The 143,472-nt window shown below is 40.4% G+C and overlaps 10 protein-coding genes across 16 annotated transcripts in view; 5 read left to right on the top strand and 5 right to left on the bottom strand.

The window, feature by feature from the left end:
• Positions 1-7,010, bottom strand: part of stat4 (signal transducer and activator of transcription 4) — a 22,100-nt gene extending 15,090 nt beyond the window's left edge. For all 3 annotated transcript variants that reach the window (XM_029459665.1, XM_029459668.1, XM_029459667.1), the window contains exons 1-4: positions 6,945-7,010; positions 6,678-6,806; positions 5,420-5,555; positions 270-368 (exon numbers count right to left, since the gene is read on the bottom strand). In XM_029459665.1, the coding sequence (XP_029315525.1) occupies positions 270-368; positions 5,420-5,555; positions 6,678-6,805 (363 nt within the window). In that variant the 5' untranslated portion in view covers position 6,806; positions 6,945-7,010. The remainder of the gene's footprint in view (positions 1-269; positions 369-5,419; positions 5,556-6,677; positions 6,807-6,944) is intronic.
• A 1,541-nt stretch (positions 7,011-8,551) lies between these two features.
• wdr75 (WD repeat domain 75) lies at positions 8,552-21,216 on the top strand. Its single transcript, XM_029459802.1, has 21 exons — positions 8,552-8,712; positions 9,005-9,134; positions 9,352-9,417; positions 10,392-10,491; positions 11,651-11,775; positions 12,158-12,228; positions 12,508-12,624; positions 12,932-13,020; positions 13,356-13,514; positions 13,678-13,737; positions 13,861-13,976; positions 14,263-14,438; positions 14,639-14,796; positions 15,919-16,099; positions 17,987-18,081; positions 18,188-18,283; positions 18,738-18,907; positions 19,214-19,273; positions 19,737-19,877; positions 19,992-20,083; positions 20,353-21,216. The coding sequence occupies exons 1-21, from the start codon at positions 8,627-8,629 to the stop codon at positions 20,558-20,560; spliced, it is 2,496 nt and encodes an 831-aa protein (XP_029315662.1). The 5' UTR covers positions 8,552-8,626; the 3' UTR covers positions 20,561-21,216.
• A 2,503-nt stretch (positions 21,217-23,719) lies between these two features.
• slc40a1 (solute carrier family 40 member 1) lies at positions 23,720-32,389 on the bottom strand. The gene is made up of 8 exons (XM_029459751.1): positions 32,040-32,389; positions 31,857-31,924; positions 31,298-31,457; positions 30,846-30,961; positions 28,982-29,108; positions 28,396-28,641; positions 27,295-27,933; positions 23,720-26,875 (listed from the first exon to the last, which is right to left on the bottom strand). Exons 1-8 carry the CDS (start codon positions 32,071-32,073, stop codon positions 26,562-26,564), a joined length of 1,704 nt encoding a protein of 567 aa, XP_029315611.1. The 5' UTR covers positions 32,074-32,389; the 3' UTR covers positions 23,720-26,561.
• A 4,952-nt stretch (positions 32,390-37,341) lies between these two features.
• Positions 37,342-38,319, top strand: asdurf (ASNSD1 upstream open reading frame). Its single transcript, XM_029459529.1, has 4 exons — positions 37,342-37,517; positions 37,715-37,768; positions 37,969-38,044; positions 38,178-38,319. Exons 1-4 carry the CDS (start codon positions 37,449-37,451, stop codon positions 38,216-38,218), a joined length of 240 nt encoding a protein of 79 aa, XP_029315389.1. The 5' UTR covers positions 37,342-37,448; the 3' UTR covers positions 38,219-38,319.
• asnsd1 (asparagine synthetase domain containing 1) lies at positions 38,239-41,085 on the top strand. Its single transcript, XM_029459527.1, has 3 exons — positions 38,239-39,654; positions 39,884-40,065; positions 40,646-41,085. The coding sequence occupies exons 1-3, from the start codon at positions 38,239-38,241 to the stop codon at positions 40,890-40,892; spliced, it is 1,845 nt and encodes a 614-aa protein (XP_029315387.1). The 3' UTR covers positions 40,893-41,085.
• On the bottom strand, positions 40,481-44,811 carry LOC115026648 (uncharacterized). The gene is made up of 9 exons (XM_029459528.1): positions 44,791-44,811; positions 44,392-44,628; positions 42,742-42,831; positions 42,575-42,654; positions 42,345-42,460; positions 42,144-42,241; positions 41,521-41,589; positions 41,371-41,429; positions 40,481-41,216 (listed from the first exon to the last, which is right to left on the bottom strand). Exons 2-9 carry the CDS (start codon positions 44,581-44,583, stop codon positions 41,096-41,098), a joined length of 825 nt encoding a protein of 274 aa, XP_029315388.1. The 5' UTR covers positions 44,584-44,628; positions 44,791-44,811; the 3' UTR covers positions 40,481-41,095.
• A 3,807-nt stretch (positions 44,812-48,618) lies between these two features.
• On the bottom strand, positions 48,619-62,540 carry sympk (symplekin). 2 transcript variants are annotated; one of them, XM_029459651.1, is made up of 27 exons: positions 62,373-62,540; positions 61,887-62,039; positions 60,961-61,026; positions 60,604-60,657; positions 60,366-60,439; positions 60,158-60,284; positions 59,728-59,977; positions 59,132-59,302; positions 58,770-59,009; positions 57,235-57,383; positions 56,991-57,141; positions 56,188-56,404; positions 55,954-56,104; positions 55,435-55,670; positions 55,157-55,238; positions 54,962-55,075; positions 54,709-54,856; positions 53,659-53,819; positions 53,055-53,163; positions 52,804-52,904; positions 52,571-52,661; positions 51,403-51,504; positions 50,902-51,089; positions 50,479-50,655; positions 50,281-50,376; positions 49,879-50,064; positions 48,619-48,984 (listed from the first exon to the last, which is right to left on the bottom strand). In XM_029459651.1, the coding sequence occupies exons 2-27, from the start codon at positions 61,971-61,973 to the stop codon at positions 48,805-48,807; spliced, it is 3,708 nt and encodes a 1,235-aa protein (XP_029315511.1). In that variant the 5' UTR covers positions 61,974-62,039; positions 62,373-62,540; the 3' UTR covers positions 48,619-48,804. The 2 variants fall into 2 exon arrangements, with proteins under 2 accessions (XP_029315511.1, XP_029315510.1); XM_029459650.1 differs by having other exon boundaries at positions 62,377-62,540.
• Positions 62,541-64,027: 1,487 nt separating this feature from the next.
• On the top strand, positions 64,028-79,478 carry LOC115026687 (solute carrier family 35 member F5-like). Of its 4 annotated transcripts, none has more exons than XM_029459599.1 (16): positions 64,028-64,185; positions 64,843-64,895; positions 65,688-65,829; positions 66,247-66,396; positions 66,823-66,885; positions 67,040-67,121; positions 67,706-67,896; positions 69,048-69,129; positions 69,369-69,456; positions 70,712-70,776; positions 70,920-71,024; positions 71,135-71,294; positions 72,851-72,941; positions 73,197-73,351; positions 75,530-75,630; positions 76,950-79,478. In XM_029459599.1, exons 3-15 carry the CDS (start codon positions 65,695-65,697, stop codon positions 75,609-75,611), a joined length of 1,449 nt encoding a protein of 482 aa, XP_029315459.1. In that variant the 5' UTR covers positions 64,028-64,185; positions 64,843-64,895; positions 65,688-65,694; the 3' UTR covers positions 75,612-75,630; positions 76,950-79,478. The 4 variants fall into 4 exon arrangements, with proteins under 4 accessions (XP_029315459.1, XP_029315458.1, XP_029315456.1 ...); XM_029459598.1 differs by having other exon boundaries at positions 64,843-64,910; XM_029459596.1 differs by having other exon boundaries at positions 64,843-64,935.
• A 4,205-nt stretch (positions 79,479-83,683) lies between these two features.
• Positions 83,684-122,817, top strand: gpr39 (G protein-coupled receptor 39). The gene is given in 4 exon segments (XM_029459735.1): positions 83,684-83,710; positions 83,839-84,834; positions 121,872-122,098; positions 122,100-122,817. Coding segments are annotated over 3 exon segments (1,287 nt in total). The 5' UTR covers positions 83,684-83,710; positions 83,839-84,050; the 3' UTR covers positions 122,376-122,817.
• Positions 122,810-138,291, bottom strand: LOC115026776 (ly6/PLAUR domain-containing protein 1-like). Its single transcript, XM_029459736.1, has 3 exons — positions 138,129-138,291; positions 136,144-136,275; positions 122,810-125,800 (listed from the first exon to the last, which is right to left on the bottom strand). The coding sequence occupies exons 1-3, from the start codon at positions 138,175-138,177 to the stop codon at positions 125,559-125,561; spliced, it is 423 nt and encodes a 140-aa protein (XP_029315596.1). The 5' UTR covers positions 138,178-138,291; the 3' UTR covers positions 122,810-125,558.
• Between the last annotated feature and the right edge of the window lie 5,181 nt (positions 138,292-143,472).

The raw sequence follows: 143,472 nt of genomic DNA, 5'->3' as shown, positions 1-143,472 counted from the left end.
AAAAGTTTAAGCTAAAAATGATTAATTCTCAGAAATAGTTCATTGTGTGCTACAGGATCCTTGCAGCAGCCTCCCTGGAATAGTAAAATGTTTTGCACCTACAATTACTTAAGCAATAGAAATATTTTGTCACACTACATTGTTTTCTTGGGAAGAAGGTGTTGGGAATATGGGGGTGTTTATTATGCAGTACTATTTTCCTGGTAGCAGCTCTTATTAAGAAACCAGAGGGACTTTCCCTCTCAGTGACACGACACGACACGACAAACCTGTTCCTGCATGCAGGCGCTGGAGAGGATCCGGAGCTCCTCCCTGAGACAGGTGGAGATAACCCTGGCCATGACAGCAGGGTTTGTTGTGTATTTCACCTGGGGACACATACACATGCACATATAGAATATTACACCTACACATAATTAGGTTTACATTTTTGGTTTAGTTTTCACAGTGTCTGTTTATCTTGCCAACCAGAAAAACCAAGCCCTTAGGAGGAAAAAATACTTTAGCGTATAATCAGAACAGGAATGAGGTTCAGCTCGACACTGGCAAGCGATAAAAGGACCATACTTCAGTCATAAGGAAAATGTCGTTGAAAGGCATGAAGCCAAAGGTGTGCTCACATACTCTGAGTAGAACCAGTTTTCTTAACGCCATTATATAACCAGTAACTGTAATCTTCATCGTAATATTGAAGAACATTCAAAGGTGTAATCTTTATAGTGGAAACAAAAAGCATAAAACAAAATAATGATAAGGTACTTTGCAGCTTCTTGAATTTTAGGAAGATTGCTTTTAAAAGTAATAGAGCTCATTCCTGGAATGAATTATAATATATTTTTGGGCTTTTGAGCATTTAACACATAGGAGAATAACTTTGGTTTTATTCATATGGAGTTTGATATTTTGTTGTATATATATATATATATATATATATATATATATATATATATATATATATATATATATATATATATATATATATACACATATATACATATATATGTATGTATATATGTATATGTGTATATGTGTATATATATATGTGTATGTGTATATATGTATGTGTATATATATATATATATATATATATATATATATATATATATATATATATGTATGTGTATATATATACATGTATATGTATATATATACATACATATATACATATATATATATATATATATATATACATATACATATACATATACTTAATTTATATATATATATACACATATACACATATACATACATGCATATATATACTTAATTTATATATATATACATACATACATACATACATACATACATACATACATACATACATACATACATACATACATACATACACTTAATTTATATATATATATATATATATATATATATATATATATATACACACATATACATATACATACATACATACATACACTTAATTTATATATATATATATATATATATATATATATATATATATATACACACATATACATATACATACATACATACATACATACATACATACATATACATATACTTAATTTATATATATTATTTTATCGAAAAATCTATATAAATCTTTTTCTTTTTTTAAAGGTCAGTCAAATTCATCTTCAACATTGTTCATTTTGTGTTTTGTCTAAACAAGTAAAGTAAGTAAATTACCCTCATTTGTGTGTTGGGCGTAAGGGAAAAGAGAGAAAGACAAACAGAAATCATTTAAGAGGCGCTGGATTATTTACATGAGTCAGTCTAATTTCCCAAAAACTTTGAAGGACAAAATTCTTATATATATTAATCAGTGCTTAAGGTTCATTGTGTGAAAAATATCCAGATTTTTTAATGGAGTACATTGTTTTAAAGGGATACACCAGTCATTTTTTAATGTACTTCTATAAAGTTGTGGGATTAACGTGATACAGATTAAACAAAGAATGGTCAAAATTCAAACAAAAAAACTGTATTTTCTGCCATTTTTACGTAATAAATTACTTTGACGATTATTCAATCATCAAAATAGTTAGCCATTATTTTTCTGTCTATTGACTAATCAATTACTCAACTAATCTTTGCGGCTTTACTTAGAATATTCTCACAGTACAAGATGTTTTTTTCGCAATAAAAACTAAGATAGCAATGTCTTATGTTCCGTACATCTAAAATATGGAGCAGACACAAACTTTCCCTCAGCCTCATTCTTCTACATCACCGCATGACTGCATTGTTTTGAATGTCAAAAGCCCACTTAGAAAAGTTTGAAAAATTCTGCTGTGGGAAGAAGAAAGTTTCTCTCGCCTCCAGGTGTGAGTAAGTTTTCATGCATCAGCATCATTGCCAGAATGATGACTGAGGATGCATCAACACATACCCACACACTAACTTTCATTACAGTAACACCGATGCCATTTAGCATTTAGCAGCAGATTAGTTTGGTTTAGGATTTCTAGCATCTGGAAGCTCCTATTTTTTTTACTTTTGATCTGCATTATTTAGCAAACATGTATTCCGGAAACATCTCAGAGTGTGCTGACATTGTATTATATTTCTGATGAACATAAGTGATAAAGTAAGCAAGTGTAAGTAAGGTAAGTGTTAAAATGTGTGTGGACCAGATGGGTTTTCCTGAGTAAGACTGCTTGAATGTGTGCGATAGGACAATCAATGAGAGAGAGACTCAAACACGACTACAGTTTAAAAAGGTCATAAAAACTTCACTCACACATCACAACAGCAACAACCCTCAAGTATCCTTGACTACCGCACACAAGTAACTGCTTCCTCTGAGAAGTGTTGACTTCAACACATTGAGACACACAGGAAACAGCGGTATCAGCCTCATGGGTTTGTTCTGCAAAGGTATATTTATTTTCTAGAATAAAATGTGAGCTGAGGCTCGTGACATTGGTGAGCTCTGACCACAACATCCTGTAAAACTCTGAGCTCACCAAGAGATTACCTGCAGAACATGATAACATGAAAGAAAGTGACAAGGCTGGACTTTTCTTTCCTTAACACACCAGTATAGAACTTAGTACAAGTATTTTAGCAAGCTGTAAATGTATAATTTGTGAAAGACTTGACTGTCTTTCATTTTGTGTTAAACACCAACAATTCATGTCAGTACTTGCATGGCCTTTTCTCTCTTCATGTGACATTTGAGTCAGTGAACACTGATCACTGAACAGTAACAACTGATCTCAGGTTATGCAGTAAAACAACACAAACATAGAAACCAGTAACACATTCAAAGTGACTTTTTATTTGACTTCCCTTTCACCTCCAGCAAACATACAAAGAAATCCACTTCTCCTTATTACATGCGAGTTAAATTCAACTACTGCTAACGATGAGTATTGTCAGTCTGCGGAGGAATCTTAATTCCACCATGAAGTATGCAACTTTTATTTTTACTGCGAGTGATCGCATTCATGACACATTTAAATGTGGGTGCAAAGCAAGTGTAGGGATTTATGATGTACTTGATGTCAGTATACTTCTGTAGACATACAGAACAGACAGAGACGGTATATTGTTCCAGTGCTTTTGCCTTTCCTTCCCCGAAATATTGCAAATACCATGGATCTGCAGAAATGTAAAACCTTTTTTTTGTTTACCTTTTGCTGCCATTTCATTTTCTGTCTATTATTATTATTACCTTATAGAGCGATATTTTGGATCTTATTCACTCACACGGATCACTTCCCTCCTACTTCCTTTGTAATGATACATGTAATCAACAACATGTAGCCAAATAAAAAAGGATACTGTTCAGTCACATCTTTCTAACACACATTTAATGCCACCTTTGCTTTAGCACTGCATTTGTTTACTCATTGATGCTACAGTCTGGCTATGCTTTGTCATCGAGTCATACAGAATAGAATTCAGAATTCAAAATCCTTCTCCTGACTTACAAAGCAATTAATGGTCAGGCTCCAGCATATCTTAAAGATCTCATAGTACCTTATAAACCAACTAGAGCATTGCGCTCCCAGACTGCAGGGTTACTTGTGGTTCCTAGAGTCTCTAAGAGTACAATGGGAGCCAGAGCCTTCAGCTATCAAGCTCCTCTCCAGTGGAACCAGCTTCCAGGTTGTGTTCGGGAGGCAGACACACTCTCCACATTTAAGAGTAGGCTAAAGACTTTCCTTTTTGATAAAGCTTATAGTTAGGGCTGGCTCAGGTTTGCCCTGGATCAGCCCCTAGTTATGCTGCTATAGGCTTAGACTGCCGGGGGACACCTCCCTACTCTCTTCCTTCTCTTCCTCTCTCCTCCCCTCCCCTCTCTCCTCCCTCCCTCTCTATCTGTATGCATTTATGTAAATGTATGTTACTAACTCACCATCCGGGGTATCATCCCCGGAGTGTCTGTGTCTCTCATGTGGCAGGTTGCCACTGATAAAGTTTACGTCAGGATCATGAATCGTGACAGCGCCTGCTGACCTGGTCCTGCTGGACACCGGGAAGCCTTATTGACATTTTCCTGGATTCATCCAAACTTTATTTCTTTTTTTTTCAACACAACATAATTTCTGTCAAATGTTGTATTTGTACTATGTTGTTTATCCTGTACACACGACATCTATTGCACGTCTGTCCGTCCTGGGAGTGGGATCCCTCCTCAGTTGCTCTCCCTGAGGTTTCTTCCATTTTTCCCCCTTTAATTTTGGGGTTTCTTTTAGGAAGTGTTTCCTTGTGCGATGCGAGGGTCTAAGGACAGAGGGTGTCGTAACCTGTACAGTCTGTAAAGCACACTGAGACAAATGTATAATTTGTGATATTGGGCTATACAAATAAATTTGATTTGATTTGATTTGATTTGAGTCCGTGAGAGACAGTCTTCTTTACTCAACTACTTAAGTACAAATTTGAGCTACTTGTACTTACTTGAGTATTTCCATTGTATGCTACTTTATGCTTCTACTCTACTACAATTCAGAGAGAAATATTGTACTTTTTACTGCACTACGTTTATCTGACAGCTTTAGTTACTTTCAAGATTCAGATTAATAATAGAAAATATAATCAACAAATCATTTATTGTGTATTATTGTAGGTTAAAATAAAACTTTTTGATCTGTTGGTGAAATTCACAAGCCACCCAGCAGTATATAAAGTAACAACAATAAGCTCCTCCTTTACCAGCAAAAAACATTAACGTGATGAACACATTATTGCCTCAATAATTATAATCCAATAATATAATATACATTATTTTGTATTGTGCATAATGAGTACTTTTACTTTTGGTACTTTAAGTATATTTTGATGCTGCATACTTTCACTTAAGTAACATAACACTGTTACGGTATTACTACTTTTACTGAAGTGAAAGATCCGGCATACGTTTCTGCCATACGGGTATGTGTGACAGGGCCTTAACATAACTAGGACATGAGGGGATGAAAGGAGAGTGACACACCTTCAGCTGCTGTTGTATGATTTTCATGTTGTGTCTCTGTAGGAAGTTCTGCTCCTGTGAGCGCACCCTATCCAACTGGGACAGCAGGTTGGTGAACAGCACTCCTGCCACTGACTCATCGTTGGCTGCTATGTCCCTGAAAAACAGACACAAGATTATCAGCAAAACCCATGAAGAAGAAGAAGAAGGCTGAAATGATACTTAAAAAATAAACCGCTGATAAAACAATGCTGTGTGTGTTCTATCACACGTCACACACAGTACTAGTATCCACACTGTATTAAAATGTGAAACTTCATTACACAGAGATCATGAAAGGAGGTAGTAGCCAACTGAACTCTGTGATGGTTTGCATAGAAGCCTGACAATGCATGGATGGATTGTCGAATGGGCCTTTGAGGCAAAGGTCCAGGGGCCCCCTGACCCCTTGGGCCCTTGGACCTGTACCCCCTGGTTCTGGACCTTGGCTTGGACCAGGCCTTTGGACCTGTGTCCCCATTTAACAATCCTGAAGTGTTTGAAGTGATCTTTAACATTTCTTGTTTAGAAATAAATCAAACGACTACAAGCAGACACAACCTGAGCACAAGGAGAGGCAAAAGAGTCGGAGAAAAACACAAACAGCTACAAAGAGATGCAAAAATAAATACAAAGAGACGCAAACAGCCTCAAACACACTCAAATCCACAAGGGGTGGGGGGGGTTCAATGTCCCATAATCTGTCCATCCTGAAATTAAACTACATAATGTTAGAGTTGTAAACAAGACATTTTTAAAGCTGCTTTAATGACTCTTGCCCCACTTGGGAGCATCAAAACAAGCTGGAAACACATAGGATGTTTTATCACCTTATAACGTTGTGTGTTAGCAAGAATGACCTTCAGCTCTGCTTTGTTCTACATTCCTGACAAAAATATTCATCTTTTTATCTGCTAAATGCTCCACTTTATCACCAGCTGTGTATGATGGGTTCATCACTGTTGTTTCCCCACTCAGACCAGCAACGATGCTGATGACCGTAAAGGCTGTTAAACCAAAACAGATAGTTGAAAGATGCTAAAACACACATTGTAATTTAAAGGGTCAGTTTACCCAAAGTGCAAAAAAATGATATCTGTCTCTGGGATATCTGCTTTCTCCGTAACGCACTAAAAGTCAGTGAGAAAAATGCTTTTTTGCCCTTGTGTTTCAGGATAATTGATTAAAAGGTAGTTGCCTTTTTTGTGTAAAAAGAAGAGAAAAAGGGCACTTGACTCACCAATCCTGAGCCTCGATCCAGCCGGACAGACCCTGTCGGATGTCCATGGGGAAGTTATCATCATACAGATAGTCCACATGCTCCAGGAGTCTGATCTCCAGCTGCTGAATCTGCTTCCACTGGCTCATGCTGCCGGACACCACAAAAGTCAAAGTAGGTAAAGTATCTTCTTTTTATTCTATCATTTATGGTAAATATACATATATTATTGTCATAAGTAGTTTGGTAGTTCATGGTAGTTTGCTATTTTTTTTAAAGATGTTTTACCTGTGCTGTTTCTGCGCTGATTCTCCGTCAGTCTCCTTTTCTTGTGAACTTGTTTCCCTCTTTGACTTTTGTTTTTTAATGTTCAGGAAGCCCCCAGAGGCCGTAGGCTAATCTACTCAGGAAACCCGCCCACACACACACGTACACACACACACACACACACTCTAATTTCTGCGTGTGGTGAGAGGAATTACTATACTTTTTACCGGCAATACAACCATACGTCACTAGAAACGTGAAACTGTCATCGGGAAATGTCTCGTTTCTTTTTCTCTTGGAAATGCCATTTGAAGACACGTGCAGTTTGTTACAGGATTGAAACTGAAGACATTAGCAGATACAGTAGCCTACATGGTAGTCCAAACGATAACCCTTTCGATTAATTAATTAATCAATTAATCAATCAATCAATTTAATGAATTAATCAAATAAAGAAATAAAATCATGAGGTTTCAGACTTTTAACTGCTTTAGTAGTGAATAAATTAACATAACTGGAAATTAAAACTACCTAACAACTTAACTCAGCAATATAACAATTATAATGTACTTCAATATGTAACAACAGTGCCATAAATATATACAATCATTGTTTGTATAAACTTGAATATTTTAGGAAATAGAAATAAGTAATAATAATAATCTGAACAAAACAACGAGTTCATAAACTTGACTAGATCTATAATAAACAGCATCTTACAGCAACAGTATTGTCAAATGTAAAGTATGAAAATAAAAGCTACTATAGCATTGTACAGTGCATTAATAGATAATGTCTTGATATACCATGAAACGATTGTGGATTTTTAAAATTATTTAAATCCTCTTAAAATCACATAATTGCATCGACCTCACATCTCATATTCCCCAACATGTCCCAATATCATTTCATTCCCACTCTTCCTCGGTGATGAAGCCAGTTCCATTTTCAGGAAGTGTTTTACCAGAAACTCTGTTTTTCTCTGTTAAGCATTTTTTTAAATCAATTATTATTATTTATTTATTTTTATTTTTTATTTAGCACAAGGACAAGCATGAAGGATATAACTCACTCAACAATGGTGGAAATGATGCTACAACAAAATCAAACGCAGACAATAAACAATAGAAGTAGATCTACAATGCATTATACTGAAACTATTGAAAAAGAGCAAAAAAAAAGAGTAGAAAAAATCAGATAAAGAGACAAAGAGCAAGGTAGGACCGAGATATAGATGTGGCCAATACACCTTTTTAACCTTTCATTAGATATTTACCATATATTAAGCGATTTAAAGTAGATGGTAAAATTATATATGCACACGGTGAAAGAGGGAGTACTACCAGAATACGATATTTACCCATATTACCCACTAATTACAAGATTAACAGTATCTGAAACCCAAGTGGTCCATAAAATAAAAGTTATCATTGTATGTAAATGACGTGACATTTAAATCTTTTGTGTAAAAATCACTGACAGGCTAAATTGCTGATACTATTTAAAAATGGGTTTCTTTGACTTTAGGAGCAATAGGAAATGATAGATAAAAAGAAAGATACGACAAGCATTTTTAGCAGAGATAACGAAATTGCTTAACTGTATTTTTACAGTGACCCTCCAGTCCAGCAGGGGGCAGTAAAGCACCAATCAACAGTGTCGCGAGGCAGCGCTCAGGGGTCAAAGTTGAACTTAGTGAAAACATGGTTGAACACGGGGATATCCGCGTGGTTCACCGAGGTGGCAGTAAAATTAACTTCAGGGAGCCTGTCATAACCAATGATTCAAGGTGAGTGTGTGTTTCCAGTCCGATAATGTTTAATATTTGGTGGAAAAGATTCCCGAGGCTCTACGAGTTTTTATTAGCCAGAGAGCTGAAGCCGGTGCTAGCGGTTAGCATTAGCAACATAAGCTGCTAGCTAACTGTTGATATGGCTGCTGCTGTTAACAAAGTATCACGAGCTTGTCTCACAGACACTCTGGACATTTTCTGTAATGTTAACTTAAAGTGTCACATTACAGTCTTTTTGGTCCATAAACTGTGAGTTGTTGTGTAAAAGCTGTGGTTTGTGTTGCTGCAGGTTCCTGCTGTGCGTCTCAGGAGAGTGTGTGAAGGTGTTCAGCACCTCCACAGAGGAGTGTGTCCACGACCTGCGGGGACACACCGACCTGGTGACCGGTGTGCTGCTCAAACCCTCCAACCACCTGCAGGTACACTCAATCAATCATCTACTCTTCATACGCTTAGGCATATGTTCAGATTTAATGATTGACTGCACTGGTCTGCACTTGGAGTTATGCCATTTAGTTGCTTCATACATTACTTGACTGAAATAGGATATATGTAGGTAGTTATTGTTTGTATTATGATTGTGTTTTTACATTTCACTTCTTCTCCTGTGATGATGCATTCCTGTTTTTGTTGCAGGTCTACTCTTGCTCAGCAGATGGCACTGTCAGACTTTGGGACTTCACAGATGGCATCCTTATTAAGGTACAGCTTGATTCTTGTCTAATTTATTGTTCCGGTCTTTGCTGTCAGCGTGGCTCATCCTGATCTGCCCCCCCAAACTCTCTGTGTCCACTTCATCTCTGTTTGCACATTAGTGTTGGGTGTTCTCCACTTTAAGAGCAGCCCCCAACCAATTAGTGAGGAATGGAAGTGGACAATAAAAGTAACCGGCAGGGCATGGCCCGATTATTGAAGGAAACATCTTGCGTGTTTCATCTTGCTTCTTTGTAAGCAATATTTTAATCATGCACACTATCAAGGATTAAAGTGAACTTTGATTGGAATCCATTAAGCTACCATCTTTTCCTTTTTTATAGCACATTGTTGATGGTGTTTTGGGCACTATGAACCTACAGTACCTACATAATATAGATCAGATCCCCTCAGACAAAGCTTGAAAAACGACGCCCACTCACCCTCCTTATTTTACTTGCTTAGTTTCGCTCAATTCCTTAAAGTTGTTGGATCATGATTACATTATTTGAACCCATAATCACTTAACAATTGTGCTTAATATTTCTGTTTGGCATAACTTCAGACTACACCATGTCTGTCTTAAAACATTTCTGACTTAAGGAAAGGGGGAAAAACAGTAAAATTCCCCCAAACTACTTTATCTCTTTAACCAAATTACACAAATTTAGGCTATGTGATCTTCTTTTGATAACTAATGTAATATTTTTCACTTTAATTCAATGAGCCTCCCCAGTTTGGAGACCCGCCTCACACTTTGAAAACTTCAGAAATTAGGTTAATTCAACAGCAGAGTGAGCAGGGTGTTTATGTTGGGAGAGTGGCAAGCAGATGTCACAGTTTCCCTGTATATGTATACCCTCCTGCTTCGTGTGGAGAGCTCCACATTGCTGTGAGTTTGACTTCATGCACAGCGACACAGTCGTGAAGGACTAGTGGTTTGAGAGAGTAGCCATGTGTTAAAGCTGTGTGATCTCTTCCAGACTTACACCATTGGATACCCGGTTTACTCCATCTACGCATCGGCAAACCATGAAGGAGTCATCTTTATTGTTACTCACACACTAAGTGACAAAAGATCTGGTAGGTTTGATGTCTTTTCTAATGGAGGTCATTGATCTTTTTCACAGCAGACATTTTTACTTGTCAAAGCAGGAAAAGCCCAGGTTTATTTAACATTAATGATGGCTGCATCCCACTTAGAGGAGGTCCTGGTTTTATGCATGCAGGCTCACTGGGATAGCTGACTGCGACACTTAATGGAACAGAGCCATTGTTAAATGTTATCAATTTCACATGTGCTTCTCCAACTAAGACATGTCAAAATGTCTGCTGTGAAAAAGGTCAATTAGGCACCCTGTGTGTGACTTCAGTCTAAAGCCAAAACCTTAGATTAGTGCCATACACTTACTCATTCAGCTACATGAGACCAAAAGAGGAGAGTGCTCCATAATAATTAGTGCTTTACTAAATTGTCTGAAGCTTCAAAGCTTTATTCTAAATGTAAACATTCATATTTTATATCGCAACGCAGCTTCTTTTTTTTTGTTGAATTAGATTCCCTGTATTAATGGGTCCGTCTAGCAGCAATCTAACAGCACCATAAATTAAATTTATATAAACACAATAACACAAATCTATTTAATCTTATCTTTTTTTAGGGGATGACGATAAAATGGTGACAGACATTCAACACTTAATTAAAAACCTCAAAAGAAGCTTTGTGTACTGCCCTAATGATGCTGAAATGATACCAAACAGCAGAACCAGGCTAGCTGCAATGCTAGCTGTTTTTATAAAGCAGCACACCACTTCTTACAGCACCCTATTATTCAAATGTAAAGCAGTAGTTTTGTTGATTTTAGTGGCAGTAAATAAACATTTCTGAATGAACTCTCACCTGAATGTGCCACACTGAGGCTTCTGTGTGTAGAATAGTTGTGTGTTTGGAGCAGAAGTTATTTTGTCTGTAGATAAATTGTGCAGTCTATTAATTCCAGTGTCAGCAGGTCAGACCAGGTTATGCATTTATTTTTATTTTATCTTTATTTTATCAGGCAGTCAATGGGAGTCTTTTACAGTGTCTGTTCTTGATGCTTCCACTAGGAGTCGCTAGTTACAGAAAATGTCAAATCATTCTCATGGGGGTTTAACATGTTTGAAGTAGAATTTGGGTAAGAGTTCACTGGGTAGGAATGTGTAGCAGGCTGATGTGTGTGTGTGTGTGTGCGTGTGCGTGCAGAGCTGTTCCAGCTGGTTGCAGTGCATCTTCCTCAGAGTGGAGATCAGCTGGTGGAGGCTGGAGAACTTTCTGCAGTGCTCAACGACGTCAGCTCCAACCCATCGTCCATCGTATTCGGCAAAGGGGTACATACACCACCACTACTGTCACCAACACACCATCTGGAACAGTTGCATTCCCAAAAGTGATATTCACCACTTGCTGACTGTTGACTTTATTTGACTTTTTTTGCTGTGGAAAAATGAAATTATGTAGCAGATGATATTTTTTGGCAATAAAAGCTCGCTGTAGATTTAAGTTTCATAGTGTGTTGACTACAATGTTCTTCAGATAATACAATTATTACCTTTTTTTGAGTACAGTTCCCTGTTGTATGCTAGATGATGGAAAACAAGCTTCAAATTGACACCAGTATTTACTAAAGAACAGGTTTCACATACAGATCCTTGGTCAGCCTTCCTGCATGTGTGTGTGTGTGTTAATAACCAAATGTTATCTTCCTCACAGGGGGAATATATTGCGTCAGCTAAAGGTTTGCAGCTGGAGGTCTTCTTCTTTAAGAAGCAGAAGTCATACAGGTGAGCCACGCTGTGAGATGCTTCAGTTACAACATATGGAGATTGTGGAGTATTTCATTGATGATACACATTTAGTTTCAAATTGTCAAGTAAAACCATGAACCATTCACAGTATTTGGATCGCAAATGCCCCAAAAACAATTAATTTTTCTTTCTAGACACAAAATGATGTAGAATTCAAGAGTAAAGTTGTCACATGTGATGTTCACCAAACTAATATTTGCCTACAAAGATGTTCAATAACACTGTGTGTCTGTCCTTTTGTGATTTTGTTAATAGGTTTTCCCTCAAAGAAGACAACAAAAAGGGAGGCAAGAACACCTTCACGTGCGTCGCCTGTCACCAAAAGGATGACTGCATTGCCACCGGGCATGAAGACGGCAAGATTCGCTTGTGGTGAGTGTAGTAACAACATGGCTTTGAAGCATATACACTCGCATCCAGTGTTTTGATCATTTCAATTCTTTAGTTCAAACATCTGCTGCTCACTTGTGTTGCATGATTAAGAGCTGCACCTGTGAACTCCACTGCAGTAGCACCATGGGAAACAAACTTTGTGTCGTTTTGCCACCTCTTCTACCTGTCACAATATTTCCTTTGAATTATTCCCTATTTTATTTTACCACAGCACTTTTTTAGGTGCTCTGCAGTGTGTGTGTGTTTTATAAAGTGTATGTATTCTTACATTACTGTCTCCTTTCAGGAGAAACTTCAACCACAAGAAGGAGTACACATACTCCACCCTGCACTGGCACCACAGTGCTGTCAGCTCACTGTGCTTCACCCCAGAAGGTACACGCATGTCATTACCAGTGTTTCCCCTACTATTGTCTTGGCAGGGCGCCATGCAAGCGCACGCAATATCCCCCCCGCCGCACGTTGAGCGCCCCTCCAAAGCAGTAAACCTAGGGGAAACACTGATTACCTTATTTATCATTTCAGATGAGGTTATTCATTTCAATCGAGCCGTTTTAAGATCTCGGCCCGACAACTGGAGTTTTTGTCCTGTTTCAAAAAAAAAAAATTGTGCTGAGCAAATGAGCTCAGGATTAGTTTTGCTTTTATTTTTGTAAATGTCTGCCTGACCTGTTCCCGTGTCTGTATGTATTTGGGCTTTGTTTCACCAGGCACCAACCTGCTGAGTGGAGGCTTGGAGTCTGTGCTCGTCCAGTGGCGATACAACCAAGAGAGCCAGCGAGACTTCCTTCCCCGCTTGGGTTCAGCCATCACACACATTGCTGTCTCACCTGATGGAGCACTGTTCTGTACCTCACACAGTGACAACAGTAAGGAGCTATATCTTTTACGCTAGGTTTTTCGTTGAGTTGAGAGGCAACACTAACTGTAGCAAAGACTGCAGCTGTAAAATGTGCAGAAAGACTTGTTCTAGAGATTTCAGTATGAAATGAAGGCTGTGGTAACTGGTTTCTGTCTCTTCTTGTTTTTTAGAGATTACGATCATCCAGAGTTGTGTTAAAGTGTCTGCTGTCATTCAGGGCCTGGTCAAAGGTGAGTACAGACTGTGTGTCTATCATAAACATGTAACAACTAGGTTTGAATCTGCCAGGTCACTTTGTGCGTGTAAAAGAGAGACTTGATTTGAACTTCTTTCTTGTCTTTTTCCTGGTGCAGGAGAAAGTGTCAGGACAGACTTGATGGTGGACCCACGCAGCAAATCCCTGGTGCTGAACGGGAAACCAGGCCACCTGCAGTTTTACTCCCTCCAAAGAGACAAACTGCTGTACAATGTAAGCACTCTGCTTTATAAACTGAGCCAAAGATAGCATACATAGGCCAGACCAGGTTAGTTTGTTGGATGTGTGCTATTTCTGCACCTGAAATATGGTTAAGAGTACTATGAGAAGTTTAGGGCAATGCTAGTGAAGACAACAACTCCTACATACTGATCCATGATCCCACACTACCTCAGACGCCACCAAACTCCATCATTGTTATTGATTTGATTGGCAGAAAATTACATATTGTGCATTTAATTACCAATTTCTGAGGTTTGTCATCTTCTGTTTCCCACAGCTGGACATAGTGCAGCAGGAGTACATTCATGAGTCGGGCTTGGAGCAGTTTGAGGTGGTCAAGGCGGCCTTTGATGCCTCTGGCAACTGGCTGGCAACAGTGGAAGAAAGAAAACAGAAAGTCGCTGAGCTGGAGTTTAACTTGAAACTGTGGGCATTTGATGAACAAACACAGAGGTACAGACGTCCAAACTATACAGTATATGATGTTTCTATATTCTTGTGTAGCAATATACAAGTAATTATTATTATAAAAACAAACTTCAAGGTTTTGTCCTGTCTAGTAGGTGATTTCTATTAGTACACGAGCAACGAGTACGAATAATTTCTTCTTTTCTTACCACAACCCTGTAACATGCTTACTGTATCACCTGCAGTTTTGTGCTGAACACGACCATCTCGGCCCCCCACGAGGCCCGGATTACAGCCATGTGCTTTTGCCAAGCCACCGACAGCCCGACCACCATGCTGGTCTCCACCAGCAAGGACGGACACTTCAAAGCCTGGCAGCTGACCGCACCAGCCCACACGGAGGGTAAGCAGTCCAGTTTCTGACCCAAAGGCAGAGTTCGGCTGATCTGTTAAACTGTGCTAATATTTACCTTCTCTATTGATGTAGACTTTGACCTGAGTCTTGGTGTGTATCTCCAGGAACTATGTGTTCTTTATGAGTTAATGCTCAATTAAGAGCACGCATAGCTCTGTGTTATATGTCCTTAACCACAGGCTTTGCAATTGCAATTTTATTGGCTGATATTTTTAAAAGTCTGACCTGCAGATTCTGATTATCTGTGTTGCTAAAAACTAATTGTCAGCATATACAAAAACTGTTTAAAGATAAAATATTATTCTATACTGTGTGTGTAGGCCTATTATAGAGAGTCGGCTATTTATTATCCATATAAAAATATGTATTTATTTATACAAAACTATGAATCGGTTTCTATTGTAAATGTATTATATTATGTTCATTTCACTCCTGCAGGCAGGGGCTTCCTCCTGCCTGCTCAAAAGCTACTGACGAGGAGAAGGAGAGACCTCGCTCTGTTGGCAGAGCCGGTCACTGCGATTACTCTGAGCAGCATGCATGGGGATTAATTACAATATAATATGTTTCTTGCTTTTCCCCTGATGGTCTGAACAAAAACCTTTTCAGGAATAAGGTCAAGAGGGTCTGAAAAGTTGCAAAATATAGCAAGAAAGTGTGTGTGTGGTGACAATAGTAGGTTACTGTGCATCTCTACAACATACAGACTGTAACTGTATAAATTAATTTCTTTTAAATAAACTTTATTCCTCCTATCAATCACTTTTCTATGATCTCAATGAAAAACATCAGAAGGTCAATGTATAGGTCCACCTTTTAAACAAATAGTAAGGAACTTTGAAACGGACAAACATTACCTTTAATCTTATGTAACTACTCGGCCAAATGACCTCGTGGAAGTTGAAAATGTGTAACATTCTCCCTAAAACATCGAAATTCCATATAATGATGTCCATTCTACCATCGGTGGCATGCAGGCGATGCTTTAATCCAAAGTGCACAACCATGATTTTCTTTGTGGTTTGAGCCAAATTAGGCTGCATATTTCTCACTAATCCAACACCCTTGGTGTCTGTCTCCCTCTCTCCTTCCTCTCGAACGTGCCAGCAGATGAAGGTCCTTCCTGGTCGTGTGATTTCGTCGGCGCCTATCACGGCCTGGTGCCCGAGTGCTGCTGTTTCTCAGCCGATGGTTCTCTGCTGGCCGTCAGCTTTCAGGAGGTGGTGACTGTGTGGAGCCCCACTTCCTGGGAGCTCCTGACAACTCTGTCTCAGCCTCCAAAAGCCATCAGGTCAGAGCATAAACATGCACTCACACACTCACACACTCACCAGAGCTGGCTGTTGAAGCTCAATACTCGTGGTGCTGAACTGATAAAGTTTGTAGCGCTGTTAAAAGTTATTGAGTGCTTGTTCAGATTCTATATATTGTATTTTATATACCTGTCCAGTTGTTTGTGTTAAGATTAAAGAGTAATGCATTCGACAAGTTTGACTTTTTTAACAGAAAGGGGAAAAGTCACATTTGTATTATGACACATTGTTTAAAGACAACCAGACAAAACGCAGACGACTGCATTAAAGCATATCTGTAAGGAAAGTCACAGCATAAATACAAAAGGACATCCTGATGCAAAGGAAAAATAAAGTTGTTTTTTTTTAAGTTATATTTTTAGGGCTTTTCATGCCTTATGATAGTGAAGTGCAGGTTGTGAAAGGGGGGGAGAGAGAAGAGGAACGACATGTGGCAAGGACTCGGGTGAGCTACCGGGACACCCAAAATAAAGTATTTATAAAACAACTTATTTGGTGTCTTAAAGGCAGAAAGGTCACTGACTTATAAGGAAGCCAGGTGGTCACAAATACGACAACATTAAATCTGTAATTTAGAGAAAAATCTTAAAAGCAGACATGACACAGAAATAACTGCTTTAGCGAAGCAGGCCAGTTGCCAAGCGTTGGGGAAGGACTGCTGCAAGAAAATGGGCTAAACTGCAGCATCCAAACTGGTTTCAAAATGACCATGCAGTACAATTGTTGTCTGCACTGTAGCTTAACTAAATTTATATTTGTCGCCTGTTATTTTGTCCATCCCCAGTAGGCACGGACACTGAATGGACCTACACATACAGTGCACACACAAAGATTCACTAAGCAACCAGCCGTTTTAGACTTTGGCCGTTTACTGTCGAGGCTCGTAAGCGTGGACGTCTTTGAACAGTTAAATGACCCTTTTACCACGATGGCAGAAGTCCAGATTGTTGTTTCTCACAGCAGACGGGGGATGTAACTGCTTGAGAAAAAGAAGTACTGCCTGTCAGGTTTCGCAACGTTGCTCGAGTCTCAGAAATGTTGACAGATGCCCCCCCCCACCCCTCGAGAAGAGGCCCTCAGGTCACTGAGGACACAAAACTACTGTTGTTGGTTTCTGTACCACTTTTCTGAAACAAGCCCAGAACACTGAGTCTGCCGTAAGCATATTTGTAAGACGAACGGACGACTTGCAATTTCTTAGAATGAATGAACCAGCTGAGAGAAACATTCAACTGTCGACACCTTTTTAAAAACCATTAAAGAAACTATGGAAGGCATCAAAGTGAACATGTCTCTTGGTAATTAGTGAGTCTGGGCATACATTTAGTTCTGCTCTCTTTTACACAAATGTAAACTTGTCTGAACTAATGATGCACAACTGTTCCACAAACTCAGGGAGGAAAACGTCAATGGTCAGCTGTTTTGACAGCTGCCTGGTAACACTTGCATAACTACCACCTATGGTTGTGTAGAGCTGGGGCAATTCCTTGACCTCCAACCTCACCAACTCTGGACTCTTTACATGCAACTTGAGAAAAGTAATGAATATGTTTGTATATAAATGTCACTTTTAAATAATGTGTAGAGGGCAGCGTTTTGAAGTCTGAAAGGCTGTTATTGATTTATCTGCCAGACATGTTGTGGGTGTTTGGTTCATGGTGGGTGTTTGGTTCATGGTGGGTGTTTGGTTCATGGTGGGTGTTGAGACCCTGCTTTGCGTGTTCCAATTTGAAGCTTCCAAAGCGGAAAAACTCCTAAAGCTAATCCTGTGAAATATGTGCGGTGTGAGGAGCTGGTTGGTCGGGGGGGGGGGGGTGTACTTGGGCTTCTTTATAGTCTTTTTTTTTTTTTTCCTTCTCCAACAGGGATCTTTGTTTTGGGCGCCTAAGCTGTTCAAAGTATCTGCTGGGAACCACCGCCAGCGACTTGCTCTGCTGCTGGAACCTTCTCACCTGCTCATGTGAGGCTGCATGATGAGTGGACATGTCAGTTGATTTTTAGTTTTGATCATGAATAATTAATATTTCTGTTGCCTCCTCCTCTCCGTCTCCCGTCCTCTCTGACAGTGGAGTGGAGCACCTCGATGGACGTCAGCCTGCTGCTGGCTGACCCCCTCACTGAGAATATGGCTGCCTTCTGCTGTCAGGCTGGAAGCACCGACTGTAAGCTTTGAATCTGGAGTTTTAATGTCAAGGAATCACCAAAGTTCTACCAATTTATTCTGTGGAAAACATGAATGCCTGTACCACATTTCATGGCAATCCATCCAATAGTTGTCGACATTTCGAGCCAAAGTGAGGGACAGATCGATGTCGCCGTGCAGCTAGTATGGCTAAAAATACTCCACTTTGTACAAAGACACAAATAACTCTTCAAAAATGCTTTTTTATCCAAGATACAGCTGCTGCATTTGTTTACAAAATAAATAAAACGTAGGTTATCCTGAAACATAACCAGGTCGGTGATTGGTTTCTTGTGGAATAAATATATTATTGTTATTATTATGTGTTTTGTACTTTGACCCTCAAATCCTTCTGTCCGTCAGGTCCTAAATGGAAGTGTAGAAATGAATGTTACCATTGTAATGAATTGCTGGTTTTCTTTTCTGTTTTGTAGTGTTTGTGTTTAAGCCCAGTGAGCCTCGGCCCGTGTTTTCCCTTAAGGCCGTGTGCTCAGGGAAGGTGACTCGCGCCATCTTCGCCCCAAGGGAGCAGATGCTGGAGTGCTGTGAGGAGAGCAGCCAGTGGCTCAACTGCTCCCAGCTCTACTTCCTCACTCAGTACATGGTAAACCAGAACTCGTTTAAAGATATTTTATTAATTGAAACAAAGATTAGAACATCAACAAGGGTTCTGCTAAACTCTTGTGTTTATCAAGAGACGATGCATCAGGATGGACACAAGCTAAATACTCAGTAACGTCATCATGTGACCTGAATGCCATGACCATTATGTCATTTTAGTTCCTGTGTGCCAAAAAGGTAAAAAGTAACATTACAGTAAAAAGGACTTGGATCCATAATTACCTTTTTGCACATTCTGTGTACTTTTATTGTGTCCATGCTGTTGGCTGATGGTGACTCTCCTCTGCAGGACCTCATGACATTCACCACAAAGGCGGAGGAAGACCGACTGATGGCGTCCAGCAAACAGGTACGACAGACCTGAGCACCAACCACTGCTCAGCATCAAAGGGTTGCAAACATATTTTGAATTGTTCATCTTTACTGTATTTTTCCACTCCTTCAAACCTTTTTTTATTTCTTTTTATTATATATCCTTACGTCTGGCGGAGATATAAAAATCGTGTGTCTGTCTGCCGCTCATCTCATGCTCATTTATGACCGTATGCTCACGGTCGTGTGCTTCAGTAGCAAAAGGCTAAAATCAAGCCTCCCCTGGTCTGCTGCAGGAATAATCTACAGAGCGTCTGCAGATTAATTCCATGCCCGATATGTTGTGATCCACTCGTTAAGCTCCATACGAGATGAATAAATCTGTGAGACTCAAGTCTTCTTTGTTTGTGAGGGGAGAGGGAGACACAGCTGGGGGAGATCTGCTGAGACCATTCCTGTTTTTCCTGACATTGTGTTTCTATCCCCCCCCCCCCTTCAAGCTTGTAATCGATGGCAGTGTTGCCATGACGCCGTTCTACCTGTTGCTGGGGAAACACCGGCAACAGGAAAATGAAGACCCACTGAGCGACCTGTCCGCTGAGAGGACCGCTCCGCTGCAGAGCTCTGCGGCTCTGAAAGAGGTCGGTAGTTCAGCTCATTCTGTGTTTGTGCATCTCACATTTGTGACATCTTTCTTTTTTTTGATGTGTCAGTTTGTTGTGCATTTAAAGCTGGTTATTTTTTTTTCTTGACAGCTCCTGCAGACCCCGGCTCACGTCTTGCCCTCCACGGCTTTCCTCTGCTCAATATTTGTACAGTCTCTGCTCATCTCCGTCACAGACGCCAGGTCAGTCGTCCACTAAAAACCTCATCCAAATATTCTTCAATAATTTGCCAATAACAACTGAGAAGCTAGTACAGTGATAACCATTATTTGTGCCTTTTTTTGGCGCCTCACTAATTTAATCACTGTGGGCCTGATGATGTCCGCGTGAGTCGACAAAACGCTGCTGTGATTCAGCAACTTAAAGCTGTGGCGAAAGCGCTGCACATGGAAAAATGTGGACTCTCTTAAAATATGCCACGTTAATGTTTTTTTTGTTTTCATGTCTTCAGGGAGGAAAATAAACAAGCAGAGGAGGAAATGGATAGCGAGAAAGAGGAAGAGGATTCAGACGAGGAATTGGAATACAGCAACCCGAGACCCGAGCAGGCGCTGGTGGGAGAGTCCGCAGCCCCCGCTCTGACTAAAGTCCAGCTCAGGGAACTGAGGAGGGTCAAGAAACTGGACCACAGCTGGCTCGCGGGCCTCCTGCACTCGTGAACACGACCCTGTACAAAGACACTTGCCCAGATACAGTGCCTGTAGAAAGTTCTCAACACATCAGTGGGGTTTTTATGTTTTATTGTTACACCATTAAATCAGAATGGATTTCTCCTGGAAACTACAAAACTGAAATATTTGATTGAATAAAGCTGCCTTCACATGATGGGAAGTGTTCCTTTTCCGGTTTTACCGCTGATCATGTAAATGCAGTTTAAGTATCAACTTCTTTGGCAGCAAGAGGCTCAGTTTGATGGGATCGTGCTTTTTTTTTTTTTTTTGTTATTTAATATTTTTGTTAAGAAATATGGTGCATGAAATGAAAACAAAACGTCAGTTTAACAATGATCACAGTTGAAAACACAAACATAATAATATAATCAAAGTACTGTGCATCTTAAAGGTGTAATCATTATATTCAAAATTCAAACCTGCAAAACGAGAGACCCCCCCCCCCAACAAAGTGAGGAGGGAACATGTGTTGACGGCAGTTTTTAAGTCTTGCCAGGAACTCTGGACTGCATTGATGCACTCTGCCTCTCCAGAATACTTGTAGTGTTGGTGCCGTTCCTGTGTCTTTGACTGTTGGACTGAATGTTTGTGGTTGTTTTTCCAGGTCACAGACAGCAGCAAGGTTTCCTCCACGTTTTCTCAGCATCTGCAAGCTTTCCCCCCATTTCTCTTCTTTTGACTCCTCATAGACTCACACTACTAAGCATGTAAGAGCGCTGTAGGACTTCCACATTCATCAGCAATTTGGAATCTTTAGTGAAACTGCCACCATTTGTGATGCTAGCTTTACAGCTTGCAAAATGGCTCCATGTTAATCGCTGAAAACATAAAGCTTTATTTACCTGCCATGCCTTAAGTCAACAAAATAGTTAAAACTGGCTGCACCAGTGTAAATGTGTGTGTCATAGTAAAGGGATCGAATACTTGCACAGTCATCTGTTCAGAACAATTGTTTTTCACTTCTCGTGTTTTTTGTTGATTTAGTGGGGAACAAATCGGCTCCACTGTGATTCATTGTTAAAACCAAAAGTCCAAGGATGGAGTGAAAACTTTCCATAGGCACTCTGCATGCACACACATTTTTTCTATACATTTAATAAAAAGATTCAAGCCTTTCTGCCTCGTCCTTCACCTTTTTACACAACAGCCAGAGTCCAAACTGCAGCCTGTGTCCATGGTCAGGACTGTGAGGTCATTCAGTATCGTGATGAGGGTTAACCGTGACACGCAAACTACTGCTTTCAAAAATAATTGGGGATTAAGAAATTAGGCAAAAATAATGTAAATGATTACATATTGTTTGAATTGATTCCTGGAAATGCAAACCCTGGTATTTACAGCTTCTGGTTGGGTTCTTGGAAGTCTTCGACATAAACTTTGCTTGAGTTCAGGACTTTGAAAAGTTACATTATTGGTGCTGTAAAGTCAGGTCGGACTCTTGAGTAACACATCTGGAAGTCCTGAGTAAGCTCTCTCTGGAAGGGAAATGTCACGTTTTGTGTCCAGGGTTGGATAAGAGTGCACTTTCATCGCTGCATTTTTCAGTTCCTCTATCAGGTGCTCCGGCCCAAGGCTTCCCACAGCAGAGAACGGATCCATCATGCCTTGTCATAATCTCTGCGTTTGACGTTGCACTTTAGTGGTTGAACTAGGTCACCCTGTATATCCTTATCGAGTCCGGAGCTGTTTATCTGTCACTTTTATTGACTTGATATGAGCTGCGATTGTAAAGCACATCCAGCCCAATATATAGGATCCCTGTGATTCTTCATGGTAAACTTTCCTTTCCTGAAATGTGCTGTAGGAGGAAAAAGAGAAGATTAATGTATAATTAATCTAGTTTAAACCCTGGAACTTCTTTGTCCACTACCTGAGCAAAAATAATGCCTTTAAAGAAGAATTCAAATGTGAATAAAACGCAGACATTCTCGTGTTTATTATGAAAGAGTGCAACATGGACTAAGTTATAAAAGCAGCTCACAGAACAGATTCAGACTTTGTGTGATATCTGTGAAGCTTAAAGCTTATTAGCTTAAAGGAGAACATCTTTTTGTATGCTATGTAGCCTTAGATTGCTAGCTTCAAACCGAGATGAGCAAAGGGCTACAAATCTTCAATCCTCTGGAGCCACAAAAGGCTTAAAACAACTTGTTTCACATTCTGCAGTAGTTCTCTCAAACACCTGGGGACAGACTTTGTAAAAGCAGGTTAGCTTTTGAAATTGCTGTTAAAGGGTTTTCATGGAAGCTCTGGCTTCAACAAAAAGAGTGAACTCGAGGTCTTCTCAGAGGGTTTTGACCAAAAATGCAAATGTATTTTGTGAGAAAATATGCCTCTGAGTGATATTTCACAAGAGATCTGCTTTGAATTGCTTTAAGAATATTTTTCTTTAATTTATCTCATACCAGAAATCATCCCTGCGCACTGAGGGCTTTGGTCTTGGTACAAAATGAAAGATGTAGGCTGTTGAAATGTGGGATACTTCTGTAAGTGATGCTTGAGACTCAAACATCACTATTGTTTTCATTAGCCGTCGTACAATTACAAGTGATTACAAGTGCATTGGTATTTAGTGTTACGTAAACCTCTTAAAGTTGTATTAACTCCTGATAGGACATCTCAATACACTCACACTTTAAATGTATATCAGTCAAAATATATGTAAATACATTGTGTTAAAAATACTAAAAATGAGCACAAAATGCTGAGTCACAGCGTAGACTAACATGTCTAGAAAATACAACTTTCTTCCTCAAGCAATTCAAACCAGGATCTGTCCAGCAGCACTTTAGTTGCTGTATTCACATATCCCGTCACATATAGTTTGACATTGACTGATTTGCATTTCTGGTCATACTTTAAAGCGAGGCTACTGTATTCGAGTTCACTCGTTTTGTTGAAGCCAGAGCTAGTGCTGCTGTCTTAAAAACAAGGTCACTCTTTGTCTTTTCAGCAGGTATGCAAGTCCAGATCATCCAGCTCAGTTTAAAGTCAGTTTAACACGGGCTGCCTGAAAGAAAGGGATTCTGGGGAGGAAATTAGCAGCTAACTCTGCTGTGGTATGTGACCTCACACAGCAGCAGCCAAGAAACCCTACAAACATAACACACACACACACACACACACACAATAGACTATACAGACAGGCAATTGTAAAGGTTTTCTTTATTAAGGAGACCTCATGCAATACAAGCATTACCAACGTCCTTGGAGTGCCTTGGAGTAATTATTACATAAGAATTATTTATTTCTGATTTAATGCTTTTGTCTATATAACTACAATAACACTGAAATATATATACAAAGAGAAATATATGTATACAGTCAGATTAAAGCAGTATGATACATATGCATTTAAATGAAAGAAGGTCATTTCTTCATATACAAATCTCAAAAAACCTTTAAGAAAACTCAATTTGACACAAAATGTTAACACTAGGTGTATAAAAACATGTAGAAAAGAAAGTCAGCACTTCCAGACAAACAGCATGACAACAGTATACACTATATATATATATATATATATATATATATATATATATATATATATATTAGCATTTTCCAATTGTATGACTGGCCGCTAAAGTTATTTACATTACAAATATAGAGTCATGGCAATGTGAGATATTCCTGAATCGACAGACCAACTGTTGTAAGAACGGTTTTCCTTCAGAAGTTACATTAAATCCAGGTGGAACATGAAATGAAGCTGTTTTCCCAGTGAGCAGTGGCACACCTGCAGACATGTGCACACTCAGCATTTGCAGCTAAAGTGGCCTTCTGTTCTCCTACATCTGGTGTGGCTACCTCCGTTTCCAACCCAAATATTTCTCTCCCCCCCCCCAATTACCAAAATCTTGGCTAGACTGGCTAGATTTTTCACGGGTTAGGGTGCGGCTAGTAACCGTCTCGATGTAGCCACGTGTGCGTTTAACAGCTATCAAGGCTCATTTACAATAAGGCAGCAGAATTGACTGAAGGTCAGCGGTGGAGAGGAACTACTTACAGCTGCAGTAGTTCGTGACATCCTGAAGGTCAGCGGTGGAGAGGAACTACTTACAGCTGCAGTAGTTCGTGACATCAGGTCAATTCTCTTAAACATAAAAAGTTGAATTCATAAGCAATTCTGTGCTCTCAGGGGTTTTTCTGTTACAGCCTTACTTGGTTTAGTATGACCATTAGCTTATTGTGGCTAATGTTGGAACACTTAAGATCGATATTGCCATCATTATGACTCTTCTTTGTGACACTATGTTTTATCATTATCCTGTAATTGTCATATGTATCCAGTGGCCAACTTCTCAGAAAAAGCTAAATACAGAAGCTTCGCTTTAAAGTAAAGCCACTTTCCAAATGTCTGATTTCTAGCAGTTTTTTTGGAAATACTCTTTGACTTACAAAATCACTTCACAGGAAAAGTAGCATGCAACACTCCACAAACTGTCATAGATACTAATGAAATAAATGTTCTACACTAGTCCTGGTTCAAAGATGTCCACATGGGTGTCAGAACTTTACTTGAGTAAAATGTTGTGCTGACAGCAATAAGAACTAAGAACTGACTCAGTCCCGGTCCAGAGTCTGCTGGCAGTCTGAAGCGCTGAACAGGTTTGCTGACTAAGCTCCCGGGAAACGAGGGGGGGGGGGGGGGGGGGGGGGGGGGGGGGGTATGAGATAACTGGGCAGTTTGTCCTCACGAGCGTTACAATATGTGCCTTGTAACCACAATCCCAGCACATCTTCTGAACACACTGACAGAGAGACTATAAGTGATTGAAAGAAGATTGTGCAGGAGTTTATGGGGGGGGGGGTTGAACTTCAGCATTGTGCAAAAATATTGATCAAATGCCTGATCATGAGTTTGGTGTAATGACAGACGTCAATCACTTAAAGTGCCTGTGTAACAACAATCACGATTGAAAAATTACTCAAGAGAACATAAAAAATCAAAAAGGTGACACGATCAATGTAAACTATCAGAAGAACTAAATGTAAGTACAATCTCAGAGCGGGTTAGATATCTCCAGGTTTACTCGGGGTGCATGAAAGCATTAGTGAACCTACACAACTACTGTCACCTGAAGTAAGAACATATATTTGGAATGCTGCAGACAGATATCTGGTTTCCCTCACTTCCTTTTATAACACATATGGACTTTGACTTTGGTAACTGAGAGTTATTGACAAGGATGCATAGGATTTATCATTTCATTTTTATGGCACAACCGCGAGCGCGCAACACAATACTGATGATATACGATTATTATAAAAAAAACACCGTCTGCATTTCCTGAATAAATACAGTTAACTGCATAACCCTTATACCTACGTATTAAAGAGGCAAGATCCCAGTTTTGTGTTTGGTTAAATATAAAAAAGCATCCACAACCTGCACCGTCATACATGAGCTAGGCTAGCAGAGAGCCGCTAGCAGACACGGCTACAGCACCAATGAAGTCACTGAGAGGCAAAGTGTCAGAAAATAGAGGGATGTTCTTCCTTGTGGGGTCTCAGACAGCTGTCCCCCTTTGACCCAGGCCTCAGTGGTCGCTTCCCTGCGACATTTCTAGCGGAAGCACCTTTTGAAAATTCTTTACAGCTAGATCCAGACTGTTAGGAGGAGAATATTTTACAATCCCCTCATTTGTCTAACAGGACCCACATTTGGGTCACGAGCCTAGAAGTGATGGATCCTTGTTTGACAGTACGTGTATTTATCAAAGAGCATGGACCTGACTCCCTGACTGAAAGGTTAGAGAAACCCTGCCTTATCTAAAGTATTACTGTGGAATAGTTGTCTATGACTGTAAGCTTTCTACTCGCCTCCTTCTACGAATGATTAATGGTTACAGTATGCATAGCATGTTACGTTACCTTTCTCTGGTTAGCATTCTGCCAGCTACAAGCAAAGATGTTAGTTAGATAAGATGCAGCAGGGGGAGGGTAAGGCTTGAGAGATATGTACCCAGGACAGAGTCTCTTTAATGAGTTAGACGGTGGTCGGAAGTGGGGGGCTATCCGCCGTCTCCTTCTGCTCCGGCGAGCAGCAGAGGAAGAGGCGGTTGCCCAGGCTCTTGAAGGCAAATCCAAAGTACATGATGTGACCCATGGCCACGAAAGACACAGAGATGATGACGAGCAGGCCAAAGGCCTCTGGGTTCGGAGCCAGAATCACCATGATGAAGTGCAGCAGGTCTAAGAGGTAATTCATGGAGTTCTGGACGCCGTTGATCACACCGCGCTCCGACTCGATCACATTCTCCTGGATGAGCTGGGTCACTGTCAGGTCAAAAGACCACAGGCCTGCGAGACACAGATCAACAGTGAGTCCTAACAGTCTTTTTACAGCCACATTATCACCACTTTAGGAGACCACAGTAGCTGTAGCAGCAATTATCAGGCAATATTATAGGAATCAAAGGTTGAAAATATTGCTCTGACTCGCACATCCGTAGAGGTTTTCTGTGAAATTCCTGTTACTTATGAAAAAGTTCAACCTGTGGACCTGCTTGAGTCACCTTTAGGAAGTCAAAAGTTTGGAAACAGCCTTTTATAATCTTATGAAAGAAAGTGTACATGCCAACAAAGCATGTACACTGTAATACCTACGCTCTAATGACCTTTTAAATAAGACAATAAAACAGACTATGCACTATTTACTGCAATAGTAATCAATGATCATTTGCACTTTGGAGCTTCTACTCTGCACCAATTATACTCACCAAGTCTAGCAGCAATGACCCCAGCAAACAGCAGACTAACAGACATGTAGGACTGCAGGGGCGGCAACTCTTCAGCTGGTGCCAAAGTAGTGGCGTTTACACCGGTGAAGATGCTGGTGAGGCTGTGGTCGGCCTCGGGCAGCGCCTTCTCTCCGATCAGGTGGGTGTAAAGGTCCTGGAAGGGCGAGACGCTGAGGTCGAAGGGGCTCCCGGGAGCGAAGACAGACACAACACACAGCATGAGGCAGGAAAGCTGGGCTGTGCCTGAAATGAAGCCTGTGAGGATCAGGCCACACTTCTTGCGAACCCAAGTGAAGGCAACGGTGCCGCAGATGCCCGCCACGGCCGAGGCCCCCATCAGCAGGCTGAGCACCGAGCCGTTGAGGCCCTGCGTGTAGGCGTAACCCGTGGTGATGCAGTCAAAGCCCAGCACCGTCATGTAGAGGAAAGCCAGAGACATGCCGGCGAGGAAGATGTTCTGGTTGTAGTAGGCCACCCAGCCGGCCTTCAAGGTGCGCAGGGGTTCACTCATCTGGTAGCAACAGCCGTGCTGCTTGGGAGAGTCGGGCTTGGCCACGACTGAACTATCATTCATCAGCGGCTGAGAGGACTCCTCAGGACTCTGGCCGTTCTCCAAGTCTGAGAGAAGGAAGAAGTGGACAGATTCAGTCTAAATCATCGCACAGGCCAAAACTCTAGTAAGATGGTTATTATCTAGTAAATCACAAAATCTCGCTGTGAAACATACCGTAAATTAAATAATGAAAAAATATGAAAATATTACTGTGACAGCAAGAAAGGAGAAGGCAAAACATCAAGAGGACATGAGTCGACAAAAACTGGTTTCAATAAAACGATATAGCTAACGTTAATACATGAGACATGCCTCTTGGCGTCTCCTCTTCAATCTGCCATTGTCGTATGTTCCACAAATTATTTCACTCCTAAAATACTGGTATGGATCCCTTAAAATATTCTGAGGAAAATGGTTACTAAAGACCTTTTAGTAACGCAAAAGGGAATACTTAAGTAGCTATGGGCAACCTTAACATTAGTGTTTTTCTGATCGTACAAATCAAAACACAAGGTTCTTGCAGCTACCTTTCACGGGGCTGAGCTGTTTGAGCTCCTGTTGCTGCTCCTTCTGGCCGCCTTTCATGGCCAACGCCGGCGTCTTCTGGTAGACCTTCCATAGCAGCGCGTACTCCAGACACATGGAGCACAGGTTCCAGCCAGAGATGAAGCCGCAGCCAATGAAATGGGAGCCGAAGGCCATTATCTGACCCACCAGCATGGGAGCCAGGATGTTGGTCAGCTGGTCGATTATCCGCACTGTGGCATTCATATCTGTTTAATACAAGAGTGGAAGTGAGTGTAGGTCAATATTAAAAGTTTCTTTACACCTGATTTAATACATATTGGTAAGTTTTACATTCATGTGACAGCAGGTTTGCATAATGATCATAGCACAGCAGAATGATAAAGGCCATCAAGTATTTTCCACCATGTGAGCAAATCTTTTAAATAGTTTAGAACAATCAGAAGGATATGACAGCGACATAAAAAGGTAAAAGCGAGAGGAAGTCAATATCTGGGGTTCAAAGTCTGCTCCACTGAGGTCTCCTGATAACGGGTCACATGAGGCCGACATTAGATGATAAGCCAGCAGCAGGTGAGAGACACTGACCTGCCAACGTGCTGCTGTCCTGACCGGCCACGACCACCACCCAGTCCCTCTGGATGGTGATGGATGTAGCCGTACTGGCTAGGTTTGCGATGTTGGCGATGGTGATCACCAGAATGTAGCAGATGGTCTGAAAAACAAAATGAAGGAGTTTTTTTTTAATGTGTATGTTATTATTACATTTGATCAACATCCTTGTTGTGTCATCAAAGGCTGGTTGATATTATTAATAACTATTGTCTGTATAGCTAAAGCCTGATATATCTTATTCCTCCATTGTTGTCCAAAAACGATTAAAAACACATCAATGAGCCACACTGCTGCACTGGGTGACATGTTCCTTCACTGCCGTAAACACACACTGTAGTCTGTTCACACTCAGGAAAAGCACACTTTTGATTTTTTATCACTTAATAATCTTGGGACTCCTCAAATTAATCTCCCCCAGTTGGGAAACACTGCATTGTGTATTAATCTACTAAATATAGTCCCCGACAAAGGTTGTTTAAGTAACCTACTTTGCTGAGCTGTTCAGGACATTACTCAGCCTTTTCATAGAACAAACAAGAAGAAAGGGAGAAGAAAAAGAAGATAAAACATTAAAGCTCACATACTATTACGTGTCGTCTTCTGTAAACTAAAATCTATAACATTGTGTAAACAATGACTTGCTTAATAATACAATACTCAACATGTGACCTCAACTACAGCAGTAATAAAGAAGCACCGGAGGAAAAGCTCTAAAATAATAGTCATTTGTGAAACACAGTGGCTGGCTTCTTTGTGTGTTGATCTGTGTGTCAGGCCAGGCCACATTTCTCTCTCTGTCATGTGACGGGCCTCGAAGAACCTGCTGACTACACACAGCCTTCAACCAGACACTCGATCTCCTGTTTCACCGACTTCTCCACCTCCACACACACGCGTCCCTCTCAACACTCTCACATGGCGAAAATCTCCTTTTTCTGGAAACCCAAAGGCATCCTACAAATGCAAGAGGGCAACGCTGAAGACGTTCTCCCCAACAGACCTGACACCCAACCAGTTTGTCATGATGGACAGAAACCTGTCCAGTGTGCAGCTTTAAGGCTGAATCTTTGTGTTGAGGGAGCTCTCATAAAGCCACATAGCTCAACAAGTGTAAACAAGCTCCTTACACAAGACTGACACAAAGGTGTGTAACTCTCATCCATTGTTTGTTTACGTGTGATAACAAACCTAATTATTTAGGATTGTTCTATTTTTATGACTAACATATTAGTAAAAGTTCAACAATTATAATTAATTAATCAATAATAATTATGCATATATTCATTTTGTTTATTCATTTCTAATATTGTTTACCACAAATTTATACTGCTTACTACTTTAACATTTATATATTTTTTAACCCTTTTATATTTGAACTTTTATTTTATGTTGTAAATTTTCATTTTTGAGTGACTTTCCTTTTTCAAACACATATTTAATAAGCATTTTTGGAGAAAGACTTAAGATGTTCAATGCCAACGACTGCTGCACTGTAGTTATTGTGCTTATGATCAAAAATGACTTGAAACTAATTATTGTACTGACATAAGAAATAATAAAATAAGAAGACAAGTTGTTTGATACAGCCATTTTTTAAAACAAAAATGTAAAGTAGTAGTGGAACAGTCAAAGGTCTTCTGGAATTTAACTACAGTAATTTTGCTCATCTGTGAAACCTGTTCATGTGATCATAAATCACATTGACGCAGGAGTCCATATCAGTAAGCACCTTGCAATCCCTGTGTCAGAGAGGGGTAAAAACTGCTTTCAGATAAAACCCCCAATTAGATCCCGTTGGAAAAAGCGTGTGTAAGAGAAAGCACAGGGGGGACCTTACCAGAATCCATCCATTGTAAAGCTCCACAAGCTGTTCTTTGAACTGGAAAACAACCATGAGGAGGATCCCACACACGATGACGCAACTGTTCTGGACGAGCAGCGAAGTCTGGGCCACTGTGGAAACACCAGGACGGACATTAGGGACAGAAATCTGATCAAAGACAACAGATTTCTGTCTGATAACTAGTTCATTAGAGCGCTTCCACAAGATGGTTGGGTGCATTCTGCGCTCCCTGATCCAATCTAATAATGCCTTTGCCAAATTCCTCTGAATAAACATGCCACAAGAGGTGCATTTAACTGTGAAAATGAGAATGGGAGGGGGGGTAATAGCACATGTGCACACTGTATGCAACACTGTAATGCCAGTCAAATCTACAAAGTTTTTAGCATTTTATTCATGACAAACTTTTGTTATGACAATCAATATTTTGATTTGAGCTGCCTTACCTTTGAGTCTGGGATTTTTGTCCACCCAGTCCCCGATGATGGCCCCCAGCAGCAGCACGGAGCCGGCCACCACCAGCCCGTATACGGCCGTGAGCAGCAGGCTGTTCCCATACAACTCCACCAAGAAAACAGCCACGGCAAAGTTCCACATTCGGTCCCCCTGGAAATTCAAATTTTGGTTAGTTTAAGTTGAGGCTGATACTTGATTACAGACTTCCAGGTTAGGGCTGATAGGAGCTACGCTTTGCATAAATAATAAGAGCCCTCTCTGCTTTCATGGGCTGACAGACTGACACCCTCTTCAGTTTAATCTATCCTTTAGAGCTATTTGTAAAGACCAGTATTGTGTGGTCAGCTACCCTGGGAAAACATGTCATTTTGTATTGTAATGACAGTTATAATAGCACATAATGTAACAATAACACATGCAAGTGTATTACATTAAGTTTGACACTGAAAAGCCACATATATAGTCTGTCATCATAAGTACACATATATGATGGAATGTCACTTAAATAGACATGAATGTGATGTGTTATAGTGTCAGTGTCTCTCTTACCCATGTTGACAGGGCATGTCCCATGTAAATAAGGAATTTAGCTGAAGTGAAGAAGTCTCGGACAGATTCTGTAAAGAAGACATTTAACGTTCAGAGTAAAATCAAGACGTTACACAGCTGCTGGTCCATATCCATCCTTCTCCAGTGAAGTCAAGCGTTATCATGCAAAGAAAAATAACCTACCACAGCATGTCTTCTTAGGTCCTGAGTTATCCATTTTAAAGCTGGCAAAATGGCAAAAATAACCAAGTGAATATTGCTTTTTTTTTTCTTTACACTGTCTCCTCTTTTGTGATGTTGTAGAAAGGACGTCGACCCTGGCTACCACTGCATCTCACTGTCGAAAACGACAAAACAAAACAAAAAAGACACGGCGTGTTTCCCCCTTTCTCCTTTCCAAACTTAGCTATCACTGTAGCTGAAGTCGGAAATAAATTGTTCTATAGGATAAAAGGTCGATTAGTCGCAAAAGCACAAAGCTAGGGGACGTATTCCTCGCCGCTCCGCAGGACTGTGTCTCTGTTCTGCTGCTCTCTGTTTACGTCCCGCCTCGAATATACTCACGTTGTCACGTGACCTGCCATTATTTACATTGTGTCAAAAACAATGTAGGTCCTCCTACTGCACCGCACACGCGCTCCCCCCCCCCCCCAAAAAAGAAGCTGGATCATATCTGCAAAAAAAAAAAAGTGTCATTGTTCATATGATAAATAAAACCCTTAGCCCTCTTTACACAGGCATTGGGGATCTTTTGTTCACGTGGGTTCTTTTTTAAAACAATTTTTTTTTGCAGAAATGATGAGGAATAAAACGCCTGACTAAACATGTGTCCTACAAAGACAACAAATCACTTGATCATAGTAAACTGGCGTGTTGTTTTATATCATATCATAAAATCCCTTTTTTTTTTTTGCATTTTAAGAAATGTTATAGTTACAGAGCATATGAAAGAAAATAGGATATAATTAAATACCAATTAATGAAACAGATGAGAGAAAAAAACGAAAACAATAAAGACAAAGGCAAATACAATAACTGATTACATAAATATCAATTTGTAGGATATAGATGACAGATAACTGATACGTTCATGTCAGAGGATAAATTATACCAATAAAGATACAACAACTGGGATTATATCATTTGAATATGATTGCTGATGCATTAATGTGTAAGTGGCATCCTGGAGCGAACAGTAACTTATTTTAATTTAATTAATTTAATTTAATTAAATTAATTTATGTGCTGTTAGGTAGTTTACTTTAGATCATATCTTATAAACTAATCAAATGTTTTATATGTGAAATCTTAGTCTGCAAATTAAATGAATTAGTTGTTAAATAAATGTAGTGGAGTCAAAAGTAAAACATTTGCCTCTGAAATGTTTTAGTAAAGTTTGAAGTGGCATAAAATGGACATACCCAAAGTACAAGTAGTACAAATCTGTACTAAGGTACAGCACGCTTCTTGAGTAAGTGCACTGACTGACTGCAACAGTATACTACAGATGTTGCCACTTACTCCATTTTATATTGTATATTTACACCAGAACTGTGTCACCAACTAAACTATGGCCAACGTCAGTAAATATTCAATTGATTCATTCAGAGCAATAAAACTAATATTTTTTTATGTTTTCACAGCTCCACCTTTCTTTTCTTTTAATATATAAACAGAATCTGAGAAATAATGAGGGGTAAAAAGAAGCAAACAACAAAGAAAGAGTAAAGAGATTGCCAAAGTTAAAGATTTACTGAACTCGCCTGTGCATTTCATGCCACACAACACAAATTAAAGTTGAATTATTTGGTAACAGAAACTGTTGTTATTGCCTTGACCTGGTGATTTTTTACCAAGAAGGCTGTTGCAATAGAGCTTGGCAAAGAAACAAATCACACATTTGGATGACTTGCATTTGTCCACCTATGTCAACAGAACAGAATTACAGCTATAATTATAGGCTGCATGGATGAAGGGCCCGCATCCTTAAAAAGTAATGAACACTGGCACATGGACAATATCTTTCTTTTGTACTGTACCTTGATGCACGGTTTACTTTAAAATGCTGTTATCACCTGAGTGGGATCCCCAGTGTCTTATTTCACCACTAAAACCGTATTTCTGTTCTCGAGTGATGTGTTTTGGCATTTTTTATTGGACTGAAGACAGACAAGAAATGGGAATAAGCTAACCTGGCTCTGTCCAAAGATAACAAAATCCTCCTGCCAGCACCTCTAAAGCGCATGAATTAATTCTTTATAACAGTTTCTTTAATCCTTTAAAAAAGTGAGGATAGGTTGTCGGGCAGCGAGTTTCTCGAGAGCTTTGGCAAAGTTTTGCAAATCGAGAGTTTCCTTAACCTTTTCCATCTAACCAGTAAATATAGAAGCACTAGCTTCTCTTTGGCCCAGAGCAACACATAGACCTCCTCTGTGCCATCTCATCCTATGAGGGAGCAAAATTGACACTAACAAGTAACATAAGCACATATTTTGAGCCATGTGATGACAATAGGCACTTCTATCCTTTTGTGATCTATTCAAGGATCATAGAGAGCTCTCAGCTGTTTGAAAGTCTGCACACATTGAGCTGGTACAAACAGATTAGCAGCCACACTATTAGTGGGCCAGTGTGTCAGCCAGGTTCAGTTACCTACCTGTCATCAGCGGTCAGACGGCTGCTGCTGTGTGATTTTGTGGCCATGTGACCTGCAGGTATGTCTGCCCCTAACGGGATCATTTTTCAGCCTGCCTGTGAAACAACAAGCGGTGTTTACGTCGGCTATATTTGTACTTCCAGGTACAAAAATATGAGAATGACTTGCCTCTTGTGGCCTTAAGTGGTGTGACACTCACAAACCGCATCTAAAGAAGGGATAGAGGAGGAGGGAGGATGTGAAATCTCTACTGAACGTGAGGCTGTGTCACATTACTCTTCTATTCTTCATGCAGGGCTTCTGTTCTTCTTTTGTGGGGAGCTCTTAGACCTTGTTACAATAGAGCTAAAATGTACTTTACAGCTTCCTTGGTTCAGCAATTTCATTGATATTTAGCTGAAATAACTGAGGCTGGGCTGTTGAGGTCTCCCACAATCTCACAGTAATATTACCATCATCTCAGCTATAGTAAACCATGACAATGATTATAATTATTACCTTTACCCATTTTTGGAACATAACAGTATTGTGGTCTCATTGTTTCTGTGGATATCTACCGCTGCCCGGGGCCTAAGACTTTGATGTGTGCCTGACAGCTCCACCAGAGAACAATAAACATCAAAGGTCACTTTCTGGCCGTGATGACCTGGACACCTTACCCAAAATGACAGCCCTTGTTTCCAAGGAATGAACAGTAAACATCTGACAGCTGTTTCAAATCAATACAATGGGCAGCAATCCAACGTGAGACAGGTGTGTTTGTCTGCCACACTGAAGGTTTGAAGGGTGCTTGACCCACTGCTGGAGGAAGATCAACATTTGTGTCATTCAGGGTAATTTCTCTTTACTGGTTGTTGACCTCTGCCAGGCCAGTAAAGCTCATGTCCTCAACATGTTTTATTTATCCACTGGTCAAATATTGAGATTTTGGGCTACACCTAAAATATACAAAATAGATTTCTCTTAAATTCGCCAAAAAGTTAGCATTAGATAATAACTCATTTACATATTTAAACACACAATTTCAGAAAACTTGTAGTACAAAAATAGTTATTTTAATGTCAGTAATCAAATGAGGAAGTTTCATGGGGATATTATTAAATAATTGTTACCCCATTCACCTGAAGCGTCTTTCAAAATGTATAGAATGTTACAATACAAATCTTTAAGGATGTTTTTCCAAAATGAGTTTTTTTCTTCTGCTCTCAGCAAGATGTCTACACTTCAGTATCACTTCCATACATCAAACTGTCCAGTTTCCTTCCTCTCTGTATTCTGAAGGGTTTGTTCATATATCATTCACAGCCTGATTTATAACGTATTCATAAAAACATGACGGAAATGGATTTGTAATGGCTGTTGACAGTATTTTCTGATACGATACTAGTACTACTAGTGTCTCCCCTTAATGTAATTTTACCACATGTGACTGTAAAGTTGCTGGTTTGAATCCCTGCATGTTGAGTGAATGAGTGACGCTCTCCCCTCCCTCAATAACCTTTTAATGCTATATTGGTGTGGCTCTTGGGATGGTCATGTCACTCAGTCCACAACTTTGGTCCAGACTTAGCAAATATTGGATGGATATTTGCCATGACATTTTGCTAGAGACATTCATGGTCCGTGGAGGATAAATCCTACTGAAGTGATCCTCTGACTTTTCCTCTAGTGCCACCAACAGGTAAAGATATTAAGTAGTCCAACACTTATGACCAAATATCTGTCAAACTATTGACATCCCATCAGCCCTTAGCTGTAGGCTACTTGTGTTTAGTGCTAACTAGCAGATGCTAACATGCTTAACTAAGATGATGAACTTGGTAAACATTGCACTAGCATCAGCGTGTTAGCATTGTCATTGCAAACGTATTAGCATGCTGATGTTAGCATTTAGCGCAAAGCACTGCTGTGTTTACATACAGCCTCACAGAGCTGCTAGCATGACTGTGCACTTCTTAAAATGTATTGAATGGATTGTATTATTTGAAATGACTCCATCAGTGATCTCAGCAGTTTATTCGAGATCTTTGTTCCTACACTACACACCCTTGTGATACTCCTGTGATACCACAACAGGGTTGATTTCCTCATTTCTCTGATCATCTGAGTCAATTTTCCACCTTGTTGGAAACAACGACTTGGGAACAAAATTATTATGACTGGCACAAGCCAAGTTTTATTTAGTGGAGACGTATGGTCACTTGGTGGTTAGCATGGTTGCCTCACAGCAGGAAAGAGTTTACATGTTCTCAATGTGACTGCACATGTTTCTGCACATACAGTATGTCTCCCAGATATCAATATTGGTATCTGCCTCAAAAATCCAGTAGGCCTATTGTAGGGTTAATGTAGGAGAAGGAGCTTCTTTTAATTTTAGGTATTCTATCAGTGATTTAGGTAGAAAATGTATCATAAATAAAGAAGTCAAATGTCTTTATAAATATCTTGACACATTTGTACTATGTAAGAAGAATGTATGTATATATTTCAGTTTTTAAATGTATCTGTACTGTCAACCTAATTATTTGAATTACTGAAGGGATCCTATTCATTTTTATTTTGTTTATTTATTTTGTCCAAAAGTTTTGTCTCTTTTTGTGAGGTTATATTGCCGTGTTTATGTGCATTATTTTGCCTGTAATAATAAAAAAGAAATCAATTACCCATCCTACTCATGTTAATATATGCTTTCTGAAGAGACTTTATGCATTGTGGATTCAACCAGACATTTAAGACTAAGCAAGTAAATACCAATACAATTTGAATTTATTTATCTTATGCGTAAAATGTGCGCATTAATGCGCCCACCTCCAGGGGGCAGTAACGTCTCATCCGGACAGACCTCCGCCCCCGGAAAAGCTTTCAAAGCTGCTGAGCATGTGTTTACACTGAGGTTAGCTAGCTTCAACTACATTACTATTAAACACCTGAACAACATGTCGTCGAAAAGTCGGGATAACGACGATCATTTTGAGTCTGTACTTAAAGAGGAACTGAACAAAAAGGTATCTGGTAAACAAGTAGCATATGTGAATGTTGGGATGACATAACTATTATCAGTACGCTAATATACCTTTTATATTTAAATATACAGACTCTCTTTCTTACAAGCTCCATGTATCTCTCAGGAATTTAAAATAGTTTCCTGATGAGTTTACATTTGATCAGGTCAGAGAAATAAATTCGTGTTGCTAATTTACAGATCAAGGAGCAGAAGGTTGTCGTGGACGAGCTCTCCAATCTGAAGAAAAACAGGGTGAGTAGACCAAACAATGCCTGAAATTGACATATTTATTTATTTACGGCAACTGTGAATAGGAACCTTCTTAGTTACTAGTTTTCCTGTGTTTGCAAGACGCATCTCTGAAGGAAATCGTAAAGCAACCTTGTATTTTCTCAGTAAGATGTGAATTTATGTGTGTTAATGTACAGTTTTGTATTTATTTTTTTCCGCAGAAAGTCTACATTCAGCAGAGGAACAGTAACATATTCTTCCTAGCAGACAGAGGCCAGACACTGGGGTCATGCAAAAGTAAGTTGAGAGCTGTACATTTAAGTAAATGAATATAATTTTACTAGATAAACTTGCAGGCATTTGATTACTAACTGAGGCTGTACAAATAGTAAGATGAACATAACGGGTGATTATTATTTTTTGTCTCCAGAGGAACTGGATAACATGAAAAAGGATCTGCAGGACATGTAAGAGTGACGTTCACCGCAACAATGTGCGGCATCTTTTGTCTGTTGAGTGTGTCGCCCACTCAGTTTGAGTGGGACAAGACGGTTCATGAACATTTAAAGCGAAGAGGGCCCAACTTGAGCCAGGATCTCACAGTAGGAGGCACAAATCCCTGCTACCAGTGTTTATTCTCTGCCCATGTTCTTCACATGAGAGGCCTTCTTACCCCACAGCCAGTTCAAGACAAGACTGGAAATGTCTTGTTGTGGAACGGGGAGATTTTCGGAGGCCTCCCAGTGATGACGGAGGAGAATGACACTGCGGTCGTCTCTCAGCGGCTATCATCCTGCAGCAGCCCTTCAGAGATTCTGTCCGTCCTGTCCACTTTACGTGGACCGTGGGGGTTTGTTTACTACCAAAAGGCTGGGGACTACCTCTGGTTTGGCAGAGACTTCCTTGGTAGGCGGAGTTTGCTGTGGAAATTTGATGCGGAGGTCAGTGCCTTGACCCTGACTTCTGTGGCAGCCCACAGTTCTGGACCTGCGCCGTCTGCGTGGCACGAAGTCCCAGCAGCTGGTGTGTACCGGATTGACCTGAAGGTAGTTACAGAAGCTGGCGCTGTGACCTTTGAGATTTATCCCTGGGCTCACGGGGGAAATGATCTCGTCTCCAGCTGCAATCAAACTATATTGGAGTCTGTCCCCAACGGCTGTACTGCTGTGATGAACCAGCCGGGTCTCACGCTCACCGCACCTGTGTGCCCTCTTAATAGAGCCATCCCCAAATCATTACACAAGGAAGAAATTCATCCAAACACACATTCCTGTGTTAAGGATCTGGAGCAGCTGCTCGCAAGCAAAGAGAAAAGCGATGAGACGAAGCGTCTTATTGATTTTCTCAGCGAGGCAGTAAGGCGACGTGTTCAGTCTCTGCCGTTCCGGGTACAAGACAATTCCCCCGTGTCTAATGACCATGCTAGTATTGCAATACTTTTTTCAGGAGGACTTGATTCAATGATCCTGGCCGCCTTAGCAGATCGTCATATACCTGCTCATCAACCGATAGACCTTCTCAATGTAGCGTTCAAACTACAGGTGCCAAAGAAACAGAAAGAGTCTGCAAAGAAACTCGTAAAGCACAAAAATAAACCCCAAGAGTCTAAAACTGATGGAGCTGATTCCCAAACATCCAGCCCCTTTGATGTTCCCGACAGAGTCACCGGGAGAGCCGGTCTCAAGGAATTACAAGACTTGAACCCTGATAGGAGGTGGAATTTTGTTGAAATCAATGTAACGAAGGAGGAGCTGCAGGAAACCCGCCAGGAGCGCATTTGTCATTTGGTGCATCCACTGGACACGGTGCTCGATGACAGTATTGGATGTGCCGTGTGGTTTGCAGCACGAGGGGCGGGGTTCATCACAGAGGACAGTGACCAGAGGCCCTTCACATCATCAGCAAAGGTGAAGTACAAACATCAGACATCCTGGGCTCTTTAAAAAACGTTTTACCAATGCAGTGGATTTGATGCAACTGTCCCGTAGGTTATTACACTGGTGCGAGTGCTCAGGGATAAAACAGTTGTCACAATTGTTGTTAAAATAACAAGAATAAATTGAAATGAAGAGATGTTTCACAATCCACAACAATCACATTGAGCTGCCTCTCCGTGTTGCTACTTCATGACTGCAGGTCATTTTGACAGGAATTGGCGCTGACGAGCAGCTAGCAGGTTACTCCAGACACAGAGTCCGATTTATGATGTCTGGATACGAGGGACTGATCCAGGAACTGGCCATGGAGCTGAGCAGGATCCCTTCCAGGAATTTGGGCAGAGATGACAGAGTGATAGGGGACCATGGGAAAGAGGCTAGGTAAGTGCGGCACTTGTTTCATGTTACCGGAGCCTTTTTATTGCATATTGTCTGCGCAACCGTCAAACTGTTGAAATTCAAAAGACATTTATTTTCTTTTTTTAAAATGGCAAAAAGAATGTATTTCACCATTAAAGGGGCTCTCTGGAGTTTCCTATTAACGTCACTGTTTCTCACCGAATGGTCCTTCTTACTGTGTTCACACTTAAGCTACTGTTGATTGTATACCGATACACCAGGAATCCTAAAACTGAAGCCGCTAAATGGAACTCAGCCATCGTTCATTTTATTTACACACGGCTTTGACATGTCAAGATGTTTTCCATGAAGAGGCCAATTCAACAGAGAATAGGAAGCAGGGATATTTAAAAGACTACGCTCGGACAGATAATCTTAAATAGGTACGAGACAGACACATTGTGAGACTTTAGTTTAATGGAACAGAAAGTAGTGTTTGTGACAGCGCGGAAAAGTTCAGTTTTTCTCATCTGAGGGTAAAAGGTTTACGCTGTAAGTGAGAAGAAATCCCATTCACAGCCATTGTTTGGAATAGAGTATCTGACAAATATTACTCCTGCAGATTTCCCTACTTGGACGAGGACGTGGTGAGCTACTTGAATTCTCTGCCCGTGTGGGAGAAGGCCGACCTGTCACTTCCTCGAGGTGTCGGGGAGAAACTCCTCCTGAGACTGGCAGCGAAGCAGCTGGGCCTCGGACAATCTGCAGTCCTGCCCAAGAGAGCCATGCAGTTTGGCTCCCGCATCGCCAAGATGGAGGACAACCGTGAGAAGGCCTCCGACAAATGCACAAGACTCCTCACCGAGTAGACGGATGGTTGGGTGTAATCGAGAATATACAAATAATTTTTAAAAGAAAATATTCATTAGAAAATGACATACAGGTAACATGTAAAGGCCTATTTACAGTTTACATTCTTGATTTAATGTTACAGGTTCTTGAATTAGATTGTGTGATCTTGGATAATTTTTAACATGGCATAATAAATCTGCTGTTTGTCCATTTCTGTCTCCTACACCATGTAAGACCCAGCATCTTGAAGTCTTTCTCTGAAGTAAAGGTCACATTCAATATAGGAAGGCAAGTTTCCAACATCAAAACGCCCAGAAATCTCATAGATGTATACGGGCTTCCTGAAAGAAAGAAACAAACAATAGTCTAATTTACTGACTGTCTTTAAAACGTGTATTAGTTTCATGAGTGTGAAAAATATAAGACGTCCAAATCACAGTAAAGAACAAGAAGAAAGCAGGATTAGTGAAACCTCGAGGGTCCAGCACAGATTACCTCAGAATGAGCCAAGACACAAAGTTTCCCGGGGCGTCTTTCTCATCAATGGGAGACTCCTGTGAAAATAAAAAGTGGAGCATAATAGTGAAATAAAACAGTTTACTATTCATTCACACCACATGTGGGACTTCTGATTATTAAATGTACCTTCTTTTCCTCCAGGAAGGTATCCAACAGAGGAAGGCTTCTCTTTGATAACACATAGAAACAGGGACACTGAAACAAAGGGAGATTAGCTCAAAGGTTGTAGCTATGTACATGTTGGGTGTCGTATCAAACAACAGTACCCTTTGCATTTTGAACATTTCAAATTCTATAACTTCCAGGAATTTCATTACCTTTGGAACACTTAAGATTTGTTTGTACATGTGAGCTTTATGTATTTCTCTTGCTGAGGGCAAATAGCCGTAACACCAGGAGGCTAAACCCAATGAAGACGGCAGCCCTGAGATAACAAGTGTCTGCGGATGTCAGAGTCTGATACATTAGCCAATCACTGCAAAGGATTTGTACCAAAGATGAGATATGATGACTTTATTTTCTGGTTAAATCAGGCGACTCAAAGGGTCACAATCATCTGATAACAATAACTGTCCCATTACATTCTGTCTGCACTGTCGGGACAGAGGATCTGGTTGGCAGCTCTTTTCTGCCCTGAACTCTTTTAAGACCAAGTCAAGTTTCAGGTGGCTCTCCCCTTTTTCTACTTAGATTTGAAAGATCTTTTGTATCCATGTGGAGTGCTATTACAGTGCTTCTAGTGAACTTACTGCTCTCCTTGACTTTGTCTCAGCAGGAAGAGGTTTCTCCTTCATGCAGAGGACGTGAAGATCACGGTCTACTTCTAATATCCCGTATTTATGAGTTTCTGTAGACACACATAAAGAACTAACTGAGCATGAGGCCAAGCCATGTTTGATACTTTAAGACGAGACAGTTTCCATATGTTTAAAGCCTAAATTCTTACTCACCCTCCTCTTTGCACTGGTACGAGAGCACCAGACAGCTGTCCTCACACTTTGCCTGGAGGTCAGTGAACCTCTCTTTTACTTTACTGAGGCTAAAATCTTCTTTGAAGAGAGTGTCACTGTCACGGATGGAAAGGGAGTTGTGAACATTTGGCAGAAACAGGACTTGAATGTGCACCGGTAAAAACAACTCTGCATGGAAGAGTTGATAATGTTCACGAATGTTAAATCACCCTCCAATTACTAAGACATGGTCTTCTATGTTGAAGTGCTTTACTGCAAGCTGCAGGCAGGCCACCGCACCAAGACGCCCCTGGTGGAAGAAGAAAGTGGTCAGCGGATGGTTTAGAAAAGTGTACTTTCAGGGACAAAACGTGATTAATTGTATAATTGTATTTACGTCATTGCTTCTCGTCTGATCGCTGACAATCTTGACATTTGTGAAATGTGATGCCCACTCTTCAAATGCAGCATGGTAAAGAGCGTTCGTCTGTGGAGAGATGAGAACAGAGCGGCTCATTCATTCTCAGTTCCTTGTTTATTAGGGATGAACATCAGAAAAAAAAAAAAAACACCATTGGTATTATATGCAAAATGTACTCAAAATAGTAATAATACAATGTATAAAAGAAAAAGTACTCATTATGAAGAATGGTTCCTTTTAGAGCCTCATTAAATATGATTGGATTCTTTTTGATGCATCATGTAAACAGGATAATGGTAATTAATGTAATGGGGCTAATTACAACTGCTTTATATAGCCTACTGTTGGATAGTTCATTTTTAACAATGAATCATATTTTAAAATCTGATCATATCTTGTCTGTAAACTCGAAATATGTAAAGTTACTTGAAACTAAAATTGTTAGATGAACGCAGAGGTGGAGGAAGAACTCAGCTTTTTTACTTAAGTAAAAGTAGCAAAACTAAAGAGTACAAAAACTCTTATAAGTCCTGCATTCACAATTGTACAAGTAAAGTATAAAAGTACTAGCATCACAATATTTAAAGTACCACAATATTATAATTATTGATGCATTAATGTGTTCATCACTTTGTATCTCCTGTATTTTGGACGGTGTCCTTGGGTGTCTTGAAAGGCGCCTCCAAATAAAATGTATTATTATTATTATTATTATTATCTTGCCACACCTGTGAGGTGGATGGATTATCTCAGCAAAGGAGAAGTGCTCACTAACACAGATTTAAACACATTGTGAACAATATTTGAGAGAAATAGGCCTTTTGATTGCTTAGCGCCTTGAGATTGCTTTTAGCTTTGAAAGGCGCTTTATAAATATAATTTATTATTATTAGAAAAAGTATTAGTTCTTGGATTTCAGCTCATGAAAAATGGGGGCAAAAACAAAAGAGTTGCGTTTATATTTCTGGTCAGTGTACTTTGGCTACTGCTGGGTAGCTTGTGAACTTTCCCCCCATAAATTAATCAATGACGATAACAATACATCATAATTATATTTTGCATTATTAATCTGAATCTGTAAACTAAAAGGAACTGTTAGATACATGTAGTGGAGTAAAAATACAATATTGTCCTCTGAAATGTAGTGGAGTAAAAGTATAAAGTGGAAATAGGTAGTGTGAAAACACGTGACAAAACTGTGTGGCGTATGCCTGCGACGCCATTTTGGTTGAAAAACAAAATCAACAATGGCGTCTAAAGCGAACAACAACAGCAATACAACTCCGACTTCTTCAAAGTATTGTGACTCTCTGAAGTCCTCTGCAAAGGCAAGATTCAGAGAAAGTGAAGTAGTCTCAAGAATAAGCAAAACAAAAACATGCACAGGAGAAAAGAGCAAATGACTGCCATCACATGTAAAGAAAGTGCCTTATTTACCAGTCAGCGATATGGAGAAGTAAGGTCTTACAGTGTTCGTAAGTTATTGAGGTCCCTCTGAAATGTAGTGGAGTAGAAGTATAAAGTAGCACAACATGGAAATGCTCAAAGTAACTCAAAAATGTACTTAAAGTACTTAAGTAAACGCACTTAGGTACTCTGCACCACTGACTACACGGTGCTACTTACCACAACATAAATGCAGTCCACACAGCCAGCGGCGGTCAGAGCATGGACCCAGTGAGAGATCAGGGCACACCGTCCCACCGGCAGCAGCGGCTTGGCAGTCCCGGCCAGGTGAGCGAACCTCCCGCTGCTGTCGGAAAGCACATCCCTCTGGAGCCTGGTTCCGTAGCCAGCGGCGAGAATTACAGCTTTCATTTATACTCTGAACGGGAAGAAACTCTGCTCAGCTGCTCACTTTATCTGGTAGGAATGATAGAAAGATAGGAAACATCCACGGGTTAGGGTCGGACTCATCTCGCGAGGTTAGCCGTCCAGCCAATATTAAAAAGCCTAGCTACGCGAGACTCAGATTTAAAGCGCTTCCGGTTGCAATTTCCAAAACAAAAGTATAGCAATGCTTACAGGTGACAATGGGAAATTGCATCCACGTTTCTTCACTTGCGTCTTTTCCTTGTGTCTTAGTCCCTCCCATCGGGGGTGGATGGAGAGACCCAAGGAAACCCTGCGAGGAGAGAGGAAACGAGGAGATGTACTTGTGGAGAAATGAGACGTCCTTTCCTCTGAAACGTCACAGGAAGCTACATCACCTTCTGATCACAGCTGATCAGCTGTCAAATCAAATCAAATCAAATCAAATTAATTTGTACAGCCCAATATCACAAATTATACATTTCTCTCAGTGTGCTTTACAGACTGTACAGGTTACGACATCCTCTGTCCTTAGACCCTCTGTCCTTAGACCCTCTGTCCTTAGACCCTCGCATCGCACAAGGAAAAACTTCCTAAAAGAAACCCCATAATTAAAGGAGGAAAAATGGAAGAAACCTCAGGGAGAGCAACTGAGGAGGGATCCCTCTCCCAGGACGGACAGACGTGCAATAGATGTTGTGTGTACAGGATAAACAACATAGTACAAATACAACATTTGACGGAAATTATGTTGTGTTGGAAAAAAAAGAAATAGAAAGTTTGGATGAATCCAGGAAAATGTCAATAAGGCTTCCCGGTGTCCAGCAGGACCAGGTCAGCAGGCGCTGTCACGATTCATGATCCTGACGTAAACTTTATCAGTGGCAACCTGCCACATGAGAGACAGACACTCCGGGGATGATGCCCCGGATGATGAGTTAGTAACATACATTTATATAAATGCATACAGATAGAGAGGGAGAAGAAGAGAGAGGGAGGGGAGGAGAGAGGAAGAGAAGGAAGAGAGCAGGGAGGTGTCCCCCGGCAGTCTAAGCCTATAGCAGCATAACTAGGGGCTGATCCAGGGCAAACCTGAGCCAGCCCTAACTATAAGCTTTTCAAAAGGAAAGTCTTTAGCCTACTCTTAAATGTGGAGAGTGTGTCTGCCTTCCGAACACAAACTGGAAGCTGGTTCCACTGGAGAGGAGCTTGATAGCTGAAGGCTCTGGCTCCCATTGTACTCTTAGAGACTCTAGGAACCACAAGTAACCCTGCAGTCTGGGAGCGTAATGCTCTAGTTGGTTTATAAGGTACTATGAGATCTTTAAGATATGATGGAGCCTGACTATTAATTGATTTGTAAGTCAGGAGAAGGATTTTGAATTCTATTCTGTATTCTGTATTCTGTATGTAAGTTTATAGAGTGGTTCCTTATAATATTGCCCAAAGGAAGCATATATAAGGTGAATAGAATCGGTCCAAGTACAGAACCCTGCGGAACTCCAAGACTGACTTTGGCTGTCATGGAGGATTTATCGTTAACACATACAAATTGAGATCGCTCAGATAAATAGGACTTGATCCAGCTTAGTGCGGTTCCTTTTATGCCAACACAATGTTCCAGTCTCTGTAGTAGAATGTCATGATCAACAGTGTCGAAAGCAGCACTGAGGTCTAACAAGACAAGAACAGACACAAGTCCTTTGTCTGATGCCAATAGAAGGTCATTGGTAACTTTCACCAGTGCCGTCTCTGTGCTATGATGAACTCTAAATCCAGATTGAAAAACCTCAAATAAACTATTATTATGTAAAAAGTCACATATCTGTTTTGCAACTGCTTTCTCAAGGATCTTAGCGAGAAAGGGAAGGTTAGATATCGGCCTATAGTTGGCTAAAACCTCTGGATCAAGACTAGGCTTTTTAAGAAGTGGTTTTATTACAACTACTTTAAAGGATTTTGGTACGTAGCCAGATAATAGAGACAGGTTGATCATATTTAATAACAAGGTGTTAATTAAGGGTAAAACTTCTTTAAACAGTTTAGTTGGAATCGGGTCTAAAAGACAGGTTGATGGTTTAGACGATGAGATTGAAGGTTGATTGGAGTAAAACAGTCTAGATATATTTCAGGAGTTACAGATGTTTTTAAAATTCCAACAGTTGAAGTTAAGTCATTACCAATTGAGGTCAGGAGGAGAGTAATTTTGTCTCTAATAATTATAATTTTATGGTTAAAGAAGCTCATGAAGTCGTCACTACTGAGAGATATAGGAACAGAAGGCTCTGTAGAGCTGTGGCTCTCTGTCAGCCTCAGTGCTGAAAAGAAACCTGGGGTTGTTCTTATTTTCTTCTATTAAGGAAGAGTAATAAGCTGCTCTGGCATTACGGAGAGCCTTCTTATACGTTTTAAGATGATCTAACCAGACTAAAGGAGATTCTTCCAATTTAGTGGAACGCCATTTACTTTCAAGATTTCTCGACTTTTGTTTTAGTTTGCGGATTTGTAAATTAAGCCATGGAGCTTTCTTTTTCTGTTTTATGATCTTCTTCTTTAGAGGAGCGACAGAGTCGAGTGTTATTCGCAGTGAGGCTGCAGCGCTATCAACAAGATGATTAATTTGGGAGGGACTAAAGTTAGCATTGGAGTCCTCCATTATATTGATATTGAGTCCTGGTATTGAATTAAGTGCTGATGGAATCACTTCCTTAAATTTAGTCACAGCACTTTCAGATAAACATCGAGCGTAGGATATTTTGCCTACTGGCTTGTAGTCCAGTAACAGGACTTCAAAAGTTATTAAAAAATGGTCTGATAAAAGAGGATTATGTGGACACACTGATAAACTTTCAATTTCAGCACCATATCCCAGAACAATGTCCAGAGTGCGGTTTAAACAGTGAGTTGGTTCATGTACATCCTGACTGAACCCAATTGAATCTAATATTGAGATAAATGCATTATTAAGGCTCACTATCAACATCCACATGAATATTAAAGTCACCTACAATAATTACTTTATCTGTTTTAAGGACTAAATTTGATAAAAATTCTGAGAATTCAGATAGAAATTCAGAATACGGACCAGGAGGGCGGTACACAGTAACAAATACAACTGGCTTTATTGTTTTCCATGTTGGGTTTGAGAGTGTAAGAACAAGGCTTTCAAAAGAGTTATAGTTTAGTTTAGGCTTAGGATTGATCAAGAGGTTTGAGTCAGTCTGCTTTAACATCTGTAGAGACTTTTGATTGAGTTTGTGTCTGTACACGGACAGTTATTAGTGCCAGAGCAGCAGCAGCAGAAACACAAACCCCTGCACATGAATAACAACCTGCAGTCTTTATACGGATTACTGTTTCCTGTTTAGAGGCTCAGGGACCTTTTCTGCTGGCACAATGTATTTGTTATTTATTCATTATTTGCGTCAATATTTATTGATATTCTTTGTGAACTCATTTAATAACTCAGAATATGATTGTGTCTTTTGAACACTGGACATGTTTTATTAGGCTTAATGTTTCAGGGAAAATACGTAATTCATATCAAACCCGACGCTCAGGAATGATCAGCCTCACATGGGACTCAACCGAAATGAAGATAAATACAAATGTAAATATAAAAAGGTTTCTTGCCGACATACTCTTCTCTGAATTGAATTGTATCCATAATAAAAGTTAGTGGGAAAAATAACAGATCATGAAAAGAAAAATCTTTTTTATAAATGAAGAAAGTGGTTTGTAGTCAGTTTTGTTGTTTAGCTATACAATTAACATATTTTAACTAGATTGTAAATCAGAAAACAAATAAAAAACGGTCTATTCCGTGTATGGCCTGGTTCCTATCGAGACACAAAACTTGGGTTCTGAGTAACCTGGTAGTTCTTGCACCATATTCTTTAATTTAAATATTGCCATTCTCTATTAAACACGTTGGTACTTACTGCTAACTACTGATGAAACCTTAAAGTCTTTCGAAAGCCAACGCTTCATCCTGAACCATTGGGAAGTCGTGGGGCAAGATAATTGAAGCAGACAGTAAACCGGCATTTTATTGTTTTATTGTCAACTTATCACGTATTAACATATATGGAATTATTATGCCAAGTTATCTTGATATTTATTCCAAACAAATACAAAAATAACAAAGAGCTTTTTCTTCACCAGAACTCCTGGAAAATCTGTGGGATGTTTGCAAAGGAGAAAAATGGTGCATTTGTTTTGGAGCAGTCATTCTCCATTTTCGCTGCCGCTTCCAGCCTCAGGTTCTGCGACGTCAGCTTCAACATCTTTTTCAGGCTCCTGGAGGTCTGAAGGTTGAAACGCCTCCATCAGTTCCTCAGCTGGCTCTGGTTGAGGTGATGGCGTCGGAGTCGGCGTCGGCGTTTCATCTGCTCTTGTCAACTCCTCCTGAAGAGAACCACAAATTAGCTTACAGGTTTAAACTTTTTAAATTCCAGTTTTAGACCATTTGTATTTACAGTTGAGCGTGGAATATCTAGGAGAGAAGACGTTTCACAAACTGGCTTGTTGCAACAGTGCATCCTATTACAGAACCACGTTCAAATTCAGTGAGCTCTTTACAACGAGCATTCTTTCACATGTTTGTGAAGGCAGACAGCATGGCCAGGTGCTTGATGTTATACACCTGTGGCAATGGGACTGAATGAAACACCTGAATTCAATGATTAAGACGAGTGGCCCAATACTTTTGCCCATATAGTGGATGTTACGGCCACAGCCGATGCCTGCCCTCCAAACCATTCCATATAGTACGTGTTTTGTATGGTGATTTGCATGTGATGTCCCCCGACATGATTGGTTAGTGGAAGCGTGCATCTATTCATGGACAAGAGGCGCAGGCTTGCGACAATTTGAGATTTAAACATTAAATGACTGAGCTGTAACGCTAGCTAGTTCAGGAAAGCATTTCGTCCATGAGCAGATGCACACGTCCTTCTTCGCTGTCATGCGGAAGGTTTTTTGATTTTGGGGGTGAACTGTCCCTTTATATCACATGGTCTTTATTTTTTAGAATTAATTTTCCTGATGCGTCTTGTTCAATAGACTGTACTTTTCAAATGTTTAATTGCCACTGAGCCATAAACATTTAACATGCAAGTACTGATGAAAGTAGAGATGCACCGGAAAATTGGAATCGGCGAGTCAGACTTTAAATAAAATCTGAATGTAGAAAATGGCAATAGGTGCATCTCTAATGGAAAAGGTACAATTGTTCTACTTTATACGACTCCAAGCATGTAAAAAAATAAAAATCACACGACTAATTTAACTTTGTCTTACCTGGGAAACAGTGTCAGACTCCTCCTGCATCACTGGAGCGGACTCTTCCTGCTCCATTGGTTCTTCCTGATCTTTCATGACGGCTGGGTGTTGCTGCTCTGGTGTCTCAGACTCTTCCAGTGCTGCAGTGGGAGCCTCTTCTTCAACTGGGACTGGGGCAGGAACCGAAGCAAGAACTGGTTCCATCTAAAAGAGAGGAGTATATGACGACAACTTCTAAATAAATGGAAACAGGAAACACTGAATGACCAGCAGTGTTGGAAATACAAGATGATCATTTCTGTCGTGCTAATTAACAATTCAAGTTTATCATTATACTTATGTCAATGAAGGACGTTAACAATTTCTGGAAGGGGAAAGTGTGCAGGTTTTATGAATCATGTGCATGCCCTCATCAGTTACCTCTTGCTCCACAGGCTCGATGACATCGACGGGCTCTGGTTCTGGTTTTTTATTTACTTCCAGGACCGACATGATGGAAGCAGGTATGTGAGCTTGCTGTTACACAGAAAAAACGAGGCTGTTGGTACATGATGAAATCCAGAGAGGAGCAGAATGTTTGGACTGTAAATGAGCTTCGGTCTTTCAGATGAAACTTACCTGATGAGGTGTGAAGGAGAGGACATGCTGTAGAAGAGGCTCTCTCATCTCTGGGCAGCGTTCAAACACGCTGGTCAGTTGTGCGGGCGGCAGCTGAAGCAGCACGCTGTACGACTGAGGCTTCGTCCTCTGGCAGCACTTCACAAATCCCTCCCACACCTTGGGATACTTCCATACCTTCAGGGGAAAAAGCAACCAAAGTTGTGCCAATGGTGAAATATGGTGATCCATATTTATTAGCGGAACTTAATTTCTGCGTTTCACTGGTTTGGTGTTGGAAGGGAAAATCTTATCTATTGCATCAGGTTGTAGATATGTCATGCATCTTTGACAAGTTAAACACACAATGTCATTTAAAACAATTGATCCGGGACCTCAACGACTGTAGAAACCATGAATGTTTTGCTGGAGTTTGGTGCTGACCTGCTTGACAATGAGGCGGGACAGGATGTTCATGACGAAGCCTCCCAGTCGGGGATACATGGTGAGGGACTGGATGACGGTACGCATGAGCAGTATGGGGAGGGGACTCTGCTCCATCAGCTGCTGCATCACCACCGCCAAAACCTCCGATGTGTACACATTCTTCTCCCCAAAGCACAGGTTGGTAGCTGTCATACATATGCAACAGAGACCGATCAATTAACTGCTGGAAAAGGTCATCGGGGACCCAAACCCATCGTACAGTAACAGTAGTGTACTGCCTGCAGTCAGACAAGTGAGGAATGCAGCACGACATATCAAAACAGCTTATCAAAGGTCCCTTTAACAGCTAACCTAACATCTAATTATTATAAGGTTGTTACTGAAGTCAAACTCTAAAACCTGCCACTGATGATGTTGTGAATGTAAAGATACATTAATGAAATATAAACAGTTATATAACAGAGAAACTGATAAAGTTGTTGATCACAGAACACTGACCTTTTATGATGGACTTCATATCACATTTGGTTGAGTCTATGTTGTGTAAAGCAATCAGCAGGTCTCCAGGGGTGAGAGGGGACACAGATGAACTTCCCTCACCTGAAAGACAACATACATGCGTGAGAACACATCAGAGTCCTTCACCTGAAACAAGTTTCCACAGCAGCTTGTCAATAACTGAAGACAACTCAAAATAAAAGACATAAGAAACAAGAATCCTTTGATAAAATCTGCTATGCATGTTATTACAGTAATGACCTTTTCTATTTATTGATGTACAATCAGCGTAGAGGGTAAATGTAGTTCAGCGCGTGCTATATTGACAGAGAAAGCAGAGTTCTCCAGCTGCAAAATCTGATGCTTTTCCTGCATCCAGTGGCATCAATTGACGTGACAGAGGCTTAGTTGGACTCCCTATGCTTATCCCCTTTAGCATAGGGAACACTGGACGAGATAATGCCGTCCCACAATTCCTTGCGGCAGCAACATGCAAAGCGATGCACCATTTAGCCGTCTATAACATCCACCGTCGCTGTGTAATTGAACACTATGGATACATTGAAAACATCCTTCTTAAGAGTTGTGATTGTTGTACCAATATTACAAACAAGCTAGTTCCAACAGTGAGAAAAACCAAAATATGAGTGAAGAAGATGTTATGGTGTTTTGGCTGATTTGGATATTCAGCCATATTTAGAGGCCGAAGAAATGCAGCGTAGAGACTGAGGCTGCATTAGCCGCGCCAGAGGATATGGCAGACATGGACCCTCCAGAACGAGTTTGAGTTTAGCGGTGAAGATATCAGGAGAATGTCCAGCAGTTTGGAGTCGATGCACAAATAAATGCTGCATCTCCTCGAGACCAACAGAAGTTTCCTGTGTCTTGTTTGCCGGCAGCTGAGCAAAGTGGCGGGGACACGGAGAGGCAACGATGCACAGTAGTTTGGGAGCAATGCATCCTGGTACATGTAGGCACTGGCGGCACGGCTCTGCGAGCAGGAGGAATCAGCTTCAATATCGCATGCACGGAGGAATTTATTGCTTCAATGGACTACATTTACCATCAACACTGATCGGACATCCACATGAAAGCTGTGTTTCCTTTAATGTAAGAAAAGGAAGTAAGGTAAATACATCCAACAGTGGACGAGATAAATGGCTCTTACTGTGCTGAGTGCCCAATAGACGGTTGAACACCTCCTTCACTACAATGGGGTTGAGTTTGATGAGCTTGGGCAGCGCCTGGATGACTTCATGCTGTATGAGAAACAGAATTAAAGAAAGAATTATTACAATTATCAAGATGGCAAGATAGTCATTTGCTGGATACAGTGTGATAAACTAAGTAACAAGTATAACTCAGTTAACTAGACTACTGAGAAGAGTTGCAGAACTTTACCTTTTCTAGGCCGTTTATGACAGGAATTAGGAAACGAACATCCGGCACTCGTTTGTGGTAAAGGTCTCGCACTCTCTCCACCAGCTCTGGAGATGGAGGCACTGAATGGAGGGAAAGGAAGACTTCTATTACACATCGACACTTCATTTCCTAGACTTTCTTCTATTGGTGCTGTTGTTCCATGTTTGGCTACATGTTGTGTTGCTTGACCATAACCCTCCTGTACAGATGGAAAGTGACGTGCTTTTTACCTTTATCTGTCAAAATGTGCAGACAGCGGGTAACTAAAGTCTCTGCCCCTTTAGGACAGTTTTCAACCAAGAGAAGCAGCTCAGGAGAGTTCATCCCCATCCCACGGATCTAAAATAAGGGTGGAAAGAAACGTCAGTACTATTCAAAAACAACACAACTCAAGAGCATTGCTTAAGTGTTCTAGTTGACCTTCTCTTGTGGTCAAACGCATGAAGAAACAGATAAACATATAGTCCAATAGTCCGGACTCTGCCCTCAGTTGATTGAGTCATGCTAGGCTTCCCAGGCATGAATACCTGCTGGCATCAGATAACTTCTCCTTATGCCCACAAAACTGTGTTTTAGGGTTCATTTGTTTTTTTGGGTTCATGTCTTGGCACAATTATTGTGTCCTGAGTTTAGATATCCCCGTTTTCATCATTTAGTAAGAACTCAAACAGTTGTTCTGTTTTTCTTAGTTGTTTGGAGCAAGTTGTTCACATTCACACATACTGATGCACAGAGAAGACTGTGCCATTTATACAAGAACAATTCATTTCAAACTGAGTTCTTTAAGAAGAACAAATAAATGGAGCGTTGGAGAGTGAGTGAGGAGTGACTTACAGGCTGCTCGATCGCTCGAAGCACGCTGCGCTTGATGTCAGCGATGGCCTCGGTGTACACAGACGCCAGCTCGTGGACCAGCCGGTGGTTTAGAGGCAGCAGGGACAGGTAGAGGAACAGACACTGTCTCACGGTCTCTTCAGTCCAGGGGGCAGCCACCTCTGTCTCAACAAACACACAACAACACTGTGAGGTGACAGGACAATGGGGAAGTTGACACTTTGTATTTCTTTGTCTGGCAGGGAAAGTTTAAGCTGCACTATGTCTAGTGGGCAGGATATCAGCAGTGGTGTAGATATCAGCAGTGCAGCTGCACTGGGGCTAGTTACCTGACGGGGCACGGCTGGTGCTGCACCAGGTCGCTCCTCTGCCAGTACATCATGACATGACTGCAAAGGTCACACGTGGGTTTGTAGTAACTGCACTACAACTTAGCCCATCCTACCATATAGGGCTGCAACTAACAATTATTTTCATTATCGAATAATATGTCGGTTTTCAATTAATCGTTTGGTTTATGAAACGTCAGAAGATATGGAAAAATGTCCCTCCCAGTTTCTCAAAGCCCAAGCTGGTGTCCTTAAAGGTCTTGTTTTGTTAGTCCAAAAAAACAAGACCTTTCACTTTAATATAAAACAGAGAAAAGCAGCATTTTCTGACATTTTTGCATGAAAAATGACTAATTAACGATTAAATCAAATGGAAAAGTATATGCATGTTTGCTATATACATTTACCAGAAAATTAATGCTACAAGAAACGCAGTGGACGTCTGCACACAGACTCACTCAGTGAATTTACACACATGCTAACTGCAGTTGGACCACATGCCACGGCCTTATTGTTTCACACCTGGATACCAAAACCTACTAAGGTCGCCCAAACCATACAACCGTACCAGTCACACTGAAGTTGCTGTTTTACAGGAAATGCATTAAGTAGATGTCAGGCGCAGTTATGTATAAATGGGTCAAACATGGTTGTAAAAACAGGATGTCAGTGACAGCCACTAGCACGGTCCTACACGGATAATATTGAACGTATTCCAAACCTGTGTCTTTGTCAGCCCCAAAGAGGAGAGATGGAGGGTTGGGATGGACCAGAAGCTGCATGTAGTTCAGGGCAAACTTCTCAATGTAGTCTCTGAGCTGGTCTTTCTCATACATACGCTTGAGAAAAGCCAAGGCGGTGGTCCGCACCTGAAAAACAAAACAGTCGTTGAAAAACTATGACAACCACAGAAAAGAATCAATCAAACTGTGAGAATATGAGTTACACATGAACATGATGTGCGAGGTTATCACCTTCTCTTTTTCATGCGAGCTGAGATCCAGAAGCACGTGCAGATACTCAAACTGCCTTGAGGGCCGTTTGACGATCAGCTCCTTCAGAGTCGTCATGCCCAAATACACCCGAGACTGAAACAAAGGGAACAACAAACAGTTGAGTGGACATACAGGGAACTAACTCTGTACGAGAAGCTTCATCATGTCACTTACCTCGTCCTCGCAGTATCGCCGGATTACTTCCAACGCTGATTCTGTTATAATGGGAGCCTCCAGTACCAGCTTGGTGAAAAGTCTGGAAGAGATGGGATGTAATAAAAGAAGCGGGGCTCACTTTAGGCTGATAATGGGCTCACTTTTTTTGATTATGTTTTGCTCCACAGTATGAGGAAATTTGACCATTTGAGACACTAAAGAACACAACCAGCATAAGAGCAAGAGAGAAAAAAAGCATGCAGCAAACATGTAAGAATGACAAGTTTTTGTCTCACCCATCCCTCTGCTCGGGTTTCTCCTGCAGGCCCGACAGCAGAGTGTAGAGACAGTGGTCGTAGCTGTCCAGCAGCCCAGATGGCAGCTGGCTCAGGTAAGTGTTGTACTCTTGGTAGAGGAGCGAAAAGGCCAGGTCACTCCTTGTCCTGATGTCATCCAGAATAAATCTCAGCACGTCTTCTTTCATCATCCCTTCAAACTGCGTCACAAGCTTGGAGATGAGCTTCACTCTTACCTAAAACAGATAGTGTGGTTATCTTCTAAAACACGCACTTGTTTCGTGCTTAAAGGGATAGTTTGGATGTTTTGAAATGGAGTTGTATGAGGTACTTATCCATAGTCAGTGTATTACTTACAGTACGCCCCCCAGTTTGGAGAAACAGGCTGGAGTACCACTCCATAGTACTGACTATGGATACCTCACACAGCCCCACTCCTAAACAATCCACTATCCCTTTAATAAACCTCAAGTGCAACACAATCATTAAGAAGAAATGAACCAGGGGGTGATTTCTTACATGGGACATGCCGCTTTGAGCAATCGCCTTTTCTGACTGCAGGATGCGATTGACCGCTCTGGAGGTTAACTTTTCAATCTGCGCGTCTGATAAAGGCTGGACGACGTCTGACAATCGAAACACCTTTTTTCTCCCACTTGCCCCCGTCATTCTGTAACAGAACACAACCATGCAGCGTGATAAGTCTGACTTACACAATACTTCTGCCATCTCTGTGTTGGAGTCAGGACTCACTTGGTTTGTGCCGTAGGAACGATGGGTTCGGGAAGCCTCTTGACTGTGGCGGGAACCTCAGTCGGAGCCTTTTCTTTTTCGTAACCTCCCACCACAGAGATCGCTTGTCCCATCATCACAGCTGGAACTTTGCGCTTGATGAGCAGATCTTTAGCACCGGCTTCATCCTCGTTGTCTTTGCCGGCATTGTCTTCTCTGGCTTTGCACTGCTCAAGTCCTAAGATATCACAGTTTTAAATTAGAGCCCAGAACATATACAGTAGGGCCTTTTGTGGCTGATACCAATATTAAGAAGAAAACCCAAATATTCCATTTTACACAACTTCACAGAGTCCTTCAAATGTGCTCATTAGTTGTGACATAGATGTATACACTGAGGCAGGACATTTTTCATAAAGCTGACAATAACTTTTAAACTGCAAAATTAACTGGAAATCAATATAAACAATAACAATAAAAAACTAACTACATTTGAATACATTAAAAGTAAGGGTCATATATGCAGAAATTCTAACCAAGAGAACATTTATTATCATCTGCAGTTTATGCGATATACACCAATACCAGTAGATCTTCTGATAATATTCTCCTGCAAATATATCGGACTGGCAAAAAAATGGGAAACTTCTACTTTGAAAACTACTTCCTGGAGCTGGTTGTCATCTTCTTATCTTACTCTCAGCGAGAAAGTGGAAAAGGGTATTTCACCAAAATGTCAAACCGTTCCTTTAAGTCAAAAACTACTCAAAACAAAACGGCCACATTTTAAAGGTCTTCTCGTGCTGAATGTGTTCGTCACTAACCTGGACCGATCCCAGCTGCAGTCATCTGCGTGGCCATCAACCTGGCCAGATGTTTAATTTGGGCATCAGTGCCTGCTGACTCCACAGGTGTGTATGTGGCCTGGAAGGATGCCGGCATGACATCAGGCAGATACACCATGCTGATGAGCACCTACACAACCAGACAGAGACAGAAGCTGAAGTGTCACACAGTCAGGTCTTCAAAGAGAGGAACAAACCAAAAAGAAATGCCACTGCTGCTCACCAGGTTGGCTACGTTCTCAGAGGAGAGCAGTGGGTGCAGGAACTCAGCTGTGAGGTCAATGGCAGACTGAGCCACTGGAACAGCAGCTGGTTTAGGGACTGAGAGAAGGGCTGGCTCCTCTTTGTCTTCATCATCCTCAAGGGTTGGCTCTGAACGCAAAGAAACAAACATCAAAAATAGTGTTTGAGATCATCCTGCAGGATTTCCATCAGGTCTCACAAACACAGAAATGTATAGTTGTATGCTGAATAGGACAGAGCAACAATCAGCCGATGTTCAGCTGATCGGTCTCAGAGCCGGTTTTCTGGGGCTCATATTTACATGCATGAGCCGCACGATGGTTCACGTCACACACACACACACACACACACACACACACACACACACACACACACACACACACACAGTGTTGCCAACTCAGCGACTTTATTGCTTTTCAGACCCCTTAGCGACTCTATTCAAAAAATGATTATCAACAAATTAAGCGACTTATTCAGAGCATCAGGGAAAAAGTGGGAAATATATTTTTTATATATTATATTGTAATTCATTGCTATGCATGCTGCTGAGAATAATCGCAGTGACCTGGCTCTTCTACCAACAGGTCTCTCCTCCTCTTCTCTCATCGTGGGCAGGAGGACGCTGGGAGTTAATAATAATAATAATAATAATAATAATAATAATACACACACATTTGCAATCTTGTAAATAACTACCGATTCATGAATAGGTTTGTACAAATACATAAATAAATAGCTGACTCTCTATAATAGGCCATCATACACAGCATAGAATAATATTTCTCATATTCTTCGCTGATATGTATGAATATAAAATTTAATTTCCCAAAAGGGTTTGTCTATGCAGTCAATTATAGTTCTTTGAAAGAAAGAAAATCAGGAAAGATAATTGCAAATCGGTGCATCTCTAACTACAATATTTTATCCAGCCTTTTTTTTTTTTTTATAATTATCAACACCTGCTGTAATGGCAATTTTCCAATTCCCAATGTTCCAATGTTCTTATGCCATCTACACAGGTAGGCGTGTGGGTTCTTACGCAGATATAGAGCTTGTGGTTGTAGGTGAGCCTATGAAGTTGTTAGCAGGTTTATTGCAGATGAAAAGGTGGTGAACACACCGGGTTTCCCAGCGCTGTAGCCTAGCTGTAGTTGTTGATATGGATGTTTGTTACTGCCTGCTTTGTTCCTGTTTGTATGTTCGGGTCTTTCGCTGTATAGCTGATTCGGTTGAGTCGATCGCTGATCTATCGCTCGTGAGAACTTTTTGCTCTCTCTACCTGTGACCTATCACCTGTGCCCCCTTATATGCAGACAGCCTACTGCATTTAATCACCGCCACCAAGTGTCCAAAATAATTTTGCAGGGCTTAAACCAAATAAAAACAAATGCCAACAATAACGCGAAATGGTTTCTACACCTGCCAAATATTTTCTATTAATCTCTAAACTTCAGTGCAGTAAACAGTCTAGTCAGAGTACAATATCTATGACTGCCATCGCTGATTAGTACTCACCCAACTTGACCTTTTTCCCTTCTGTGTATTCTTCATGGCGAGGCCTTTTGCGCTGCTCACGTGGTGCAGGTGTGGAGCGTGTTATTTCATTCTGGGGCATTCCCAGGTCCAGAAGCAGAGTGCTTATTTGACCCTGGAACTCCAGGCTGCAGGGATGCTTGAGGACCGCCACCAAGTGCAGCTTCAGATTCTTTCGCACGCTGCTGACCTGAGACTTGGCCAGAGTGGGTGGCAGGTTTGCTAAAAAGGTTCAGGTATACAGGAAAAAAGAAAATAGCATTTAGTATAATACTATGTAGAGTCGAACGATGTATTGAGCATAGATATAAAAGATACAGAAACACTGGCTCAGAAGCACTTACCATGCAATGTCTCATACGCCTGCACCACCTCCGACATGAACATTGGCCTCTGGCGGGCGATAGTGGCCAGGGAGCCGAGTGTTGTGGTGAGGTTAATGCTGGAAATGGCCGGATGGACCATAAACTTCAGCAGGTTCTCCAGAGCAGCCTTTCCCTCCTCACACAAAACAGCTGTTGATTCCAACAGTGTCAAGATATTAGTTCTAAAACATAAGCTTTAATGGGCTGGTGGACTTTAATGTTCATCATCGCAAAGTCAACTTGCCCAATAAGCGTATAGCGAAAGACTGCGATATATTTGAGTTAGTTTAAAGACATTATCAATAGAAAACTGTAACTCTTGTAATTCTTCTTTTTTTTTTGGTGCCTTTTTTGATTGGCTCAATAAAAGAATGTTGGATAATAATTTCCTTTCACTTTTTTATCCAACAAGCAATTTGTTGTATTTTAGCAGCATACTGAAAACAGCAGAAAGGCAGAACTGAGTACACTTTAATATCTGGCTTTTTCTCGCAAGTAGTATCGCACATTTCCCTCAAACCATGCAGCCCTAGACTGGACTAAAAAAGCATGCTAACACATTCTGATACCCGTACCGTAGCGAATGTACGAGTGATCTCTGGGAACTTTGTCCAGGCTGATGTCCCCCTCCTGCCGCTTGGGAACATCGGAGTCTGACGTCCGCGGCGAAAGAGTGATGATTAACGATTCTGTGAACTTGATGGCGTGAGTGCGAACGCCGTCATTTTCAGAGTCCAGCAAGGCCAGAACATCCCCTTTCATCTGTGTGACCAGATCCCAGCACGCCTCCTGCCTCTCTGATACTGCTTTAGAGCGCACCAACCACTGGCAAGGAAGAGATTCAGTTTTTCAAGTATATGGTTTGAATACACAAAACCTATTAATAGTTGAAACTTGATTTTGTTGTCTTCTTAAAAAAAGGACTCTGCCAGAAGATCTATGATATTTTGTCTTTAGGCTAAAACACACCAGTCTAAATATTGTATGAAAGAGGCCTGTATTTACCTGCAGAGAAACTTTGTACAGTTGGGTGAGTGTGAGGATGGCTTTCTTCACCACGTTCACACTGTCATCCCTCAGCAACATGTTCAGGTTGGCGATCAGTCTGAGAAGGAGCTCATTGTCCCTTTTACTGGAAAAAACATAGACAAGAAAAAGACTGAGAAAACCTGCAAAAAATGTATTTCATAAACTTGACCGTCTAATAACTCACCTTGCTTCCTCTATGAAGCCAATGACAAACTTTCTCACTTCGATAGACTTGTCCGTCTGAAAGGCGATCAACTCCTACAGGATAAACAGGCCGACAGAAGAAGAATTATGAATCGAAGTTTTAGTTTTTGATGTAGGTCTACTGAACAATGTATATTTAATACAGCTAATGTATTTAAAATGCTTTATTTCAGGTCAAACTACAGTTAGATAAGAGAACTGCATACAGGTTTACTTACATCCAAGAAATTGTCAAGAAGAGAGGGATCCTTGTTAATGATGAGCTCCTGGACCTGAAAATGACACAAGTTCATTGATTCAGTATTGTCCTCCACAGAATAGGTTGTGCGTCGCCTCATATCCCAGCACACACTGGGGCAGAAAGCAGGTCAACACCCAGGACATGTTGCAGTACATTACAATGCAAAGTAGTCAAGTAGTGGTTGGAAAACATGTGTAGGAAAAAAAAACGGTAGTTCGCACAGATGTGCGACCTATTTTGCATTACAAAACTGCTTTTTTAATGTATTTATCAACATTCCTTTTTTGCATATCACAACAGTAAAAGACCTGATTGAATAAAACCGACTACAAACCTGTTTGAGCACGTTTAGCTTTTCTTCTGTTGGTATCAGGGCGGCCTGATTCAGAAGATCCACCACCTGGAAGGGAAACGCAAACTGAATCAACTTTTCCTTAAACATGGTGTTTATTTCTATACATGAAAATCACTACATGACTACAGATGTCTGGCTGCTAACGTATGTGCCAAATTATCACTCGAACTTAAGTACTGTGGTGCTGCAGAGATGTCCTAGCCTACAAACCACATTCTACAGAAAATAAATCTTTGTTTGGTACAGATCCTCACTTATAATCACACCATGATCATTTCATATTAGTTAATTTTCAATGAAAATGAGAACAAGTTTGCAAAAACTATTGTTCCCTCCAATATTGTTCCCGATATTGCTATTGTAATATCAGTCAAACTAATCGCAATTAGCCATTTTTTCCAAATCACTCAGCCATAAACTAAATGAGGTTAATCAGCAGCTTTACACAGACTTCAGCTTATTTGATTAGCAGACCAATGTTGCTGACTCAATACTTCCACATTATAATAATAATAATAATAATAATAATAATAATAATAATATTATATATTACATAATCTTTTGGGTAAATCATTAATATTTTATTGGTTCTGATTTAAATGTTTTTTTTTTTTTTCTTATGTTACATTACATTCTCAATTTACAAACAAATCATTGTTTTTGACAATGTATGTTTTTTAAGTTGACCATGGCACTTTTATTGTGTTGCCAGTTGCGTTCAGCTTACTGCTAGAGAGAAATCCACAAACATCCACATCTTGATCAGTAACGCAGCAAGAATGTGGACTGATGCTGACAATATCACTGATATATTGATTCATCCCAGCCAATATCATTAGCCAATGCCTCTGTTATCTCAATATAAATCCCAAATCTAATTTATTATTAGGATATTAAAAACTTACCCTTTCACTGGTGGTCATATCGACGACTTGAGGGGTGGTTTGATGGGGACTGAGTTGAGAGTCCTCCTCCTGAGAAGAAAACTCCATGATGCTGCTCTGCTTCACTCACTATGTGGACAGCATGGTCTTCAAAATACTATTAAGCACTGCAACCTGTGTAACACAAACCCGCAGTAAATAAAGAAGTCATTAAGAGATTAATCACAATGACGTTCTGAGTTTGTTAGCAGGTGTGAGGTTAGCGTGCTAACGTTACACACACTGGTCATAGCAATGGACTTAATCCTTATATATTTGTACCCCGTTAAATACTTAAATACATTAGATATAAAACATTAATAACAAGGCTTTAACGTTGCGTATCACAATGAAAAATACTTTGTTCCCAGCCAGCGCGCTAATCGTGATGCTAACCGTGATGCTAACCGTGATGCTAACTCTGTGACTGGTTTTATAACACTACAATGACAAATATGTGATCCTTACCTACCGCAACACAAACTCTTTAGTCCGTCGTAGCACCAGTAACTTAACGTGACTAGTGTTACAGACTTATTAATGCAGTAGCTTTTACATATTCACTAAATTCAACAACTCTGCTCCATTAGGGAAGCTGCCATGTTTAGTTGAAAAAGCGGTGTTGTTCTTCTTCTACTGCGCATAAACGTGTAGCACAGAAGCAGCGCCGCCTGCTGGATAAATGAACGCATGCGCGCGGTTTCAGTAGTCACCTATGATGTTAATAATACATATCATTATTTTAAAATTACTGCTATATATATTTTAATAAAAATATTTATTTAAAAGCGAAATATATGTTGTGTGTGCGTAATCGTTTGTCAATTGTGTGTTTGTTTGGGCGCCTCTACCACAGACTCCTGATCAGCACCACAGACAGCTACAGAGAACTTCAAAGATACCCAGTTTAAACACAAACTAAAAACTAAACTAAATCATTTTATTCAGAACTAGGTGTAAAATATTCCCGTTTTACTATTTCTAATTCATCTTGTTTGAATACACTTGTCCTGTTGTCTATATTTGAACTGAACTTGCAATAAATTAAAGTATTGCAGAGTAAATTTGTAATAATGTTTTTCCTTATTCGTGTATGATAATTAACCTGTAAAACATTTATTTGTTTTATTTTTATTTTGTTATGTTTTTTATGTTTTAATGTCGGCTTTATACATTAATTATACTTCTTATAATTCAACTGTATATTTCACCCTGAAAACCGCCATTCAAAAGAATTAAAAAAATAAATAAATAGAATTAAGTCTAAAACTAGCTTTTCTAATTGTAAAAAGTATATACTATGGGTTACTGTTGTCTTTAGTTAAAAGTCTGAACAAGTTACAGTACCTGTTTACAACCAAAGCAACAATGCTTGATGCCATTCCAGTCTCTCAATAATAATATATAATATATATATAATATAATGATTTGATTTGATTTGATGATAATATAATTTAAAGCATGTTTTGGAAACGTTTAAACTCTTTACACTGTGATTTCTATGGTGTCAAGAAGCATCATTTAGCTTATTTTATGATGTTTGACATTTTATGTTAATAACCAATACACTGAATACAGTCCATGTTTCAACACTAATTCACGAGTAGTTAAGACGCTTGGAAAGAAGTTGAAACTGAATAAGACACGTCTATTTAGAAGAATAAAAATAACTGTTTACAAACATACATAGATATTATCCAATACATTTCATTATTTATAAATGTATCCCTAATATAGAAGACACATGCTCTTTCTGTAATTATATGGTGGAAATACTAGTTTGTTCAGTGTGTATACATGACAATGTTTTGGCGGATTTCCAGCTGGAAATTTTACTTAAAGAACACGATTTGTTATTAATAATTCATAATCCTACATAATTAATAATTTATAGCCTACATCTCTCTCAGCTATATTACGCTATATAACCAAACACTTATCTGTATAAAGCTGTGATGTAAATAAATATATTACATTGTAAAGGTCTAAATATATACATCGGTGTTTCAATAGATTGATAGATAGATTGAATGAATATGACTTCTGAAGTCTGAAGTGTGTGACTACAATATCAGCCACTGTTAGACTTCATATCCCAGAAGTCTCTGCAGCACATAAGTGATGTCACCTGATAATCAAGAGGGGAGGGTGTGCTAATGTTTACAACCATTGGGCTGTCAATAATTTTAACGTAAAAACTGTGATTTTGTCAATATTTCTGCAGCATATGAAAAGACAAGTATATAATGGCGCAAACTAAATGACCTCTTCTCGCATTCAGGTAAAACGATTACTTTAATTAAGCATTTGATCATCTAATTAAGCTCGTTAGCGCTTAGCTCGTAAACGTTAGTTATCTGATATTGATAAACAGTCAACGGAGCACAACGATGTTATTTGCTAACTTTAACTACTAACAATAGCTGGACCTGAACCAACTGCTCAATAAACTACATTTAAACACAACCGATAGCATTACCTGCTGACCTCCAGTATGTAACAGTTTAATAGCTACTAAAATAGCTAGCTTCTAAGCTGTTTCGCTAGCTTTCAGGGATTGAAGAGACTCTTCACCTGACCACGAGCACTTTGATAGGATTTACACATAGCTAAACTACCCGTTTATTAATGTAAACTACCCATGTTTATAAGCTAACTCTTAAAATGTGTAGCTAAAGCACAGCTTTATTTCACAGTAAGTTGTTTACTATGCACCACACACTACTGCTAGCTTGGCACTTAGCTTAACTACTTCTATTTTCTTTAAAGTCTTTCTTTGTTCTCTTCATAATTATAAGTCTTTATAACGTCTTCGGTTGCTTTAGAGTCGCATAATGTCACTTATTAGAGCGGTACCATTCCCACTGATGTTTGCTGTGACTAGTTGTTGGGTTAAAACATGTTAACATTACTGTTTGTTGCTTTCTGTTTGTGTCAGATTTGTGTGGACTGTGAGTCTCCTGCTTGCTCTTGAATCTGAATCGGTGTCTGGTAAAGAACATTTCAGTGTGTACATCTTTCTGGTCAACGGGTGTGTATTGCAATGTAAAGTTTATACCTTTTTTTTTTTTATTTAAATAGCCCTTTCTGCTAGACTATCAAAAAAACACAAAGCTCTTCAAATTACAATGATATAAAAGAAAGAAAAGCAGTAATTCCTCACATTTGAGAAGCTGGCACAACTGTTCACCTGTGCTTGAAAGTGACTTAACAGTTACTAAAATAGTTCCAGATACATTTTCTGTTGATGACTAAATGTAGGGCTCGTAATATGAAACTCCATACAGTCTTACATTTTCGATATCTTAATATGGCATAAGTGTTTTTTAAATTCTGCATTACAGTAAAGTGATGCGACTATTCTAGCTTTTCTATTATTTGCCTTTACCCACTTAGTCATTAAATACACCTTACTGATGATTATTCATTAAACATCTCACTGTATAAATATTTTGTGAAAGCATCAAGTTATTTGGTCAAAAATATCGTGATATTTGATTTTCTCCATATTGCCCTGCTCTAAATGATTGATTATTCAACTTATTCAATCCGGCTCAAATTTCACTTGACATTGTTTACATGCTGCCATAAGTGAATTCTACAACACCTCATTGAACAAGTTCTGCATTTTGAGTAGGACACGAGCTACTGATGTTGTTGTACTTATTCTTGTTAGAGTCTCTCCTTTTTGTTGTGAGTGTGTCACACTCGTGGATTAATTAATGAATTCTGAACCTCTTGTAATTTCAACATGTCCTTGTCCGTCCATGCATGTCTCATCAGTTTCCTGATGGAGTGGGTGTTCATCATGAACCGGATGAGCTCTCAGGGTAGCTCTGCAGCCCAGCGGAGGCGGATGGCCCTGGGGGTGGTGATACTCCTGCTGGTGGATGTCATCTGGGTAGTCTCGTCTGAGCTAACCTCAGTAAGGACTTTCAGTCAGTCAGTCAGTCAGTCAGGTAGTTACCCAAAGACGACTGGGTTAGCAGCATAGAAGTTTGGAAGTAGCTAGAAATGTAAGACGAGAGGAAACCAGCAAACATCCAGCTTCCAGAGAAACATGTCTAAAGGAATAACTAATCAAAGATACTAACGACAGCCATCACATACATGTACTGGAGTAACACATCCAGTGATTCCTTCTGAAATGTAGTGAAAGTATAAATCACATTATATTGTTTAAATATCATTTTTTAGTCTCTTCTTAGGAAGAACTGGATTTAACTTGAGAAACTTGAGATGCAAAATAAACAGGAGTGCCTGAGAGGGTCCAGCTTGCAGCTCATGTTAGTTAAAAGCTGTTGTGATCCTAACAGCTTCCTCCTGTTGATTCTTCCTGCAGTACATTTTCAGGCAACAGGAGTACAACAAACCCTTCTTCAGCACATTCACCAAGACCTCCATGTTTGTCCTCTATCTGCTGGGCTTCCTGCTGTGGCGGCCCTGGAGGCAGCAGTGCACTGGCTCTCTGAAACGGCGGCACTCTGCGTTTGTAAGTAGTTAAAGCTCACTCTCACCGTGGGGGGAGGGGGGAGGGGGGGGGGGGTCACATTTATGACTGCATTTCACCTCAATCATCATACACACTCACATACCAGGTTTATTGACTTTATTTTTCTGAGCTTCATCTGCAGCAGAAGCAGAAAATTGTGGAAAACATTATAGAAATCCTGGATTTTGACCTTTTGTAATCATCAGAACAGCCTCACTGTTCAGACTGAGCTTCCTTTTCAATTTATAATTGATTTTTATTGGCCTAAAAGATCACCTCATTGCACTGCGCCTAAGCGCAGTTAAAAGGTGCAGCAGAAGGTTTTTTGTGTTCAAATAAAGTCATTTTTGATTTGTAAAAGTCTCTTGTGGAAGTTCTCTTGCTTCTGGTCTGTAAATTGATGGTTTGATTTGCATCTTTTTGCAGTTTGCTGATGCTGAGGCCTACTTTGCACCCTGCACCACTGACACCACTGTGAACAACTGTTTGGTACGTAGTCTAACAAAGTAAACCAGTCAAAAGTGCTACAAGTGTAGCTAACACACATGTTCAGTTTTTTTTCCCCTGGCTGGTTTTCCAACCGGGTGCAGCACTTTCCTTTTACAACTACAAATGTCCGACTTACTTTGTCACTCCTGTGCAGAGTGAACCATTGTATGTCCCGGTGAAGTTCCAGGACGTACCTGCTGAGCACTCAAATTGTTTAATGGGAGACTGCGAATCTTGTGAGTACATTTGTTTTGTTTTAAAAACAAGTTAGCATATTTATTATCTTGTTTCAACATTGTATCCCCTCTGGATTTACTAAGATCACAGTAGAAGAACAATTTGGTCTCGTAAATATAAAATAACATTTTAACAGCAGAGGGCAGTGGCGAGCTATGAGAATAGACCAAATTATTGTTAAGAGACGATATGAAAGACAGAATATTTAACAAGAGAAACCTCTGTCTGACCTTTTATGAGAGCCTCGCACTCTGTTATCCTCTCTCCTCCGTCTTGGCTTTACTTCGCAGAGCAACAGAACGATCTTTTGGCTCTTACGCACTTTTTAGTGATGCAGTTCAGGAAAGTTGTAGCTGCCCTTAATGTCTTGATCTGGACGAAAGACGATGTAGCTGTAGAGTTTAAATCCCCGCCGTAAAGGTTCTGAGAGTCTATCAGGGTTTCTGTTTGTATTTCAAAGGTTCATATGTTTGTCCCTTATGTTTAAAAGTTACAGGACTTGTGTTCAGCCCAGTCATGCATTAGCACCTGACAGGCAGGACATTTTGTGTAATGAAATAAAATGTGCAACGCCTCCCAACAGCTTCCAAAAAGCAGCGGGTGCGTTTCAGTAATATCATGGAGGTGCGTCAGCTGCCCTCTACTCAAGCCCTGGAGGCAAAACTGTCCCGTATGTCCTACCCAGCTGCCAAGGACCACGAGGCCATGTTGCGCACAGTGGGCAAGCTAACCATCACTGATGTGGCCAAAATCAGCTTCTTCTTCTGCTTCGTGGTGAGCACACACACACACACACACACACACACACACACACACACACACACACACACACACACACACACACACACACACACACTCATTCTTTTTGTGTTATTTGCTAGCCAGGTGGTAAATATGTGATTTGCAGATACTTTGAGTGCTTTTGGTACATATGAATTATGAAGGTGAGCAGAAAGTGATGGTTTATGAAAGCCATTAATCATGTAGCCTTTCAAGTGATGAACTGCTTTTAATTTGTGACTCATCCTCTCTGTGCACATTGTAGAGCGTCTGGGAAATCTTAAAGCAGAGCATTTGACATGAGCCTTCTTTTGATCACTTGTTAGGGAATTATACTCTAAGGCTTAAAAACTATAGAAAGAATATTACATATTTAGCTATTATCCTGCTATGATGTTATGATCTATAAATCATATCAAAAGTAGAACACCTTATGTATGTACTACCCAGAAATAGAAGTTACTGTGTCAGATGTCTAGGTATACAGGTATAGGTAATAAGTACACTGTTTTTGTGACTAACCTAACATACTGGCAGTTTTTCTCTTGTTTTAATTATTATAAGTTTTTAGAGCATTTTATGCCATAATTAGTGGTAGTGCAGAGATGCAACAAAGGTCAACTTTGAGTAGAATAAAAACTTCAGACATTTTACACGATATGCATGTTTATACTTATTTATTTACTTATTTTCCTTGCATAATTTAGGTTGTATACCCTTTGAATGTTATCATGGGGGGGGGTATTTAGTAAACTTTACTTAAAGTAAACTAAAAGTACTCATGGTTCTGAAATTGTTCCTGTTATGAATCTTATTATAGAATTACTTTGAATGACTGTGTGACTAGTGTTTTAGAATTGGTGCTAATTCAAAGTGTTTTATCTACTGTTGGGTAGTTCAATCTTTAACAAAGCATCATCATTCATAAGGTCTTCATGTGCTTTGGATGGAAAATCTTCATTTGTAAAGTAACTTGTAAATCAAATAAATGTAGTGCATGTAAGACATTTAAAAAAATAAATAAAAAAACTTCAGACTGTCTGCTGAACCAGGCTTTATAATATCAATTAGATGGTATTCACCACAGGGCCGATGTACAGTGAGGTGTAGCAAATGTCACATCACTGCTTGTGTTCGTCTTCCAGTGGTTCCTGGCTAACCTGTCCTATCAGGAGGCCCTGTCCGACACGCAGGTCGCCATCGTCAACATTCTCTCATCCACCTCAGGTGACTCGTTCTCTCACACAATACGTCAAATGTGAAACTATTTTACCTCCACTTGATCAAAGGAAGGGAAACTGTGTTGGTTAGGTAGTGTTAGCCATCATGTATTTATTTACCCTAAAGAGAAGCGTACCCACTGCTTTGACTGGTTCGTCAGCTGTCTGATGCGACAGCTGTGAAATAAAGTAAATGAAGTTTTTTTTTTTAAAGACTGGACTTGACTTTCTCTTCCTCCTCTTCAGGTCTGTTCACGCTCATCTTAGCAGCCATATTTCCCAGCAACAGCAGCGACCGTTTCACCCTGTCCAAGCTGTTAGCTGTGGCTCTGAGGTAAGGGCGGAGTCAGTTGAGTTGAGAGGCATGTTGGGAGGGTTTTCAGTGCTGAGCATGTATCTGCATGAGTGGATGTATTGTTTTATGTTGTTTTGTTTGGTGATGTATCCTGTGATTTACTGGAGGAGCTGTAAATGTTCTTCTTGCCTTCCCCCATTCCCCAGCTGGTTCAGACCAATACATCTCCACAAATACTGGCCAGAGTTTAAGAACATCTTTTGTGAATATTCATGGTCCTCAAAAGGATATTGAACCTGACCTTTCCTCTGACCAAAATATATACTTTGAACCCAATACATCTCCTTTAATAACCCCCTGACCTTGGTCTATTGTAGCGTCCCTGATACATTTGAACAGTTTTTGCCTAAGGCACTCATTTAAAGTTTAGTTTCAGTCTTTGTCTTGAAATGTTAATCATTAAATGTTAGTTTTAGCCAAGTTGTTGAGCTTGTCTTATTTCATTTTACTCAAAACATATGTACTTATGTTCGATGACAACACTTTTTTCATCCACTGCCCACGTTTTAAAGTTGTTTCTATAACATGTGCATGACATCCACGGTATGGTTAAGGTTATGGAAAGATTGTAGTTACGGTTAATAAAGCAAGTCAGATGCCCCACACGCCCACCCACCATTGCTACATAAAGCACACACTACGTGCTGCATGTTGGCACTGCACATAAATCATGATGTGAAGAATTGTTCAATTTGTAATCGCAGGGGATACTGAGATGGAATATATGAACATTTTGTGAGATCCATTTTCTAAATCTGATCTAAATAGTTTTTCTTTCCTGTGTTTATGACTCAAGCAGATGCATATTGTGTTTTAGCAAGTTATGTAACATTGTTTAATTTGCTAACACAACATATGTAACTGTTTAGAGTGGACGGAGAAATTAAAACTCACCTGGATGAAAACATGAATGCTTTTAGTCCTATTTAGAACACGTGTAGTGGAAACATGAATTACATTAATAAACACTTGTTTTAATTAATGACCCTTGTTTTTTTAAAGGAACTTAGAAAGATTATCCTGGCAAAACCTTTTTTCCACCTGTTCTGAAGTCACACAGGAGAGAAAACACTTCACATCAGACTTAGACAATAGATTGCCAGAAATATACTCCCATACTTTAGACATTTTGTTCTAATGATTTACATCTCATTTTAAACTGTAAGTCTTAAAGTTTGTTACCTGTCCTTGTACATTTGAATCAGTCGGTCGATGTTGTATCTCTTTTGTTTAGCATGGGAGGAGTTACCCTCGTGAGTTTCTCCAGCATGGACAACCCTGATGAGAAAGGCATCGCAGGTAACCGTGGAGACCGCGATTATCTGTCTCTCTTTCACGTCACTATTGTGTAGTGAAATTGTTGAATTACTCTTTTGCCTAATAGTGATACATTTGTATAGTTTAAAACCTTCTTTCAAAATGTGATTGATTTTTACATGAAGGTTCTTTGTGGTCGCTGGCGGGGGCGGTGCTGTATGCGGTCTACATTGTAATGATCAAGAGACGAGTGGATCGGGAGGATAAGCTTGACATCCCCATGTTCTTTGGTAAGCAAATACTCATTGTGTGTGTTTTTAAGGACAATAACTATTTACCAGGTAGTTGTTGCCACTGTGGCATACAGAGTGTTAAGCTGGAGCTGCTGTGTGTCTCTCAGGGTTTGTGGGTCTGTTCAACCTGCTGCTGCTGTGGCCGGGCTTCCTCCTGCTCCACTACACGGGCTTCGAGGCCTTTGAGCTTCCCAGCCAGCTGGTGTGGACGTACATCCTCATTAATGGCCTCATTGGAACCGTTCTGTCAGAGTTCCTCTGGCTCTGGTGAGCACCTGACGCTTTATTTATTCAGGTCACTAATCTATGGAAGCTTCCATAGTGGACTTTTTAACAATGATAATGTAAACTTAAAAATGTAAATGTAATTCCACAATAGCCGTATTATTTTCCATATTATTTATGTGTTATTTGAGTAGAAGGTAAAAATAGCACAATTTTCTTTTACACATTTCTGTATAGTCTTATGACCATGTCAAAAGGAAAACTGTGCCCCAGTGGAAAATATCACAAATTATACATTTGTCTCAGTGTGCTTTACAGACTGTACAGGTTACGACATCCTCTGTCCTTAGACCCTCGCATCGCACAAGGAAACACTTCCTAAAAGAAACCCCATAATTAAAGGGGAAAAATGTAAGAAACCTCAGGGAGAGCAACTGAGGAGGGATCCCTCTCCCAGGACGGACAGACGTGCAATAGATGTCGTGTGTACAGGATAAACAACATAGTACAAATACAACATTCGACAGAAATTATGTTGTGTTGGAAAAAAAAGAAATAGAAAGTTTGGATGAATCCAGGAAAATGTCAATAAGGCTTCCCGGTGTCCAGCAGGACCAGGGCAGCAGGCGCTGTCACGATTCATGATCCTGACGTAAACTTTATCAGTGGCAACCTGCCACATGAGAGACAGACACTCCGGGGATGATACCCCGGATGGTGAGTTAGTAACATACATTTACATAAATGCATACAGATAGAGAGGGAGAGAAGAAGAGAGAGGGAGGGGAGGAGAGAGGAAGAGAAGGAAGAGAGCAGGGAGGTGTCCCCCGGCAGTCTAAGCCTATAGCAGCATAACTAGGGGCTGATCCAGGGCAAACCTGAGCCAGCCCTAACTATAAGCTTTATCAAAAAGGAAAGTCTTTAGCCTGCTCTTAAATGTGGAGAGTGTGTCTGCCTCCCTGAACACAAACTGGAAGCTGGTTCCACTGGAGAGGAGCTTGATAGCTGAAGGCTCTGGCTCCCATTGTACTCTTAGAGACTCTAGGAACCACAAGTAACCCTGCAGTCTGGGAGCGTAATGCTCTAGTTGGTTTATAAGGTACTATGAGATCTTTAAGATATGCTGGAGCCTGACCTTTAATTGATTTGTAAGTCAGGAGAAGGATTTTGAATTCTATTCTGTATTTTACCAGGAGCCAGTGCAGAGCAGCTAATACAGGAGTAATATGATCCCATTTCCTTGTTCTAGTCAATACACGTGCCGCTGCATTTTGGATCAACTGAAGAGTCTTAAGCGACTTTTTGGGACAACCTGATAACAATGAGTTGCAGTAATCCAGCCAAATTGGATTATTTCATTTTCATTCTTACTCAAATAACACAAACTGTATTTATGTGTAAGATTATAATGCTCTTGTCGAATTACATTTTCACTTTTCATGTTTACATTATCCTTTTATTAAAGTCCTCTACGGGCTTCCATACATACATCACAGTTTCCATTTTGATACTCTGAGTTGAGTTAGGTGAACTGATCAGTCTTAAGAATAATTTCCCTAACGTTTTAATGCCATGGTGATGCTGCTTTCTCTGCACAGGGGCTGTTTCCTCACATCGTCTCTAATCGGGACTCTGGCATTGAGCCTCACCATCCCGCTCTCTATTATGGCAGATATTTGCATGCAGAAGGTAAGTTTCCCGCCGCAGGTACTTAACAATCAGATTCAGAGTTTGAAATAAGATTTAAGATACAGTTTCTTGGAAGATGGCAAATTGAAAAGTCTGTTTGTTTACTTCTCGCTGTATAAGGTGTGCACTGAATCTGCTTTTGATTATTTGCTCAAGTTAATGTAATGTGAGTAAATATTTATTAAATTAGTTAAATGAATCTAAAATACTGACGTCCGGTCATGACAGTAGTTCTAATATTTGCTATGTGGATAGGTCCGTTTCTCGTGGCTGTTTTTTGCCGGGGCGGTCCCTGTCTTCCTCTCCTTCTTCATCGCAACGCTCCTGTGCCACTACAACAACTGGGACCCTGTCCTGTTGGGGCTGAGGAGAGTGTACGTCTTCATTTGCAGAAAACATCGCATTCAGAGGTAAAGTACACACTGATGTTACAGAGGAATTACAATTGACCAACACCATGTGACGGCCACATGAGTGGTCTGACTTTAACCTTTAACATTAACCATATGAAATGTGTGCCTTAGTTTACATTCAACCCAAAGTGACAAGTTACAAATCAAAAAGTTAGTTTATTTTCTGTTTTTATTGCGTGCGCGGGGAGATTGCGCGCCGTGGTTTCTATTTAGTTCTCCCCTCTCCTTGTGTGTGTGTGTGTGTGTGTGTGTGTGTGTGCTGTGTGTGTCAGCTGCGAAGCCCCGCCCTTCACAAAACTGATCGAAGGAGAGAATGTGAATGAGCAAAGTAGACAGTACAAACTGAAACGTGCACATAAATTAGATCAATAGCATAAGTGTTTAGTTTATTTAATAAAAGAGATCTGTCAACGTGAAAAGTGAGTTGTGAATAAAAAAAATCATTTTATTTTTTTAATTCGAGAAAGATAAAAAAAAACACCTTGAATTTCAGGCAGGGCGCTGGGCTCCGTTGGCGGGGCGCAGCGCCAGAGCAACAGACAATGGTAGGGGAAACACTGCGCTGCAGAGAGCTGCTTGTTGGGCCAAACTCCGCCGAAGAGCGTTAACTTTATCCAAACGCACTCGTCCTTTCAGCTCGTGCAGTTCGGCATGTTTCGTGCTGTAATTACGCTCGAGATTATTTTTCATCACCGCAAGTACGTCCGCACAAACTAGACACACTGTCCTTTTACTTCCACAAAGAAACAATCGTTTGTCCATTTCTCCTGGAACATTCCACATCCAGCTTTCTCTGTTTTACACTCGCCACGCTGCGTTCGCTGATGTTAATGACCGTCTCGTTTAAGTTTTTGGACATGACGTGACCACGTGATGACACGTTCCGCTCGTGTTGTGTTCAAGGACCCTGACCTTGGCCAGGAAAAACAATCAGTCGCCCGTTAAAATATTGCCGTATACGGCCCGGAGGCCAGAGGTTCCCCACCCCTGCTCTAAAGGATCATCCATCAAAAGAAAGTTTTAAATCTTGGCCGTTTAATTTGAATAAAATGTCTGATTATTAATGTCCTAGTATAATATTAGGCTATAAAAGCAAACCTGACTCGTCATGTGCACTGGTACTTATCTTATGGGACTATTCACATCACTATATCCTCACAGACAAAACAGTGTCGCTCTTTACAGTCATTTTCCAACAGACTGCCTCGATTGTGTCCACACACACACACACACACACACACACACACACACACACACACACACACACACACACACACACACACACACACACACACACACACACAGGACCAGGCTTTATGTGAAACATCTACTAAGTGGTTTTCAGTCCAGTCCCTTGTGCATGACTAGGGACATTTTGGGCTTTTAAATTTTTCTTTCCTGTTGGCCGTGTTATGGTGTGCATTTTGGCAAAGGTGTGAGGTTGTTTTTTTTTTTGAGAAATGTGGAAGTTCAACCTCAGCTCCTATAATAAACTGTGTCTCTCTCATGTTTACCCTATGGGGCAAATACAGTACATGCTATTTGAAAAATCCCAAACTGTGAAAAAAACACAACTTCTCCTTTTTTATAGCATTTATTATACAGAAAACAATACAATATGTAAACAACACTTTAAATAGAATTCTGAAAATGAATATATATTTGGTAGTTATGATCAGGACTGAAATATTACAGACTGTGAAAAAATCCCCCGAGTACTTAGTATAGGGACAATAATAAATACACACTGTAATCATAACAGTGGCCTTATGTTAGTTAACAAACTTACATTTAAAGATTCTGAAAATGAATGAATGTGATGATCGGGAGCAACTTTATTAAAGTGATGCACAAGAGTTAAAATGTTAACGTTTTAAATGGAAATCGATTTGTTTCATTGTATTGTGATGTGGTTTACTCTGACACACACTTAGAGTAGTTTCTTCTCTGACATTCTCACAAGGACAATAGACTCCATTTGTAGCTCGCAGCCTCGCTAAGTTAAGTCTGTAATCAGATGAACATGCTTCACTGACGACCCTCTCTGCGATAGTTATGCTCTCCATTCTGCTGTGAGCGCTTGTTCCCATTTGGTGAGCGACGATTATAATAATGATGGTTGTCAAGATGATGACTGATGATGATGATTGACACCCGGTACCACCCCGCTCACAGATTGCCAGAAGACAGCGAGCAGTGTGAAAGCCTTATCCCTCTACACACCGTCTCCCCCAGCGAAAGAAGCTTCTGTTCGTGATCCAGCAGCCAAACACAAAGTAAGTGTGTGTGTGTGTGTGTGTGTGTGTGTGTGACCAGATGCGAAAAAGTATGAATTGGCCTTTAGTGTGTCAGAAGTCTGCGGCGATGATGGCAACCCACGGACCCCGTCTCATCTACCTTGCTTTGTGGGTGAAACGTTTTTAGTGTCATCACCATTCATATCTTTAAAACGTGTGTTTCTAATGAAATTGTTTACAAGAGCACAAGGTTCTTCATAGATCTAGCCTCTTAACGTTGCTCTCAAAGTGCACCAGAACTTAAAAACGTACAACATTTTCTTCCCCAGCTTTGACAACAACTTTTTTTTGTAGCTTTGCATCCCAAACTCTAGGATTTCTGCAATAGTTGATGAGGCTCAGGATGTGTGCCGTCTCCGCTCTGCTTTCACTCAGTTGTTTCTCTTTGACCATCTGTGAAGTATTTGTCTGACGCCCTCAGTGTTTGGACATGGTGGTGTGTAAGAGGGACAGGAGACGAGCGGGACAGGAAGATCCTCACGTAAATATTTTAGATTTGAGATTGGCCAGCCACTTCCCAGCGTCTGCATCTCGGTGAAGTCTCCCGTCTGTTCACTATTCAGAGGTTTAGTCGAGCTTTTCTCAGCTGCCTCACAAACCTGTAAAGTAATTGCCAGCAGCGCAGAGAGAGATGAACTCAGCATGTGGTTTCTAATAGAGGTGTTAGTGGAGAATGGAGGTGCAATTTAGGACAAACTTAAGCCTGTCTGCTGGGTGTGTAGTGTCCAGTGGAGGAGCAAATGTGTGTGTGTGTGTGTGTGTGTGCACGTCTGTCTGTCCACTTGCATAGAAGTAAACCTGAAACGGAGGATTATTTTATTATCGATTACCCTTTTGGTTATTATTTTCAGTTAAATGATTAAGTGTTTAATCTTCAGTGTCAACAAATTCTAAAAACGCACATTGCAAACTCATAACCCGACAATATTCAGCTTATGTTTATAGTATAAAAAGAGAAAATCACCAAATCCTCACAATGGAGACGCTGGAACTGGCGAATGTTTGGCAGTTTCACTCCATACGTGATTGAAATGATGGTCACATGGCAAGGATATCAGAAGTCCTGACGTCTCGAGACGTCCAGAGAAAAGGGTTAATTATGTGGATGGAATACAAAGAGAATATCTCTGCTGCATCGATGTAGATCCCTGTCCATTGTGAGTTAAAGGTGCTAAATCGGGAGTACTCTTAAAAGCGCTATATAGAAGTATGCACCCATCCATGTCCTTACATATTATATATACATGATTTTTGTCTCACTCCGTTTTCTTAGTTTCTTTTCTTATTTGTCTCCCAAGGTGGCGAATGTGGATCTCGCTGAGCTGACAATCTGGAAGCTTTCAGAGACATTGAACCCCAGTGCCTCCTATTAAATCTATTTATTTTCTATAGTGTTGAGACGATGCATCCATTTCTACAAGCTCGTTTTTTATTTTCACATTCCAGTCATCACAGACTGAGATTCATTGTTTGTTTTTTTTTTTGACGTTTTCTGTGTAAAAAGAAACCTTATGGTTCTCAAGGTGCTGGACATTATCAGTGATTGCCATATTGTCATGTGACCAAATGAAACGGTACATGTTGAACTTGATCATAACCCTAACGGAGGCAGAGTAACTGTGTGTGTAACTGAACATCTGTGAGTTCACAAAATATCTTTCAGGACGAACATTGTTCCGTACTGGACGTGGTTATGTTTGTTATAGTCTTGCTGCTTGTTTAAGTGTGTGTGTGTGTGTGTGTGTGAAGCAGACACAGTGCACTTTTACAAATTATTTTGTTTTTGATTTGGTTGCCTTTGACAGAGAAAGCCTGCTTTTTTTTTCCATAAATCAGCCAAAACACTTCATATGATGAGGTAGTCAATATGGCCGCATTGTTTTCAGGAGCAGTGATGTGTTCGAATCAGAAACGCAGCGCAGTGATGAGTTCATGATACTCTCAGCAGCTTGGGTGATGACCGAACCTTTCCTCTGCGTTCCTTTAGACCTCCAGGTATTTCTAACACTGTCCTGATGGCATTCAACTTTTTAAAGGGATAGTTGTTATTGTTTTAAGTGAGATTGTATGAGGTACTTATCCACCGTCAGTGTGTTACTACAGTAGATGCAGTTTGGAGAAGCAGACAGGAGTACCAGCAGGAAGCTAAGTACTGTACTGCTGTGGACAGGTCAGCAGCAACACATACTGTATGTTAGACACCTAAACAAATATCAGTTTAAGTGTACACTATATTTAGAATATTTTCCCTGCTTTACTTTGCTGTCAGACGACGCTTTCTGAACGGGAACTGAAGCCGTTATCTTTCTGAACTAACCTTTAAAACACCAACGTCACAGAATAACTAACCAATAGAGGCAGCAGTAGACCAACTCCTGTGTTCTGAGAGGTAAAATGAATGTTTTTGTCAATGGAGTCTGGCGGCTTTGAAGACAGCAAAGATAACGCTTCAGTCACTAAAGCAGTGAAAATATTCTAAATAGTGTACGCTTGAACCGATGGTGATTATTTTAGGTGTCTCACATATGTGTTGCTGCTGACCCGTCCACAGCAGTACAATACTTGGCTTCTCCGTCCTGTCTGCTTCTCCAAACTGCATCTCCTGCAGGTAACACACTGACTGTGGATAAGTACTTCATACAATCTCACTTCAAAACATCCAAACTATCCCTTTAACATCTGTCAGTAAAAACATTTCAAATTCTTTTTTTTGTCTTAAACGTTCATCAAGGAAACCTTTTGTAAGTCTGACGTGAAGAAAAGTGAAATCTTACTACAGCTGAACAAGAAAGCATCACATGCTTCAACAGCTTTCTTGTTTCCCTCTGTACCTCAGAGTGCTGGATCATAAAGACAAACTGTGATAGACATAATCCTTGTGTTTGAATATGAAGTGATGTTAAGCTTTCCGCTATAAGCTACAAAACGCCTTGCTGCAATAACGGTCGTCAGCTCGTATGAGCAGATTCCTTTCAAAATGGGTGTAAATACTGTATACAGTGAAGCATCAACAGAGAATTGATGTTTTGTTTGTGAAATTCAGATGACCACTACAGATTCCCGTCTGAGATTGTGTATCCTTTTATATTTTATGTATCACTGTAAATGATTTGTGCCAGAGGAAGAGTTTGCATAACAGCCTAATTGTTTTACTTGCAAATGAGATTATATCCCATCGATTGGACTGTTGTGTATGATCCTTTTCTTTCTAAAGCAAAAATGATTTATTTACTGTTTGTGTTTTTCATGTGATGAGCATTTCTTTTAGCAGCCTCAGTGTCTGTCACATAATCCATGATGTACACACTGCAGTCGAAGGTGAATGTCAATGTTGTTCCACATCCTGTTAAATGTCAGATTTCTGTTCATGTTTATGGAGTGTTTATTGCACTCAGCATGACTGGGCGTATGAAGTAGAGGAAGTAATAACCGGCATGTGAGGGTAAACTAACAGGTTGAGCACTTTAAGTGACGTAAACTTCTCTCGTTCATGTTCATTATTGAACCTGCTGTGTTTTTGCCAATGAGTTCCTCCTTCTGTGTGAAAGCTTTTTAGGATGATTAGTTTGCCATGTTGTCTGCTTAGACATTATTTTGTTTTCATCTTTTATCAATGGTGCTTGTGGAATCATAAATATGATTATATTTCTTTCTCAGGTTCTTTGTCTTGTTTTCTGAGCAATTTCTTTGTCTTGAAGTGTCAATGAAGATGTTCTAAAATCTAAAAGAAGGCTGTAATAATATCAACCGCAGCTCTTGAATTATCCTTTTATTTTGCAAGTCTGTTTTCATACTTACACTGCACTATTAAAACATATCTTTTTAAATCTTTGTGTTAAATGGCATATTTCTCCTGGATCACATGTCTTCTGAAGAGACATTGTAAGTGTTGGTGAGACGTGTCGGAGCATGTGATTTGCTCTCATCTCCTGACCATGCATCGTAAAGAAACCCGTTGTGAGTTCTGTTGGTGCTAGAGCCGCTCAAAACGTGATCCGTTCAACGTATCAGAGCAAAAATATCTTGACAAATATTGGAAAATGAAATGTCCCCAGAGGATCAACAGACTTGAATGATCCCCTGACTTCTCATCCAGTGCCACCAGCAGGTCAAACCTTATTTATCCAGTGAAATATCTCAATATTTTCTTTATGGATTGGCACAAAATGAGGGACTTTTGAGGGTCATTATTATTCATTATCATTATGACTACCTGCAAAAGCTTTTGATGTTCCCATCAGCTGTACTTTAGCAAATGTTAGCATGCTAACAAGCTAAACTCATTTGGTCCGATTTGACTCAACTCACTTTTGGTACCAGGTCCTTTTCCACTGCGGATTAGAACCCCCTCAGTGTGGTAGGGAACGTCTGCACTTGTACGCCGTAGTTCTGTGTGCTGCCATTCTAAAACATCTGGATCAAGTAAATAAACAAATTGTGGTCGCTATTGATGTTAACTTGGCTATTTGAAAATGTCAGGTTTCTGCAGGATGTCCCGTGTCACGATGGTGATGATTCCCTTCATATGATGAGGTAGTCAATATGGCCGCATTGTTTTCAGGAGCAGTGATTAACGCTATTCTCATACCCTTCTAGTATCGGCTCAGCTCGCTTGGTACCTCGACCGAGGTTGTACCAAATGGGCTAATGAAAAACCAAAAAAGTGCATTGAGCAGAGCAGTGGCGTACCATGCAGTGGAGATTCGGCATTAGATGGTGAACATAGTAATTACTGTGTGTAGCCGTATTAAGAGAGGTTGTTTAATACATTAGTGGATTAACCTTATACTTGCTAAAGATCAGCATTTTAGCATTGTCATTGTGAGCATGTCAGCATGTAGCTCAAAGTACGAGGTGATCCTTATGTTCTCTGGTTCCTCATTGTAAATGATTGGTATGGGCTATCTTTGCAGTTCAAATTACAAACGTACGAAGGGAGATGGACGTTTTAAATTCAGTTTAAGTGGTAAAAAACAAGAGAACTAACAGTTGATTTCACCATATTCACCCAGGGAAACAAACATTGAACGTTTCACCTATTACTTATACTTACCATCAGTAGAGTCGCACAACTGTAGTTTTCTCCTCGCAGAAAGTGTGTCTTGAGATTTTTGGGGAACTATATAGCAGAGGTGTGGACTTGAGCCACAGGACTTGGACTAGAGTTAGGCTTTGAGTCACGCGTTTGATGACTTCAAACTCACTTGAACTTGAGCCTTTTGACTTGACAATACTTTATACCTTCCCCCAAGCCCATAGAGTCAAAATAATGTTATTTAAAAGTGTGCCACTAATCATTAATTTCACATTATTTCCTGAATCAACTTACTGTTAACGCTATTCAGTCCCAACAAGTCGACTCTTAATTCCCCAGATCCACTTTGTTTGAACCAATCAGACAGGCCTCCAATCAAGACGCAGGAGAGAACCATAAAGACTTAACGTTAGGTTAGGTTCCATGCCGTGTTTTGTTTGTGTACGAAAATGACATGGTGGTCAACAAACAACTAATTGCAGTATGCAAAACTTGAGGGTAGAAATTGGTGAAGAGCTCATTATGACTTGTTTAGGACTCAAAACTCAAAGTTTAGAACATGTGACTTGACTTGATACTTTCTTTTGACTTACAATACAATGACTTGGTCCCATCTCTGCTTTATGGTGGATACATTTACACACTTCAGACATTCAAACAAAATGACAGACACTAAATATAGTACACTATTGGGAGTGATTTCGGACACAGCCCTGTTTTTTTTATTCATTATAGGACTTCGCAAATCATATTTATGGTTGTCTTCCAAGCTAAAAAAAAAACTAAAACATATTCATCATGAAAAATGTGCACAGAATGTAGCTTGCAATGCTATCCAATTACAGGTTATGCTGAAAGCAGCAGAGCCCTATTCACACACATTCATCAGTCACAAAAGCATGCAAATATTCTCTTCTCATAATGCTGTATGAAAACATTTCTAAAGATAGCTTCTGTATTGCTTTCAGTGTATAGTGCAGCATGATGACTAAGATGTCAGATAATAGAGGCCAAGTCTTGTAGAACTTCTATTGTGCTGCTGAATGCCTGCAAACAGTACATGCCTCGTAAACCACGTGCATCATCACATTTAGGCACACACTAGAGGCCTACATGTTGAGTAAAAAGCAGTAGACATTTTAGGTCTTGTAGAGTATAGAATGTATTTTTTCTTAGGCTTTCAAGTAGACCTAACGTGTGTGCCTTTTGATATTTCAGTTCCAAGAGGAGACTCAAGTAAAAAAGGCTTTTCCTTGACATCTTTTCGTTTTCTATACTTTTTTATACAATAGAAATATCACCTAGTTAGACGAAGAATTGTCTCCAATGCACGACCAACGGTTTTGTAAAGAATTAGGCATTAGCACGCAGCACAACACTGCCGATGATGTTTTTATTTCAAAGTCAAACAGACAATTTCATGAAAATCTCTAAAACAGGAGCACCTTGTTATTGAGATATAATAAATGCATGTGCATCTGTAATTACACACACACACGTGAACACACCAGCAGATAACTTGATCAGATCTAAGACATAAATGTAAGAGGCTTCAGTATCATAATGAACAATCAACCTAGATTTGACTTTTGGCAGTTAACAGCTGGCTGACAACGTGATTGCATGCACCACGTGATGTTTAATTGGCTCTATCTGACAATTTTAAATCGCAGTGAGAAGACACTCAAAGCTTTTATGTAATCAGGTTCAACCTGTAGACATCAGTTCAGCAAAACTATATCAAAACATCCGTTTACAAACTCTCACACCACTTTATTCCAGCGTATGTTCATTACATTTTTTTAACATTACAGGTCATTTATCCAGAGCGACTTACAGTGAACTAACTACAGGGTGTGCCTACGTTAAGTGCCTTGCTCAGGGGAACAATGGTGGCAGCCCTGGTATTGAACTCACAACCATCTGGTGTACTGTTTGGAAGCCGTACCACTGTTTTTAGACCGTTTGACCAGCTTGAGCACTGGTCTAACTAAAACATTCTTCTTCTTCTTCTGCAGGCAGCACGGCACGACACAAAGCTGAAAGGCCAGTATGGTGGTGGCTGTCTGACCAATGTATAAACATTTAAATAAAAAAAACATTATCTTACTGGCCATATGACCCAACATAGTAGTTTATAGTTTCAGTAGTTAACTACACAAACCACTTGAATCACTATGCACATTTAAATGTAGTTAAACTACCAAGATACTGCAAAATGTAGTTACTGTCTTTTTTTTTTAATTCTTCGTTCACCGTGGAGGCATGTGAGGAAAAAAAAACACGAGGTTAGTAGTTGATATACAAATAATAATTTTGTAATCAAGTATATAATAATAAAGAGTAATGCAGCCAGTGTTTAAAGGAAACAATGACTATCATTTAAAACCACTCTCTCTAAGAATATCATATTATCAGCCACCCACATGTTATCACCCAATCCTAATTCTGTTTCTGTTGTATCATAATATGAACATTATCTCTATGAACGCAAAAATATGTTCACCCACCCTACGCCTGGTTTATTTCAGTCCGGTTCCTGTTTGAACTTTTCAACTTCCTTTTTTTTGTCCACTTTTGACTTCTCTGTCTTCTGTAAAGGGCTGTTCTCCCACAATCTCAATCAGGTAAATGTAACTTTTTTTATGTGTCACTTGCAGTTATATTTTTTAATATGATCCCCAAATAAAATGTTGTTAATCTCAACCAATCATTTGGTCAAAGTCAGGCATGACTCATCAATTTCCAAGCTGCATCCCGTTCATGTGTATTCAACTTTATTTCCAGTCTAAACAAAAACTTTGAGTCAAACAAAGTGTTTATGTAAAAGGGAGGCGCATTAGTGCTGATGATAAGAAATGAAACCAGGTCTGCCTGTCGTAGTGTTTAATGTTTAACCGCCCTGCTCTCGTAGGTGGGAGGAGGACGTTTGTGTGAGAGGAGTGTTGGCTAACACTTTGCTCAGACGGAGGTGAAACCACCCGACTCAGGACTAGAATGTGAGAGGACTCTCGTGGATCCCAGGTGATTGTCAGGAATGGGAGGAGATGGACCAGTCTTGGAACCACACACTGGAATGTTGGGGATACAGTAAGACACTGAATATTTAAAACCTAGTAGAAAGTACTGAAGAGTCCTCATATTTCCTACAGTGGAGTGTCACCTGCTGGGATTTGGAGTTTACCGCCCACGGGGATACTCTCCTTGAAGAATCGGAGATTACTTCCACACAAAAAACAAGTCTTCAGTGTAAGTTGCTCACTTCTGGATCTGGGCTCTAATCACAGAGACTGCGCCCAGCAGACCTGATAAGCTTCAGGATAAAATCAATACCTGTGAAATCTGAGCTCTCCGCTCCGTAACCATGAGTGAGGAAATCGAGATAACAGACGAGAAAGACTGGACTGAGCTTGAACCCAACTACCCCGTCAAAATCTTTCTGACAGTCTTTTACAGCCTCATCCTGGTGACGGGTATCGTGGGTAATTCGGTCACTATCAGAGTGACGCAAGTGCTGAAGCGTAACGGCTACCTGCAGAAGAATGTCACCGACCACATGGTCAGCCTGGCCTGCTCCGACTTGCTGGTGCTCCTCATCGGCATGCCGGTGGAACTCTACAGCGCTATCTGGTTCCCGTTCACGACCACAGAAGGGAATGCTTCCTGTAAGATCTACAACTTCCTGTTCGAGGCTTGCAGCTACGCCACCATCCTCAACGTGGCTACGCTTAGCTTTGAGCGCTACGTGGCTATCTGTCACCCATTTCGCTTCAAAGCCCTGGGTGGAAAACGCACCTCTTCCCTCATCACCTTTGCTTGGGTGGTGTCCGTGGTCGTGGCCCTGCCGTTGCTGGTCGCTACGGGAACGGAGGGACACATTCCCTTCCTGGGTGATACCCCCGTCCAGAATCTGACCTTCTGTACAAACCTGAGGGAGCGCTGGGTGATGTACAGGGTCAGCATCTTTGTGGCTTTTACTGTCTACATGGTCGTGTTGGTCTGCGTGGCCCTCATGTGCTGGGCCATGGTCCTCGTACTCCAGAAGCCTTTAGGATCCGGGGATGGCAGCATCAACGGAGCCCAAACGGAACCCAAGCACCAAAGTTCAAAGGTCAAGACAGCCAGGAAGCAGACCATCATTTTTCTTGGTAGGTTGTTGGTTTTTTTATTTCAAAAACTTTACACCTTGTTCTGCTGATTGTGTCTGATCAAAGAAAGTATTTTAGAGTTCTGTGTGTCTGTTTGCATTGTGCTTTACTGTCTGAGTTTTTGGGACATCCAAGGTCCACGTAGCAAGGGCGTGGGTTTTGTTCCAACATTGGGAGGGATGCAGTTACGATTTTCTGCACATTCAAAACATATCCCACAAATCTGCGTTCTCTGAGTCTCTGCATTTTCAAAGTACATGATATTTTGACAAAAAAAGTCACCATAATAAAGTCGTACTTTAATGAGAATAAAGTTATAATATTTTTAGAAATAATCTATCTCTCCTGTCTGCTGTGCAGAGTCGAGCATCAGCTACTGCTGCGGTACGGCAACACCATGTGGACAAACCACACACAGAACTGCAGTAATGGTAGAACTGGAAGTTATAATAAGTGTATTTATGATTATGATTACTTTTGCTATTGATTATTCTGGATGGAGGTGAGTGGCATAACAATAAAACGTTTGTATTATTATATTGGGGGGTCCGTGTTTACAGAAATTGTTATTTTTGGGCCACTATGCATGATGTGTGTGTGTGTGTGTGTGTGTGTGTGTGTGTGACGTTGATACATTGCCAGCGCTACCTGGGTTGTTGGAACGTGTCAGACAGCTGCTTCCTCTGATTACGCCAGCAGTGAACACATCACATCGACTCTGTGCTACAAGTGTATGTGAGAAACGCTGTGTTTCAAATGTTGTCACCATTCTCATGATTGAGTTCACACACTGACACACGTTGTTTAGGGAGTGCTCTTGGTCTGAAAGTGAAGATAAACCATCTTGTGATAGTAACTGTTGTTTGTTTGCAGAGGTGGAAGAACTATTCAGATCCTTTACTTATATAAAAGTAATAATAATAATTCATATTAATATAGCACATTTTCAAAGTGCTTTCAGGGTTAAAAGATTTACAGAATACCATTTTTTAAAATCAGTAACTTGTAAGCCACCGCTGTAAAAGTACAAATACTAATAATCTAAATGAATTTGTAAAGTAGCTATTACTCTAAAGCAGATAAATGTAGTGCAATAAAGAGTAAACGTAGAAGTAGAAAGTTTGCATGAAAAGAAAAGACTCAAGTTAAGTATAAAGTATAAAGTGCCTCTAATTGGTGGTACAGTACTTGAGTAAATGTACTTAGTTACATTCCACCGCTGCTTGTTTGTGTGTACATAGAGACATGTTCAGTCAAATGTGCTGTACAGGACTGAAGTTACTTATAATAGGATAGCATGGGTCATATTTTCAGTCATAAAGGTATTTCAGTCAGTCGGATTCAAACCGGGGCCTCAGGTGAGCTACCAGGGCGTTCACATTTCCTATTTTAAATAAGGAAACAGAAACAATTACTTAGTATCAAATAGAACAGAGAGAAACTTCACAAACAAGGACTCTCCTTCCAGCCAGTCAGGTATGAAATTAGAGCCAAAACTGGTAATAGTTGTCCAACAAAGATAAAGCAGTAAAACTGTAATAGGAAGATTTCCAGAGTAAACAGACTGTGAGCACTGAGTTGGACATCCTGAGGACATCAGCACCGTCTTGGTCAAATAGACATCAGCTAGCATTGGACATGAGAAGGGAGGGACTCAGAGATGCTGATATGCTCCACTGCAGACGGGCTGACATGAAAAGAGATCGGACATGCAGCAGACAAACTCCCAAAGTCCCTGAGTCATGCAGCAGAGCGGTCACAGAGAACGACCACATGAATAAACAGGACGCTGACAGGAAGAAGGACACAGGGACTACATCCAGGCACAGGAGGAGGAAGCTGTTCAAGATAAACTCTCTGTATCATGTCCAAATACACATTAGTCAAAACTGTTTCTTAGTAAAGGATTAAGAAAGGGAATTTATTTTTCCTCTTTAAAAAATAACATGTACGACCTGTAAACTAACAAATCAATATATTATATTAACAATTAATTAAATGACTATGTGTGATGTAAACGGTGTGTCTTGGTGGTCAGGAACAGCTCCAGATACATGCTAATGTTGCTCCTTCTCTGCTGGAGGTGTATCACTATACTCATTCACTATAACACCTTTACACCGCTTGTTCTGCTGCCCCCAAATCGACAAAAAAAAGGAAAATTCAAATAATGCAGCTTTAACTTAGCAGGAAACTGTATACAAGTAAGTAACAAAAGACATCAAAACCAGATTCAGTGAACTGCTGTGTGATCGTGTCTAATAAGCATCGCTCCAGATTCTTGTTCTGGAAGTTAAAAGAAAGTATGAAAATGGCTGTTAACACTATGACACAGTAAATTATCTTAAGTAGGTACATTTACGCACACAGGAATCTACCAGAGTTATCTTTTAATTATTTCCTTTCATTCAGAGTAAGATGCACAGCCAGTTTGAAGGACATTAGGAAATCAGCCTCTCCAATTCCAGAAAATAACATTTTCTAAAGAAAGCGCATGCTGAGACTCTGCTACCTGCAGCTTTGTGATACCGGTCTTCTACACCCCAGCTGTGAAATTGCAGTAAGCATAGTGCACAGAGGTCTATGATATAGGAGGGCACAAGCACAAGCAGGAAGTATACATAAATATTACATATAAAAGTCACATTTCCTTGTTCTGGTAAAATAAAAAGTACTTCACTGAACAGATGAGGGATTTTGGTGTTAAATATGATCTCAATGTAATTGTCAGATATTTTCACCAAACACTGGACCCCAAGCACAGTGTAACACACACACACACACACACACACACACACACACACACACACACACACACACACACACACAACACACACACACACACACACACACTGATGATGTCATGTGGGTCAGTCAAACACAGAGTTCACCAAACACTCACAGCTACACTACGTGAGTCTGAATCACAGCATTGGAATTCATCGTGTACTTTTACAGCTCAGTCTCACATTTTCCGGGAATGGATTTTATAACCCGACTAGTTCCTGGTGGAGTTGCAAGGTCAATGAATCACATAGTTGTATGTGATTATTACTTTTGTTTTGTGTTTCTTTCTATAAATACTTAAATATCAAAACTCTAAAGCCCAGATGACAGTGGCAGATGTTTGTTTGACCAGCTCCCTGGTTGGGAGTTACTGTATGTGAAGATACTGTGTGATGTGAAAGAGTTATGTGCATGCTGGTTATCTGAAAACAACTGAAAGTTAGTTATTGTAGTTTGACTGCTGATTTGGCCCGCTTATCAACAAGGTCAACAAGCTGGCTCACAAAAGCATATTTAAGTACTTTAAAACCCTTAATTTTTCGGGCCGGGGTTGGGCCCAGTGGTCTCAATTTTGAGGGCCTAGTGTCAAACCAGGCAGCAACCTCCAGGTCTGAAAAGTGAAGCTAAAGTGGAAGTTCCTTAAAACAGCATTCTCTCTAATGTCCAGCAGGGGGTGACTTCACTGGTTGCAAAAAGAAGTCCAGCTGTACAGAAGTCTATGAGAAAATGACCCGACTTCTCATAGTGGCGTTTCACATCACCACTGTTAATGAGCACCACGGTCTCTGAGCATATGAGACGCTGGTGTTGTGCTCCAGTGGGAAGGATGAACATGAATGAGTCCATTCTGGGTTGAAAGCTCTGTTGACTTTTCTCTTCTTGGAGAGCGCCATGAGTAGTTATTGTTCTCTCCCTGTCTGCCGCTCACTCGTCTCTTCGTCAGTGTTTCTCTTCCTTTCTCCGTCTTCTCTCCCTGTATCTCTAACTCGTCTTTCCGTCTGTCACTCGCCTCTCATCTGTCTGTATTCAGAGTCGCCGGTTGGAATGCACAGATTTGATTGGCTGAGTAGCATCACGTGGGATGGCTTAACTCGCATGTAATTGGTCTGTGAGTTTCCTGAACCGCTAAACCAGTGCCGTAAAAACGAGAAAAGCTGCGCCGGTTAAAATAGAAAATCCCTCAATAATTGATTGATTATAGGTCCGGGTCCGGACAGGTCGGCGTCTGGGTCCGGACCCGGACCGCGGTCCGCCTGTTAGTGACCCCTGGTTTACAGTGTTGAGGAGTTAGCACTGTGACTGTTATTAAGCTAAAGTCCTCAGGACAGCCATGAATCGGTAGCACTGAGAGTCACTGAGACATTTAATCAGCCTCACAGCATCCTGTAGAAGAAAACCCAATGATGGATACAGGCTGACTTTCTGCTAACTCCTCTGCCATTTATCTTTTAAGACTGACACATCTGCTCATCTAGCTTAACACTAAAGGCTGTTTCTTCTTCATATACAAAGTGTTCAGTGAGTGAGCAGTATATTCCACACAGACTGATGCTAGTTTTCAGTTTTTCCCTGAGTACGGGACTGCGGCATTCCATTCGTGCTGATTCGATTACCAGCCAATCGTTCACCCTCACCAGTCTAATTATGTATTAAGTGTTGGACAGTATGTGAATCAAATTGAGTTTCTGTGCTCTGATGACCTCAGATGGATGTGGAAGGAGGGGTCAGCTGCATTACAACCAATGCATAAAATGAGCTTTTATCCATTAGTCACAATCCCTGCGCAGCTTAACGGCCTGATGGAACATAATTGTTTCTGTCCTGCTGTAGGGATGTCATTTCTGAACGTGTTACACGTATTCACATGGACTGGTCTTAACGGATGAGAAGAGTGACAGGATTATGAACATTATGATGCTGTGTGACTATGGTGGTGAGGATGGAAACGAGGAGGAGGGGCGGTTAGTTATGATGATGATGATGATGATGATGATGTGAGGGAGGATGAAGATGGTGACAGATGACATGATTAGCAGAAAGAGATGCAGGAACAAGGAGGGAAAAAAAGATGATGACAATTGATGGTATTTATGGTAGAGATGATGCAGATAAGTAAGAAGATGATAATTATAAAAATAAAGAACGTTGTCAGTCAATGAGTGCAGAGAAGCACCATGAGAATAAGCTCTTGCTACAGTGTACAACACAAGCAGCGTTAGCTACAACACTTGTAAATAGTACTTTACTTACAGATTCATTAAAGCTGCACTAGTCAATATTTGTATACCAACAATAGATCAAATGACGGTTGTGTCAAACCTGTAGAAAATAGAGATGTTATGACTACTGTGAAAGTATCAAAATTGCTCCATCCACTGAGAAATGTATTCAGAAACTTTAAATGAGCCGTCAGCACTGCTGTAAGGTTGTGAATTCACTGAGGGTAGAAAGTACTGCTACAGTGCCGTTACATTCCCCGGCTGCAATGACGGTGCAGAGACGCAGATAGCTCAGATGTGGGAGAAACACTGACCAATCAGAGCAGACCAAACTTTTTCAGGAGGGGGCCAAAAGAGACAGGCGCTAAAACGGAGCGTTGGATACAGAGGGTGAATACAGGTATTATGTAAACAGTAAAGCATGTAAATATGTTTTAGTAGAAACCCAAAATACAAGTATGAACCTGAAAATGAGCATAATATGTCCCCTTTAAAATATGTACCGTAGGATAGAGTTTCAATGCAAGACTTTTTTATCATTTGGTGGTGTATTAAAATGTATAATTTCACCTGTTAGTCTCTGAGCCAGATATTTTAATGCATTGATAAGTGTTGGACAGGCAGCCCTTTGTCCAGGTGGTGTTTTAATTTTGTGATAAAGTGGCAGCCTGTACTATTTCCACATCCTCCTTTAACTTGTCATGAGGAGTACTACGCAGTTGTAAAAGGCCTTCTGTGGCTCAGCTGCTTTATCAAGTCTGAGACGATGATCCTGATGGTGTCATCAGGCGGCTTTGGCTTGAGGACTACATTTACTTTAAATGTCAAGCTGCGTTACAAACTTGGTTTGTAGTGTGAGTTTTAAAAGATGTTGGATTTACCAGGCAGGGAGGGTTTCACAAAGAGATGCTGTTGTGTTGCATCATGGTGAACTCTCAACCTCTGCTGTATCAATTGTGATGATTTGTTTTACATCTGTATCTTAAAAGTCCTCCAGCAGTTTGTAATGCTAAATCACTGGAATACCTCTGAACATGCTAGTGCCTTTCAAGTTAGCTGCCGAAAGTCATTGCATTCACATACGTCCCAAATTGACGCTTTCCAAGTAAAGGAGGAAGGGACTGCATGAAGGATCGCACTCTATGAATGCCTGCAAATTCAGTTTTATTTTTGAATCATCTCTGGTTATTGTAGTGGGAATACAAATGTGCTCAATTTGCCAAATAAATGCCTAATGCAAGCTGTATTTTAGCCTGAGAATTCAATAATCACAGTTATGAGGGGAAATTAACATGCTATTCCCCAAACAGGAAGCTGGACCTAATGAAACTTTCAATGGATGAAAATGTTTATTGAAAGAAACAGAAATTGAGTTTGATTGAATGGAAATATTCCCTCAATAACAGAAAGTAATGTGTTTGTTATTGTGTTTAACTGTATGAGCTGAAAGTAAAACTGAGCAAAACACAATAACATGGGGACTTTTCCAAAATGGTGTTTGTTTCAAAGGCTGATTGTAAGTGTGAAAGACTGGGGCCAAACACTTCTGGACTGTCTTGTGGCTCAAATGGCTGGCAGCAATGTGCTGGGTTCAAAAAGAGGCAACCTATCCTAATCCTAATCCTTTTCATTAGAAATAATGTGGTCTTAAATTACCATTGCAGACTGATGCTAGTTCTTGAAGAGACTTGTACCAAGTTTTAACAGTGGACACACTGTGGACTAAACACACTTCAGACTCATTACGTGGTCCTGTTAGCCTTCAGCTAAAGACATGTCATAGAAGTTGGTAGTTGCCCGTATAGGTTGTCTGTGCAAGCAGCTTATTATATATATATATATATATATATAGTTTTGTTGTTAGATGGCAGCTTCTAGTGGCCGTAGTAATTTTGACGGGAAGTCAGGTGTAGTATTTTAAAGAACGACAAAGTCGGGAAGAGGTCGGGGTTAATGGACTTTCACACAGAAGACCAGAGTGTCTCGTGTGAAACCAGAAGTCAATACGTTGAGTTATTAATAAAGTATGTAATTATGGTAGTACGTAACCGTTCGTACGTACGTATGTGTCACGTTCTATGTCCCATACATTTCCGTCCCATACTTCCTTTAACCCAAACCAAGTTATCCGTTGCTTACCAAGTCGTTTTTTGTTTTACAATATTAAATAGAACAGTCATGTGATCAACGGTCGAGCTCATTAACTGACTGTCGATGGTTAACGACTTAACACTCTCTGACTGACGTTTTGTCCTCATCTCAGAGCACGATAGCTGTGAACGTTTTGTCAATGATCTTATTCATTGTTTTACCTCAACAAACCTCAAAGCCTCGTGTTTTTTGTGCTGCACGTTTTAGCCCTTTTACTTCAAATCATATATAAGACACATCACAGCTACCCATTTTGCAAAGAGTTTTACATATAAAATCTTTACAGTATGTATTATGATATTATAATTTGTGGTAAAATGTTAAAATTATCATTTTTCTTTTGTCTAAGGAGCTAAAGTTGAAGCTGAAGTCTGGTCCTTTAAATACTGTGCTGTAAAAAATCAAGTATAATATAATATAATACTCGGCAGGAGCTTGAATCAGCTGCGAGGAATGAAAAAGAACAGAGAAAAAATGTATATTATATGAGAACAACATTATTTTCTCATCTTCAAGGTCTTTCCAGCCAATTGGATAAATAAGTCTACTCTGCATAAGTCTTGTGTTCAGAAATACTGCAGTGATATTGAGGAAAAAGTTAAACACAAATGTTTCTGGGAACAGAGGAAAGGGAAATTGACTGGATCTACCTACTCCAAAAAGTAACTTGCTACCATATATACAATATAAATATGTATTAACGCTTCTAGCTGTGCTGTTTATTTGAAATGATTGCTGTTTTTAGCTCATTGTAGTGGAAGGTCCCACCCTTCAAGAATACGACCACAGTTGTCAACAGAGATGAGGTGATTTGGAGTTTTGGTTTGTTTTAGTTTTCAGCACATAATCCTTTATTAGGATTAAACTAATTCCATAATACCATAGTGCGTTAGAGAAAAGTAGGAAGTTGGAGTCTAACAGAGACTAAAGCCCGACAGCCTCGACTGGTTTTTAATCAGGCGACGTGTGCTGTAATGTCCCTCCTCAGTGTGTGATAGTTGTTTATGCAAACAGTATGCGTGTACTTTATCTCAGTAGGAATTGTGTGGGATATTCACAGTACACTCCGTCTCCACACGCACTTACTCCAGGTTTATTGCTCTACTTATAACCAACAGACTGGAATATTGGTGTATGTATAAATATTGATGAGGCCAGACACAGAGGAGATTATGTGTTTCTAACAGTTGATTTACAAGTCATGATGTTGTAATATTTGGACCTAGAAATAATAAAAAGTCATTTTAAAATAATAAAGTGCTTTTAAGTCTAACAACTAATCCAATTAATATGTGATCAAGTAATATTTGCACAGCAAACTTATCATCTTACAAGATCTAGAAACATATTAGCCAGGCCATATTGTAATCACCTCACCGCCACATTATCATGTCCATAATAACTACGTCAAAATTCATAACCGCTCAGAGCTCATAAACAAAAACTCAAGCAGCAATACACTGCCAACTGGACTCCACCATCTTCATAATGGATTATTACATTTGACTGAATAATACTAGAGGGGTCGTGACACAGTCTGCTGGCATCAACACTATTCTCTCCACTTCTTATTGACTGCTGGCTTTACTCTGCAAGAACAATCTAAATCTGAATATATGATTTGTTATTGCAGTTGGCAGACAGAAACGACCCGGCTGCACATTGCATCGAGTTCCACTCTGATGCACACAACAGTCGTTCTTGTTGTTAGCACGGATGTCAGTTACCCTGTCAACGCTTCACTTTACCTTGAAATAACTTTTAATCCTGGTTGGGCTCTGCGACTTTGGAGAGTAATTAAAAGCAGAGAACATCCTTGTGAAGATGCCCACACATCACGTCCAGGACAGAAGGTTAATTGCTTTAGATCGGAGGGGTTTTCTGTCACTTGCCAGCATTTGTGAAATGAATATTAATTCAGCCCTTCTACCTTTGGCCTGTGAACTTTGACTCTCGCAGGTTATTTGTGATGAGAGAACTGGGTCATGCTGAATAGATGTGAGAAGAATGAGTGCGTGGAGACTTGAGAAACAGGAGAGCAGGGAGTGCTATTGTTATTCATCACACTTTTCATTCAAAATGTGGGCTGTGATAATCCTGTCTTCACCTGTGTTATCACTGCTGGGTGTCAAACAATACACACAATGATCCAGAGAGTGGAAACAGGCTGCTTTGTTATAAAGGTCACAGACCTCTGTAATCTGTGGACTGTGACATTTACCTCCAGGATGGAGTTAAATGCAGAACAGATCTATATCCTGCATGAATTCGACCAACAAAAGGACACATTATGAATGTAATAATAATAATAATACATTTTATTTGGAGGCGCCTTTCAAGACACCCAAGGACACCATGTACTTGGGTGTCCATCCCGTGTACAATGATAATGGTGACAGGTTTGCCACTTGAAACTTCACTCATTATTCAAACCATGGATCCTTGATTTCAGACAGAGGTAGACACAAGCAGGCTTCTCATTTCCAGCCAGTCTGAAATGACAACTGTCCTGACCAGATTTGATCAGTTGTGAGTCTTTGGCTGACATTTCAATGTGTCGAGCTGACTTTAAAACAACAGTGATTTAAAATTGTTCTTGAATATGCAGTTGATGGCTACATACATGATGTTGTGCCAAAAATACTTACCTTACATACTCCTCACCAGCTGACAATCCACATAGAAGACATGGAAACAAAGAAACATCATTCGCATATTGCAGTATGATAAGGCAACACTCAACACTCAACACACAACATTGTTCTAACATAGCCCCGTTTGCTTGACTTGACATCTACTTTTTGGATTTTGACTGTATCAATGCTAAATTTGGTAAACAGCATTGCGGGAATGAGATACTCCCTTCTATTTTAAACTAGAATCGGACTCGCTGAGAGCAGACCTCCTCCAAGGCCAATCGTGCGCTCACAAGCACGTCGGATGATCACATTTCCGAAGGTTGGGAAGTCGTTCTTCCAACTTTGATGTGTTCATGAGCTTTAAGTTGTGATGTGGAAACAACATACAGAGCAGATGTTTTGTATGTTATTGCTCAAAATCAACACTTTGATAGCTGGTTCACATAAATTTGACCATTCTCAGTGTATTTGTGATAATTTGTGTATCTGCCCCGGGATTCAGATCCGCTCCAAAATCGTGCCACACCTTTCCACCAAGTTTCATATAAATGGGGTCAATAATTTTTCCGTAATCCTACTGACAAACAAACCAACAAACCGAGCCAAAATCATTAGCTCCTTGGCTGAGCTAATAATACATTGACACTTTCTAACAGTGTAGGAGAAGCTTGGTACTTCCTTTAATAGGATTCATAATTTTCTTGGCCTTGCGTTGTCTTACTGTTCCCATCATTCATTTACTGCCAGCCTGCCAGAACGGAGCCATAGCTCATGAACTGCAGCGACAGCCCAATTGCCACCCACAAACCTCCTTTGGATCGATGGGGCTTATTTATTGTTTTCGACTACAGATCCTGACTCCCCATCGGCCTGTTTATGCTGCTTGGGTGGCCTCTTTCAAACCCTTTTACTATCATATTAAAAAAAACTTGAGGAGGATTTGTTTAGCCTCTATGGGCAGGTCGAAGAATGTGCCTTACCATTCGTCTTCCCTAACCTTCTCTCGTCTCCTGGCAGAGTGACAGCTGCATAGTTAAGTAATAAGCTCCGCAGTCGTCTGGCCCCCTGGCAGCTAACTTAGCTAAAGGCAAGCCTTCCTGTGAGTGACAGCCTGCACTCACCGTGCCGCCTGGGAGACAATACTGCAGGTGTCTGAGAGGACTGTGTGGCTTCATGGTGTGTCAGCGCTCTGAGGGGAAATCACAGGTCATACTGCGTGGGTGTGTTTACTTATCTGTTTTACAACACCATACTGCATGGTACTACGCACACACTCAGATACCAGCACTTGGCACTGACTCCTGCGGTTGATTGATATTTGCATGATGTGAGGTGATCAGTTTCAAATCTTATTCTAATACTTTTCTCTCCACTTGTCACACTACTTAGCTTAACATGAAGTTTGACATTTTAAAAAGTTAGTATTGGTTTTGCAAAATTGACACACGCTGTAATTTTTGTAACAAGGAAGGAATAAAAGTTCTTATCAAACAAAAACCTCACTCTTGCTGGCTGGATCTGGGCATTTTTGGGCACTTAAAACAAAATTGACACGTTATCACCTTATAAAGTTGTTGTGAATAGTTGCAGACACGATCGCCAATATTAAGTTCAATGTCCAATGTTCACTGTCCATTAGATCCTGTTATGGTCTCCATTAACTCCTGAGGGATATGGCGCTTTAGCTTGCTAAATGCTCCACTACTTTATGTTCACCAGCCAGCCTTTGTCCTATCTCGGAGCCCATCGGCTATCGGTCTGATGACTATTTAGCTTTGGAGGCAATGGCCAATATTTCTATGGCTAGGGTGTAGCCAGAGGATATCCGAGCCAAGACTTCCTCTTCAGTGCGCCGGTTATTGTTTACAATCAGCAGTTTACGATTAGCAACTTGAGACGCAAAGATGGAGTTGGAGTCTAGTTTGTACACATGGACTGTTTAGCTAAGATCAACCAAAGCCCGCTCAAAGGTGATTGGTCAATACTACACGGACAACATACGTAAACCAGAACGCTTCTGTCACCAAAATCTAGTTCTATTACCTACAGATATCTTCATTCATATACAGATCTGTTTATAGAGATATGTCTTCGTCTGTCTACTGTTTGTTGCTAAGAAGGTAGTGTTCAGTGGGTTTATCAGATTTGTTGCTGAAAAAAGCTTCTGGCTGGGAATGAAGTTGATGAGAATGAAACCAAATGAAGATTTACAGGCCGTAGAACCAAAACAATCAGCTGAAAGATGTTAAAATGTCCAGAGGAGCTGAGTAGGAAGTCAGGAAGTAAGTGAGCAAGCCTTTCCACATTACTCATAGTCAGTTATTCCATTGTAAATATGCTGTAATAGTAAGAAAATAGAATTTGTAAATAATTAGAATAATATTTTAGAAAGATGTAAACACTTTGTTGGCTCATGTGAATGCTGATATTAAACTCCTGATATGGTGTTACCTATTGGTGGTGGTTAAACCTGATATTCCCACTATCCCCCACACACTTAAAAAAAAGCCGATATTCAGAGGTTTTACTGATGAAATTGCAGTTGATGAGATAAACCTTCACAAACATTTGGAGCACAGACTAATGTTCACAGCCTCAACACAGCATGCAGCACTAAAACCTTGAGGGGAGATTAGATGGGGGACCTACTGCCGTGCCTGCACTCACTCGCAGCACGTAACTCACGCTGTGTGAGGCTCATCAGGCTCATACTTTCTTGTAAGTACAGTTATTAATATTTTATGATGTATTAAAACTAGGGCTGTCAAGCGATTAAAAAAATTAATCTAATTAATTACAAGCTTTGTGATTAATTAATCGCGATTAATTGCATATAACAATATTTGCTGTTGCCCCGTGCTTTCTGAGCTCCGTGCGACGGGGGGACGGGCGCCGGGGACGGGTGCTGTCAGAGCTCCGTGCTGTCGGACCAAAGGTCAGGGGCATCTAGGAGCGCGATTAATCTGCGATTAATATTTTTAACGCGTTATTTTTTCTGTGATTAATTAATCGAAATGAACGAGTTAATTCGACAAAGCTCAGGTCATCAGCGATCGGCCCAGTTCACATAAACTTATTTAAAATCATCATTGCTTGGATTTTCTCTTAATTTAGCTGTGTCTAGGATGTATACAAATGTAGCGACCAGGTGCCAGATCATAAGCACGCATCCAAGAAGAGGAAGCTACGAAAATGGCGGACACGGTGCCCAAAGAAACGCTAATATTGCGAGGCGAAACACCAAGTGGACAAAGCTTGTTATAAGATGAAAGTGTATCTAGGGTTGGCTTTCACCATTAGTATTCATCCTCTGGGGACCATGAATGTATGTACAACATTTCATAGTAATCCATTCGATTGTTGTTGAGATATTTCAGTCTGGACCAAAATGGTGACCTGACCAACAGGCTGACATTGCCATCTGTAGAGCTATTCCGCTAGCCTTGCAGATAAATACATATTACATACATAAACAAACTGACTTGGTTTCAATGGGCCAAGCAAGCAGCTGCTGATCGCTGCATAAACAGCAACTTAATGCGCCACTGACGCAAAATGCTTTCACGTTAACTAAAAATTAAAAAATAAGAGTGAGATATGAGCAACTGATTAGAGGCAAAGTGTCAAGTCTTCAGTTCCAGACCTGAACGCTGCTGAGATCCCTCTCTTGAGGTATCTATCACAGCACTCCTGAAGTTTGAAAACTGCTTTCTTCCCTAATAAGGGACCTTTGTCATGTTGGATGTTGCTAAAGATGAGGCTGCAAGCACAGGAGGGAGCAGGTGGGGTTGGGGGAGCTTTTTAATGTCCTGGGGGAGACAGCGCTTCAAGGGGCTTTGCCTCAATGAAAAACAATCTGGCGTGTTTTTATCACGTAATTAAAAAGCAGGAGACGAAAGCAGAGGATGTGCTCTGTAGGATGACTGATGAATCACAGTAACATGTCATTGTTGCTTATGGTCTGTTTCTCCCTATTTGTTGGGATGGTGCTTGTGCCACTACTACACATTTATGCATACCGCTACAGTATATCCTCACTTTTAGCATTCATCTATCGTCTACCGCTTATCAGCAGTGAATTTGATATCAATTATTCACTTGGAATGAATTTTAATATATTCTTCCATGATTTATTTCACACCAAGATAAGATAAGATAAAATAACACAAGATAAGAAGAAACTGAAGATGGCTCGTTCACAGCAGTGCTTCTCTCTCGTGTGCAAGCTGGTGCAGGGTAGACCAAAGTAAACCAAAAGAAACTCTGGTTCTGAAATGTGAAGTTTATGCTGAAGTGCCTTAAACCTGCATTATTTCTAATGGCCAGCAGGGGGCGGCTTGTATAGAACAGGGGTCACTAACAGGCGGACCGCGATCTGGGTCCGGACCCGGACCTATTGACGGAATTGGAGTTTCAGGCTTCCAGTGGAATCGTAATGCATGCTGATTTATATATTGACAAATGTACTTTCTATATATTGAGTTTTATAATAATTAACAAACACAAGTTAGGTATATATTTATAATAGCTTACTCTGCAACACAACTGCAATAAGCACTTATGATATCGCCAGTTTTCTTGACTGCGCAGATCCATGCTGAATGTGGCGTATGGGAAATCTTCATTGAATGAGAACATTTTGCTTTCAAAAAGCAAAACTCAGAATCTGCGAGAGGATTGAAAGATATTTGTTTCAACCAGCCAGAGTCAAACAGTCTAAATGCTTTGCCTTCTTTGTATTCGTTCAAAGTTCGTTTATGAAACTCGACATCGTTCCCCGGGTGGTCAGACATTAAAAATAATGTTATATCGCTGAGGTATATCGGCGGCCGAGAAGTCATGCTGTTGTTTTCATTGACCCAGCCATCCTGCAGTGTCAAGGGATCAGGCACTGAAACGCCACTCGGCATAACCAAAAGCTTAGTCTTTTCTTTTTCTGTGATTGAAAGTCTTCCGTTAGCTGTTGGTTGCTCCTCAATGCCCGTCTCTGATGCAGCAAACACCCTGATGCAGCAAACACCCTGATGCAGCAAACACCCTGGCAATAAGCTCCAGTTTTGTTCCTGAAACCTTTAAATTCCACTTGCGGCAAAATACTTTCAAATCTTCGACTTTCCACATCTGAACCTCATCATAAGAAAGGAGTTCAGAACTCATTGTAGAGTAGTAGGTTTGTTTACAACACGCTTGAAGAATAAGCTAAATACAATGTAAACACGTAGAGAAGAAATCCAATATGGCGGCCCTTGTGGAGTTGGAGCTCACTTTTCTAGGCTTGCCATCCCAGCATGCATTGCGATTCCACCGGAAGCCCGAAACTCCGATTCCGTCTATAATCAATACATTATTGAGGGATCAGCCACAGAGAGCAGTTTAACCCAGGATGTGCTAGCCTGGGTTCAATTGTTAAGATGTGTTGAGACTGATTTATTCTAACATTGGTTGAGCGTTAAATCAAGATGTGAAACAACAGTTAAAGAAACTCAAGCTGCTGCTACACTTTTTTATTTTTCTAAGATTAGGCACTTTATTTTAAGATGCACAATTTTTCAAAAGCTATTTTATTTATTTTCACAATTGTATTTTTAAATGCAGCCCGAGAAGAACATTATACATATCTACAGTATTATATATATACCTGTATAGTTCAATGTTTAGTGACAATAAATATTGTCTAAATGTTTTTAAATTGTACTTTCTTTATTAGATGTGACAGTCAGTTGTTGATGACGTGCAGACGTTGATACAGCTACTAGGTTACCTCAATATATATCACACTAATTCATAACGCACGTTAGACATTATGATGCTCTGGACCTTTGCTCGCGGAAATTTTCTCTAACTGGACCTTTTAGAATTTTAGTTGAATACCCCTGGTATAGAACATAGGTCTTCAACAGGGGGTCCGCGGAGGTACTGCAGGGGGGTCGCAAAATTGTTTGTAGATAAAGCAAAAAAACCAAAAACATGCTTTGCGCATTCACACTGTACTTCGCGAAGGGCGGTGACACACACCTACAATTAGAGACACGCACCCCCCTCACAAGCCTCTTCTATACAATATATACAGTAGGGGGTTTTCAGGTTACAACTTTAACCCTTTCACAGTGTGATTTCAGTTAATGAGCGTTAATTGGAACATTTTGGTCGGCAACATTTTTTTTTTTAGCGTCCGGTTGTACATAGTGCCACCCTCTCGTATCGCTGCTGTACAAAGTACATGAATATAGTCATAATAACATACATACCAAAAAACTATTAGAAAAAAGTAGAACAACTATAAATACAGTATGTGAAGAAAGAGGGTACTATACAAAATACATAATACATTATGATACATTACAAAAGTCGAAAGAGTTGGTTTCCAGCGTCAACTGTTGTCGGCTAAGAAGCTCTTAAATCTTCTGTACGTCCACTGCTTGCAAAGTTAGCAAGTTGATGAATGTAGTGGAGGATTTATCAGCTAAAGAGCAGATACTTCCTCCAGGAGTTGGAGACCAAGACACAGCTAGAAAGAGTCTATTGTTCAATGTTTTCCAGCTTGAGAAATGACAAACCTAGTGCTCACCTGGATGAATAACTTCTAATAATCGCATAAAGGTAGTAAATGGAAACAAGAATACATTTTCATTTTCTTGTGCCGATTTTCTCAAAATTTGTTTAAAAGGTTGCGATACATTTGGATGGAAACCTGGCTAGTGACATGGCAAACGCCCTCTGGGAAAATGTCCTGTTATAAGGAAACCCAAGTTTGAAGCTTTTTTATAAGCATCTTTATCATTTGAACTTTTATCAGAGACGTTAACACAATATGGATTTGAGGTAACTTGGTAATTCTGACTGCTGGTCTGTAGATCAGACTTTCACATGCTTGTGAGTTTCAATTTCTTTTTAATTACAATTCCCTGTAGTTAACGTTTGTCACGATTACAGTGTTTGCAGTAGAGAGTGTCGTGTTGTGTGACACTCTGACGGAGACACAAGACTGAAACATTTCGACTATTACTGCTGATTTGACTCATTACTAAAAGCCTTTTTTTCATTTGCAACACAGACATGTCCAGAATTAAACTCTTTGCTCTTGATTGGTCATGAGATTTGTTATGCTACAGTCAGAGCAGGTTTGTTAATAATGTCCAACAGCAACACATGGCTCTCAGAGGCTGAACAGAAATGACCACATTCAGTCCTAAATGATTGCGCAACCAAACAGTCATAAAACTGAAGCTGTGAAGAGGATGTGGCTGGATGAAATGAACAGCTCACAGCTGCATGCTCAGATTACTTCTTCCTTTGATAGCAGCAACAACTCTGGAAAGAAAAATGAGTCGTTTACAAAAAGGCAGCATAACATTCAAACTGGACAGAGATAACAGATGGCCAGCTGCACTTGTGCAAGAACAAACCCAACCCTGATGTAAAGCTCTAGTGGGAGCCATCATAAAATAGTCCAGGGTATAATGAGGACTTGTCTTTGGAATTGACCTCTTTTCAAATCCTATCTTCTCAGATAGGAATGTAAATGCTAAAAGTAAACTACTGCAGTTAGGGAGCTAATACAAACAAAACACATCTCATCTCCCTCCCTTTGTCTGCCGGGAGATATGTGGGAAATAGATACTGGTGTGGAATTCCATGCACTTCCTTTATCTGATCAGTTCAACCACTGGATGATCTGTGTGGGCGAGGGAGCGACGTGAACCAGAGCTTGTGAAGAAACGTTAGTATCTCTCATGGTTCATAAATACAATTTATTTGTGTGTTTGTGTTAGGTTATGCATAGCTCTTATTGTTACCTCCGCCGAGGAGGTTGTGTTTCCGGTTCAGTTTGTTCATTGGTTTGTCTGTTTGTCTGTTTCAGGATTACTGAAAAACTAGTGGCCTGATTTTCAGGAAGCTTAGTGAAAATGGTGAGGCATTGGCCAAGGAGGAATCCTTCAAATTTTGGAGCAGATCCGAATCACGAGGCGGAGATAGCATTATTTGAACATTTATAGAAATGGCCTTGGGGGGTCTGTGCTGTCGTAGCGCCCTTGTAGTTGTAACTAAACTGCTGAAGTGGACAGGTTTTTCACATTTTTTGGCATTGGGATCAGTTACGAAATAGCTCCAGGTGCACTACCACCTCTCTGACCCTGATTCACATGTTTTATGATCCGGCCAACACAAATGCATATATGTGGCTAACTGTAAATGAAGTGTCTTAAATCCCATGTGGATTTAATCCGGATACAAGACACTTGTAATCTTGTAAATGGGGTCTAAATCTTTCTGAATATGTGTCTGGCATTCAGAGTAAAAGTGGGGAATTATAATTATGTTAAAACAAAACTTTTCAAGAAAGTAATGTGTCATATTGTCACCTCCTCAGACAACGGGAAGGAAGACTCAAAATGCACGACACCAGAAACAAATGTAAAGTGTAAAATAAATTACTTTACTTGAAAACACAAGACAAGGAGAGACAGGACTGTTTATACAAGAGGTGAGTGGGCACAGGTGGAAACAATCAGGGGCGGGGCAGACGCTGACGATGGCGGGAAACACACAAAGACAGGAAGTAAAGGAATCTGGAAGGAGGAACAAGAGGTAGGTACAAAATAAAACAGAACATGAAAACTTCAGCAAACTTGACGAGACATGACACATATCAGCTGAATGAAAGCACAGACTTACAAGTCGTGTCAGAAATATAGCGAAAATACTATGATTATTCTCAAATTCTCCTTTTATTATGAAGGCCAAAAGAAGCGTTTATCATTCCCAAGAGTGCATCTTGACTGAGCAGTCTTCCAAATATTTCTCATTTAGGCTACAGTAAATATCTGCCCAAAACAAGATCTGAAAATAGAGCTAGTTTCTCTTGATGGCCAACATGTTGAAACTCTCATAAGAGCTGATTCCATCCCACACCTGTTGTTTCTGTGCTGCAAAAAAACCACATTGAAGTAACTTGGATATGTGCTGGAAGGAAGGACAGAGAAGAGCAGACTCTGACATAAAGTCTGCTCGTGTTACAAGTTGTGGATTGATGGAAACAATGAGGAAAGTGAGACATTGTGTTCAGCCGGCTCTTTGTTCCTCTGCTATGATCATGTGTTATAACATCTTCATTTAATCAGAGTAAAACCAACATCCTCTCCAGTGTTCCTGAGATTGATGCTGGCTTGTGTGAAGTGTGAAGTGTGAAGTGTGGTGAATGGGGAAGTGGTGTGAGTACTTCCTGCTGCTGATGAGAACACTTTCCTGACGTCTTGGATTTGTCTCGGACTCCTGACTACAGTGTTCTGACTCAGAAGTAATATTATTAAACAGTTTTAAAAAGCTCACATGACCAGGGTAAATGTGAGGAGGGAAAGTAGAGTTACGGTAAGTTAAGGGGAATGTGACAAAATATGTTTGTGCAACTTTACAGACATAAACTGTAGCTGACTAGTAAATATGTGCATTTTCATCCCCCTGTTATTATGTGCATTTTTAATTTGGACATAAAAACAAATGAGGGATGAGGGAAAGTTGGTGTATTAATAAAAGCAAAAATGGAAACAGGTTAAGAGAATAAATAATGTCCACTGAAGCTTCTGCTCTGCTGAAGAGATGAACAATAATGGCAGATTAAAACAATCTCCTCATCGCTCCACACAGATCTGATGTAACCTTCCTCACATTAACACATGAAACTAACAGAAAGGTCATACTTTCATCCAGTTCTCTCTCTGATTTCTCTTTTATTTTCCCTCTGTAAGTTGAAGCAATACTTCAGATTACTTATCACTGCCTGATATGAGGGTACATTTATGCTGAAGAACCTATGACCGGCAGCACTATAAAACCTTGGCACACAATATCCTCATGGCATCATTGTGACGGTAGTTCTCTGCAGATTAATTGCACCAATAGTGACAGATAGACCTTCACAGAAGTTCAACACAAGTACAAAGTACAAGTGTGATACCATTACCACATAATTTACGACATCGTCGATAAGTAATCCTGTCATCAAAGACCAAGATATTTGACCTCACTGCTCACTTCAAGAGCACCTCCACTCAAGTAGAGCTCTGGACACACACATCTTCTGTCCTCTTTACATCTAATTATTACCGCCACCAGGGAGGTTATGTTTCTGGTTTGGTTTGTTTGTCTAGTTGTCAACAGGATTATGGAAAAAACTATTGACCTGATTTTCATAAAACTTGGTGGAAGTGTGTAGCATGGGCCAAGAACCCATTACGTTTTAAAGCAGATCCGAATCACGGGGTGGATAAACACATTATTTTTCACTCATGGAAACGGCCTTGGCGAAGGACTGCGCTCTGTGAGTGCCCTTCTAGTTATCATTGCATTACTTTGTTCAGCATTAACTCCTATGTTTGAGCGTCTGATGAGAGCGGGCAGACAATATGACCACATCATCTCCACACATAAAAAGAGTAATTATGAGATCATGAAACCATCACCACCAGATGTTTTACAAGCATTTAGCAGCCCAAACAACAAAAACATGACTGGACAGAATATCCCACCCTCCCTAACCGGATTAATGATGTGACAGAGTTGTCTAACCTGCATGCTGTGAAAGTCAAACAAAGACAAATACATTTGAAATAGCAATAGGTACTCCCGAAGCACACATTTTAGGAACAGCCTTTGCATGACTAATTTGATCAAGTGTTTTAAGCATTGAAGAAACACAGACTTTTTGTTGCACTAGTTTCCATATTGGTTTAGTGCAACATGATTCTAGGATTAAATTATGTTTGGCGACAGTTTATGAATTTTAACTTTGTAATTTTATGCAAACAACATAATTTAACCCCAAACTGACACACAATGAAACACAATCTACACATTGTCTTCAAAATGTCTAGCAAATATTGACAGTAAATATGTGAGTCAGAGCCCACAGCTCTGCTCAAGAATCTGTGCATGTTTAACAGCACCCTCTCCAAGATAACAAAGCAGAGCGGGATTATCTATTACCCACGTTTCCACGAGAAAATCTCCTCTTAAATAATTAGATTATGAATAATATTCCTCTGTGATTTACCCAAGTTCTTCAAGTGCTTTAATGACTGAAGATCATGTGTTAGCCTTCAAATTAATTCGTTCACACACTTCCTGGATTTCAGCCCAACATTAACAGTCACTTCTTTCTCTGTTTGCAAGTGGGAGAGGAAATCCCTCTATTTGTGCCTGACAGACTCATAAATGACTTTAGATGTTCCCAGTCTGAGAGGCTTTTGAGGATAAGATGTAATGAATCCAATGCAGTTGTTAAAAGCTGGAAGAGACCTTAATTATTGAACCTTCTGTTGAAATCATTTTAATTGAATCTTCAGGAGTGTCTGCATGAAGGACAGCACAAGTTATGCCAGAACATGTAAATAGTTATATGACGAAGTTTGAATGTTTGAAATTAAGGATGTTTTCAGTGATTGGTCTACCTGGCACTATCCGAGTTGGCCTGCAAATTAAACCCAACCATCTGGAAACTCAAAAACTCATTATTATGCAATTGATATGCCAAAATTCCAATCTACAAAAAGCTCCTTTATACTCTCTGTAGGCGTAAATAATCCACGGTGCTTCTGTTTACTCTCTTCTGATAGTGTGAGTGCGTTCAAGGGATATTTGTACTCACTGTCACAGGCTTTGATAATGTTTGCCTCATCACAGGTTGCTTATTATCCACGGGACAGACTTTCAGCACAACGTCATCAAATGTCTGAGGAACAAATCTAACTGGATCAATAAGACAGTTGATAGATTATTTACTCATCTCAGACACAAAGTCTCTTTTTTTATTTTCATTTCCTTCAGCAGCACGGTGGTGGCTTGTATTAATCAGAATCAGAATCAGAATCTTTTTTATTGCCAAGTAAGTTTTCACCTACAAGGAATTTGCTGTGGTACGTAGGTGCTAATCGTCAAATATATAAAAAATTACAATATATACAAAATATAGACAGAAGGGACAAAATATAGACTGTAGACAATGTGCAATATACAATATAAGCATTACGTTAATGTAACGTGTAGAGGGGGGAGGGAGAGAGGGTGTTCCAGGCACGTCCAGCTGGGAGGAGACCCCGGGGAAGACCCAGGACTCGGTGGAGAGATTATATCTCCTCACTGGCCTGGGAACGCCTCAGGATCCCCCAGTCGGAGCTGGAGGATGTGGCCCGGAGAAGGGAAGATTGGGGTTCCTTACTGGAGCTGCTGCCTCCGCGACCCGATCCCGGATAAGCGGTGGACGATGGATGGATGGATGGATTTATTTATATTTATTCACAATGTAAAGTGAACACAAATATGCTGTTTATAACGTAGTTTTAATTATACTTTATACTTTAATATTAGATTAGATTTTATTTATTGTCCCAAGGGGGAAATTCATTTTCACGGCACTGTACATGTACACAGTATACATACAACAGGGGTCTTCAATGTTTTTCAGGCCAAGGACCCCCAAACTGGTGTAGCATGGAGCAAGTGCGCTGGAGTTCTGTGCGAGGGGGGGTGCTGTCGGAGTTCTGTGCGGGGAGGATGTGAATGTGCAAAAAAAAATTTTTGGGGGGATTTTTATTAAAAACATTTTTTTATAAACATTATTTGCTTTGTCTACAAACAATTTTGCGACCCCCCTGCAGTACCGCGGACCCCCTGTTGAAGACCTATGACATACAATATATATACAACGAATAACACAGAATACAAACAGATAGATATCCTCATCAAATTTCCAAATATGCTAATGCTTATATGATAATAAGAAGTGACTGCATGTGTGTGTGTCTGTGTATGTGTGTGTGTGTGTGTGTGTGTGTGTGTGTGTTAGTTACCTAATTTTGTCCGCATTGGCTAAATTGTTTTAGCTGCTGTCACAGTTCAACAGTGATTTTCTTCCCAACTGATTGGAGTTTGAAGGAAAATTATAAAGCCATTTAATTATTTATTGATTTATTAAATTATAGGGCTGTGGAATTAGCGCGTTCATTGCGATTAATTAATCACAGAAAAAATAACGCAACAAAAAAATTAACGCAGATTGATTACGCTCTTAGATGGTTGACAGCCCTAGTTATATTATTTAATAACCTTCTGATAACCTTTTAAAAAAGAAAGTTTATGGCTCTGTAGTGTATGGACCTAAGTAGAATTTACGGAAATCTAAATGATGAAGTGATAATGTAGGTAACAAATCCATTCAGTGATGAAAATATACATCAACTACATATTTAGCTTGTATTGAGAGAGGTAATACGTATATTGTGTTGGTTTATACTACTGGCAGCTGGCAACTGGCAGTTGCATGATCAAGCAGCAAACAGTTGAAGTAGCTCATTCCTTAACTTTCTCCTCATCACGCAGATTGTCATGATTTCATACTCACCTTCTCCTTCATTAACACTTTTCATTTTTGTAATCTTATAGATTTGACATAATGCTTTAAATCAATATGCAATCAAGATGTTCTTAGCTACTGATAAGATCCAGTCTTCAGTCAAGCGGTATCTATAAATACTGGAGTAAATATTTCACTTCTTTTGATTATTCAATTTGAATCTATGGAGCCGTTCCCAATCATGGAACTGAAGGGCATCAATGATGTGGTGATGCCCTCTATTTGAAAAGCTTCTCTCTGAGTTATGAATGAAATTTTGCATTCACAAAAGCTCTGCTGAAAATGCAGCTGGTATTTCTGGAGCAGACAGTTTGCTTCCAAAAGAGTCAAGTAGAGGAGTCAGTGCAGCAACAGCTGCAAAGTTTTCAAAGTGATAATTTTAGCTTGTGCTGTTGAATATTTACTCCATTGCACTTAGTATCATAATCAGGTTTGGATCCAGAGTTTTCAGGGGAAGACATTTACCCGTCTGGAGTCGTTTAAATTGTGAATTGTAACTAAATAGGCTGTCATCAGCAGCTCTCAGAAATGTCATCAATTGCGGTTATTGCTTCCATGTTGTTGCTTTATCTAATTATTAGTATATTTTTTTCCTGGGTTCTTGGAAAAACAGGTCCGAATAAGGAACATTGCTCTCATCTGGGCATGGCCTTTGATGTGTGATTGACGGTTATAGACCTTTTTCACGGCAGACATTTTGACATGTCGCAGTAGGAAAACAACAGGTTTATTCAATAACATAAATGATAGCTGCATTTCTCTCAGAGGGGTGCCATGCCATTGTTCTGGCAGCCCATTATTCCAAAACCACAATTTACCCTAACCCAGTGTCACTCTTCACGCCTAAACCTAACCAACTTAACCAACAAAGGCAAAGAGTACAAACCAATCAGAGGCAGAGGAGGTGGGGTCATGCCTTCGTGATAGTAGGAAAATACTGCCTAATATTTAGCCAAATGTGCTTCTGGAGAGTGTGTATTTTTGGAGCAATGAGCATTTGTTCTCAAGATAACGGGCTCTGATACAACTGTTAGAGATTGAACAAGAAAGGTTAAAACCAATGAGATCAAATTACATGATTCTATGAATCTTTTCCTGTGTATCCCACATGTGTGTAAAGGCAACTACAATGCTGTGTGGGAATTGCGGATCCTGACACTAATAATGGAAACTACTAAATAGCAAGTTGTACAGAGATTGTACAGAGATTTTTGAATGTGTTTTGCTAACAAAATTATATGGGGTTTAATTTCACAAAATGTTTTTTTCTTATTTTCTTATTTCGGAGGAGAGTAAAGTGTAAACCAAAAAACAAAACAAAAATTAATAAACAAGCGAAACAAAAAACATTGTGAGTATATTCTCAGAAACATGTGTAGAAATATAACTTTAACACACTTAGTATACCAACAATAAACTTTCAGTACAGAAACATATACTCCTTTATTAATCACCTCTGGAGAAGTTTACCAAGCAAGAAAATAACGGCTGTTTAGCACAGGAATTTCTTAAGTAAGCGAAAAAGGAGAATGATTTGTCCAATATAGAAGTATGCATTTCTTAGCAAAATATGTTATAGTAAGTAATACTCTGCATTTAAGAAATATATAATTGATGATTTCAATTTCATGAAAATCTTAATGATTTTAACTTTTATCGCTGACCTTTCATTACTGCATTCGACATTGAGGCCTTTATTGTCATGTTTCGGCAAGTTTGCTGAAGTTTTCATGTTTATTTTGTACCTGCATCTTGTTCCTCATTCCAGATCCCTTTACTTCTTGTCTTTGTGTGTTTCCCGCCATTGTCAGCATCTGCCCCACCCCTGATTGTTTCCACCTGTGCCCACTCACCTCATGTATAAATAGTCCTGTCTCTCCTTGTCTTGTGCCAGTTTGTCTGGTTATATCCCAGTGTAATGATCCAGCATGTCAGCTGTGTTTTTGGACTATTTTGTATGTCCTTGTGAGAGTTTTGAGTTATGTTACATGTTTTCAAGTATTTTATTTTACACTTTACATTTGTTTCTGCTGTTGTGCATTTTGAGTCTTCCTTCCCTGTGTCCGAGGTCGTGACATTTATAAAGAGTTCTATAGTCAGTTTTTTCTTTACAGCACATTTAACGGTTTAACAGTAATATTTACTTAAACAATTGGCTTTACTTACCCTTTTCTCCCCCACTCTGTACTGCACCATGGAACTAAGAAGCTCAATCACACACTGACATTACAGCAAAAACAGACTTAATTGTTCCAATAATCTGATATAATTGCTTTCTAATTAGCAGAGTTATATTTTGCCCATAGCGAGGAGACAGTAAGTGTGTGTGTGTGTGTGTGTGTTTGAAATTATAATTATAATAATAGTAAAGATTTATAAACAACATACAGTATGAGTGCTTCACACCAAGAGTGGAACGAACACACACTTTCACAACTGCAGCTGCATATACCCCTTGTTACTGATCTGTGCTGACTCAGTGGCAATTTTCCAGATGAACGCCTAGACTGTGATCAATGAGCCGACCTGACAGGTAGAACCAAACCGGGGAAAGATCCTTCCCTTTCATACATGATCTGTTGCCTTGATTGGAGTAAATAATGAAGACTGCCTTTGTTGGCTAATCAGTAACCAGCATCATCCCTCTAAGGGACATTTTAGTGTGGCTCAGGAGTCACATGCGGCTCTTTAACCCCTCTGCAGTGGCTCCCTGAAGCTTTGACAAAAACAAAACATGGAAATAAATAACATTATTTTTATGTATTCTTTTGTTGCACAGTGGACAATCTTTCAAGGAACAACTCTTATCTTGGAGTTCGAGGTGACATTGTGACACTGAAATACATTTAATTACATTTTTACATTTCGTCCACTAAAATATGCGTCACATTCTCCTGCGTCTACGGGCGTGGTGCTTTTCCCTGCAGGTGGCTAATCTTGAGTTTCCGACCCCCGGCTACCTCGGTAAGCTAACAATGGATACAACTAAAAAAGAAAGTCTCGGAGGAAAAAAAGAGAGTTTAATTCTGCGTGGACAGATACATTTGCTTTTACTGCCAACGATGCTGGTTTACCTGTCTGCTTGATATGTGGTGAGAAATTGGCTAACAACAAAAAATGTAATGTCGAAAGACAAGAACAGACACACAGCGTTTGCCGAAAAGTACTGAGCTGGAGATGCGCGAAAAAAAAGCAATTTCTGAACTTCTGCTGAAAGCGGAGCAGAGCAAATATTCTTTCAAGACATGGATGAAATCTTCAAACTCATCTACTGCTGCTAGTTTTGTGGCCGCTCAGGAGATAGTACGGCGTGGAAAGCCGTTCACAGATGGAGAATACATGAAAGAAGCATTCTTAAAAGTATCAGAGCATCTATTTTCGGACTTCAAAAACAAAAATGAAATTGTTCAGAAAATCTCTGCAAAGACCGTCAAGGACAGAGCCATTAAAATGGCAACAAACATCACCAAACAGCAAATTGAGGACATCAATTCAGCTGAAGCATACTGTGATGAGTCAGGTGATGTTGAACAGACAGTGCTGTTATGCAGGTATGTGAACTGTGATGTAGTGCAGGAAGAAATAATTGAGTTGATACCGCTAAAATATTTTGGTGTTGTCCTAATAACAATTAAAAATAACAATACAATCTCAACAGTTTCCTTTGTATTTCTGTAATTTCATAAATGAAAGAAATATAGTATAACTATATATACAACTTATGTGTTATGAAATATGTGTTGTAGCTCCAGACACATTTTATTTGGTGGAAGAGGAGGCAAAATGGCTCTTTTGATAGACCCCTGTCCTAGGCAGGGGTCTAGATGTGAACCACCACATCACTTGGCAACAATGAATTAAAGAAAAAAACAGTTTTTGTAAAGCTGGGTAGATCTTTGTGCATGTTTACACAGTTAGTATACGTTAAGGAGCTAGCTTAGCATTAAAATGTTATCGCTAGTTAAGGATGTGCTAACATACTGCGTGCATGTGTGTGTGTGCTGATTAAAAGTGGCTTTATCAGAAGGAGCAACTACTTTAACACTATGGTTAGTCATTTGATAACTGAAATACCAAATGCTTTAAAAATAAAAAATAATGCAGAAAACTTGACCTTTACTGATGCTGCCTGCTATCACATCCGCCCATGTACCTTTTTTAAATGCCAGAGCAGAACGCATCATCATTCCACTCTGAATGTGTATGGGACATCAAGTTCCAAAGAAAACCACTTTCAATTATAGCTTCCCTTTTTGTCCAATCAGTGACATGTTTAAATGCTGGAACACAATGAGTCATATTCCAGGTTTCGTCAGTGTCGTCTGAAGTTGGTTTTGATAGAAATGTGTGCAGACACAGCTTCATTCAAAGTTCCTTTATTTAATTTATAAGGCTGTGACATTGACGGAAAGATACATTTGGCAACAGGTCATTTGCCTTCAGCAAGCACATGTTTTACTGGATCTAATAGGATTTGATATCTCTCTCTGCACTTGATATTTTATGAATTGCTCAATAACAACTTCCGCTTTAGCTTTAAATGTCTCTTGGACGCATGACATCAAACAGCCTTGAACACATTTAATTTTTGTCCCCTCCTTCGTCTTTCATTTTATGTCTGTCTCTCTTCACGTCTTACGTATTGCATTTGTATTCCTGGCTCGTTCGTTTTCCTATTTTGTTCTCTTCTCCCCCTCATGACTTGTTTTCATCTAATTTTCCCTCCCTTTTTCCGCCTCTGTACAGTATATGTCTTTCTCCCTCTTTATTGTCCTTACAGACTTTGATTTGACATTGTCATTAACAGTAATACATGTCCTTTTCTAAACTGCAGTTATCATCAATGACATTTTATTTATAGGTATATTTTGAGTCGGCATGTTTAGATTAATTAACAGCAATACATCCAAGTAGGCTATGTTATTTTTTTACTTAATTATTTCTATATATATAATGGATCTTAATTGTAGGAACTTTTAATACCATTTTCCTTGTCTCCTTTAATCTTAAAGCATTAAAAATAACTTTTATTTTATTAGAGAAGAGAGTTATCAGTCGTGCACAGTAGTATATTGTTAGTGTGTAATGTACATGACTGTGGTTTGATGGTGTGTGCATGAATAATATCTTTCCTTATTATTTAGCATTTCTGAGGATATCACAATATCACAATTTTTAACACCCCCCTCAGTCACTTCATCCTGGTGCCTTGCCTGATCCTTTGTGATGCTCCCCATGTCAATACAAGGACCAAGCGGCAACCTCCGGTTCTGAACAGTGAAGCAGTGAAGTGCCTTAAATCTGCATTCTTTCTAATATCCAACAGGACTCCGCTAGATGCAAATTTGATTGTATAGAAGTCTATGAGAAAAAGGCCCTACTTCTCACTTGATTTATTACTTCAGTAAACATTGTAAACATACGTTTTTTTGTTCTCAATCGCTAGTTTCAAGTGTTCTTCAATACAGCATGATGTTCCATCCATCCATCGTCTACCGCTTATCCGGGTTCGGGTCGCGGGGGCAGCAGCTCCAGTAAGGAACCCCAATCTTCCCTTCTCCGGGCCTCATCCTCCAGCTGAGACTGGGGGATCCCGAGGTGTTCCCAGGCCAGTGAGGAGATATAATCTCTCCACCGAGTCCTGGGTCTTCACCGGGGTCTCCTCTCACCTGGACGTGCCTGGAACACCTCCCTAGGGAGGCGCCCAGGTGGCATCATTACTAGATGCCTGAACCACCTCAACTGGCTTCTTTTAACGTAAAGGAGCAGCGGCTCTACTCCGAGTCTCTCACGGATAGCTGAGCTTCTCACCCTATCTCTAAGGGAGATGCCAGCCACCCGTCTGAGAAAACCCATTTCGGCCGCTTGTACCCGTGCTCTCATTCTTTCGGTCATGACCCAGCCTTCATGACCATAGGTGAGGGTAGGAACGAAGATCGACCGGTAGATTGAGAGCTTTGCCTTCTGGCTCAGCTCTCTTTTCGTCACAACGGTGCGGTAAAGCGACTGCAGTACCGCCCCACTGCTCCGATTCTCTGGCCAATCTCTCGCTCCATCGTCCCCTCACTCGCGAACAAGACCCTGAGGTACTTGAACTTCTTCACTTGGGGTAAGGGCTCATTCCCTACCCGGAGTAGGCAATCCACCGGTTTCCTGCTGAGAGCCATGGCCTCAGATTTTGAGGTGCTGATACTCATCCCAACCGCTTCACACTTGGCTGCGAACCGATCCAGTGACTGTTGAAGGTCACAGACCGATGATGCCATCAGGACCACATCATCTGCAAAGAGCAGCGATGAGATCCTCAGGCCACCGAACTGCAACCCCTCTACGACTACGCCTCGATATCCTGTCCATGAAAATTACAAACAGGATTGGTGATAAAGCGCAGCCCTGGCGGAGGCCAACATTCACTGGGAACGAGTCTGACTTACTGCCAAGTATCCGGACACAACTCTCGCTTTGAGCGTACAGGGATTGGATGGCCCTCAGAAGTGACCCCCTCACCCCATATTCCCGCAGCACCTCCCACAGTATCACCCGGGGGACCCGGTCATACGCCTTCTCCAGATCCACAAAACACATGTAGACCGGATGGGCGTACTTCCAGGCCACCTCCAGGATCCTTGCGACATCTGCATGGGTCTCAAACTCAAGGCCACAATTATATCCGGCCCGCGAGAAAATATCACATGTCTGTCATAACTGGCCCACCGGTTTTGGTAATTAAATCAATGCATGGAAAATACATATTTGATGAAGTATCTAAATGTGTGAGAAATGAAACTGCCCCGGGACAAACTGACGGGACTGATGACAGATGGAGTGTCTGCAATGTGATGAAAAGAGCGGATAAGTGGAGAGGATGCGGGAGAAGATGCAGCTGATGGTGTATCACTGAATCACACACCAGCAAGTGCTGTGTTGTAAAGCTCTGGAGATGGAACATGTAATAAGCACCGTAACACACAGGAAACTTTATAAGAGTCAATGTAAGTCTTTTCCTGAGGAGATACATTCTGAACATGGCGGTCGAGGGAAAGTACTGAATAGATATTTCGAGTTGCGTGAGAAAATCTGCCAGTATTTGGAAGCAAAGGGAAACACACCACAGATCTCTGGGATGAAAGTAGCGATGTGAGCTGGACTGTTTGTGCGACATAACGAAGCATCTCACTGTTAAACCTCCAGCTTCAGGGCCATGTGATCACAGACATGTATGATGCTGTGAGAGCTTTCCAAACCAAGCTGTCTGTGGTAGACTCTGATGCAGAAGGAAACTTTGGTCACTAACACTGACAAACCATCTCCACCGCTTGTTCCCGACTGCGCATGAACTGCTCAGCAATCCGTTTCTCAGTTGGCGTGGAAACAGCACATGTGAACATCCAAATATAGCTGATTGACCTCCAGTGTAATGACACACTCAAGGCAAAGTGTGACTCTGTGGGCACTGCAGTTTCCAAGCTTCACCCCCGAAACGATGCCTTAATTTTGGCCCTCTCTGTGATTAAGTTTGACACCCCTTGCTCTGCGCAGTTTCTCCTCAGCTGTTTCGCAAAGGGCAGGGCTCCGCCCCCTACACACACACTCACACACACAGCCATATATGGCTCGCGAGCCATAGGTTCCCGACCCCTTCTTTAGGGCGTGGCTACCTTGTGATTGACAAGTTGCTACTACGGTGTTGTTATGTCTGGGTGCTCTCCGTGTTCTCATCTTAGAACTCTAACCCTACCACAGTGTGTTTTCAATTAATGAAAGTTAATAAAAATTTTGAATAAAAATGTCTTGTTCAGCACTGAGCTGAAATTAGCTCAACCCTCTCGTGTCACTGCTGGTTCCAAAACATTAAGATGGCGACACCTAAAAACCAATATGCCAATGTTCAAAAACCAAGATGGTGACGGCAAAAATTGACAAACTCTAGGCTTCAAAACAGTAGTCCACAAAGCAATGGGTGATGTCACGGTGAGTATGTCTACTTCATATATAGAGTCTATGACAAGGACCTTACGTGAGTTCTGTAGGATTTGAACTAAATCCACACCATAATATTACAAAACACCAGTTAAGATATATGAGCTAATTATGTATTAAATACCTAGCTACTTGTAGTGAGTGGAGACAAATAAGATATATTTATAACTAATAGAGAGTTTATATAGTAAAAGTAGCAGAAATGTGAGACTAGCACTACTCTAGATAAGTAGTAACTATATATAGAATTGTCCTACTGTCAGTTCAAAAGTATGTACCTTACAGGAATTGTAACTTGGTATTGGACCGTAAATATATTTACTCAACAGTGTCCCCCTGGTAAATATGCGAAACACTGGTAAGAAAGGTAAACACCCAAAAGCGTATTAAACCTTTTTAGAATATAATAGTGTACAGAATGAGCATCTCTTACAGGAGTTGACAACAAGCTGTAGTCGCGGATGAATAGTTTTTAAACACATTAACGGCGAAATTAAATATCAACAATATCAGATCAAATACTGGAGTAAGAAATAAAAATACAAAAGGCAGCAATGAAAACAGTTCATCAGAATAAAGTGCATTAAGCAACCGTGCCACGTCGATTTGAAGGGCTGGCTTTCTCCATGGTTACTGGCAGCGCTAGCATTGTGTAGCTCACATGGGGGTTAACCAGCGCCTCAGTGGCTTCTGCTTGTTTAATGAAGCCTGAGAGCAATCAATAAAACAATTTCTATAGGCTTATGTATGCTTCTTCACTTTCAGCAGGTGACATTTCAATTACTGAATGCCAACTTCAGATAAATGTGTATATGGGATCATATTATTAATGATTGGAAGGTGGATTTTGCATAAATTACAAATACTCAATCAATAATCAATAATTAATTAAATGTTTATTGTCACAGAAAGATCAACGAGAGACACAATTGTAAATGTTGGAGCAAAGCAGATACTGGAACATTATTTAGAGAGGCCTGTTTTTCATTCTGTTTTTCTTTACCTTGTGTTTTCATTGTTAAAGCGACACTGGGCCAAAACCCAGGCGAGAGACCCTGCTAAGCAACAGCATGCATCGCTCTGGTAACAGCTGATTCTTCCTAACAGATTGAAGGACTGGCCTCTGAAGCTGTGTTTGCACATGTGGAGAGCTGCCATGTGGCTACATTGCTTTGTGAAAAATGTTGTAGCAAGTGGTTGAAAGTGGAACCTGTGCAGAGAAAACAAGAATGAGTATACAGCCATGCTAGCATCTGTGATACAATACTCAGACACAGCTGTGCTTTAAGCTCATCCTGAGGGGAACAAACGACGCATGAAAAAAAGGGAAAGAGAAGGAGAGACCCTGCCCGGAGGAAGCCCGGGGCCCCCGTCTGGTGCCAGGCCCAGAGGGAGGGCCCGACAGCGAGCGCCTGGTGGCCGGGTTTGCCACGGAGCCCGGTCGGGCACAGCCCGAAGAAGCTACGTGGTGCCTCCCATCCATCCATCCTGTGGGCCCACCACTCACAGGAAGAACCGCTGGGGTCGGGTGAGCTGTCACACGGGTGGCAGTGATGGTCAGGGACCTTGACGGACCAGACCCGGGCAGCAGAGGCTGGCTCTGGGGACATGGAACGTCACCTCTCTGTGGGGGAAGGAGCCGGAACTACTCACAAGCCCCCGGCTGAGCGCCACTACGTTGGAGTTCACCCCGTTGGACGAGAGGGTCGCCTCCCTACGCCTTCGGGTTATGGGGGGGAAAACTCTGACTGTTGTTTGTGCCTATGCCCCAAACCGCAGTTTGGAGTATTCAGCCTTCTTGTAGACCCTGAATGGAGCCCTGCAGGGAGACACCTGGAGAGGCGTGATTGGGAGGAACGACCTCCCTGATCTAAACCCGAACGGTCGTTTGTTGTTGGACTTCTGTGCTAGTCATGGAATGGCCATAACAAACACCATGTTCGAACATAAGGATGCTCATAAGTGTACGTGGTACCAGAGCACCCTAGGCCAAAGGTCAATGATCGATTTTGTGATCGTATCATCTGACCTGAGGCCGCATGTTTTGGACACTCGGGTGAAGAGAGGGGCGGAGCTGTCAACTGATCACCATCTGGTGGTGAGTTGGATCAAGGGGTGGGGGAAGACTCTGGACAGACCTGGTAAGCCCAAACGGGTAGTGCGGGTGAACTGGGAACGTGTGGAGGAAGATCTTCAACTCACACCTCCGGCGGAGCTTTTCAGACATCCCTGCGGAGGTTGGGGGCATTGAACCTGAGTGGGCGATGTTCAAAACCTCTATTGCTGAAGCTGCGGTGAGGAGCTGTGGTCTCAAGGTCTTAGGTGCCTCAAGGGGCGGTAACCCTCGAACACCGTGGTTGACCCCGGTGGTCAGGGAAGTCGTTCAACAGAAGAAGGAGTCCTTCCGGGTTATGTTATCCGGGAGGACTCTGGAAACAGTTGTAGGGTACCGACGGACTCAAAGGGCGGCAGAAGGGTGCCATGGCAGAGGCAAAGCAGCGGGTGTGGGAGAAGTTCGGAGAAGCTATGGAGAAGGACTTTCGGTCGGCACCAAGGTGCTTCTGGAAAACCGTCTGGAACCTCTGGAGGGGGAAGCGGGGAACCATCCAAGCTGTGTACAGCAAGGGTGGGACCCTGCTGACTTTGACTGAGAAGGTTATCGGGCAGTGGAAGGAGCACTTTGAGGAACTCCTGAATCCGACTAACACGCCCTCTATGGTAGAGGCAGAGCTGGAAGCTGATGGGGGACCATCGTCAATTTCCCTGTTGGAAGTCACTGAGGTAGTCAAACTACTCCACAGTGGCAAAGCCGCAGGGGTTGATGAGATCCGTCCAGAAATGCTGAAGGCTTTGGGTGTTGAGGGGCTGTCTTGGTTAACACGCCTCGTCAACATTGCATGGAAGTCTGGGACAGTGCCTAGGGGGTGGCAGACCGGGGTGGTGGTTCCTCTATTCAAAAAGGGGGACCAGAGAGTGTGCGCCAACTACAGGGGTATCACACTTCTCAGCCTCCCCGGTAAAGTCTACTCCAAGGTGCTGGAAAGGAGGGTTCGGCCGATAGTCGAACCTCTGATTGAAGAGGAACAATGCAGATTCCGTCCTGGTCGTGGAACAACGGACCAACTCTTCACTCTCGCAAGGATCCTGAAGGGGGCCTGGGAGTACGCCCAACCGGTCTACATGTGTTTTGTGGATCTGGAGAAGGCGTATGACCGGGTCCCCCGGGTGATACTGTGGGAGGTGCTGCGGGAGTATGGGGTGAGGGGGTCACTTCTGAGGGCCATCCAATCCCTGTACACCCAAAGCGAGAGTTGTGTCCGGATACTCGGCAGTAAGTCGGACTCGTTCCCAGTGAATGTTGTCCTCCGCCAGGGCTGCGCTTTATCACCAATCCTGTTTGTAATTTTCATGGACAGGATATCGAGGCGTAGTCGTGAAGGAGAGGGGTTGCAGTTCGGTGGCCTGAGGATCTCATCGCTGCTCTTTGCAGATGATGTGGTCCTGACGGCGTCATTGGTCTGTGACCTTCAGCAGTCACTGGATCGGTTCGCAGTCGAGTGTGAAGCGGTTGGGATGAGGATCAGCACCTCAAAATCTGAGGCCATGGCTCTCAGCAGGAAACCGGTGGATTGCCGACTCCGGGTAGGGAATGAGCCATTACCCCAAGTGAAGGAATTCAAGTACCTCGGGGTCTTGTTTGTGAGTGAGGGCACGATGGAGCGAGAGATTGGCCGGAGAATCGTAGCAGCGGGGGCGGTATTACATTCGCTTTACAGCACCGTTGTGACGAAAAGAGAGCTGAGCCAGAAGGCAAAGCTCTCGATCTTCCAGGCGATCTTCGTTCCTACCCTCACCTATGGTCATGAAGGCTGAGTCATGACCGAAAGAACGAGATCGCGGGTACAAGCGGCCGAATGGGTTGTCTCAGACGGGTGGCTGGCGTCTCCCTTAGAGATAGGGTGAGAAGTCATTAGGATACATCCTCTGGGGATCATGAATGTCTATACAAACTTCTACTGCAATCCATAAAATAGTTGTTGAGATATTCAGGCATAGTGAACAATTGACATTTCGTGGAAAAAACTAATCTGCCATCTTATGACTTCTTACCTAGAGCTTGATTTTTTATAACCAAGAAGCACACTACTTTGCTTTTTTTGATTTTGAGTTGACATGGTACTAGCCTTAATGAACGACTATACATCCAATACATGTTTTTAATTTTTACTTTTCCATTTCTTCTGTGCTTAGTAAGGTTTTAATGTAAAGTTTTTATCTTTTTATTACCTCATCCTTTTCCATTTTTGTCTTAAAGCACTACAATATACAGTTCTTTCCTAGTGGCTACACTGTTTTTTGGTGACAAAAGAGGCCGTTATTTGTTGTACTTTTGAGATATTAAATTGGAGCAAGTAAGGTCTAAAAAGTATGAAAATACCAACACTAAAATGCACTTCAATGCACCTACATTTATCTATTTATGAAGAGAGCTTTTCACATTGTGTCTTCAAATGACACCGGGATAAAAAATAATTTCCTCCGGAGTCTTGGACGCTGTAAATATAAATAAATAACATTTATAAACATTTATAAATAAATGTGTTGATATCTGAGTTCCACAGCTGGAAGTGATGTCTCAAGCCAGATCATTTTGTGAATGTTGAAAGGTTTGGTCACAGCGTAATTCCCATTAAAACACTGCAGGGGAAATGGATGACCAGATCAGAGAATGAGGATGTGTGACTCAGACATGACACATGAGATAAGTCAGCGGGCCATCCTATGTCCTGGAGGTCAACGCACTGAGTTTCACTTTTATGAATCAGTGGCAAACCTTTCTTCTTCCCTCCAAAGGGAAATAGTGATGGTTCAGAATTAGCAGGGAGTTCATACAGCACCCTATTAAAGATTAAGTATAGAAAACACCTTGGTGAATGTGCGATGTAAGTCGTGGTAATTAATGATGTTCAGTGATAGTAGGAAAAGGGACAAATAGACCTTGGCAGCCAACCACCAGTACTGTGTAATTTTGCAATGATCAGGCCTCCAGTTGCAGCTACTACCACAAGTTTTTGTTCACATTGACTCACAAAACGGGCTGCAACTGAGAACAGGAACTTCTGACTGCATGCTGAGTACATTTTTTGACAACTAAAGCACTGTAACCGTTCTAATTGTTTTTGTATCATGTATTATTTTCTTACAGGAATAGTTTGAAATAAACTTTTGCGGTTATTTGCCGCGACTTAGATGAGAAGATTGATGCCACTCTCAAATGTTTGTGAGCTATATATGAAGCTACAGCCAGAAGATGTTAGCTTAGCTTAGCATAAAGACAGCAAAAGCTCTCTATTAAATATGTTATGTCTTGTTTGTGTATTCTGTACAGAAACTAGAAGTAGTTTTTATAGCTATATAAGCTTATAAGCTTATAAGCTAAAAGTAAAGTCTCCGATACCCGGTAACCTCTTGTGACAACAAGACTTCAGGAAGTCACTACATCCAGCTAATACATAGTCCGAAAAAATAACCCATCCTAAAACAACTTGCTGTTTTTTTTTCTTCTTACAAATTAAATAAATTAGATATAATGTGTCAATTAGTCAGCTCTAGCGGAGCTAGCAGGTGGATTTTGTTACCTAACCAGCTACTGTAGCCGTTTCCCCTTGTATCCTTTATCTTTATGCTAAGCTAAGCTAACCACCTCCTGCTCTAGTTTTATATTTAGTGTACAAATGTGAGTGTTATCGATCTTCTCAGAAAGAAATCAACACATGGCTTTCCTTTTATGTAACAATCCTTTCTCTTTTTCCATCTTATGTGTTTCTGACTTTCTTTCTGATTTTACTTCAGGTCTCATAGTGGGATCCTTGATGGTGTGCTGGCTTCCCAACCAGATTCGTCGTCTTATGATGGCTGCCATGCCCAAGTCCGACTGGACTATTTCCTACTTCCGGAGCTATGTCACTCTCCACCCGGTGGCCGACTCCTTCTTCTACCTCAGCTCCGTCCTCAACCCATTCCTCTACAACCTCTCCTCCAGACAGTTCAGGGAGGTTTTTGTCCAGGTGCTGCGGTGTCCGCCTCACTATCGAACACATCAACAAGCGCAACGTACGGAGCTCTCGCGCTGCCTCTGCACGCTCCCTCCAGCCCCTGCTGATAAAGTCGTTGCGTCGCAGCAGGGCGAACCGCCCCACCCTGGCACAAGAGAAAACTCCTCCCTCCTTTACAACCTTTAAGAGTCAAAGTGACTCAGGAGTGGCTTCAAATACTCAAACATCTCTCAGCCTGACTGAAGAGTCTGATTCAATTCTCAAAACAAAGCCAGATGTACCATCAGAGACTGAAGTATAATGTACAATTTAACACAGTGAACAGTACAAACTAATTAAGGATGCTTGTGCTGTGTCATCAGAAAAACACATAAATATATTACTTTTACACAGTAAAAAGTCAGAAAAACTATGATACAAAAGCTCAAATGTTCCCAACAGCTTGATTTATAGTTAATGGTACCCAAGAACCACTAGTAAGGCTATGGAGCACTGTTTTGGTGTTCAGGTCCTTATGATGTTTGCATCTCATAAGCAAACATCCCACGAGGACACATACGTACACTCATAAACACGTGGGTGAAACATTATACTTTCCTGTTGACTGCAAAAGGTTGAATGAAAATGTGCAGTATATACAACAAGCCTCCAGGCAATAACTATTTTTATTAGAATTTGAGCCTTTAGTTCCATCAAATTTCAAAAGTAAATAAGTAAATCATTTTGGGGAGCCAGCAGGAAGTCATTATGCTCAATGGTCCAAAAAGTGCAGCAGCTCGAGTAAGCCAATAACTTGTGAGCAACTTTCATTGGAAGGAACTGTGAGTACGCCTTGAGTAACCAAACAGATGCCCTGATTACCTAAATATCCCCATGTACATGCGAGTGATATGTGGACTGACATAAAAAATAAAGTAGTAGTTGTATGCTGCATGTTGTTGGAGAGTTCATTTATTAGACACTTAAGAGTGACACCATAACAACAAATTAGACGACAAAGTGTGTCGTTTGTCCATGCGCTGTAGAACAACACATAGAAGCATGTTCTGATCTGTCTGCTTCAAATCACTGATATAAAACACTGACAAGGCTGTGGTTAAGATTTGGACACAAAAAGGTTACAACTAGGGAAACAACATGGTTTGTGTAAGAACTTAGTTAAGGTTAGAGAAACATTGTTTGGGTTAAAATAACTACTTCATTAAGGTTAGTGGACCTTTGTCGTCTTATGTTTATATTTGCTGTAAAGTTGGACATTTTAACATGAGGGTCTGTGGGAATGACTCGGTTTTGGATTCAGCCTCAAGTGGTTATTCCAAGAACTGCAGATTCTGGCACTTCTGGCTTCACTTTTAAGCACCACAGAATACTGCTTGGAGGTCAAAGTCAAATGTTTTGGTGCTCTATAACATTGTCACCTGACTTTGGGGTCACCTGCTAGAGGGCGCTGTCACTTTATTCGTAAACATGTGATGTTTTGGGGCACCTGCTGAAACGACTGATTGCCGTTGTTTTTCTTGGGAGGACAATGTTCAATCCGATGAGCAAAATATGAACCTTGAGTCATCGTTCTCTTAAAACAGGGGTGTCAAACATGCGGCCCGCCAGAGGGTCCAGTCCGGCCCGCGGGATGACTTTGCAAAGTGTAGAAATTAGTTGTGTTGATCATAAAGTAAAATACTATTCCAGATACCTGTGACGAAATGTTGTGTGCCTTTGTAGATACACTGTGATCTGTAAGTTGTAATGCACATGTGTAAATGATAAACCTAGGCTTGATATTGTTGAAATTACACCTTCTTTTCTTAAGAAATTTTAGGTTGTTCATAATGTTTCGTAAAAAGATAGTTCATTAAATTTGAACGTTTTCAGAATGTACTTGTACTTTTTTGCACTAAAACGAAGGGAAACATTTGGAGTTGTTGTTATTTATAGGTTATTATGCTGTGGTGTTACTGGTCCGGCCCACTTGAGATCAAATTGACCTTTATGTGGCCCTTGAACTAAAATGAGTTTGACACCCCTGTCTTAAAACATCAGTGACATACAAGCTATATTATGTCTTTCGGTTTCTTGCTCTTCCCCTCACTGACATCCAGCTGGTCGAACTAAATCCACACGAAAGTTAGCAGTGCATCAGCAAAGATAGAGAAGAAGAGCACAGTTATGGTGCTTTTCCACATGATCCGTCATTTTCACGCTTCCCATTCAATGTATATATAAGCAGCTGTGCAATGCATTCTGTTAGCGGTGAGTTCTCTCGCATCATTTACATGAAGTTGAGGTCTCTAGGCTACTTTTTGCAAATCAGGGGGCATCCAGCGTGACTTGCTGCCTCTAGAAACTCCTGAAAACCTTTTAAATTAAACATTGGGAAATTAAGATAGATTGAGCAACTGCAAAAAGTATATGGCAATATGCAATGCAGGTCTCAAAATATTGGCTTTAAAAATATATTCAACATGTTTGTTCGACCTCCAGGACACACTCACAAAACTCCACAGGGTACCTTAAGGTTTCGGTCAACTCCAAACCAACCACTCAACCACTACAAAAGCAACTGAATATTACATTTTCATGGTCAACACCAACTTCTTGCATGTTCACATCACATCTTATGATAATATGCTGCTGCTCCACCGCAATGCAAACGGTTCTAATGTCAGCCATTAGAGATAATTATAGTAATAATACATTAGACTTATATAGCGCTTTTCTTGTAACTCAAAGACGCTTGCAGTGCAGATGCAATGAATGGTAAGTAGTTGGAAACAGGGTTGTGTATTATATGTTCTTGTAGCTCTATGTACAGTATTTGTGAGCAGATAGCAATGCTTGTTTGCTTTTTTATGACCTCCACTGATAGGAAGATGTTGTGTCTGTGAGTATCTTTGGGGCTGTAGGTGGCTTTAATTTAATAACTACCATATGGTTTCCTTCATCCATTGCCTTCGTTTTCCATAATCATTAAACAGTTTCATTGTCATACACATCATACATTTTTAGTTTGTCAATACAGCAATATTGGTGATTATTCAGGGTTACAGTATGGATTTAGAAGAAATCACAGTTATTTATTCTGGAGTTCAAGGCTCAGAAAATGTATGATGATTCTAAACTTGCTATCTTTCCTGCACTTTGTCTTGTTTGACCTTATAGTGCAAGTAAATATAGACAGATGCGAATGAGCCACTTGCTGCCCAACACAATAGACAAAAGCTGCTCCATCCACGGCACTGTCGTCCACCTCACCTTACCCAGCTGCCCCTGTGACACGACACACATGATGATAACATTTCCCAATTAGACACTTTGGAGGCAAGCTGCGACAGAAAGGGAGTCAAGAGAGCAAATGCTGGACAAAGCTTCTACACCCCTCAAAGAATATACATTTCACAGTATGCACTCTTCCCTGTCTCAGGTAATACAGTTCATGTTGTCTCCACTGTCAATACACATCTTCACTTCAGTGTGTGAAGGTCTGTCAGCACAGGGAGGAGGACAGTAGGAGGAGGATGTAGAGAGAAAACACAGGGAGCTGCGGCGTGGTCAGGGAAACGGCGGCTGACATTTGCGGCCGTTTCTTCTGCCGTGGTCCATTACACAGCGGTGTGTTGCAGCAGGTGATGCACACCGAGTTGAGCTTGCCAGTACAGAATTGCTGGTAGCCAGAAGAAGCGATTAGACAAGCTCCTGACGAGGCGCACGACTTGCGGTAGTGTATCCCTGAAAATAAGGACAGAAATGGATGCATTAGGCTGGTAATGAGAGGGAACAAAGACAGAAACAGTGGAATGGAGGCATGTAATTAGGATGAATTGGATGTATTCTTTCATCAAAGGAACCCAATTTAAAGGGAAACATCTCTGCATAATTGGGCTGATGCTCCTGTTGCGGTCATAACACTTTGCTCTCCTCTGTGTCACGTAAAGATTTGCATTAAATTGTCACAGCGTCGAGTATAATTAGTCCATGAATGAGGAAAGCAGCCCTTCTTGCTTTTTAACTGGTGCTCTCAATGTGTGCGACTTCTCTTCTCACCGTGTTAATATATGACCAGAGGAACATTACAGATAACACTTGGAGCATATGAAGCCAGCAATGCTAACTACCAGCGCTGTGATTTCAGTTAGTTTTAGCCTGGACCGTAAACCTCAGACTTCTGAATGTGATTGTGGGTGGCACTTTAATGTACTTTCAAAGACATTCAAGAAGAAAATATTGGAGCAGGAAGTTACTTAAGTAAGCTACTCATAGAAGAAACTCAGAAACTGCAGGGCAATAGTGAGGCAGCAGTATGAAAGAAGCCAGTAGTCAATCAACCAGCAGCAGAACAGAAAGCCAGCCGTCAGCTGCACGGGTGGCAGAGGTCCAGGTTTTTACTGGCTATGAAACAGTCTCAATGTAATATTGATGCCTCTATATGACCTACATAAGTAAACAAGACCCTCAGAGCAATGGGCTACTTCTATAAAGTGATTCTTAAAAACTTTCACTGGGTCATCAAGCCAATCAGACGAGTAGTACGTCAGCCTGTTGAAAGGAAGAAGCTTTATAGATTTACATTTTTTATATTATGTTTTTTAGTTATGGCTGATACTGGGGAAGGATCAGCAAAGAGAAAAAAAAAAGAGTTATTCAGCAACTACTTAGTTATTCATTAAAGCTTGGGTAGGTAACATTGTAGAAGCCAGCAAGACTAAGCTAGATCTTTAAAAGGATGTAACCGAAGAAATTAACTTTTCTTTCCAATGAAAGATGCTAGCAGCACCAGCTCTAAAAGTTGCTTAATCTAGCGAAAAAAGTGTCCAAGTTGGCGACACTAACAGCATGACCCTTCTGGCCTCCCTCCAAAGCCACCCAAAACTGCCACAGATCTTTGATTTATTTATTGCTGTTGGGATGTAAAGACTATTTCAATAAATCTAACAAACAAACAACAAAAATACATAACCCACCTTAGCTTTAATGGTCGGTTAGTTCCTGTTTTGATCCTTCACATTTGTTTGTGAACCTTTAAAAAGGTAATGTATTGTCATCTTTTTACTCTGTAGCACTTTGAGTTCTGTTTATTCAAATGAAAAGAGTACTTATAAATAAGTGTCCAACTATTCCCAGTAAATCTCTTCAAACATTAATGTGAGGATACTGTGTAGTTTGGAGAAAGAAAAAACACAAAACACTCTAAAAAGTGTATTAAGAGCCATTTCCAGGGACTGCATTCAATTTTCAAAGCTCCTCTGAAAAGCACCCATCCAAGAAAAGTTGACTCATCTCCAACAGCTATAATCCACATCACAATGAAGTTTAGTTTGGGAGCCGAGGAATTAAAGAGACCCTCAGTTGTGACCATATCTATATATTTCCCATTTTGCACTATACAGCATTGATTAACTTGAAAAACTTGTTCGAACAAGTCGTTTGTGAGATTAGTGGAGGGAGACGGTAACATTTGGCTGACATTTTATTACAAAGAAATTTAGATACGAGCACATGAACTTCAAATAACCCTTTTAATGTGTCACTCCTCACTCCACCCGAGTGCAACAGATACAGGCATAGTAACATCCGCAGAAATGCATGTTCTTTTTAAATGTGCAGCCTCCCATGTTGTATATACTTCAAATATCAGTAGAGGTCCCAGAAGCTTGTTGAGTAATCCAATGGAACCAGTGTGAAATGTTGAAAAGCTCTGGAAGGAAATGTCCTGTCTTCTCATAAGCACAGTGTGAGTCAGGTTTGATTTTGTATCGCTAACTTTAGCTGTCACACTCTGAAAGGAGGGAAGACACTTCTGAGGATCTCTGTCATTTTCCGCTCAAACTTTAAAATGGCCGTTGATATTACGAATTAAAAAATATGAAAAATAACTCAAAGTAAGACAATCCCGTGCTCGTAAATGGATATATAATCTGTTGGTTTTTTATCTCCAGCAGTAATTAGAAAATAGCGATAACACGGGCAGTCAGTGGAAAATGAGGTGCAGTAAAAGTGGGAAGAGTCACTGACAGCGAATACAGATTTGATGGCTTTTCTCACCTCAAGCAATGATTTACCACGTGATTATTTTAGTTCTGATTATTTAAAAGTAACTTTCAGACCTTCTCAGATTTTTACATTGATGTGTATTGTGAAGAATGTTAAAAGTGGGTGACATCACAAACTCTGTTTAACTTACTGACACTACAAATATTTACAATCCAGACACTTCAACTGTATTGCTACAGTGCACACTATTGGAAGTGGGAAACAGAAACATATTGTTTTAAATAAAAAGGAAATTAGGAACTAAAGTACAGCTTTTAACCGATGACACCTGAAGTCTGCAGTCTGACTGCTACTCCAGAATTTCTTCATCTAGAAATGGAGCAGAGACTTATATTTGGAACACCTGTCTGGAAACACAAAGGGATATGTAATAGTTGAGCAGATAAAACATTGACAGTATTGTGTGAAGGCCATTTATACCCACACAGGTATTTTTACTTTGCTAATCAGACCTCTGCTCGGGTTTGTGGTGGGTGGAGCTACACTGGTAATTATGTGGCGTCACAGGACTCTATGTACCAATAAGAACGTTAAAGGCGTAATTTATCCCTCCCTAAAAGGTGCAACAAAGCTCCAAGGAACAAATAATTGAAATCACTTTTGGACAAAAATATGTTGCTATTACACATTAATATCAGCACATGCAAAGGATTTTGACCCTTCGCTAAGTCCCGCCCTCAAACACAGACTGGCCAATCATAGCGCAGCTACGACAACTCGTCATGGTTAAACGTTATTTGGGGCACATGTACTATTGACACTCGTTACCTAGAGAGGTGGAAAAGAGGAATACGTTTCTAAAAACATTACATTTCTACGTAAAAAACAAAACCTGTGGTTACATTAGCACATCATTAACTAGCCTTGACACTTCTATGCTACGCTAGTTACTGAAATACACTGAGTGTAAACACATGATGCTTTTGCTGTTTCATGATTTTAACAGCGAATAAAGAGCTAGCCTGCTCCATGGGAACAGTGTTGCTGCTTAATTCCGTTGTTGGTCTCGATAGCCAGCTGATCTGCAGGCTTTAACGTTAGCTATCTTTATCTTTTTTAACCAGTTATCGCTGCTGAACATATGTCCTCAAACTCATGTTTCTCTCTGATATCGCTTTTACATAATAATATTTCTTCAGAGAATACAGCAGTTAACAGTGTGGGCTCCATTGTAGCTGCGACAGCTTGACGGAGTGGCAGTAAAATTATAATAATCACATTTTAATCACCAAATATTTATGATTACTCAAACAAAGGACTCAGAGTTCTGTGATATTACCATGGGATGCTTCCCTAGGTGTATGCTTAACAATATGATTTTCAGTGACTACTTTCAGTCCAAAGGGTGTACACTAAAGATAACAAAGTACCACCAAAGTGAAATATTACTTTCCCAGCACATCCAGAAAAAGACTGCAGCTGTCCCGGCAGATAAATGTGTCGAGACAGTGCAGCGCTTTAAATACAATACTAAAACTGTTACTGAACCTCTACAGCAACAACTCAGTGGTGCTCTGATACAGCAGGACCACTTCTTTATTGCAGGTTTTTCCTAATTAATGAAAACATTAAGAGAGACAAAGTCTATTACTATCTTATTATCAACTATACAACTTCCTAATTAGTAATTGTGTTGTTGATGGTCTAATATTGGAATTGCCTTGACTTAATGCATTGCCAGGAGAACTGTTCTAATTGAAATTCAGGACAAATACATGGTGATTATATTTCATATGTATCAATTATGAGCATCGAGAATATATGCAGTATTGTGTCGCATTTGTTGAGCAAATATCACCAAAAGGAATTTGAGACAGCACAACAGGAAAACTCCCTTTCTAACGTTTGAAGCGCTGAGGGGGGGGGGGATTTCATTTAGTTTGTGTGGGAATTCTAAGATTCAGCACTTCAATCTAAATAATGCTGTTGAGTTAATTTATGGGAAAAAGGCTGAGATTTGTTATAAACTTTTGAGCGCTGAGGGAACTTTAGTCTAATTATAATCAGCATGGTCGGCTGCACAGGGAAGAGAGAGCAATCCAATATGTCCGAGTCTGGAGAACCTTTGATCGCTCTTCTTAATGAGATTTAACCAAAAAAATCCAACAATTTCTGACCCTGTTGTACTTCTTTGGTTTAGAGAACAGGCACAGAATAGTATCAAGACAAGCATTTGGCTTCTAATAGTTATGTATAGTTAGTTAATGCCATAAATGACATTAGAAAACATAATTAGTTCAACACACAGCTCTTCTGTATCTTGCTTTAATAAGGCATTTGTTTGAAACAGACATATATCAGCCGGCTCTGTGTCAATGTTATCCATGTAAATCAAACTTGACTAAGTAGTGAAATTAGATGGCAGTTGTTATATGAGCCAACTTAAAAATGTCCGTCAGATAAATGGTCAGTTGAGTACAATGAAATTGATAGCAGGTATTTTGGGTGATAAAAGCCTGAATTCTATCAAGAAATACAAGTTCTGGGCTGTAACCTGTTAACTTTCCTGTGTCACCAGGATGCTGTCTTTACATTTAAATCTCTTTTACAAGTCTGGCCAAAACAGCAGCACAAAAGGGGATTTAGGGGAAGCAGAGATTAAAGACATTTAGACACATCTATAAATTACTGGACCAAATTATGGGTACACTCACAAATGTTCTCTCAGATTTTGATTAACAGAGTGTAACATTTCTCAACTCATCTGAGGTTACCTCATGCAAACAGAAAAGTATTAACAAAGTTTATTCAGAAAGACGTATTTCTACCAACACAGATAATAAGGTATGATCGCTTATCCAGTGCAAGCCACGTCTTTATTCTAAATACTGACTTACACCCCTAACACTACACATGCAAGCCTTAAACTTGCATTGTTTCTATTAACCACTCTCGTGTCATTTCTGGTTCCTAAAACAAGATGGTGACAGCTAAAATGCTTGAAAAGGCTCGTCTACAAACCAATGGATGCATCCACTTCTTATATACAGTCATGTAACACAACATGCTGCTTTGAGCTAAATGCTAACATCAGCATGCTAACATGATCACATTGACAATGCTAACATGCTAATGTTAAACAGGTACAATGTTTATCATTTCCACCATTTTAGTGTTGTATTAGCATAATAACTTAAGCTAATTAGCTTATAATAAAATAGGCTGATGGAACTGTCACTGTCAAAATGTTGACCTGATGATGATAACGCTAGAGGAAGAGTGAAGGGATCACACAAGTTACAATGTATTCTATGGGCAACATGAATGTGTGTACCACATTTCTTGGCAATCCATCTAATAGTTGATATTTTACATAAAACCACACATGTCAACATTCAAATGTTGATTGAGAATTTAAATGTCAACATAAGGAATTTAGCTTATTAGTACAGCCTTGACATCAACTGAAAACCATGTCTGACTTCAAGGTATTGATGTTCTTACCTCCCTGCAGCTGTGGAAATGTTCTCGGGGTTGGTCAGTACACTGTGACATCACAGCTGAGAAGTCAGTAAAACCAAGATGTTCAGCTCTGAATTAATTACACACTTTAATAAAGAAACCTCCAACGTTTGAAAATCCTTGAGCAACTACTCCTGAAACACTCCTTTACATAAACACACACATCACACACTCAAACAGCAGCCACGCACAGTCCCTTCATTTAACCAAATAATTGCAAACTACTGTGACTAACCACATTCTCATTTCCTTTTTTCCTGATACAGTAAATTAACTTTTGTGAATTGCAAAAGTAATTTAGATAAGCCATGAAATCAGGAGGACACGAGTGCTCGTCTCCATCCTGCTCTCTGTTCTGTGGTGTCGCCGACTGTTTAACATGAAGAGCATAACCTGCACAGTCAGCTGGGACAAAGTCCCGTTACAAAATCTGAACTAGCCTAGTGACTGTGCATCAGTCACCTTGGCATTACATTACTTTACAGGTCATTTAGCAGACGCTCTTATCCAGAGACTTACAGTGAACTAACTACAGGGACAGTCTCTCTGGAGCAACTTGGGGTTAAGTGCCTTGCTCAGGGGCACAATGGTGGCAGGTATTGAACTCACCACCATCTGGTTGGTTCTGTTTGGAAGACGTACCACTAGACTATCACCACCCTGTCCCATTAGCATTCTGACTCAGATATTTTCGTCTAACAATTTGAATTTTCCTTCTTGATTTCAGACATTGAACCAGTGCCCTCGAAAACAGCACAGATGCCCCACCAATCTATTCAGAGATGAAATGCAGCAGTGCACTTTGCTCGGTCTCATCTGTAGTTAGAAGACTTCACACAAAACACAATATAATGAGATGCTATTTATCAACTTTCATCAGCATCACCTACAAAACCTGCCGCTGTGTTACACATCAACCACTAATGTTTAATTTTCAGACGCCCTTTCATAGTAATCCAAGGGGAATCATCACGCTCATCATCACTTAGTGCGCTGCCTCTGTGGATACTGGGATGATTTTACACTTTCACTGTGAACACAAACTGTGGGGAGACTAAGGCACAGTGCAGTGACAGACAGTAGCTGTAACACATTAATCTGTATGATATTAAACACATTACACATAGTTATTTGATCTCTTATTAACATAGGAATATTGATTTGTGCAGCTTCAAATATGAACTTAAATATTATTCTGATATCACAAATAATGTATCCAGTATAAAATGCTAACTCTAACCCCAATGCTTTTTTGGTGTGTGTTTGTGAGTGTATTTACATTAGTTTAGTCACAAACCATTGTAAATTGCCTCTGAGAAATTGAAGCGTTTCCAATTTCATACACCCCTCATCACATCTTACTCCCCTCCTTTAAAAAGGCCATTGAAATGAAAGGTGGCCTGCTGGCGCGTAGCAATCACCCGTCCCTTAAAGACAGTGGGAGAGGAACAGTCTTCAGCAAGGTAAAAGCACACTCTTTCATTTCTCAAGACGTAATCAGAGGAACATGAGGATGATAGTAACGGAAGATGGGCTTAGATCGGAAGCCAGGCTCGTCTCATGCTGCCCAGCTGAAAAACAGCCATTGTCTGAATAGAGGTTGTGTACGTGTGTCTCTACTCATGACAGACAGAGGAGTTTCACTCTTCAGCGATACCTCGAAGTTCTTCCAGCCAGCCTCATACTGGCAATCACAGGGCAAGTAAACTTAGGAAGACTCAATCGGATTCACTGATTTTTATTCTTATTACTTAAGTACATTGCACAGAGGTGGAAGTGCAATTGTAAATATATCTATTGCATTTCAAATAGTAATAAACTGGGTTCAGTTGAATTTCTAAGGCCTCCTTTTCATGCAGAGCAGCAAGAATGACCGGAAGATAAAGGCTGGGACGTACATGAGCATTCATGCAAACATTTTCTTAATAAAGAGCTGTCGAGTCTATAGTGCGGTGTGCCTGCAGGAGCTTATTGCTTTTGCTCATCTGCAGTAGAGAGAGGGGGAAAAATGACCCCCAATTTATGCTGGGTGTGAAAATGAAGTAGACCTGGGGCATAAGAGTGACCGTTAGTGTCTGGCTTCTGACCACCTGCAGCAAATAGGAACACAAACACAGCAGAGACACATTATTCATTCCTAAAAAGGCATCATTAGACTGCAAAACACAAAAAACCTGCAGACTTAAAGGCTAAATAACCCTTACCTAAAAGTCTGTAATGATCAAAGCATTTTCAGATGTGCAGATTTATTTTATTTATTTCAACCTGCATGCAAAGAGGTTATAAATGAATTGAATTATTACTGCACAGTGATTAGTGAACTATATGTGTACTAAATGTTTTACCAGGAGGATCGGAGGTATGACCTTGTAAAGCATTGAAAATGATCCCCTCTGCACTCCATAATCCACAACATAATCTCAAACAGTTGCATTGAAGCACAACAGGAACCAAACCAGTGGATAATTAACTTCCCACAGCCATACTAACAGATGTTCATAGCTTCATTTTGTTTAACATCGTCCTTTGCCATTGAGGCCAAAGCTAATTGATGGAAGTATTTTACTATGTGATCAGTGCAGTTGCAGCTGTCTTTCCATATTGAAGAGCCCTCCTGACACTGGAATTTTGGACTAAATCCAAAGTGGCAGAAACGAGAAAACAAATTGTGGTGTCCGTCTCCCGGAGCTGCCAGCGCTCTCCTCCATTGGGGGCGGTCTCCTAGTGGCAGGGAGGACGAGACAAGGATGCCTGTCGTTTTCTTGACTAGCAAACTATCAAGCGTGCACGGACCATACAGCCCCCGGTTAGTGGCACAGTAAACACACAGATGGCTAATGTAAACTACAGGCCGACGGCGCACGTGAAGATACATTGAATAGCATTGTTATTTTGACTGGCTCGCAGAGTTTCAGCAGTTTGTTTGAATTTGTCCTATTCTTGCCCTGCTGTTATAATATATATATATATATATATATATATATATATATATATATATATATATATATATATATATATATAATATAACTGAAGACTGTACATTTAGATTCTATGGACCCAGTAGTAGAGGTGAACTGCTACCTGCTTCTTTGGAGAATGTGGCCTGGTACTACACATTGCTCCTTCAAAGTAGACCAATTAAATAATTTTGGCCACTTGAGGGCAGCGCAACAAGCTGAAAACATAATACTATTGCCTTACAAAGCTGTTACTGCTAATGTGCGGGCACACAGTTGCTTACTTACAGATCCAGCAGCCACAGAGCAAAATATCTCAATCTTTGCTGCTAAATGTTCCATGTTTATGTCGCTGCTTACTTTGTCTTTATGCTGTTACAGTTACAGCTTGTTCCTGAAAACAGCTGCCTGCTGCTGCTGGAAATGAGGTTAATGAGAGTGAACAAAAGCAGTAGAGCCATACGGCCATAAAAAAAAAAACAATTAGCTGAAAGACGCTAAAATGCGGGGCGCACTTATGTGTGGGTGTGTCACTGCAAGTGACCCCTTTCACATTACAGATAGTCATGGGCTATATGTATATAAAGTAGTGCAGCTTTACGTATATTGCGACCAAACATGAATGAGCCAGCCCGTAAAATAACCACAGGGTGTAAATGTAACTGATATTATTCTCACAGTTTACTAAAATCACAGAACTCACTTAAAAGACACCAAGAACATGACTTTATAATCCTCAGTGGTTTCTGAATGACCTCAAACACACTGTACCTTTGGCATGACAGTATTGCAGTTTCTTGTTGCGTATTGGCAAACATATACAGTACACCATATACACCAATGCCCATATATCTGCATCAAGCTAATATCAGCTGGGCTCTATTATAAGATTAGCAGGATTTGAGGTTTCTGGAAAGGCCTGAACACACGTCTGCCATTGTTTGCACAGCATGAACTGATAGATTTTATCCTCAGATGGAATTGGAATAGTTTATATCCATGACTGTTATTTTCTGCTCTGCAGCTGAGACTTTCATCCTATAATGATACTGATCGTCTGTCCCCGCTGACCTGAGATCAGTTTGATTTCTGCTCACAGCAGAGAGCCTGGCTTCTGGCTGAGTACGCTGGAGAGCTCTCATATTTGTGTTAGAGGATACTTCAAACACACCAGCAATACAAACTGTTTTATCAGTGTCATTTCAAAACAGAAACATGATTTCATTCAGAAAGTATACCTGTCAAAGCACGACAATGCACCGTGCACCCCGAGGCTGTGACTGCAAACACTAATCCTGCTCACCAACAACTACATGGCAGTTGGAGAGCTCAGCACTCAATAGTTTTCAAAACAGACATCTCTCCTATGGCTTTAGTTTTTAAGCCATATTGATTTCCGGCCAAATATAAACAAAGAGTACTGAATCAAGTTTCTGTATTCAGGGTTGAAATCCTAGATTCATATCGCCACCAAAATCTAATCCGCTTTTCTTAGATTGAGGCCAATCCGTCCAGATTCTACTGGAGTCTGTTCTGCTCTGAGATATCCTGAACAAACAGCAGAGATGATCACACATATATGACAGCGGAGATGTGACTAACCACCATCCTTCACCAGAACCTCCTTCTGGCACATGTCCTGCACGTTCACGGTGCAGTTGACGATGAACTCTGCCGTGGAGCAGTCGTGTGTCATCTCCTCACACTGGTAGCACTGAATCTGCAGAGCCAGCCCTGCAACACACACACATAGTCAAAATATCTATTTTCATGATTACATTTTCAGCAGGTAAAATGGCCTTCCCTTTCATTTACATACTCCATTTATTTTCTCTTGTATCATAAATAAAGAGAGTGTTATCTCTAAGTGAAAATCATTTTCAGTTTGGTGAACATTCAGACTTGTGGTTTCTTGCACTCTAAACATCTCAAATTGATGTGACAGACATGCTGCAATTAGTGAGGTTCATTTGAGTTACTGGCGGTACATTTATTTTTGCAGCATTGTTGTTGCAGTATTTCATCACTTCTTGCTTTGATAGTTCATATTTCTTTATTTGTTTCTCAAAATACATTTATTTGACAATTCACTGTATAAACATGTTTGGACTGATCCATGATAACATTCAGAGGGTATACAACTAAAACATTTTTTAAATTAAACAAATAATGTATAATAATCATAGTTAAAGAAAAGAAAAGAAAGAAAGAAATGACTAAAATGATTTATTAGTTACATAATTATATACCAAAGACTTTACTTAAGTTATCCGAGCCTAAAGCATCCCCACGGCTAAGGAAAGGCTGCCATATCAATGTAAACTTGTCAGCTGACCCAATCTCCTCCAATTTAATAAAATACGACATATCGCTAATCCATGTGCAATATTTCACTATTCCTACAAACTGATGTGCTTATAGCAAACTTGCTTGTTGAGTGTCCTTTAAAATACTCATTTATTTCTAATGCTAAACAGTTTTCCATGAACCAATAGGAAAGACCTGAAGTCACAAGTACACTGACCGCCCACTTGAACCATCCTTTGATCTGACTACACTCTTGTTAATACTGCTAGATTACAGCATGCACAGTATACATTATGTTCACAATGACCAGGTCCAAGCATCTTTAACATTTGCAAAAATGTATGATAGTCCACCTTTAGTAAGAGGGACTTCTACAACCATATCAAGACATATATATTTAGTTGCAGATTTAAACATGCTTCTGGCATCGAAAAGGACAAGAGGATGTGAATTTATGCACAAAAAGATCAAACGTCATATTTTACCATTTTACCAACATAAATAAAACTTTGCCTTGCAATTTACAGTAGTGCATTTAACAGCAGCCAGTAAACATACAACATACACAGTTTCGGTTTATACACTTCAATGGTGGAATGTAAATAAGCACATTTACATGAGTACAGTTGGGAGGTACTTATTCTTTACTTGAATATTTCCATGTTATCTTACTTTATACATTCACTCCACCACATCCCAGAGTAAAATATTCGAATTCCTACTCCACTACTTGTAATCGAGTATTTTAACTGAATTGGTACTTTAACTAAAGTATTGTATTCCACCACAGCCCAAGACTGATGATAATATTTGCCCTCAGCAGACACCTCATCTCTCTGCCACTGCGATGAGGAGCATTATATGAGATGAAGATAATGTCGAATGAAGGGAGATACTCCACAGTTTAAAGTGGAGTCCGCCTGGTTTCTACATTGTTGATCAGCAGATTTTGTGAAAACGTACCTGGATCGTTCCAGACGCACTGGGGCGCGTGCCACAGAGAGTTTTAAGAGGATATCTCGTAATGGTGTCAATAGTACATGTCTGGCAATCGATAGTTTAATCTAAAAGTTTTCCCTCATCATAATGATGAGACAAAATCAGAAATCTGCTCAACTTTAACGAAAGACACCGTTGGATCCGCGCGCATCGCTCCAAGATGTGCGCGCTCCTTCTCCAGGAATAAACGGCTTTGGAAGTTTTGTTTTCAAACGATTGCCTAAAAATAAATCGTGTTTAATCCCGTGAAGTGTTGAGAAAGAGAAGCTGTGTGTCCATACCTGAGTTGAAGAAGAACAGGAGCAGAGTTGAGATGGTGAACAGCCGCATGGTCCGCTTAGTAAACCTCTGAGCAGAAACATGAGATGCGGATGTTCGCCGGGTCTGAGGCGCAGAGACAGAGCAGCTGGCAGCCTGAGCCTGGCATGGCGAGCCGCCTGACACCTCCTACCATGCTTCACCTCTCTACGCCGCTGACGCACGTGAACGACTGTATTGTGTGCCACGTGATAAAAAGTCACTGTTTTGACAGCAATGCTGATTCTGAGAAACCACCAATGCACTTTCCTCTCTATAGTATTAACTCCAGCATGGAGGTGTGCTGATGATTTGTTGGTTTGGTTGTTTGTCAACAGGATTATGTAAAAACTGCAAGCCCAATGTTCATGAAAGTTGGTGGAAGGGTGTAGCATGGGCCAAGGAAGAACCCATTCAATCTTTTGGGGATAGAAGCATTATTTTCCACTTATGGAAACGGACTTAGGCGGAGGTCTGCACTCTCAGAGTTCCCTTTTAGATATTATTACTTTGAGCATTTTATAGTATGTAATGTTGAATCCCATGACGTTAGCTGCTGCAGCAACCCACTGATTTCATCACTGGGATCATTACAGGCTTGTGAAGAGTGATAAAGAGGCTTATGGGCAGGGGAAATGTCTAAGACACACCCTGAATCTGTCTTAAACAGTCAAATAACTCCAGAAACTGTCTTTGCTTTATTTATAGCTCATCATTTGACAGGTTTTAGACTATAAACTCAGATTCAGTGCTTTCACCTCCAAAGTCCTAAATCAGAGTTTTAGTAATCTCAGTCACCATGCTTCAGTTTCATCTCCATTCCCCCCTTTGACCTAATATATCTTTTAAACTCTTTTAAAGATAATAGCGTCTCCTCACTTTACTTTTGGTATGCAAGTGTTATTTTACATTAATTGTGAGAAGTTACGAGCAAACCAACTCAAATATGCTCCTAAAGGTCTTCCATCAGTGAAACATATTGACACATATTGTGAAACATATTGTGACACATATTGTGTGTGTCCACCCCATGATTCAGATCAGCTCCACACTTTAATGGATTCTTCTTTCCCCCATGTTTCATCCTGTCCATTATCCAGATGACAGAGACCGAACCGAAAACATAACCTCCTTGTTGGAGGTAATATTAATAATAAATGCTATTGTGATATGCAGCTAAGGTCAGAACACTGATAGTATAAAGTATAAATCTATGTGAACATGCCTCATCTGCTAAACAATGAATGTATTACCCAGTACAACCTTTTTTTGAACAGATAAACCCCAATAAAACAATATGTCTGTTTTCCTTCAGCACACCAACACAGCTTTAAAGGATAAGGTTGGAGGGATTCTTTATTTTTCTTTAACAAATCCCCAGGACACATTGAATGTTTGTCTGGGTGTCTTAAATAAGTAAAACATAGAATATCTCCAGCATTATCCTTTAAATCCAGCCCTGTATCCCCACAAATTACCTCCATACCAGACAATTCTGCCCCTCACTGATTTAGATTCAGTGCCAAAGCAGGAAGTAGTGTGCTCTTTATGAAGCAGGCCGGACAGTTAGGGTTTGAACAATGGCGTGAGTTTGACTTTAATGCAGGAGACTATAGGATACGTCCCGACACTGACCTGTAATTGAAGTTAAACTTTAACAAAGTGCTAAACCTTAACCATGGCGTTCATTTAATCAGGTAACTGATAACAGAATTTAGAGGAGAAAGCAAAGGTACACAGCATATGGCAACTATGACAAACTGGCGAGGTGTGAGTGAAAAGGGCTGATTGATTCCGAGTTCCTGATAACTCAGGAATATCTGCATACTCAGCATATTTTCCTGTATTTAATTAAAGTAATACATGCTATCATCTAGTAAAAACCCGTTCTGCATGTAAATTGATGTCAAAATATGTCAGCAACATTGTTAGGTAGCTTGTTACGGTAAACAATCTCTGGAAGTTATCTTCTCTGTACAAAACGTTTTGGGGAAAATGTAAAAAATGTTCAGTGTGTACACTTCAGTTTGTGACGGTCAGCCATGTTTTTTGTTTACTTTTGGCAACGTACACCTGGAATGATTTGAAGGTTGGGAATTGGAAATTCCAACTGGGAAATTCCAACCTCCGACTTGGACTGGCGCCATACATATATATGTATATATATATATATATATATATATACAGGAAGTGGAAACAGGTGTGTAAATGGGTGGGGCAGTCAGGTGAGGGCATCTGCTGGATGGATGGAAAATAGCAATGAAGGTTCCTGGGGAATAAGGAATGTGTCTGAAGAGACACATCTTAACACATAATGCCATGAAGTGTATGCAAAGACTTTTCAAACAAAGTGTACACTGATTGTTTTGATTGGACAAAAGTTCATTTAACTGTAGTTTTTGGTTTACATGTCATAGGTTTTATAGTCCTGTGGTCTAAATGGCAACTAACAGAATGATTTAACCAAAGTGTTTTCCTCTAACGACCGCTTTTCCTGAACAAATAATAAACCAAGATATAAAACAACATGAGCCTGAGGACAATATTGCAGGCAGGGAAATGCATCATAAGTTTGAGGTAAACAGAGAGGCTTTCTGGTTCAGCATGTGGCGGCACAAAACTCTGCCACAAAAAGTCTGAGCGATAAGGCTCTGTGAAGTGAGGGCACTTTTCATAAAACTAATAATAGTGTCTGCAACACTTGGGGGGTAAAAACCGCTTGGATACCCTTTCACAAATTCAAAAGATGGATTAGTCTCTTCAGTGCAGTTCAGCGTGGACTAATATTTCATATAGGGCGGAACCCTGGCTGAAATGTGCTTCATGCTCCTCAGTGCTGAGCCTGACACCATATCAACCTGTTCTCTCCACACCCCAAACTCATTTATACTGTACATGCCTCACCACACCTACCAGCACACTGCTGCATAAAGAGCAAGAAGATGTCAGTGCAGAACAAACCCACATGAGGGCAAACTGCTGATCTGCAGCAAAGGAGGGTCACGTTATGCTTTGTCATTGTTTACCGGTCTCAAGAGGAGCAGATTTGAGTCTGTTTCAATCCTCCGCATTAACTCCAATAGTTTCATTGGGAGTCGTCATGATTTTAATTAATGGATGAAAGGGGGGCTGCGGAGAAGTTGTTTGTGATTTACTGTGCTAATCAGCTTAATTATATCTTGGATAATTACACATTAAGACACACTTAAATGTTATGAATCCCTACTTTGGTCAAACTTTAAATTAGCTAACAGCCGTTTACATTTTTATTTTAGGCAGTGATAAGAATTACTCCATCAAACAGAACACTTTTCACTCTGAAATGAGATGTCCAGGAAGACAATTAAAGTGAAACCCTGCTGGTATGGAAGTAAAGTACATAACGGCCAGCTATTGAAGCTGTCAGATTAAAAGATAGTTCAGTATTTTCGGAGAAAAATGTTCCAACAGACTGGTTAAAATTCATAATTTGAGAGTTGTACTTTATTTATTTTATGCATTAGAATGAAATACTCTCTTAGTCAGGCATCAGCAGTGAGAGCAACACTGCATTTAGGAAAGTTTAGATAAATGTGCACCAGCTATAGTTTCTCTCTCTGGCAGCTTCAGTGTCATGACTGACGGCATTCTGCATAGAGCTTTTTATAAGAGCAACACTAATCAAGGATGACTGACCATCAGATCAGACACAATGTGTCCAGCATCTTAAAAGTGGAAGTAAAGCTTTTTGAACAAACTCAACTCAATTTATAAGTGAAATATACTTTTTCGTTCTTTGGAAAAGGATCATAATGCATGCCTTGTTATTAAATGAATGTCTACAAATCAAAAGGAAGTCAAAGACAGTACGGCTGCAGGACTTAAAACATTTACCCTGACAGCTCAAACTGCACAAGGTTACAGGAACCTTGATACTTCCAGAAAGGCTGTTTGCTTATTTCATTTGTAGTTAAGAACAATATTTAAAAGTTTCTTTGTTGTCTTCAAGGACAAGGGCGTTATTCCCACTGGGGATTTTCAAAATCCTATTTTTATTGTTCAGGTCGATCAATATGTTAAGGCCCTGTCACACATCTCCGTATGTCGGAAACGTATACGAAAAATATCTCACAATTTGTCAGAGTCCAAATACGTCCAACATTTCATCGGATCAGATTGGAAAAGTGAACATATACAGATAAGCATGTCTAACCTATTGATAGCGCATCATCTTACTTATACAAAATGTATCAGACGAATACCCAACGAATGCATAAGATATACAACAACATGGCGTATACAAAATATCTGCAACACGCTGGTTAACGTTGATATAAGGTAAGGTATAAGTAGTATTCATTAAGAGCTCACTGTGTTACGCTGGTGTACGTTGATATAAGGTAAGGTATAAGTAGTATTCATTAAGAGCTCACTGTGTTACGCTGGGGTGCGTTGTTGAACGCTGATGTTTTGAGCATGTTCAAAATTACCGGACGTACCCGACGTGTGCTTCATAAGATATGCAGACGCTACGTGACGTTAGACATACGTGAATACGGAATACGTAGGTGAATACTTACCTACGTAAATGTAGTATGTGAATACCTACGTGAATATGTTAGAGGTGCGTTAGATATAGGCTACGTCGGCTGACGGTGAACCCTACAGACAACTTATTGATAACGAGTGGATAACCTATTCCTACCCTATGTTAAGATGATGCCTGACGACGGAGTAACTTATTTAAAGTGTTTCTACAGTACAGCTAGCGTTCAGCTAGAGTTTTGGGAGCTTATTGGGGTTTGAATATAGGATATAGGGTCCCTGTGAGTAGCTCATCCTCACTTCTTCAAAGCACGTCTTGATGAATACATCAACCCATCATCAGAGAGCATGGAGGATGCTGAGAGGCTTTAAACTTAACAAATTAAAACAATGAACTAACATTATCAGCAGAGTGTGAAGAGATAACAGTATGTTAAACACGTGTTGTGTTGCAGAGATATCTACTGAAGTTAGCATGCTAACAGCTAGCTGACTAGTTGTTTTTTAATAACTGATGGTTTTGATGATTGATGAATTTAGATTGTATAGACCCAGCTTGGAATTACACATTGCACCTTTAAAGAGACTATGAACTTTAATTTTGTTTTGATTGTGGCGCAATGTTTCCATGAGCACCTCCACCTCGAGTCGTGAAGATCTTGATCTTGCTAGTGTGTGCATATACCATTAATCTTTTTTAAACATAGCTGTTTGCAGGCTGCATAGCAATGAGCTAATTTATCTATTTGTGGCTGTGTAAGATTAATAACTGTAATATGATAACGGTGAAACAAAGTCAACTTT

This window comes from Cottoperca gobio, chromosome 21 (assembly GCF_900634415.1).
Source record: "Cottoperca gobio chromosome 21, fCotGob3.1, whole genome shotgun sequence".
Lineage (NCBI taxonomy): Eukaryota > Metazoa > Chordata > Actinopteri > Perciformes > Bovichtidae > Cottoperca > Cottoperca gobio.
Note: the sequence above shows the minus strand (reverse complement) of the source record. Positions and strands in the feature narration are given on the sequence as shown.

Bases quoted from the DNA above. Each gene is read 5' to 3' on its own strand.
- LOC115026648 (XM_029459528.1), bottom strand. From the start codon at position 44,583: ATGAAAGCTGTAATTCTCGCCGCTGGCTACGGAACCAGGCTCCAGAGG. The intron at 42,655-42,741 runs GTAAATACAATT...TTCTTCCACCAG, and splicing joins ATCAGACGAGAAGCAATGAC to GGGCGTCTTGGTGCGGTGGC. The intron at 41,217-41,370 runs GTAATCTGTGCT...TCTTTCTTTCAG, and splicing joins GTGTCTTGGCTCATTCTGAG to GAAGCCCGTATACATCTATG.
- LOC115026687 (XM_029459599.1), top strand. From the start codon at position 65,695: ATGGAGTGGGTGTTCATCATGAACCGGATGAGCTCTCAGGGTAGCTCT. The intron at 66,886-67,039 runs GTACGTAGTCTA...ACTCCTGTGCAG, and splicing joins CCACTGTGAACAACTGTTTG to AGTGAACCATTGTATGTCCC. The intron at 72,942-73,196 runs GTAAGTTTCCCG...CTATGTGGATAG, and splicing joins CAGATATTTGCATGCAGAAG to GTCCGTTTCTCGTGGCTGTT.
- asnsd1 (XM_029459527.1), top strand. From the start codon at position 38,239: ATGTGCGGCATCTTTTGTCTGTTGAGTGTGTCGCCCACTCAGTTTGAG. The intron at 39,655-39,883 runs GTGAAGTACAAA...TCATGACTGCAG, and splicing joins CCTTCACATCATCAGCAAAG to GTCATTTTGACAGGAATTGG. The intron at 40,066-40,645 runs GTAAGTGCGGCA...TTACTCCTGCAG, and splicing joins GACCATGGGAAAGAGGCTAG to ATTTCCCTACTTGGACGAGG.
- asdurf (XM_029459529.1), top strand. From the start codon at position 37,449: ATGTCGTCGAAAAGTCGGGATAACGACGATCATTTTGAGTCTGTACTT. The intron at 37,769-37,968 runs GTGAGTAGACCA...TTTTTTCCGCAG, and splicing joins CCAATCTGAAGAAAAACAGG to AAAGTCTACATTCAGCAGAG. The intron at 38,045-38,177 runs GTAAGTTGAGAG...TTTTGTCTCCAG, and splicing joins GACACTGGGGTCATGCAAAA to AGGAACTGGATAACATGAAA.
- slc40a1 (XM_029459751.1), bottom strand. From the start codon at position 32,073: ATGGATAACTCAGGACCTAAGAAGACATGCTGTG. The intron at 31,925-32,039 runs GTAGGTTATTTT...TCTTCTTTACAG, and splicing joins ACCTAAGAAGACATGCTGTG to AATCTGTCCGAGACTTCTTC. The intron at 28,642-28,981 runs GTCAGTGTCTCT...TGTATTAAACAG, and splicing joins GGACAGCAGCACGTTGGCAG to ATATGAATGCCACAGTGCGG.
- sympk (XM_029459651.1), bottom strand. From the start codon at position 61,973: ATGGAGTTTTCTTCTCAGGAGGAGGACTCTCAACTCAGTCCCCATCAA. The intron at 57,384-58,769 runs GTGAGTACTAAT...CTTTGCGTTCAG, and splicing joins AGGGAAAAAGGTCAAGTTGG to AGCCAACCCTTGAGGATGAT. The intron at 52,662-52,803 runs GTAAAGTTCTGC...TTTCTCATACAG, and splicing joins TCATAAACGGCCTAGAAAAG to CATGAAGTCATCCAGGCGCT.
- wdr75 (XM_029459802.1), top strand. From the start codon at position 8,627: ATGGTTGAACACGGGGATATCCGCGTGGTTCACCGAGGTGGCAGTAAA. The intron at 11,776-12,157 runs GTACATACACCA...TCTTCCTCACAG, and splicing joins CCATCGTATTCGGCAAAGGG to GGGGAATATATTGCGTCAGC. The intron at 18,284-18,737 runs GTAAGCTTTGAA...TCTGTTTTGTAG, and splicing joins TCAGGCTGGAAGCACCGACT to TGTTTGTGTTTAAGCCCAGT.
- LOC115026776 (XM_029459736.1), bottom strand. From the start codon at position 138,177: ATGCGGCTGTTCACCATCTCAACTCTGCTCCTGTTCTTCTTCAACTCA. The intron at 136,276-138,128 runs GTATGGACACAC...TGTGTGTTGCAG, and splicing joins CCTGTTCTTCTTCAACTCAG to GGCTGGCTCTGCAGATTCAG. The intron at 125,801-136,143 runs GTTAGTCACATC...CCTTATTTTCAG, and splicing joins GGTTCTGGTGAAGGATGGTG to GGATACACTACCGCAAGTCG.